The 138,769-nt window shown below is 36.5% G+C and overlaps 3 protein-coding genes across 3 annotated transcripts; 2 read left to right on the forward strand and 1 right to left on the reverse strand.

Moving 5' to 3' along the window:
- Positions 1-6,324: 6,324 nt before the first annotated feature.
- LOC121409532 (galanin receptor 2a-like) lies at positions 6,325-11,297 on the reverse strand. Its single transcript, XM_041601450.1, has 3 exons — positions 10,658-11,297; positions 8,151-8,289; positions 6,325-7,362 (listed from the first exon to the last, which is right to left on the reverse strand). Exons 1-3 carry the CDS (start codon positions 11,252-11,254, stop codon positions 6,848-6,850), a joined length of 1,251 nt encoding a protein of 416 aa, XP_041457384.1. The 5' UTR covers positions 11,255-11,297; the 3' UTR covers positions 6,325-6,847.
- Positions 11,298-29,633: 18,336 nt separating this feature from the next.
- Positions 29,634-88,846, forward strand: LOC121408461 (dynein heavy chain 10, axonemal-like). Its single transcript, XM_041599938.1, has 71 exons — positions 29,634-30,005; positions 31,570-31,701; positions 32,317-32,486; positions 33,099-33,323; positions 33,851-34,692; positions 34,883-35,081; positions 35,229-35,345; positions 36,270-36,518; positions 37,434-37,610; positions 38,217-38,421; positions 39,409-39,536; positions 40,338-40,424; positions 41,009-41,122; positions 41,555-41,698; positions 42,260-42,448; positions 43,792-43,952; positions 44,403-44,597; positions 45,523-45,649; positions 46,196-46,360; positions 46,825-47,100; positions 48,007-48,109; positions 48,754-48,932; positions 49,889-50,100; positions 50,578-50,734; positions 51,073-51,306; positions 52,155-52,277; positions 52,889-53,122; positions 53,569-53,792; positions 54,213-54,482; positions 55,041-55,224; positions 55,846-55,980; positions 56,505-56,657; positions 57,320-57,508; positions 58,214-58,360; positions 58,962-59,153; positions 59,739-59,857; positions 60,207-60,501; positions 61,348-61,605; positions 62,005-62,271; positions 62,646-62,861; positions 65,429-65,716; positions 66,517-66,708; positions 66,974-67,180; positions 67,613-67,777; positions 68,138-68,267; positions 68,799-68,990; positions 69,718-69,806; positions 70,127-70,369; positions 71,095-71,292; positions 72,094-72,327; positions 73,005-73,102; positions 73,612-73,777; positions 74,239-74,391; positions 75,119-75,336; positions 75,796-76,017; positions 76,802-76,949; positions 77,564-77,699; positions 78,508-78,662; positions 79,267-79,485; positions 79,922-80,195; positions 81,481-81,737; positions 82,327-82,665; positions 83,018-83,218; positions 83,498-83,803; positions 84,163-84,334; positions 85,003-85,134; positions 85,477-85,688; positions 86,261-86,428; positions 86,838-87,018; positions 87,760-87,905; positions 88,551-88,846. Exons 1-71 carry the CDS (start codon positions 29,789-29,791, stop codon positions 88,695-88,697), a joined length of 13,998 nt encoding a protein of 4,665 aa, XP_041455872.1. The 5' UTR covers positions 29,634-29,788; the 3' UTR covers positions 88,698-88,846.
- Positions 88,847-116,336: 27,490 nt separating this feature from the next.
- LOC121406883 (allatostatin-A receptor-like) lies at positions 116,337-121,045 on the forward strand. The gene is made up of 3 exons (XM_041597754.1): positions 116,337-117,057; positions 119,516-119,642; positions 120,618-121,045. Exons 1-3 carry the CDS (start codon positions 116,458-116,460, stop codon positions 121,043-121,045), a joined length of 1,155 nt encoding a protein of 384 aa, XP_041453688.1. The 5' UTR covers positions 116,337-116,457.
- Positions 121,046-138,769: the final 17,724 nt, after the last annotated feature.

Genomic DNA, 138,769 nt, shown 5'->3' on the forward strand with positions numbered 1-138,769 from the left:
CGTCAGTTCGTGGCTGCAAAAGGTTTTCCAATCGCAACTTTCGCTCAAAGAAAATTGCTATCAATGATGTGGCTTGTGTTAAGAAAATATTCGATCATTATGTGTCACCCATCAAAAGTGGAACGATATTCTGGCAAGCTTCCTTCGTTTCGACTGCAATTCAAATCTCAGAATTCACAAAAATCAATACCAAACGTCGTTTTGAATCGATAATGATATCCGAATAAATAACGGTATTTTCATGATCACAGACCGACAGGGCGTCTTGCAGACTGGTAAAAATAGCTGACTATCTAATGAATGAAATAAGATTTCACTGGTTTATTTTTGTACGTCTATTCATGTTCATAAAACATTTTTTTTTCATAGGCTTGATGCCACAAAATATGATATTAGTAGGCCTATATGGCTTTAAATTATTATGGAATTTTTGATAGCATGAGAAACTCTCATCAATTATATTTACGTGTATACCTCGAGCCCTTGGAAACAATGCGCATTAAGCGCTTTAATAATGTTTATTATTAATGTAATGAAATTTTGTATTTTTATGAATAATGTTTCAGAAAATAAAGACTAAATTGAAACTGAAATTGAATATGAAGAAATTATGTTGGCAAAATATAATTTAATGATTGCTTTTCCACATTACCACACTCTATATGTTTACTTCCGATGACTTCGTCCACACTCTCAAACGAATGAGCCTCTCAACAGTCACAATTAGATGTAGAGTCAATCAAGTTGTCCTTTTTGTTGCCTGCAATATCAACTATCGCCACAGGTAGACCAAAAAATCACATACATTAAGCAGCGATAATAGTTCGTTATAAAAAGTATAAGTTCAAATTCTAGTTGACATGCGAATCTCCAGTTGATGCTGAATCTCTGAAATCTGCAATGATTCGGCATTTCTCCGTGCTTATGACAGTTCCGTTTAGAATTTGAAATATTAAAGGTAAAAGTAAAATGTCGCGCATGCGCTTTCTGATTTCCGTTGCCTTTAGAGCAGTGCGAGGAATGGTTTTAAAGATGAAAAGAAAGGTCATATGTGGATGAAAACGTGACAGCTTGTTTTTTTTTTTACTCTTTTAAACTTTATTTATTCAGAAGATTATTCAACGACTGCTTAATATCGAAAGAATACCCTACACCATTTTCATTAAATCGGTTGCTTCCTTCACTGACGTTAGAAACAAAATAATCTTTTTATTCCATGGAGTAATTAATTCGTTATAAGGCCCTTTACACAAGATACGATAAAGACCGTGGGCGATAAGGAGGGAGCAATGGAAACAGAGAAAAAAATATCAAGAGACGAGTATATCATGCATGATATCCTTATACAAGTTTGAAAGATACCCTTGAAGAAAATAAATGTTTGAGGTTGCAGAGAATCCAAATTCGAAAAAAAAACTCCGCGAGGATTGAATTTCTTTCATCTTGATAATATCACTCATTAATAACCGTGCTGTGTATTCTCTTCATATTTTATGTCTCCATCTATCCGTTATTCGTTCGGATGTAAAACACACCAGCATGTTCGTGACCGTTTCGTAGCTTTCTTTTATTTCTCAATATATTTTGCATCCAAACCTTGTTTTCTCCAACTAATCCTATTTACGAAAATGTAATCGGATTTTGGAGAACCCTATCAATAATTATTCCAGACGAAAGTTATGCACGTGTAAGAGGAATATCAATAATATCATTAGTGTCTCCGGCGTATATTACCTTGGGGAAATTAGAGTCAATTGTAGTAGCAACTTTTAATAGGATTTAATAGGTTTCTCTAAGAACCGTTTCATGGTTCTTGACCTTCGATTACTTGTAAATCATCAATCTGACTGTCCGATATGTAAAGAGGTTTACAACCAACAAAAATATTTTGCAATTTGTTTTGTTTTCTACAACGTTTGCTTTTCTTTTCCATTTTATCAGCAGTCATTATAACATGTCAATGGAGCCATGCTCAAAATGATCTTTAGTCGCATGGAACTCTTTTGCTAATTATCTAGTGCATGGTATACAAGAGAAATAGAATAAAACACGAATGGAGAAATCAGATACCGACAGAGGCGTCGAACCTGGGGGTGGGGGCAGGGGGCGATCGCCCACCAATGAAAATATCGGGGGCAAGCATAACCTTTCGCCCCCAATAATTCCGGGAGTGCAACAAAAAATAAATTCATAATGTCACACAGAAATCGGTAAATTAACCAAACACAATATGAAATTTGGTTTTTACATTAAAATTACAGAACAAAATTATGATTTTTCCGCGCGGGAAATGATTCCATCTATCATTGGAACTTGTGTTGGGGTACATTTACACAGGAATGTCAATATAGGCAAACAATTCTTTTCTGCCAATGAATAAACAAGAAAATGAAATCCTTTAATATTTTAACTCCACTTCATCTTGAAACAGTGATATTACCTTATACAAGATTTTCATTTGTCAATAACGCGCGGGAGAAATGAATACGAAATGCTGTTTGGATAATCATGTTGTACAGGCAATCGAAGAATCCGCAAGATTGTGAAGTAAAATTGAACTCAACATTTGCAACATAATTACATTTTTTCTTTGTATAGACCAAAACAAACCAAGGGTCGTTGCCGGGGTTCCTTGGATTCGCGGAACCCCGCGCCGCTTGCCAACAGCAACAAAAAAGGGGGAGAAAAGGGAAAAGGGAAAGAGTGGAGGAAAGAAATACAAAATGTAAAAAAGGTGAATCTAACTAGGGGTTTGAAAACATATCCCGTTTTTAGTCAATTTTAACAGATTATGTGCTCGCGATTCGAATTTCGTTATCTTGTTTCAGCGAGATACACGATTACGCATCCTGTTCATGATTACAAAAAGTGCTGAATATAAGAAAAATGTTCAGCTTGCATCATTTGATTGGTGAGATATCCCATTCCTGAATTCTAACCAACAATGTTTAAAATTCACTCTAAAAAATATTGGGTAAAAATGTTCCATGAGGGTAATTATGTGTCCAACTAACATTGGGCATTTTTATTTATCCAGTGAAATGAAAAATTCGCCCATTCTAACGTCTAAAGTAGTTTCTGCTTATTATTTAACCTTACTGGACCTTATGCTTCCCGCATTGGGTAAAATACTGCCCAGAATTGGTTGGACACAATTACCGTCGTGCTGGTTAAAATATATATTTTTTTTACAGCGTATCCACTTTTCATGTCAGTATCCCTTTATGAAATATTTTCAACGCTTTGTACTCGCATTGATTGTTAATGTAGATGCTCATCATATTCATGATTATAAAAAGTGTCTAGGGTGTCCAGTTGTTAGATCTAAAAATCCCCCACCAAAATTTTGCTCGTACATCGCGCTTGCATCACTTATAGTAACAAAATAGTATGATCAATTTGATATATTCACGCTCGCATTCATTTGTTATAATTGAGATACAAAACTCGTTTACAGATTGGAATTAAAAAAAAATCAGCTCGCGCTTTGCGCTCGCATAATTTCTTTAGCAAGAACCCCATATTTTTCATGATCAAAGTGGTGAATAGAATGTCCCGTTCTTAGGTCTGAACATTAAAAAAGCTCGCGCTTTGGATAATTATGCAATAACCATTATTGTATATATACCGCGTTCTTTATTAAAACGTCCATAAACTGTCAATTATTTTCAGATCGAAACATCAAGAATTTCAGCTCGCGCTTTGCGCTCGCATCAATTGTTCTTTTAGATACCCATCTTGATCAATGGTACAAAAAACATAATACCAATTTTTCAGGTCAGAATATAAAAACGTTAAGTTCGCGCTCGCAATATTTTGTTGGTGATGTGTTTTTTTTTCTCAAGAGTCATACATATATATATATATGTGTGTGTGTGTGTGTGGGGGGGTTGTGTGATGGTGAGTTTGTTTGTTTGTTTTGTGTAATAATTCGCCTTTGGAATGTTGATTCCCCCCCCATCTGAAAAATGGATTGACGCCCCTCGATACCGAGGAAGACCTCAGGCCTTATAGGCTTCCGGAAAAAAATGTTAAAATCTTGAAGATTGGGGGCGGTTTGAATCAAACTTTTGCTCAGAGGTAGTAATTTCTGCCACACCATTGAAAAGGGGTTATTTTTACAAAATGCTTTTGTAACCTTTAAACGATGTATATATTGTATCTAGATTCTAAGGACAAGGATTGGCCGAAACACGAGCGCATTTGTCAATTTAGACAAATTTAGGTCAAAATCACCATTTTCTGGGTCTGAATAAGAAATGATATTTAAAACTATCACTACAATATGCGTGGGAAACAAAACTGACTAAATAAACGATGAGGCTTCGTTTTGCCCATTATGATAATTAAAGCAACTGTTGGGGCAATATACTACACTAAACAGTGTAATATTTATCATGCCATCCTTGTTTATGTTTACAATGAATATCTGATTAAATGGGTACTCCGTGAAGAATAGAGCAAAATTTACCGAGCAATTTGATATCAGGTAACAGAGTTATTTAATTCTGAAGTTGAGCAAGCAATATGCTGTGAAAAATGGTATATGCACGCCGTCATGAATATAACTTGGCTGATGTGCATGTCTCCCTTGTATTGAAAATAACATCAATGATCATGTTATACACATCAAATTAGTAGTCAACCCAATTGTTCCATTCTTGGGTGATGGCGTTTGAATGAATACAATTTAATATTTCATATAATAAAATACAAAATAATAAGTGGGAATGTGACATCATCATCTTGATCATAATCATGAAGACATGCATAGTAATGTTTCACCGAAATAATGCAGAAATTTAAAATGTCTTAACTTTGACATTCATTGTTCGATTTTGATAACATTTATACATCTCTTGGTTTACTTACTCAAAATAAGAAAAAGGAAGTCCAGCCAAAATACAACGATGAAAGATATTAATAACATATAACGTGATAGGTAATTATCATATAATTAATTAAACTTTCACTATTTTCACAATACCTTGGATATTCACCTTTAATTCTACAGAGAGAACTATTACGAAATATGTGATTTTGCATTTTTGTTTAATTGTTATTGCCCTGTTTTCTCAAGCCGTCATTACAACTTCCTGGCACAATTTCTCAAAATACACTTTTTTAAAGTCATTATTTAGATAACACTTGAAAAGTACATGGAATACTGAAGACATGATAGCTCGTAATAAGACAATTAAATTATATGTATGTTCTTTATATTTATATTCTTTCGTGCGTTCTCAAATTTCCTAAACAACGGGTAGGCTGATGTAGCCCACCAATCAACTATTTTGCCCCTAAATAATAGAGAATTTACTAACATTCAAATCAAATGTTACACCACAAATCATAAGTCACTGATGTATACATAACCAATTAACTTTATTATAAATTTATATCAGTTGCTTAATTTTTCTTTATATGAATAAAACAAGCCCTTAAGCTACTTATCCTTTGCTTTCATTTTTTCTATGCATATATCTTCGCTTTCTCATTTTTCTAATAAGCTGGCACATGTTTCGAATTATTATTTCTCTATTCCTGTCTTGTTTATGTCCAAAATAACATTACAAAAGGTAAAATTAGAATTGTTAAAGAAATCAATTTGTTTTTCTGTCGTTTTCTGTTTTTTTTAAAATAATGGTTTGACGTTTATTTCCTCTTTACGTTGCAAGAAAAAAAAATCGATCTACTTCCAAAATCGTCTCTTGTAGATTCCATACTGGTAAAAGACTATAATTCTAGGTTAAACCCTCGTAATCTATTTTCTCTAACTTGTAAAAGGATATAAATAGATTGATTGACAAATATACATCAATATTAAGGTTGTTTTCCCAATGTAAACAACATCTGTGGGCGAAAATATTATATACTTTGTATAGGGAACATTTCATATAAACACGATAAACCATTACAAGTGCACTTCAATGTCCCACTCGTTAGTTGCCGAACAATTAAGAAATCCATGAGGTCGGATATTGACGCTATATACTGCTAAAGCTTCAAATTCTCATCCGTATTTGATGGATTTGACTTCATTTCTTGTCGTTTGTAGTCAGACATAACAGTATGGTTGGGGTGATTGGTTATACATATATTATGCAATATAAAATATGAAGTGACGAATTGAATGTTAGAAGAGCATGGCGGTTCATACCTTGATTTTACATGTACATTACACGCATGCTCAGTTTCATCAAGTATATGACTAATTCGCAGCTGGGCTATACTTGACTATTACACCTAACTGAATTACAAAGAATCAGTAACGTCACCAAAACAAATAATACAAACAAAGTTAACCTATTAATTTTATATACTCTAAGTGCATTGTCTCACTGTCAATTTTTACAACATCTTAAATAAAATTCCATTCATCTGTATTTTACGTTCGTTATACCCCAGCACGTTTAATAAAAAAAAAAAACAAATTCGAAGTGGCATCAAGCTTGTTCAGACTTAAAATCATTCTGCCAATATGGATAAAAGGATAAAAACAACACACAAAATATTCTGTGCAATATGAACTAGGCCTTGGGATTACTGACTAAATTTGGCAAAGACAAATTTGATCCCCAAAACGGGGTTGCAGCTCGGGATAATTGTAGGCCTACGAGTAGCCTTGATTTAAATATATTCTGTGCACATGCTTCTTTGCTACCTTTGTGGATTTTATAGATTACAGCTAACCGATACCTAGATACGGTGATACGACATTTGCTCTTGACTTTATCTCGTCTAAGATATAGCGCACGAGTAAGGGTTGCAATAGGATTTTCTCTTAGGTTTATGGTTAGGTTTAGGATAGAGAACAGTGTTAAATCCAGGGTTAAAGTTGGTAATTTCATTTGTGTGCGGAATTCATAGCGGAGCAATTGTTCGCCGGAGCAATTGACATGGAACCTACAGACACTGTTGTATGTCGGGATTGATTTTGTTGGTGCAAGGTCGTAGAGTGCGGTTGAACGCTGTTTTCAAACTGTCTGAATGAGACACTGGCCGACCTATCATCGTGGTCACCACGACCGACGCAACGCACTGCCTGACGTATACCACGACGGAACAACTTGTTCTTGAAGACGTATATGAAGGGATTCGCGCAAGAGTTGCATACCGCAAAGATGACGGAGAAGTGGTAGTAGGTCTTGCTGAAGTCGACAGGCGCGCCGAGGGAGTAGCAGAGAAACAGCAACTGGTTTGGTGCCCAGCAGAGGATGAAGACCAGGATGACCACGAAGAACGTCTTCTGCATGTCATTCGCTACCTTCAGGTGCCATTTGTTGTTGGCATTGTCAACCACCGTGGGTCGACGATTCCCTTCTATCTCTCCTGAAATGTTGACATTCCTGCGAGGTTGTTCTAAAATAGAAAAAAAAATATATTGTGTGAAACTTTCTGTTATTATTATTCATCTACATTAAGAGAACACATGGATAAAGTATGTTCCAGTCAAGCATCCGCATGGCTATGTCCCTCTCACTGACAACAGAAAAAATGAACAAACTCATGTTTTATACTCGATTTATGAGGAAAGCCTATTCTTCGTTTGTAACAAGTTTTGTGAGGATTGCACATGTCTCACTTCTTTGATTTTGAATTGGCAAGTCTTTATACATTACAAATTTTATTAAAATAAATGCATACTGAAGAACAGATGCGCCAGAAAAATGCAGTCAGTTTGTCAGAACCATGTTAGAATGCGATATGTATCACACAATCATCAAAACTGCATTAGATGTTTTTACAGATTGCATCAGGAATAATTCATCAGGAATAATTCAGAGCCTTGCGGTACCCTTAAGTAAACACTGAATGACTGAGGTCAGCCAGAGAGGAAAGATTTGATCCAACAATTTATTCCAAGATACTTCAGCATGAAGAGATTTATGTGTTATTCCTTGTCAGAAGCTTTACTAAATTGAAGAAAGAATTCCTATCTTTGGCCTATATAGGTATACTTCTAAACATATCCCTTTTCTCTCCCATGCTCATTCAAACCCTTGTACATTCTCCTCAACGCACACATCATTACATGAAACGTAGAAGCTCCTCGTGGAAAATTAGAAGGCTTTTTCAATAAAGTAAAGAAGTTTAAAGTTTCTATCGCCATTGCTACTTGAACAGAATTCTGGCCCTTTGCCTCTTACCAGATTGTCCATGTTCTGCAATGTTGGCAGCGAGGGTCTTGGCTTGACGTCTCAGGGACTTGATGGTCTGACTGTGCAACAATAGCAGGATAACGATGGGAATACCGTAGATAACAGTAAAGCACAGCAAACCTACACCCTGAAATGATCAGGAAAGAACGGTGACTGCAGCTGGTTAGAGAGTATTGCCGGGAATTTCTTACTCGCTAGCCCATCTTCAACTAAAGGTAATGGGTATCATTTTGTTGTTATTGTTGTTGGAAACGAAAAGTGACAAGCTTCACACCTTATACTTATTAATGGTCCTAAACTCTGGTTTCATAGCTGAGGGTACATCATATCATGAGGGGGAATAGCTCCCTCAAGAATATATTTTCTTTAAGGGGAGAAGGAGGGTTGAGGCCCTACCCATGGCCCTGGGAAGCGGGGGGTGCTGGGGATGAAGCTGAAGCACCCCAAAGACTTTCCCTGGAGGTGCTGCGTGTATTATTCACCATGCGGAGGCAGGACCCTCTGAAGTTCTGGCAGGTGTAAAAAAAAACGTTAACATGGGCCTGGCCCCACCCTGTATTAACCATGCGCAATTTCGGGAATTTTCGTTCAAAAGAAGTAAAATATTTGTCGTTCGCCAAAGGGTAGAAGGGTCGTTTTGCACGCTTCTCGGCGTCTCCGAGTCGTTGGAGGTAATAAAAAGGACGAAATTGGAGATGGAATAGCGTGAAAGACTTTTGCTTGTGTCGTCCCAAGCAAAGACCTCATGGTGTGCATTATACGCTCAATAATAATAATTAAGAGACTGGAATGACAAGGTGCAAACTCATCAAGAATGTCTATTAATGGATTTTATCACGGGTCCGTGTAGTTTTTCTTAGAGGATCAATTTTCGTTTAAATGTCCCTCTGTTTTCTTTTGGTTGGGATACGTAAACTTATGTTATAACTTATGTTATGATTAGATTTTTTTATTCAATCAAACAAAAAAGAAAGACTGCCTCCATGGGTTTTTTACTGTAGGAACATCATAAACGGGGCATATTTTACAAAGTATGCTGATGGTGATTCATAAAACTGTTTCTGATACGGTACGCATAACTTGACGGACAACAGGTGAACTGCTCTTGTTAAACTCGGAGATGTAAAAAACGAGGTGGTAGTGAATAAAACCCTAAATTTGACTTATTATAAAGTTTGATTCACCGTGCAAGAAAATTAATCCTCAGTGCTTGTACTAGCCAAAGTGATTGGCACCGGCCAAGAACGAATGAACAGTCGTGCACAAAACCGTGTGTTAATTCATGAAAGCTTTATGGAATAGGCCCCAGGACAAAACCTAGCGGACGATTGACGATGTAAATATATATCGTCGCAAGCGAATACTCGCAATGAGGAGTTTTCGCCACCGCGACGCAGATCGCTTATAAGAACTGATTGCCAAATGCCCTTCATGACAATGAGCAACCAAGAGGCCGTCCTGGGAGTGTTTCATCAACATTTTTGATGTCAGATCCGACAACTTTTCTTCATGCTGATTGGCTAAGAAGCAGTGTTACTATGGTAACTGTCGGGTAAAACGTCCGACAACTCCTTTCATGAAACGCTCCCCTGCACTCTAAAAAAGCAACATATTTGCAATTCTATGACAGCTTCGGAACCTAGGACGAACTGCTGTTCCGGTTCATCGATTTTCAACAAAGACCTCTTAGGTGTTCATTGTCATTTTACGGGCAGATTCAATAAATTCAATGCGGTCTAGAATTCGTTCTGCTTGGCGGTGCGAAAACTCGCTGTCATGAAACCCAAGCGCGTGACGGAGGTTTGCAGCGCTTTCACTCTGTTCTCTTAACCACACCGACATGAAGATTCTAAATTGAATATCCCTTGTTAACTGAAAAGAATGGGTGTTAACGAAATGATTTAAGTATTTCAAAAAACGAGAAACCGCTGTTTACAATTTCAAACAAAGCTTTTAAGACCGTCACTCTAATAAATATTGTTTAAACTTTAAAGACAAAAACTCGTGCAAACAGTAGTTGTTGGAGTGACGGGCTTAAAAAGCGTTGCTTATACCTCGGTCACACATTTGCTCTGCGGCGGCCGTACGGCGAGTCGGAAACATCCGTTTTATTCATTTTTATTCAAACCACCTATTCAGCTGGTACAAAAAAATGTTATAACGGCTGTTTTCGACTCGCCATACGGCCGCCGTAGAGCAAATGTGACCGAGGTATTAAGGGCACGCTGCAAAAACGCCGATGTAAATTTAACACCAGCCTGGTATCTATATCGGTCCACACCAGAGAACAATTAAAACACCAGTTAAGAATCAAACCAATATTGGTTTAACACTAATTGGCGTTGCTTAAATGCCAAATTGATGTTCTCTTAATGCCAATGCGGTGTTGTTTCAACATCTCTATGGTGTGGAGCACCGATATAGATACCAGGCTGGTGTTAAATTGGCACCGGCGTTATTGCAGTGTAACAAGGAAGAACGGTTGATTTACATACCAATTTGTGTGCTGGGCTTGGGTAGGGCAAGTAGATACATACGCTGTCGACGACATCATATACGAAGAAGAAGAATGTTGGCGCCATGATACCAATAAGCAAGCAACAAGAGGAAATAAGTACGGTGAGCCTTGTGGTGAAAACACGCTTGTATTTCAACGGATGCACCACGGCAACATAGCGTTCCAAGGTCACCACCACTAGGAAATAGATGGACGTGATGATGAATAGCCAGAGGATATATTTCGAAATGTAAAAACGACACATAAATTCGCCTGCCAGTCCCTTTGGTATGGATGGAACTTGTGGAAACACATGAATGGGTATAAGCCAGAAGGAAGTGAGAAAATCAGCGATGGCGAGGTTGACGACGAACCGGCTAGTGCGCGTACGAAGTGGAGGTACGCGTATGAGAACGAAGCAGACGAGCGCATTCCCCGCCATTCCGCTGAAACCGATGACCCCGTAGACGGTACGGACCAAGGCACTGTGTTCGATCCCGCTCACGGACCAACCATGATCGTCGACGACAACGTCAGTGCTCGTTGATATGGTCGTGGTTGGCTTCGTGGCGCCTTCCAAAGATGTAAGTTCCATTGTGTCTTAAAGTCTATCCAATACTTCTACTACTACGTCGAGTGTTATAGAACGAACATATGCTAACTCAGAAGTTAGACTGTATGTCCACTTAAATCAGGTAAAGGTGTAATTAGGGTTACAGTTACAATCCGCTGTACCAGGTAGCTGACACCAACTGAATTTGATCCTATAAGCCCTATTTGAAATGAGTTTATGATAGTAATATAGCAGTGAAATAATTTCGTTAAATCTTTCGAATCATCTTAGATAATCGCCAAAATAACGCAAATCCATCATTGACGTAAACGAGGAAATATGCTTATGTGAAGTAAGTAGAACAGGGTTAGAAAAGAAAGGTTCTTAAATTTCTAAGAGTGTAGAGGCATTTCGACGGATGTTGCTTTATAGAAACGGACGTCAGGCCTACACTTTTGTGAATCCATCAGATATATCAATCTTCATGTAGTTTATTTCCTTCTCCAAAGATGGTTCAAAATTCAGTCGAGGAAGGAAGGATTTTTCATCCAGCTGTGTCAGATCCCAAGGGCTGGTGATTACCCATGCAAACTTGAACCTGTGTAAGGAAAATGAAAAGAATAGAAGACATGAGTAAAAAGTACTTTAATGAAAGAACAGCCATGCACTCTAGAAGATTGAGTTAAAATTTACCCAATATTGGGTAGAAAGGGAACATGCATGTTTGTTGATTAATTTTCCCCCATATTGGGCAAAATGCATGTTTTATGGGTAAATTTCAACGCAATATTGCATAAAATTTACAACGTATTTGGTATTATTTTACCCAGTAAACATGCATGTTCCCATTTTACCCAATATTGGGTAATTTGTTTTAGAGTGCGAGAGGGGAGCTGTAAGGAAAGGTTATCTCCCCATTTCATTCTGCATAAGGGTTCAAATTCAACCGCACACACACAAACACACCCACCAAACACACACTCATAATACTAATACACACTCGTTTAGCAAAGTCTCACATAGAGCCCAATAGATACAGGGTGAAAGGGATGAAGCCGAAAGAGAAAAATTCGAAGAAAAGAAAGAGAAAAGGAGAGATGGGTGTAGGGGAAGAGAGGATGAGAGGGGGCGTTTGAAAAATAGAAGAGAGGAAAAATCAACATATTGTAAGATGAAGGAATTAATATAAAAGCAGATTTGTTTATACATAGTGGAGGAATACAGGGTGAAATTGGGAAAAGACCGAGAAGGAATCAATTGTCAGGATTGTGAAGAATAAATAAGCCTACGGATGATAATGAGAGAATGGGAATGACTGATGAGACGAAATAACAGGATAATGAAAATGGATGACAACTACGGACACAGACTGTGTTTAAATTATGACAAGAGGGAAGAATTGGCGAATTAAACCGGGGAGAGATGCAGAAAATTGAATGAGTGTTATGTAAGATAGATTACACACCTTTCGCAACCTCGAGTACGGCAACATTAGATCTACGATTTTGTGCAAACTTCTTGTTAATTAAAAGTGAACGAAGGCCGGGGAGGAATAGAGATATAGATGGAGAGAGGGAGAGATCATTTATATTTTATACGATATCGTGGCAAAAGTAAATGCAGCTCGCGGTATGAAAGTCCCTTCTTTTTGAGGGTTACACTTCGTAATTCCGAAGGTTCGTAAAACCGTAAATTGCCTATACCTCGATGTTCGTTAATCCGAAAAAGAAACAAGTTCGTTAATCCTAACATTTGTGGCGTAATTCCGAAGATTCATTATTCCGAAGGTACGTTAAACCGAAAACGATATAGGGTTCGTTATTCCGAAGGTTCGTTAGTCCGAAAACGAAATGAGGTTCTTGGCTCACCGGATTCTATACAAGTACATCATGTACATGAAGTAATTGAAAATATGTTATTGTATAGAAGCGATCAACCCCCCCCCCCCCTGAAAAAAAGATCAGTCATGTGAAAGTACATGCATTGTTTGAAAGAAGGACTTGTTTCTTTTTTCATATATGATAAAAAGAAGCAAGCCCTACTTTCAAACAATGAAATGAATGTAGTTTCACATAACTGATCTTTTTCTGGGGGCTGTGCTTCTTTACAATAGCATATTTTCAATTACTTCATGTACATGATGTACTAGCTTGTATAGAATTCGTTGAGCCAAAGACATATCTCTGGCTCAACGAATTCTATACAAGTACATGAAGTAATTGAAAATGTATTATTGTATAGAAGTGTAGTACCCCCCCCCCATAAGTGATACTCCATTCACTTTATTGCTTGAAAGTTCTTCCTTTTCATGGGTTTGGCTCAACGAATTCTATACAAGTACATCAAGTACATGAAGTAAATTGAATTATGTTATTGTATAGATTCGTAGTCCCCCCCCCCCCTCCTCCAGAAAAAATCCATTAAGTGAAACTATACATTCAGTTCATTATTTGTAAGTACTTCCTTTTTCAAATCTTTGGCTCAACAAATTCTATACAAGCTCAAGGGCATAAAGTAATTGAAAATATGTTATTGTATAGAAGCGCAGCAAAAAAAAAACTTAATGAAGAAAATTGAATTGTTGCTTTCCAAGTCCAATAATGCTAATGAGGTTTGTATGCCATCGTGTATTTTAATATCCCTCAAGATCTTATTAGTTACTGATTTAATTTATATCAGCTTCCGGTTTTCGTGAATTCACGTATGTTGCTGGCGTGTGAAGGAAAATGTCTGGCCGGTTTTTCGTCGGATTTTATTTTCTTCAAGAATTTCACTGATTTCCTTGATTGTAAGGCTTCAGGCATCAGCTAATGGAACAATCTTGACAATAACAATACTACTTGGGTTGGTATAAGAAGGGTGTATATTCTCAAGGATGGTGATGCAAATCATGCCAATATTTTTTTTCAAGACGAGACTCATCTCATGCCAGTCTTTTCCCGTAAGCTCAATTCATGAAATTTTAATGAAAGTGTTCCCCCGAGTCTTTGATTTGAATTCGGTTTCGTACTGTACTTCCCGAGACATTGCATTCCATTTCCTGTATTTTTTCCATGCATGTTAGGCACCGAGTGAACATCAGAATCCCATTGACAGCTTATTCACGTTTTATTTTCTACAGTATAAGATGGGCACGTGTATGGCAAGCCGTTGACATGCAAGGGTAGTATCATGCACTTAATTCAAAGACGTAGTATATTCGTACTAATTTTCTTCGCGCCAAAGAATAATCTATACGGATACAAAATTATTATCTACAATGAATGATAACATTTTTCATGTATATCTAAACCTGAGGTATTGATTAAGCATTCTTTATTATTTCAAACAAATTGTACGTAGGTACAGATTGATGTACTTTGCTATCACGATTTTTTTTTTGAATGGTTACCACCAAATCCTCCAAAATAAATTGTAAAGAATCTTAGGAAACAAAATTGTAAAATATCGGACAAAGCGATAGCATCAAATCATTACTCACATTTTGAGTCATATTTTTTTACTTGATAGTATGCGAAACAATTTCTGTAGAGGAACCCTTTGTAGAGCTGATATCTACAAAAAAAAACTATATTGGCTTGAAATTTTTGAAATTTTCAGCCCACTGAATGTTAAAGAATTGGTTTTATATAAAAAAGAAAACCACGCAGATTTTCATTTGTCAATCACAAAAAGTATCGAGTTAAACACATTTCCATTCCACATCCTCCACATCCTAAATGTTTAAAAAGTTATACAAAATTATTCATATCATCGATTTATTGATTGGAAGGGATCCCACATGTTAGGGATTTACCAAAGCGTAAGACATGGTCTTTGTGAAATGTTTGCCTTTCTATCTGAGAACAAGCGTATCACTGCCGCAAATATTGTTTCATAATATTAATATTCTTCTTTTCATTTGATTTTGCAGTTGGCAGTGTCTGTTACATTCCAAATATCATCGACAAAAAATACATTACCTATGATGTTCTTGTTCCATTTCAGGTTATCATAATCTGTCAAATCTTTTATCGTAATTTGTTTCATTATCAAAGCTTCAGTCTACATGTTTTGTTCTTCTTATTCTTCTAACTCTGCCTTCTTTATTTTTTTCTTCTTCTCCGTTTAAATTCTCTTCTTCTTTCCCTTCATATCCTTTTCCTTCTTCTTTTCTTTTTCTTTTTCCTTCTTCTTCTTCTTCTCCTTCATCTACGTGATGTTTTTCATAATCGTCTCTTCTATGTTTTTTTCTTTTTAAAACCGCAATGTTTGTCATTCTTACAACTCATCTTCTAATTAACGATAGTACATTACCCCCCCCCCCAAAAAAAAAAAATGAAATGAAACAATATGCTAAAATGCTCATTTGTAATCACCAACTTTTAGTGCGCAATGTGCGGTGAAAATCTCATCGACCGCTTTTATAAAGCGGTCGATGAAATCAATTTTAAATCAACGAATCGATTTGGCATATGTATGGAGAGTAGCGTATGTAAAACATACGTTGCAACAATGGTATATATTATATCGTAAGATTTATTTTTTATTCATTTGGTATTTTGTCTCATGTAATCGTTTTTTTTTCTTATTCCAATATTATGTTCTTTTGAGTGATTCATAGATTCGTTGACCACAAAAGTAATGATTTCAGTACTTTTTTCACGTGCTTACAGATGCGATTGAAATAATTAAGCTTATTCACGGTCAGTGGCGTAACTACAGGGGGGGGGCACGTCCCCCCCCCATCGGCTGGCCAAAAAAAAACGAGGAAAAGGAGAAAGAGAAAGAGAGAAAGGAAGAGAAACTTAGTTGGAAAAAAGACATTATTAATTTTACATTATATTTATATTTTATATTATATTTATGTTATATTACTGTTTATTACATGAATTAACTTTTTTTTTCATAACTTTATGAAACATAATTTGCTAAGGGCCTATGTTTTCATTGTTCCTGGTGCTCGCATTCTCTGTTCTACTATAATAGATCAAATATTTTTCGGAATACTATAGTTTTCAAATATATTTGAAAGGCGTGACGTTGTCAAATCAAGTCAATATACACCAAATATGTTTCCTCGCACTTCGAGCTGTTATTGTTTTATGTAGTATGTTTATTTTTAATGACTACTTAAGGTGATTGCCCTGTTTCAAGGTCATAATATAAAACATTTCCTGTCCGTTTGCATTTTTTGTGATATTTTGACTGCTCTTCATGAATTCCTAAAATCAGTCCTTAAATGTCCCTCTTTTCTGATCGAATTTCAGCTCGCGCTTCGCGCTCGCATCATTTGGTTAGTGAAGTATGTATGGTCTTAGTGAATTCCTACAAACAAGCTTAGAATGATCCTCTTCAGGTCTGAATTTCCTATATTTTCAGCTCGCACTTCGCGCTCGCAATATTTCATTAGTGAGATGCGTATGATAATCATGATTACAATGACTACAAAAAGAGCTTCATGTGTTTAGATGTAATTCATACCAAATCAGCAAGCGCTTGGCACTCGCATTAGATGCGATATGTACTCTTAACGGATTCCTTATAAAAATAGTCCTCAAAATATCCCTTTTTGTGATCTGAATATCAAAATTTTTCAGCTCGCGCTTCGCGCTCGCATCATATTTTGGTCAGTGAAATATTTATGGAATTAGTGAATCCTACAAAAAGGCCTTAGAATGCCCCTCTTCAGGTCTGAATTTCCTAACTTTCAGCTCGCGCTCGCAATATTTGATTAGTGAGATGCATTTGTCAATCATGATTACAATGACTACAAGTGCTTCCTGTGTTTAGATATATAATTCTAACAAAATCAGCAAGTAATTGGCACTAGCATTAGATGAATATCGTGAGATATTTATACTAAACTATTTATACTTACATACATAATAAACATTTCAGCTTATGCTTCGCGCTCGTATTGTTTGTTTAGCGAGACAGGTATGTAACATTATAACAAGAATTCGCTTAGGTCTATAATGTCCCTTTCTAGATCTGAATATCAAAAATATTCAGCTCGCGCTTCGCGCTCGCATTATTTGGTCAGTGAGATACATATCCGTCTAATGGCACTGTCCTTAAAATGTCTCTTTTAGGTCAGTATACCTGGCAACTGACATGACTGAGCGCGCTTTGCGCGCTCAGAAGGTGACTCAAAATTTTTGATGGTGCCCCCCCCCCCCTCCATGCCGTGACCCACGGTTCGCCACTGTTCACTTTTGTAAACTACGCACGACCAGTGAAACGAAGGTGGTCTTCAAATTCGCATATAGACATGTATCGGCATTTGTGATTTGATGATTGTTTATGTATTCCTTTTGCAATATTCTTTTCATCACATCCAAATCGAAAATTAGGCCTATATAACAAAATCTTCATAATCGCTGGTATTTCATCGCCCAAACAATAGTCAAATGTGACAAAAGTAGTCAATATAACAAACAGATTTCCAAACTTTACCCCTGGGGCCTGTTCCATAAAACTTTTTACCTGAGAAAACTCTGGTTAAAACTGAAAACTGAACGTTTTATGGAATGGGCCCGTGGTATACTAATTTAGTTACCAGGTCTATACAATGCATTTCGTTCTTAGAATTGTAATGCTTTGACGGGAAAGAATTCGGAACATCTTCATTTGAAAATGTTAGTGCTTAAAGGCGTGGTCACACCGCCCGAGCGTTGTTGGAGCGGTCGTGGAGCGTAAGGGAAAGAGAGTCGAATTTCGCTCACAAAATTGGGGGAAAAATCGGAAAAAATCGAAAACAAAACAAAAACAATCGAAATCGAAAATGGTGAACGGTAGCGAGCGGTGATGATTTTTTTCTCCCTCCGCTCCAACAACGATCGGGCGGTGTGACTAGGCCTTATCCTAATGAAAAATCGCAAAGGTAGTATGAGAAAAGATAATGAGCTAAAGGCCTGGTCACACCGCCCGAGCGTTGTTGGAGCGGTCGTGGAGCGGTAGGGAGAGAGGATAGAATTTTGCTCACAAAATTGGGGAAAAAACGAAATAAAAATAAAAACAATCGAGATCGAAAATGGTGAACGGAAGCGAGCGGTGATGATTTTTTTCTCTCCGCTCCACGACCGCTCCAACAACGCTCGGGCGGTGTGACCAGGCCTTAAAGGCCTGGTCACACCGCTAGAACTTTGCTGGAGCGTTCTTGGAGCGGTGACAAAAAAAAAACATCACCGCTCGTGTTAAGGCAACGCCGTTGTCGCTCGGCCACCGTTGATCCGGTCGCCGTCCCTCCAAGTGGCGTACCGTGGGTCACGGCAATGGGGGGGGGGAGCAAAAAAAGTCACTTAGTTAATTGCCAGGAATACTGACATAAAAGAGATGTTTCAAAAGGATAATTATGTGTCACACTAATCAAATATTGCTAAATAAAAAATAAAAAAGGGACTGGAAGCAAATTTTTTTAGAAGCAAAATCATGATACGTACCAGTATATCACAAAACTAACATGCGAGTGCCGAGTGCGAACTGAAATTTTAAAGACTATTTTTCAAGAATTCATGAAAAGCATACATATCTCACCTTGGCCATCTATATTGGGAGTGCCTTGCGCCTTTTTTTCATTATTTTAGTGTTTTAACACCCTTATTACGTTGGTAACGTAGCTATCTTCAAAAGACATCTCAGTTCTTTACGTGTTTTCTTTGGTCGCGCATGGTTATCCACTCGTCAAGGTAAGTGCGCCCCCCCCCCCCCTGGAGGAGGACCAGGCCTAACCTTGAACTGGCTATTCCATAAAAGTACAGGGAACAAGTCAGTTACTCATGGGAACAAGTTTTAAATGGAAAACTATGTTGTGCAATTAGCTTACGAACGGTCAAGTCCACCTCAGACAAATGTTGATTTTTAATCAATAGAGAAAAAATCTAACAAGCATAACGCTGAAAATTCATCAAAATATGTTTTAAAATAGGAAAGTTATGACGTTTCAAAGTTTTGCTAATTTTTCGCAAAACAGTTATTATGTACAACTCGGTTATATGCAAATGAGTGAGTCGATGACGTCCCTCACTATTTTGGTTTTCGTCTCGCCTGCATAGCAAAGCAAGACTATATACACGCAGCTTTTCCGACGGCGGCGGCGTCGTCAACATTGAAATCTTAACCAAGGTTAAGTTTTTGAAATATCATCATAACTTATACCTAGTTCATGAAACTTAGACATTAGGGGTAATTAGGTATTACCAAACATCTTGTCCGAGTTAAAGGTCACATGACTAAGGTCAAAGGTCATTTAGGGTCAATAAACTTAGACCATGTTGGGGAAATCGATATCGAAATCTTAACCAAGGTTAAGTTCTTGAAATGTCATCATTACTTAGAGTATATAGACCTAGTTAATGAAACTTAGGCATTAGGGTAATAGTGTATTATGAAAAATCCTGCCTGAGTTTCAGGTCACATGATCAAGGTCAAAGGTCATTTAGGGTAAACAAACTTTGATAACGTTGGTGTATTCGAACTATCATCATAACTTTAAAAGTTTATGGTTTTAGTTGAACTTGGACATAAGAGTAACCATGTATCCATGAAAATGTTGTGCTTGTTTCTGGTCACATGACCAAGATCAAAGGTAATTTAAGGTCAATGGACTTTGGCCATGTTTGGGGTATTTGTTGAATTGGCCTCAACTTATAGAAAATTAATGGATCTACTCATGTAGTTCATGAAACATAGACATAAGGGTATTCAAGTATGAATGACTGTTTTACACACGTCTTGTGCTCATGGTCAGTTATTAATTATATTGCGAAATTTTGATGACATTTTCATAGATTTTGACTGTCAGTAAGAGCTTTAAACTCATTGTTGTGATCTCGTGATTTGAAAACGAGCACATGGAACATATGTTTTTGATATTTTAACGTCTTCAGAAGACGTTCCTATACAAATCTAGAGAGTATGATGAAAATTACATGGATTTTTAATGTTTGGGAGCAGAACGAACCATTCGTCTTTTAGGCATTTTGGACGGTATTAGACTTGCCCATTATGGGAGCATTTTAGACTGTTTCGAGCCAGTTTGCAACACGTACTTTGGACACTGATAGTTTAAAAATGAGCTCATGGACCCCATATTTTGAATGTTTAAACGTCTTTAGAATATATCTTTCTAAAAACTCTAGACAGTTTAATAGAAATTAAATGGATTTCAAATGTTTGGGAATAGAACTAGAACGAACCATTCACATTTTAGACATTTTAGACTTTTATCAGACTTTTGCACGTTTTCAGCGCACTTTGGGCCGTTTCAAGCCAACTCGCAACACATTAGACCCTGAAATTTTTCAATATTTTAACGTCTTCAGAATAAATTCCTCTACAAAGCTAGAGAGTATGATGAAAATGACATGGATTTTGAATGTTAGGGAGCAGAACAACGGAACCATTCCCATTTTAAACGGTATTATTAGATTTTAAAAACAAGCACATTGGCCCCCTTTTTTACTTTCCTATACCTTTGTAATGCATTCGCCTACAATTTTGCCGAATTTGATGAAAATGACATCGATTTTGAATAAAACGCAGCTCAACCTATACTTTTTTAAATTTTCGAGTCGATTCACGCCTTTTAAAGGTTTGTTTTTGGAAGTTTTTGTACCATTCTTATCAAATAAGGCAGCTGCTGAATCCACATAGATATAGTTTTGCCAATTAAAAGATATTTCCTACTTTGGTATGTACTTAGTTACATATTCTGAAAGTTTGATGAAGTCTGATGCGAGTATCGACAGAGAAAAGATAATTTAAACTCATTTGGTGAATTCGTGAGGTCTATAAGAGAGGCTTCATTTGAAGTCCCGTAGAAAAAAATAGCACATGAACCTATATTATTTTTTTGCATTTTCATAATGCATAGATACCAAAGTAACTCTGTAAAATTTTGTGAAAATGATATGGATTTCATTTCTAACTGTGGAACGTCATATGTCACTTTATTCGCTGATATCTCTTTCTACCTGCACACTAAAAAATATTGGGTAAAATGCTTCGTGAGGGTAATTACGTGTTCAACCAACATTGGGAATTTCCATTTGGCATTTTTATTTTGGGCAGTATTGTACCCACTGCGGGAAGCATATTGTCCAGTAAGGTTGAAAAATAAGCAGAAATTACTTTAGAATGGGCAAAATTTACATCGCAATGAATAAATAAAAATGCCCAATGATCGTTGGACAAATAATTACCCTCATGGAGCACTTCTTTTACCCAATATATTGTAGAATAATGTTTACTGCATGATACTTGAAATAAGGCCTATATACCCACGAATTTCTCCAATTGTTGTCATTTTTTCAAGCAATCTGCTTATGATGACAATCCTTCTCCTGCAAATTGTAAATGTTAACTAATTTGGTATGAGATCAGTTTTGTTTGTAATGATAATTTTAGTACATTTAGTTATGATTCATGCCAAAAAAAGTTCTCAATATACTATGTTTGTTATGTTATGGAAAATGCATTATATACGAATGATGTAATTGCAGAAGTAAACAATAAAATCAAATCAAAATCAAATCTGGCCAACAAGTAAGAAATGTAATTTTTTTGCTCGAGTTTGATCTCGTCAAATCCTTCGCTAGATTATAGGATCAATTATTGGCATCCCTAGTTCTAGCAGATAATTCTCTTGATTTGTGGGTGTGTGACAAGTGAGAGGTGTGTATGTGCAAAAATATACCTTTCCGTATTAACATTATTGGTATGTTCGGTTGAAACAAAATACAATAGTTATATCAAATTATATTCCTGAAATTCAATTCATTTTCTTTATAACTTAGCCTGGTTCTTGCTGTAGATGTAACCTCAACCCCAAACAAAAAGATGGGTGAGTACAAATCTCCCAATGTTGAGTTTAAAAAAAATGTATATGTCACGCAAACTTGTTGGGTAAGACAAACCATTGCGTAAAGCATGTATACGCATTATGATGTTTTGCCAACTAAAATAACGTTCTCTCTCAACCCAATAAATATCATTATTGTTAGAGTGTAGTAATAATAATAATAAGAAGAAGAATAGTCAGTTCTTGTGTATAGCGCATAAAACATGAATAACATCTTTGTGAGCTTCCAAATGAGTTGGATATTATTTGTGTTGTCAATTCCTGTATTTTTGTCAATTTGTATTTTGGTCAATTCCTGCCAAAGCTATATGGAATATTTCCAAATAAAAGCACTTCGGTCTATTTTCTCTACTTATATTCTTGCGTACTGCTTCGGGTCAGATCTAGACAGGTCAACGTATCGAATCGTCATTATTATGCAAAAAAAAGTAAAGGATGATTCCTATCACCTGTGTGACAAAAATAAATGAACTCACTCTTTGATGCATTGTACTTTATCACTCTTGACTAGAATAATATTCACTGAATTTACGAGAAAAAAATAGAAACACTTACCTCAGCCGGTAAGTCTTTCAAAGTGTGAGATCACATCGCGGAGACAAATCGAAAATGAAACCAGGGTTGTTATATGAAACAATGTCGAAATTCTTTGGAGACTTGCTTGAAGGAATATACCACGACACATCGCCGCATAATCTCCACGCAGTGATTTTAATAATTCATGATTCTATCCTAGTATTTAGCTTGAGCATGCATACTAAGTTCTGATTGACGGGCATACGTCACACCCACTGCTTTATTTTTGTCATACCCTTGAGGGTTGTTATTGTTGTTTTTGCTGTCTCTATATTCCCCTTTTTCTCTTTAACTTAAATCAATATGATATTAGCCATGTACCTTATGCAGGTTGGTGCGCTTTTTAAATTATTTCACATTCGATGAATTTATATTTTAATGATAACATGTTTCAAGTTCAAGTCCTGACTCTTCATCTCAGTCTAAAGCAAGTAAAGGATTCGAGGTCTTCCTTCTTTGCCCTCTAGTTTGGTTCCCAGTGCAGACGGGTCTTTCGTCGGCCTCGCGGGGGGGGGGGGGGTGTGACAAGTTATAACCCTCCTTCGATCTTACTTTTGTCAACAAATTCGCTAATGCCACAGAAAAAATGCAGTGAGTACACTACAGATGGCAATACTTTTTTTCCGTCTTAAGGCCCTTTAAGCATGCAGGCGCGTAGCCAGGGGGCAGTGGGGCGATCGCCCCCCCCCCCAAAAAAAAAGAAGAGAAAAAGAAAAAGCGAAAGGAGAAAGGGGAAGAAAGGTATATAATTTTGTTGTATTTTCCATCTTTTGTTTTGTCAAATGAATAAAAACCTAAACGAAACGTTGGTCTTCTCTCTTAATACAAAATATTGCTTTTCTCAACTGTTCATGACCATGATTCAAATGCGTCTACTTAAACATTCACGCTTGAATGAACATGTGGAATGTGATTAGCTCTTATTTACCTTATTGGAAAAAATGCAATTTATAACTATCAATATCTGTCACAATTCATGTTTAGCATAGCCTAGGTTTAGAACATCTTCATACTGTTATACATTTGGATTTTAGTGTTGTTGTTGTTGTTATTTTTTTGTACACTTTATTCGGTATTTTTCTTCTGTATTATCATATGTTTGTATACATTATTTTCTTTTGTATCATTATCATGTCATGTAAATGTGTTGTACTCTCATACCCCAGAAGGGGGTCGTAAGAGTCAATAAATTCTATATTCTATATATTCTATTCTCTAGTTCATTTGATTTGATTTTTTATGAAAATCTTGATGTGTAATGCATCAGTGAGCACACAATATTCGAAAATTATGCAAATGAGAAGAAAGTTCAAGGCCTTGGCCCCACTCTGTACTGTATCGAATGGTTATTTTGGTGTGCGCATCTTTTGGATAGTGTTACTCTGAAGCCATGTGCGAAGTTTCATGAAATAACTGTTGGCAGAAGTAACAAAAACCGTCAATGAAACAAACCCTCATTTCATATTTGTTGAAATTTTGACTTCCTCTCTCAAAGACTTGTGTACATTATGGGTGCATATGTTTAAGAATAAGTAACCCCTTGTTCAATATGGTGGAACTTTTTTTCAAGGTTGTCTTTAGTAATGGCATTTGGCAGTAATGTTTATCAACCTATGGGCAGAATTCTGTGTAAAAATGAAATCGATTTGTTTATTTATGGATGAGTGAGCACGCATCAAAGTGGGAAAATTGGTATTTTCAATGTCACAGACTCATTTTAAACCCCTCACACTAGAGGCGGAATGAGTCGGAATGCCGTCGAAATGAAAATTCTTGGTACATTCCTGGATATTCGAAGCGCATTCTAAAAATTCTGACTGCATTCTGAGTGCATTCCAGACATTCGGGTCCATTTTTGTGACCGGCCCGAATGTTTTGCTCATGTTCAAAACTTTCGAAGTGCATTCGAAGTGGAGAAATATCGAACGACATTCGAAGTGCATTCTGACCCCGGATTCTGACTGCTCTCTGACTGCATTTTAAATATTCTTACGACATTCTAAGAGCATTCGAGGCATTCTGATTGCATTCTAGAGAAAACCAAATCGCATAAAACGCGGCCAGCTGCTGTTGTAACGTCATTTGGCAGTAAAAGTCACCCGGTCATATCGCAAAAAAAAGGAAGACATTTTTGCAAAAGTAGTGAAAATTTCAAATTCCCTCCCGAATGCGGCTCGAATTTTGAAAGTTCTTCATTCCGGCTGGTTCTGCTCGATTCCTGCTGATTCCGAATAAGTGTGACGGGGGTATTAAAGGGTAATCAAGGGAATATTGGGGGCAAATTCGGTTTCAAATGTGACTTTAATTGCTGTTTTTTTTATCATCCTTCATTTCTGCATGGCGGCGGAAGCCAAAAAATTTAGGGGGTGTCCACCTGAAATTTGGGAATGGACACATGTAAAAAATTGGACAAGCGCTCCAAAAATTTTTGACAAGCAAAAAAAAAAGAAAAAAGAAGGTCATCAACCTGAATTTTAGGGGAAGACAACACACTTTTCGAACTTTGTCATGGTTGAGCGAGCACATTCTAAAACTTAGGAATACTCTTTATACTGCATAAATGTATTCTTTTCCAAACATTTTTTAATGATCAGTTTAATTTATGGACAAATCAGTGGTGGATCCAGATATTTAAAATGGGGGAGGGGCCTATAATCGGGGTAGCCACCAACATTTTCAAAGTTTAACATGCATGATCTAACAAGTTGTAGAGGATACTACCATAAGCCCCCATGATGATACATAACAATTTAGGAGCCGTGAAAAGGTTTTCAAAGTTTTTTTTTTTTTTGGGGGGGGGGGGCTGACCATGCAAAAAATCACAATCGTATGGTCATTTTTACATTTTTGTACATGCTTTTGGAACAAAGTGGGGGTAAAGCCCCAGCCCCCCCCCCCCCCCGCTTCCGCTGCGGCAGCCCTTGCAATACATTGTGCTCACTCAACCATGAACATACGATATCAAAACTTGGTCTGAAGTGGTTAAATGATGGATAGTAAAACAGCATAACACCATAAAATTCACCTAAAAACAACTTTTGCTCAACTTTGTATTCAGTGGCGTAGCAACGAGGGGGCATGGGGGCACGACCCCCCCCCCCTGAGATTTGGTGTGCCCCCCCCCCCCAGGTGCCCCCAGAAAAAAAATGGCAGAGCAAAAAAAAGGGAGAAAGAAGAAAAGAAAAAAAGGAAAAGAAGAAGAAAGACAGAAGAAAAAAAAGAGAAAAATAAGAGGAGGAAGACGAGTGAATGAAATAATGTGAGGGGAAGACTTGCAAAAAAATATTTCATGTTACTATATAAAATTTTCGTTGCGCTTCGCTCCGGAATTGCCTGTTCGATGAGATTTATATCTTGCTCAATAGGCTGATATGGAACAAGTTTTGAAGTCAACATACAAAACATAATTTAGCTCGGATATCGACCTTTCATTATTTTTTTTTTCATTTACAAATTTAAGTGCTCTGTAAAAAAATGTCCGTTTTATGGTCTACATATCAGCATTTTAAGCTCACGCTGCGTTGTCACATTGTTTGATTTGCCAAGTTCATACTGTCTACGAGTATTCCATAATGTTCCACTAAACAAATGTATTCAGAATGAACAGATTCTAGGTCTAAATCGAAAACATGCGCGATAGCCTGCATGTTGTTTATTCAAAATGTACTTAAATTATCAAGTTTCACATCAGAATATCAATAATTGTCTGCTCACGCTTCACGATCGCATTATTAATGATACCCAATTAACTATATCCTATTAATGATTTACAAAATATGAATAGAGTACCTTGCTTTTAGGTCTAAAATCTCAATTTTCTTCCTCTCGCGTTTCGCGCTCGCATCAATAATACATACCTATCCGATTTATTAATACAAAAGGTTTTTAAGTCGGAATGTCAAAAAAATTTGCTCGCGCTCGCATTATTGAAATATATACCGTCTTCGTGGGTAACTGTAAGCAGTCCTTAACAGGTCCCTTTTATAGATAATGCTAGAACAGTTAATACAAATTTCTGCTCGTTCTTGGCATTCGCAGTAACCCATCTAGTTACATACGAATCTTGTTCAAGATCACACATAACATTGTCCAGAATATTAAATTTTCGGGACAAAGTACATGAAAGTACAAAAAAAAAAAATCGCTCGCGCTTCGCGCTCGCACTTTTTTTTTTTATAAGGCTCATGGGATTACTTCATGTTGATGTTGTTTTATAAGAATAAAACTAAGAAGTGACTGCTCGGGGAAAATATAGGTGAAGATAATTTCGTGCCCCGTCCCCTATTGGCGAAAGTCGGATTCGCCCTTGTGACACATACACACACATCAGAAAAAATGGCCGGTGCCCCCCCCCTGAAAAAGCAAGGACCCCACAGTGCCCCCCCCCCACTGTTTGTATTTGTACAATCTGAAAAACGACTCTTGGTAACTTTCAAAAATGGTCATTTTTAATTCAATCTTTAATTACTCATGCATGATTCAACCGATCAATTTCATTTTCCCCAATAGTTGCTCAATGTATGTAAAAAAAATGCCTGCGAAATATCATATCTCAAAATAATTCCGTTCAAAAGTTACAGCAATTTGATTAGGGGGGACTTACATTTTTTGTTGTGTATATAACCAACTTGATGGTCATGTTGTGGTTCTCCTTGACTATAATGTACACTGTACATGCATCCATGCCACTTCTATCCAACAAATCAAAGGTATGAATATCATAAGAGCAATCTTTGATCACTACCATGGCATGAGAACAAATCGAAAAAAATGCAAACAAACGAGACAAGTCATGTGTATTCACTTCCGGGCATAAAACAAATCAAAACTACCAAGCCACCCTCCCACTCAGAAAATATGGCATGTTCCCAAATTTGGTGAGTACACTGTACCGCTGAAATGTATGCACACATGGCACCAAGAAATATTACTCAAAAATTAAACAAGCAAAGACTAGCATGCATAATACAAAATGTAACCAAACGGCGCTCAGACTGAGTGAACACCAAACACATTTGTGCATAAGTAAACACAAATACAAGACCTGCCTATACTTAAAAACATAAAACACTCCACTATAAGCAATCTGGGGATCGGTCCACATTAAACGCACAAACCTTTAAACGTCAAGGCTCCAACCAAGAATATAATATAAAATAATGCAAATTGGTGGTATACCTATCAGAAAACACCAAAAACACACATGATGGGTCATAGGCATGATAAATTTTGAAAATAGAAGCACTAATATAAGCATGAAAATGACACATCAAATGCAGTGGCGTACCTAGGATTTTCCACAGGGGGGGGGGGCAAAAACGGCCAAAAAATTGACAAAAAAAAATTGACTAGCAAAAAAGGGTCTTCAAGCTAGTCAGGGGGGCAATTGAGGTCTTCAAGCTCGTCGGGGGGGGGGGGCAAAAAAGTCTTTCAAGCTCGTCAGGGGGCAGGGATACATCCTTTGCACGGTTGTGGCTCATCTGTGTATCACATTTATATTTGTTTTCTGGTAAAACCCCGGCCAAAAAATGAAAACCAACTGCAACTTCGATAATTGTATATATAGATTTTTTTTAAAAGAAGAAAACAAGGAGTGCTAGGAAGTACAGAAATAGCCCAAACCATACCTGTATGACCTGACCCACATACCCGGTTCCCGAATTTCTTTGCATGTTCATGTACTGTAATTTGTTTTATTCTAATATAATGTGTATATAATTTTTATATTGGTCAAATAAATAATATTTTTTTCCATATGCTTTTTTTTAAGTTTGCATATCATGCTAATGAGGTAAATTTGTTTGAACTTTTGATAAAAAAATTGAATACATTTATTTATCATGAATTTTCGCTCAAATTAAATCGTTTTGGACAATTTTTAATTTGTAATCTTTGGGCCATTTTCCTTATTTGTTCTATTTTTATGGCTAATCTGCATTATATGCAAATCTCATAAATTTCCACTGCTTGGATTTTGGGGGACTTTTAATATGTTGTTTAGGGAAGTTCCTGGAAAGCACAGTGGATTAGTGGTGGGGTCAAACCCTATTGTCGCCGGAGCATGGGACCGGCGGTAGCGGTGATTCAAGACCGACATGCGTCGGTCATGTATCTCTTTATCTCTTAATTCCCGGTACATATTATAGTTCAAAGTAAAGAAAAGTATAAATAGTAGTAAATAAATAGGGGACCCTGTTGATATTAAAAGAAAGAAAGAATGAATAAAAAGAAATAAATGAAAGTGAATAAGTCACTCACTGAATTAAAAAGATGACAGCACATTGAAGGAAATACCTACATAAGTGAATCAACAAATGAATAAATTGTGAATAAACAAGAAAGTAACTAAATAAATAGAAATAGATGGATGGCGGATAGATAGATGGATGGCGGGATGGATGGATGGATGGATAGATAGCTAGATCATAGCCAGATTTGCATTCATAGTTCGTGAAAGGAAAGAACAAAAAATAATAATAAGAAGAAACAAGTTCTTCTGTGAAATTATGAATCCAAATATGCATTAGGATTTAGATAACGGCTCACTTCGGCAATCTCGCAGTCCCTCGCAGTATGCCTATGTTCTGAATACAGTGGATTTGTTGCTATTTTTATGCACTCATTTCCCGTTTTCTTCTAGTTGAGCGTTATGATATATTTTGTAAACATGAAGCTTTCAACATTTCTCTTGAATCTCAGTTAATCTTTGTCAAAATGTTCAAAATCGATCTAGATATCGCAATGTCAATCTGCCTAGCAACCATTTATCTGCCTGTGTAGTCATGAACGCTCGTACCAGTCTAGTTCCAGCCAGCTGCGCGCAATGATACAGAGTAATTTAATAAGTTATTATTTATCGAATTAATCTGCATTGTATCAAATTTTCAGAGAGCGTGGAATTTAATATCAATATGAAATAAAATTCAACCACGATGATTTGATTTTTATCATTAGTTTTAATGTTTTTTTCTAGGATTATTTGGACGTATTTTACCAATCAATTATTGCGCGAATGTGTAAACATGTTTAGGTGCGTACTGCGGTTTTGTTTTTCGAATATGTATCGCGATCTTGTTGGAACCAAAAGTTACTGGAAAATGTTGAAAATATCAACATAATATAATTATTTTAAGGAACGGAAAAGGAAAGACAAAGCCATGGATGATATTCGTTTTGAATGGCTGAGAGACAAGGTCTACCATGCCCTAAACATTACTGATCCTGAAGTGTTTGAGGAGTTGATGAACCGAGATGACGGCGAATACGAGAGAAGCCTTGCGAAATTTCTTAATGAAACTCCAGAAGAAGGAAGATCAGCTGCTATATTTTACAAAAGAGTCCAACAAGAAGAAAGAGAAGTTGAGATAGAAATAGGTTTGTATACAGGACCAATAGAAAATGTGTCAAAAGAGTTTAAAGAGATCTAGGCCTAACAGTTAAATGATTCTATTCCCGGGATTCTATTCCTCAGGCCTGGCGATGCCTCGCGCCCGCCGGGGACAGAGGAGCGATTGCCACGAGCCGGGCGGGCTGAGTATGAGCGGAGCTCCGCTGTTAAACATGTTTGATGCGGTTGCTCTTTCGTGTCCATCCGAACTGAATTAGCCAAGTAAAGACTGGGGTGGAAAGAATTTTAGCCCGGTCGTAGGCATGATACTCTTCCAATTTTATTTATGGGATTTATGTTTTTTTTTGTTACACCTGAGGCCCTGAGTTAGTGAAAGATCATGTTAAAAATAAAAATATATTTTTTGTGGCTGAAATGATGATTCATACATACTCTCAGCCTGAATAATTAGTGAATGTGCCAAAGTGGCAAAATCTGTGCAGACCCACAGTATACCCCCCTCCCCCTGTCTGCAAGTGCAAATATCTAGATCTTTGTGCGCAATAAAACTTAGAAATATGCCACGACCACAAAGTTTACACTTGCATACATCACATGTACATTGACAGATATTCATTGAAATATCAGACTCAAAATTGGGAGAATATTTAATTTCAGGCATTTCATGTAACAGCCTCAAAATAATACAGCCTTTCTCATCAATTCCCCAAATTGTGTGTAAAGTGAATGAACATGCAGACATGCACCATTTTTTTTTTCAATTTTAAAAATGACAAGTTTTCTTTCAAACCAAGAAATAATATTTCTTTAAAACTTTTATAAGATTTTGGGCATCGTATCCACCTTGTTAGGTGCTCAAGGCACTCCTATAATATTACCCTGGCTAAGCTAGTCTACCTATTTCAGTGCACATAGCTTTCTGAGGGATTAATTCCTGTTGGTACCCATTTACCTCACCTGCGTTGAAAGCATCACAATGTGGGTAAATTTCTTGCTGAAACACAATACTCGATGTCTGAGAAGCGAACTACGTTCCTCAGATTGAAAGAAGAGAGTCTTGATCGGTAGACCACGGTGCCCCCACATAAAATATAACGAAGCTCAAATGAAAATTTTTGTGCAATAAATTGAAATTCATGTTCAATCTTCGGTTAAGTTTTGTTGAAAGTTGACATTTTTCTTGGAATGGTTACCAGAGGTGACAAATTTGCCAGTATATTGTCAATATTTTTGTCAATACTGATCTCGTCCTAAAGAAGTTTTATTTACAAAGTTATAATATAATGGATTAGGTTGCCATACATGTATCGTGATGATTCGAACCCCAGACAATTACATGGAAGACTTGAAACTCACATTAATTCAGACTTGATTAAAAAAAAAAACAATTTCTGGTCAGATAGACACAAATATTAGAAATTAGAAAAAAGTTCTTGAAGACGTATTTAATTACACTCGGGGGGGGGGGGGGGTAAGTGAGCTTTCATAAATCGAGATAAGGCAAAAAATAAGAGATATCTAATTGATATAGCATTGCAAGAGAATGAAATGAAAATTATTTTTAATTACATTGTTCTCTTCACTTGCTAGAACCTTCTGAGACAGATGGCCTCCCTGAAAACATTGAAGGTGATGAAGGTTTGTTGGGTGCTACACCTGCTGAAGAGATTCCACCTACCCCTGCAGAGCTGGTTGAAACCCCAACAGAAGAAAAGGGGAAAAGTAAGTTCATGCGAAAGAAAGGATATGTCATGTCAATGACAATTTTAGTGGAGCGTCTACCAAGAGGATACCTCTCCTGGATTTCTTTGCGTAATAAGAGTTTCTGTCATTGGAACTTTGCTGTCAAATAGGAACTACCATGGCAAATTTCATGGAAGTAACCATTTGATGGTAAAAAAAAAATATTTAGTAACTTTATGCAATAGAACTTGGCAGGGCAATTTGCTGAATGTCATGGGTTGGAAGGGGTAACCTTCATGTACTAGTATGTCCTGGGAGGAGTTATCCTGCGGGAAAATGTTGTTTGCCAGGGAGAGATTTGTACTTCGAAGAATATCCCCTCTATGGAGAGTTTTTGAGTGAGAATAATTCCTGAGGGATTTGTTTTCATACAAAAGATTTTTCAATTTTTGTTGTTGTTGATAACATTTGCTTCTCATAATAAAATTTATTTGAGGGAAATTTCAAGGCTCTTAAAACATGAAGCAGGTAACGTCTCACAAGCCAAAACTGCTTAAGCTGAAAGGGAGTGTTAGAATAGATGGAATAAGCTGTTGCACTACTTTATTAACAAATATATAACAGTCTTATGATACTTAATTCTACCCTTGACAGAAAAAAAGAAAAAGAAAGGAAAGAGGAATCAATCGGCAAAGACAGAGGCCCAGCCAGAGCCAGAGACTCCTCGTGAAGAGCCTAAGCCCCCTGAACCTGAGCCTGTCCAGGCAGCTGAGGGTGGAGAAGGTGATCCTGATGCACCATCCCCAGAAAAACAACCTACAACAGTACGTACACTTTCTATGAAAATGTCAGTCATTGGTTAACTCATTCATTATGAGAGTTCAAGACGTTTGTGTGAGGGAGCTGTAGATTTGTGACAAACTTCTGTGATGCATCAAAATTGTTGAAATAGCATACTTGAGGCAGCTGTTCTGAATTTTTTCCGCATCCGCCCATTTCTCTTACCTTAATTTATTGTCCACTTGAAGACATGTTCATTCTCCTAAATGCATTTGCTGGATGATATAACACTGAGAAGCAAACAGCATGCACCTTGATAATCATAAGCACATATGCACCCATAATACAATGGTTTCACACTGGTTTCCTCTTGCATACTTTAATCTAGGGTTGCATTGTCTGTGATAGCATAATGAAATCTAAATCAAGTTTGCAAGTATGTGAGATAAAGAACAAAGTGCTAGTCTTGTTTTCAAGATTCTGTGTCAAAGCTGACCAATATGGCACATAATATAAAGGAAACCCAATATTTAAGAGTAATCTCATTTCCTATTTGGTACTCCAAGAATTGGATTGAACCCAGCAAATTGCTGACTGGGCATATATTCATTCTCACATGTAATTCAGAACAACCCAATACTTTACTTTTTCATCAGAAAATCATCAGGGAGACCTTCATGCGCACATTGCTGTACATGTGCCATGGGCATGTACCTGAGCAGGTAGCAGAGGAAGACTGCATTTACTTCATCCGAAACACGCCAGGAATGGTAGACCTTCCAAACACCATGGATGAAGCACAGAGCATGCTGCCAAAGTTCTTTGAGTATGGTATCCTCAACGGTCACTCCTTAGTCATGCTGGAACAGATTATTACCCAGGTGAGAATAAGGATGAAGCATGTGATGAAATGATGACTGTATTTTGTCCTTTGAGAAACAAGCATTTCAAGATATATCAAATTTTCATATTTATTCTTATATTTCAGTTTTTCAAATATTGGACATTTGTGATATTAGAGGTTTGAAATATCTTAATGGTACTAAAAGATAATTAATGAGGGGATAACTTTATTCAACATTAAGGTTATACAAGCGTAGATAGGGTGACATTGCTTGTGCACTGGACGAAAATATGAACAATGATATTCAGTGTGTAAATTTGCTTGAAATAGAGGTATAACGTGGAGAAAATATCAATCTACCTTGCGAACTTTGGCTTTTGATTACATTTATGAAAAGATTGTTCCTATGTTCAAAAAATAGAAATCTTATCTGATAGACTGAAGTGAGTTCTTTCCAGTACAATAAATCGTATAGTCCAGGGGTAGATCCCGTACCCACTATACTCCAACTATGCAGCTGAGAAGCAAAACAATGAAATCATTTGTCATTCAATACCCCTGCAGGTGTACATCCCCTTGCTATCCTTTAGTGCTCACAAGAATGGGGATGCTCCAACAGAAGCAGAACAGAAAGCTGCTGCCCTGTCGTCATCCTCGAAGGATAGCCTTGGTATTCAACCTGATGATTCAGATGAAGAACAAGAAGAGGTAAATGTGGCTGAACTTCAGAAACATGCCCTCTTGAGAGATGACTTCCTCATCAACATGGAGAAGTTTGCCAAGCACATTGAGCGTACCATCCAACAGATTGAAGGGGAGGTCCGACTGGACATTCCAGACCTCCTAACCGATGGAGACCCAACTGAGCTTGCCAAAGATGATGTACTCATACATGAGATTGAGAACACAACACTTGAATGGACAAAGCAGATTGCTAGTGCCGTTGAGGTTCAGCTGAAAAAGACTCCTCATGGTAATGGCCCACTTGCTGAGATTGATTTCTGGCGAGAGCGTAATGCAGCATTGAGTGCTCTCAGTGAGCAGATCAAGATGCCAAAGGTCAAGAAAATGCTAGACATCTTGGCCAAGAAGGATGCCATGGGCGACCATGCCATCCTGCAGAGTTTTGATCTCAACAGGGCAGAGCTGAACAAGTATTACGTAGAGGCAAAGGACAATGTCCGCTTCCTCAGCACCCTTGAGAGGCACTTCAAGAACTTAACGCATGGTGCAGGGTTTCAGATTGTCCTGGACACCATTCCATCCATGATGAATGCCTTGCGAATGGTTTGGATTATCTCAAGGCACTACAATACAGATGAGCGCATGATCCCCCTGATGGAAAGAATTGCCTGGGAACTGGCTGAACGAGTTGAGAAGGTCATTAACATCAGGACAATATTCAAGTAAGAATTCATTCCAAATTAAGAATCAATTACATCTTTAAAGTGATGAAACTTAACTGATCTGAGTTTCTATCCTGACTCTTATTTCAATATGCAACTTTGGATTTGTTTGATTTGTCTTGAGATCACTCTTTGGTCAATCAGATTACGTTGACTGGAATGTGGACTACTTCTGCTCGTGTCTTTTCAGGGATTCCCCCGTGCAAGTTAAAGCCAAGACTGCAGAAGCCAAGAAAACTTTGGAGATGTGGAAGGAATGTTACCTAGAGGTCAGAGCTAAGATTGAAGCTTCTGGACGTGACGCTCGCTGGGAGTTTGACCGCAAGAAGCTCTTCGAGCGGACAGACTACATGGCTACCATATGCCAGAACATCTATGATGTTGCACAGGTATATATTCATCTTTCTGCTTATTACTGTCCTGTAATTTAAATTGTACAATGACAAAAATATCAGAATCCTCTGTTTTTTTCTCCTCGATAATGATACTCATAAAATGACCAATGGATTGTACATTTATGAATTCTTTTATTTTAGGTCCTAGAGGAGTTCTACAACATCTTTGGACCTGAACTGAAGTCTGTTACAGGAGATCCGCAGCGCATTGAAGATGTGCTCAAGAGAGTTGATGGTCTGGTTGAACCTATACAAGATGTGAGTTACCATTTTTGACTTTATATTAAAAGATTTTAAGCAGTAATTAACATACCACACAGAGAAATTCATTACCATGATAATTACAGATGGTTATGTTTTGTGTAGTACATGTACAAAGGTCTTTTGCAAGAAAAGTCCCATCATGAAGAAAATAAATATAGCTTTCCTCCTAAAAAAGAAAATGCTTTTGTTATTTAACAGGAGAATATATCATGACATCACACATCCAATTCAAATGTTATGTGATTATTTCATCAACTATACCATTTTGATTATGTGTTTAAATTATAGATGTAATGAATGTAGATTACTAGTATTTCATAGTCCAGACATATGTCATAGTTGAAAAATTCAGTGCTGATAACAAGTATATGTAAACCCGATTCTTCAGTGAAATATTGGGTGATTTCAAGTCTGGTGTTGGCCTTGGTGTTGTTGTTGGTGTTGAAATTTGGATTGCTTTCTCTAGCTCCATAACTTACTCAGAGTTGGTAAAACTGATCCAGATCACATTATTGACATCTCAACAACTAGTGAGTGACTTTTCAGGACCATCTTTATTTTATGTTTGGTTTTAAAATCGTGTAAAAATTGACCTAACACCATTACCAAAATGTCAACACTGAACTTGAAATCACCCATTGTGTTGTGCCCCATCCTCTGTCTAAATTTTATTCCCGAAATTCATGAAGCACTACACATTTTCCAGCTAAAGCATGGGTTATAATATCCTATTAACAATTTTAGAGACATGTATGTAAGGTAATACAATGTAATATTGTTTGCGCTTCATAATGACAACATATATTGATATGCACTATACAAGAATAGCATGTCGTTGAATGAAAGAGAAATGTGAAGATGGCATAATGCATTTAATACACGATACACTTATGTCTTATATATGCTTTGTAAATTTAGGTCAACTTTGAACCATTCAGCTTGAAGCACCAGCTACAATGGCGCAAGGTCATGGAATGGTTCAACAAGGAGGTAGCTGCCATAGAAGATGAGGCTAAGCATTTTATTGACGAATCCTTCAAGACGCTGCGGTCAGCAGAGGGCGCTTTTGACATGCTGCTCAAGTTCAGGCACATCCGTTCCCGGGAGGCAATCAACTCACAGATGATGAAGAAGTTTAATGACATTCTCCTACAGTATGGCAAAGAGGTCAGATCATTTTTCCATTTTAAAAATAGAAATATATTTCTTTCAGTCTTTAGAAATTTAGATTTAAATCTGGCTTAGTTACCAACCATGGGGCTGGTCGGGATTCACCTCAGATTAACAGAGACTACCCCTGCCCCGTCTCTCTTCACTTTACTTAACTCAGTGCAACCTATTCCTCAACCGAACCCTCCTCTCCTCCACCACTTGCTTCTTCCATTTCTTCTTCGGTTGCCCCTTTCCCTTCTGAACAGCCTTCTCTGTGAACATTCTCTACATTATAAAGCAGAAGATTTTATTTATAACACCCACAAATGTAAATGAACAGTAAATAAATGTAAATGAGGATGAGTACCCTCTATTCATTCAATTATTCAACAGGTAGATTGCATTTCTATGTACAGCACAGTAATCTTTTCTTTCTTTTTTTCCCCCCAATTTTGTGGACCCTGCATCGGCCACGTCCCTCATCCAAACTCCTCCAAATATGGCAGGCATGGTTTTTAGCACATCAAGTTGTGTAAAATACATTCAGTTTTCCAAAATCACTCGTGCATGACCTTCCAGGCGCCATTTTGTAAATTTCAAGTCTATTTGCATACCATTCCTCTATCTCCCTTATCCCATCATATTTCCCTTATCCTGCATGCTACAGACTTCTAAAAAAATGCTGTAGATTCTCTAAGAGTTGCTCTTTCATATTTGACATATGACCTGCCCTTCAAAATACCATCTTCATGCCCTCATTTCAAATCCGAAATAGTCTACGTTGATACTCTTTGGAGTTGGACCATAGTCAGTTTGATGCACATAGTGAGTCTCTATACATGCAAACATATGCCAAATGATAAAAATGGATTTAGTCTCTATTGCTTGTTACCTCTTCTATATTTTGTTGAATCACTGTTCTATACACAGGTTGACACAGTACAAGCTCTGTTCAAGCAGTATCAGCACAACCCACCCGTCTCCAAGAACCAACCCCCTGTAGCCGGAGCCATTGCTTGGGAACGATCCCTCTTCCATCGCATCAAACACACCATCATCAGGTTCCAGAGTATGGAGGATATGCTCTCCAGTGAATATGGCAAAGCTGTAAGTCCCCTCCCCCTATTCAATGAACTATTACATATTCACGTTGCTGTAAAAAAAAGAATTGTGGGTTTTCTTACTGAATATTTAATGCATATTATGTACATGGATAGAAAGTTTTAGCTCTTCCGTACACTTTTATCATTTAGAGTGCCCTAATGGAAGAAAAGAAAGTTTCGATCATGTTGAATGGCCTTCATAATAACTTCATTTTTTTAACAGTTCCCAGAAGTAAGATATTATATACCTTTAAAGTAAAAGTTTAAAAAGTCAGAACAAAATCTTATATTGAGCATAATTTAGAAATGGTTGCAAGTCATCTACATGGATGCAAGTCAAACATTCATAGTATTTTTTCGTTCTAAGTCACTAATGCATCTATGCAAAGCTGCCAAGTAATACCGATGTTCAGTATTGAGTACTGAAAAATGAAAAGAATACTGATGGTTTAATACATTTATTTCTTAAGTTTCAGTTTTATGTGTTGTCTTATGGTATTTCTTGGATTTCCTCACCAAAATTCTGATTTCAGCTGTTAAAATGATATATTTTTTTCTAGTTTGTAGCTCTAATCTTCATCATTTTTCTGTGCATTCATGATTCCTGTAGGCAAGGACCAAGTACCTCGGTGTTGCCAGACAGATGAAAGAATATGAGGATAAGAAGTATAAGGTGTGGCGTGAACATGTCGAGGTGATCCTACCTGGCTTACTTAAGCGCAATCTCCTGACCAGACCTCAAGACCAGTTGCCTTCTGGAAAGACCCACGAACCCTCGGGTGGCGATGATGGTGATGACACACACAGGTCACTGGGTAAGGTCATTGTTCAAATGTCAAGAACTAACAGAAAAGGTTGTACCTTTTGTCAGGAATGGAAAATGCATAATTGTTTATTTACAAGGGGCTGCGCCGATATGTGTGTACAAGTGTGAATGCACAAATATTATTAAACACAAGGCTAATTGATGAATTACGCATACCCATACCACATGCAACTGGTAATATTAGCATTTTTTTTTTAAATCTTTGTGAAAAATCCCTCAATTCAAAAATTCAATTCAATTCAAAATTTATTTCAAGCAATCAATCATAAAAATACAGGTATATCCAAAGTAGGTAAAACATGGGATTGGGAGCCCCTAGAAGTTTTCATTAAAAAAAACTTGTGGGTGGGGCACCACCATGGTAAAATCAAATACAATTAATATAATACATACATAAAAAAGAGTGAACAACAAAGAATATGTAGTATTCTATAGATAAATGTTTTTTATACATGTATTATGCTACATTAAGTTCTATGTGTAGCAGTGATAAGTGCATTAAAATCACCTGATTGATTGTAGAGAAAGAATAGGATATCCGTCTCATTCGTTATTCATTAATTAGAAAATAGATCTAGGTAGATCCATGTGAGAAATCTAGACAGTAAATGGAGGCATCAATGGAGACCAGGGTGTGACAAAGGCTTGGCTACAAAGAAAAACCATATACATTATTTACCAAGTAAAATAAACAACCCTAAATGATACATAAAACAAGTTCGTACAGGCTAATTGCACATTATTCAGAGCAGAATTTTGATAACAATAAGTTTTATTTGAATAAGTAATACTGGTATTTTGACAATATGAAGAGTGTCATTGTATTATGGACAGTGAAATCAAGTTCTTTCTTATCCATGTTTGTTTTAGTCCTTGGAAAATTTTTGAAAGAGAATTTTCTTGAAATCAATTATTGACCTCGGTTACTCATATACACATCTGACAGTTTTGTTACTTCTGTATTGTATTATTTCAGGTCTTGGTACAGATACCAAGTATGTAGTAGACTTTGCTCCAGACCTATCAGAGATCATCACTGAGACGAAGTACATGGAGCAGTTGGGTTTCTCTATCCCTGAGCTGGCTCGTAATGTAGCCTTACAGGTAAGACCATGCAGTTTACCTCTAGAATCATGTTTTAAAGAATAAAACATTTGTAGAAGAGCCTTTCTGACAACTTAAAAGATGTATCTCTGTTGAGCCTTTCAGAAATCTTTCCAACCCCTTTAGATTTACTTCCAATGCATCATGTGCCTTGAGCACTCTTCAGAGTGGATTTCATCCTGGCCATGTTGGGGCCTTGTTGTTGAATTACAATCATGACTTTGAAAGTTTATGGATCTAGTTCATAAAACTTGGACATAAGAGTAATCAAGTATCACTCAACATCCCTTGCGAGTTTCAGGTCACATGACCAAGGTCAATGAACTTTGGCCATTTTAGGGGTAATTGTGGAATTGCCATCAGAACTTTGAATGTTTATGGATATAGTTCATGAAATGTGGACATACAAATGTAGGGGTAATATAGTATCACTGATCATCTTGCACAGGTCAAAGGTCACATGATGATCAAGGTTAAATGTCATTTAGGGTCAATGAACGTAGTATGATATTATTACATGAATGGTGTTCTTTGTGAATAATTATTTCATAGTCGTTTTCAAAGTCAGCACTGCTGCTATTTTGAATCACGTAATGCAGGCGAGACTGCCAGAGGCACTCCATTTGTTTACAAAGTGGAGCCTGTCAAAGGTCCACTGTCAAAGGACATCAGTCCTTTGACAGGCATTACTTTGTTTAATGAAGCCTTGTTAATTGTAGTTAGCCCATGTGGTACTAGACTATCTGAGAAGAAGTAGACCAACTGGATTTAAACCCAATTATAATGTTTTCTCTCTTGCAGGAAGACAAGTATCTAAGATGGAAGGATGGACTGAATCATATGTTACAGAGATACCATGGTGTGATTTCTTCCATTGATGCTGCTGAGGTAATCAACTTATTGTCATCCCTTCCCCGATTTGAATTGCAATATCTCCCTTTAGATATCAGTACCTTATTCAGCCGACTGTTGGAGAAAAATGGCTGCTTTTCATCCCTCATTTCACAAACTCGCAAAAGGGAGGTGCTTGAAAAAAAAATGTAATTTCAAGATAGTTACTCCTGGATGTTTTAACTTTATTTTATATTGTTTCACAGGGAGAGTAATTTTTAGTCAGTATAAGATCACAAAAACATGTCTACGGTCTGAGACTTAGTTTAGTTATGGATATCGGTCAAAGATGTCCAAAAAGATATGAATAAAATTGAAATTGATATAGATTCAGAATTTTTTTAGTTTCTGCCTTTGTGAGGAATGAGAGATAATTTATTAGCCTTCACAGTGTTACTGTCAGTCTTCAACTGATTTATGCAGGCAAGAAATATATTCTGACAACGACACATGTGTACTGAACACAATTAAATACAACATGGGAATATGATTATAATGTGCTTGTGTATGATAATGGAGATATTCCTGTAATAATTTAAGGTTGAATTGAAATAAAATTTTTTAAAAAATTATTATTGCAGACCCAACTCCTTGATGAACATCTGAAAGACCTTAGACGTACCCTCAAACCAGGACACAAGCGGCTCAACTGGAACTCACTCGGTATCGCCGATTATAACACAAGATGTGAACAGGTATGAACTATCTTTAACTTTTACATACACTCAAATCTTTATTGTGGGTTCCATTTCATTTGCTTTGATGAGAGTTGCTCTGCAATAAACTCCACTCATTAGTCAAATTTTATGACAAATTTCAACCCTGGATTTAACACTACACCCTACTCTAGACATAACCCTAACATGAAACCCTATTGCAACCCTTACCTTAAATCTTAGATGAGATAAATCCCGGAACAATTGTCACAGGGGCAAATGCTATGTCACCCTTCATCTCATTTAAGATGATTAGTTTTAAGTAGAAATACATGTGTGTTGAAAATTTTATGCTGCCTTTTCAGCAATTGGCTAAGTAGTTACCACTACTGAACCACTAAAAATGGCAAACATACTGATACCATGACCTTTTACTATCTATCCTACTTTTTATTCTTCCACTTAACTCAGGCAATATCGAAGTTTGAGTCCTTGGTAAACCAAATCCAGAAGAATGCTAAGGACATCGATGCTCGTCTCCGAGCTATGGAGCTAGCTGAATTGTTCAAGGGTCCTCCACCCCAGGTCAAAGAGGACATCCTACCAAGTTGTAAGGTAAGTCAGTGTCTTGCATTTAATGCTTGGCATCACGGACAAAGGCCACATAAAAATGCCCTTGTCTTTGAGAACTTGTGATGATTGAGTTATTGTATTCAAATGTGATGAAATTGATGATGACTTTTGAAATTATTGTGGTGAGGGCAATGATGATGATGATGAGGTGGAGGAGGAGGATGATGATGATGGTGATGGTGATGATGATGGTGGTGATGATGATGATGATGATGATATTGGTGAGGAGGAGGAGGATGATGATGCCACAAGTGCAGAGCTGCCAAGTAGTACTGATTTTCAGTATTTAGTGCTGAAAAGTGAGAAGAATACTGATAGGTTAATGTAAAATACTGATTTATAAAGTTTCAGCTTTATGTGTTGTCCTATGGTATTTTTTGAAAATACATATTTCCTCACCGAAATACTGAATTTCAACTGTAAAAATACTGAAATGTTCTTTTTCAGGTTGGCAGCTCTGCAAGTGTATTCTTGTCACTGGGGTCAGACTTCTTTTCCAACACTTATCATTAGTCATTTTGTTATGTTATCCCTTTCTTCAAGGAATTCTATGACCACATTGAGAGAGAGAGGCTTCACATGTACGAGACTTTGTCCAGGAAGTATCGAGCAATAGGTCCTTTGCTAACCAAGATGGAAGGTCTGGTCGTCCATACCAACACCGGGAAGTCTCCACGTCTTGCTGCATACTATGCTTTCTGGGAGAGGAGGGTCTATGAAACTCTGACGAGGGTAAGATAATTATAGATAGTTTTATATATTATGAAGTGAAGCCATCCTGGTCTCATTGAACAATGATTTTTAACCATGTCTTAGAGTTCAAACCCAGCAAAATTAATTCTTGTAATGCTTTAATAGCATCTATATGGTGGCTCAGCATGTAGATGATATGCATAGAGTTGCATTATATAAGTGATGCTATTATCTTTCCTCCGATCCCTTCAATGATTAAAGTGTGTGTATAAGGCCTTATATTTTATCTAATGTCATTCCAATTACTTTATTTAGTTTGCTATATGCTTATTTTTGTTCACTCTGTCTGCTCACTTATAATAAATGGAAGCCATTACATGATATTTTGTTAAATTTATCATGTAGTATGAGTTATATTGCCTTTTTTTAGTATTATGTAATGAATTTGCAATTCTACCGTTATTTTGGTATACATGTTTCAATAGGTAATTGACAACATTCTTCATTTTCCTTCTCGATGCACTAGAAAGAGTTGGCACTACTTAACCCTATCTAGGCCGGGGTATTTTGGGAGTTCCTATGGCCGGGGGGGGGCCTCCCAGGCCCCCCCCTAAGATCTCAGCCGTCGACCGCGCGATCGCGCCGAAAATTGGCACGCGGGTTGCCTGGGGCATAATCTACAAGATTGTATAGTAATTTATTTCATGCGAATCGCTATTAAGTGATTATGCTAATTTATGCGTAATTAGTATGCGAAATCATACTTTTCCCTCTAACTCCCTAAATAAAGCTCTAAATGTACTAATTTTTGGTATAGGCACTCTTTGTGGTGTCCTTAGCAAGTGTACATGAAAAAGTTGTGATATCAAATCATTTTCTTATGTATTATATTGTTTTTGCAATTTCTTATGTATTTCTTTGTTTTTTGACCTTTTGTTTTTCATTGTTTTTTCAATGAAATTTGTTGGGGACTCTTCTGTGATCATAAAAAGCATAAAATGAATATATTTAGACTAGAAAAACTAAAAATAATCATACATTTATGAATTTTGGTTGAAAACACAATTTGCATTGACTTTGTACACGAAATCATGTTTTTGAGCAATTTTCGGTCTGACATGCACTTACATAATGTTGCGTAATTTTGGAACCACATACCCGGATGACGCAAAATTGGTCTCAAAAGTTGCGCAAGACTTGAAAGTAAAAAGTCAGCAAGCAGCGCGGTCAAAAAAATTCGCACGGCGAAAATATTGCGCGATTCGTTGAGGGGGGGGCCTCCGAGGCCCCCCCCCCCCGGCCTAGATAGGGTTAAACTGAAAGCCTACTCACTGATCACATTTGTTTACACCAGGTTCTCTTTTCTTTGTGTTTGTGATTAGATGGTGATTAGGAATCTGTCTGAGTTTAACCACGACTTGGTAACCAACAAGCCTCTGTTCCAGATAGAAGCCATGCTTTCTGCTCCTGAGATCATCCTAGCACCAGCTGCAAATGAGATCTATAAACTCACCATGCAGTGTGTTAGAGACCTGGTTGAAGGGTAAGTCATGAAGAGGATAATAATGATGATGGTTATGATAAAGATTGGTCATATCTCACTCCCACTGTCACGATGCCACGATTGGCTTTTCATTGCTGGTTGTGAAAAAATTTGAACAGTCCAATGTTTTTTTTGATCGATACGATTGCCCTGACTGATCTGAAACGATCACTTCCATGACTCCACAAATAAGACCATGGATTCAATCTAAAAACAAATCTTGACAGAGAGAAGTAGGTATAAAAATTGTGATGGTAATGATAATGTTGATGATGATAATATTGATAATAATAGTTGTAATGATAGTCATAATCTCACTGTTATTATACTATCTCCTGAATAAAACAAACTTTGTTGGATAAAACATTCAAGTCCTCTCATGAAATGCCACTCTGAAGTATTATTATGAATTAATTGTTCTATTCTTTTTGGGTTTGAATTTGGTTGCAGCACCAAAAACTTTGTCCGTTGGATGCATGGTACGTGCATTGAGACCCCGCCCCAGAATGTAGATGGGGAGGATGAGCCATACATCTTCAGTTTCTTCTCAGACATCTCGGCAGATCCTGCAGTCATTGAGCTTGTCCAGACGTCCTCAACTTCCATGCAGAAATCACTTACCAATCTCACCAAATACCTCAACAGGTTGGTTTCTCGAATGATAGAGTCTTCTCAACTACTCTTTATTATCAGTCCTTTTGAGCCCAAAACTCAAAGTATTTTTAGCTGTAGTTTGAGCTCAGTCACTACATCCCTTTGTGATTCAGCAAACCTTGATTATTATGTCTTTACATTGCATGTCACATGCACTAATGTCTTTAATCACTTCCAGAATTCTTCAGTTGATATTCTGTTCTTACTTCCAGCAACCTTTGTGCTTTATGCATTCGATGAATATCCTACCCAGAATGATATAATAATTTTGTGTGTGTGCTTGCAACCCTGGACAAATTAGTTTGCCTCTAGAAGATATAAGTTGGGTTAACCTTGTACAACAAAGAATTTGATTGGTCTGCAGTCGTTCTATCTTTGCCTCAAAAGAATAGTTGCTTTCGTCTGCAAAATCTGTTGATGCCTCATAACCCATTGGCCCATATTCTAAAGTAAGATTTAGACCATGGTCTAACTCTGCACTAAGGCCAACATTGTCAGAATTTTCCTTACATTGTATATTTCTTATGATTACTGTGCACTTCTCTAACTCGTGAATGGTAAAGAAAGCTATCTTATAAATCCTTTTGAAACAGTTAAAAATGAGTTTAGAGAGAAATGAACTGAATTATACTGTAAGAGATTTATGCCACTATTGGCTATCCATAGTTAAACCACAGCTTTAAACCAAAGTTTGAATTAAACCCAACTTCAGAATACGGGCCATTGACTTTGTACACAAAAATGTTGTTTCATGAAACAAACAGTCCGTGATTTTCCTTTACAAATTCACTTTGAGCCAATCAGATGCAAGGATTTCGGTAGCTTACAACAAAGGTCGATGAATATAGTTTTGTTTGATGAAACGCTCCCTTGGTCTTCAGGTGTAAATCCATTGTTATGTTCATGTGTGACCTAGGTGGAAGCGATACAGGCCTCTGTGGAAGCTGGATAAGACCATAATGCTGGAGAAGTTTGCTGTTAAGAATCCAACCTGTGTTGCCTATGATGACAAGCTACAGTTCTACTCTAATCTGGCCACCGAGGTATGTCATAAACCTTGTTTTTCCGAAGTTACTTGATGTGAAGCTTTGAATATGCAACTTTTATTGTGTTTAATATTTAGTCAACTTCCAGGAACATACTGCTTAACATTTTCTTCAAATAGTAAGAATATTTCTGTTGAAAAAGACTTCTAGTTGATTATTTTGCACAAAAACTAGAACTTCAACTATGTATCAAGTATTCAAGTTCTGTTGGTTATATGAAATGTGACTTTTAATGTGGGCATGGACATTTCTATCTGATACAAATCTGTGTTAAAAACTTCTAACACAAAATATACAATATACAGTCAATTGAGTATAACTGCAAGTACGTGGCAGATCATTTGATAAAGTAACAATTGGTTGTATACCAGTATTAATTCAATTTTTCATGTTACAACAGGGGTTTTCTCTGTGCATATACTTTATTTGAGAACCAATTATTACAATTCTGCAATGCAATTATCACCATATTTTTCCATAAATATCCCAAGATATCAATCCTCAAATATTTCTCTTGCCTCAATCTTCTCTTGATATGTTCAGGTTGGGAACCAGCCCAAGATCAAGGATGAGGATTGCATCCGCCTCCACATGAAGCTCCTTGCTGATACTGTCAGAGACCACGCCCGTAAGTGGGTGGAGTCCCTTGGGCAGCTTCTGCAGGATGCAGTCAAGGAAGACCTGATGGGCCTCAAGACTGAACTCACAGTAAGTTTCACTGCCATATTTATCTTTTTGCATGCAATATGATATTTACCAATGTGTTGATTAATGTTGATTGTTTTTATCATGTATTTTATTTTTCTTTACCATAAATTTGTTATTTTCCTTTTGCTTATAAATGCACTGTAAATTTATTAGCTAGATACATATTTGTAAGCAAATAAAATATTTCCACCCTGACAGCTGCTGTCTGAAATCTGCTCAGATTATCTTTTGAACATTTATAGATACCTTAACCTTTATACACTGATTACATTAATGTAGATCTAAATTCTGTGTTTTAGATTGAGAATCCTTCTCTTCCATTTCATTTAATCACATTAAAATTCACTACACTGATTAATGCTCATAGTTGATGATTATACTGTTTTACCTGTAGTTGTGACATTCATCAGAAATGAAACAATGGATCTTTTGACTTATTTGTTTTTAAATGAATGTTCTCTCAGGGCTTGGCTTCTGACCTGAAGAGGGCTCCCGACACGCTTGAGGACCTCAAGTTTGTCCTGCGCGTCATCTCTGACATCCGTGACATGTCCCTGACCGTTGAGATGCGCATCGCCGATATCCTGGAGCGCTACCGCACCTTGTCCATGTACAACCTCCCGGTGTCGGAGGAAGAGACGGAGACCTGTCAGAACATCAAGCAGATGTGGGATGATCTCTTCTTAGAGTCCAAACACGTGGACGCTAGTCTGGTGGTTGTCAAGAAAAAATTCACCGAGGTATGTCCAACATGTGCACTGTACCGTCAAAATGACCTCAGGCGATGGTCCATGTAGGCTCCACTACACTTCACTACTGTTACCTCCTCTACACCGATGGTTTGGGTAGGTGTAGTGGAGGGTAGCGAAGTGTAGTGGAGACTACACGAACCATTGCCTGAGGTACCACCATTGCCTGAGGTACCTCAAAATCTACCCCATCATTCTTTATTGGCACCTTAATGTGACAATTGATATGCAGCTATATGACTTGAAGCAATGGATGTTTCATATGTCATCTTGCTGGCAGAAGGGCATTAGGATTTACACTTGTGACACTTCTCATTCTTCATGGTCATGCAGAAGGGTGCAGGTGCACTGTGCATATCGTGTGGGGCATGCTTGATCTTAATGCCTTATGCCAGCATCAGTAAAATGCTATTCACATGCAAACTACTGCCATTCTGCTTTCCAGGCGAAGATATCAGCATTCAATCTTCACATTCATTCATTATTCATTTTTGCCCCTTTTCAGACCTGAGATAATTAACACGTATTATTTTTATTCCTTTGTATGTTTTTTCTTCTCAAGACAAGCCTTTTTAAAAACTGTTAACATTTATTCCAAGGAGCAGAACAAACTAGTCTTTCATGAGCTTTGGCTCCATTTCATTTCTAGTTTATTTGGCTTTACTCTGTAATCGCGCTATCAAGTTATGAATCAAATTCAATAGTTTTAAATCATCATCTGAAACAACTTTGTGGCAGTTTATGATGTGCAGGGAGAAGACCTTTTTTTTTTTTGAATATTCATCGATTTGAAAGAAAATATTGCTGTGCTCTGTCACCCCATGTGTGAATGACTCTATGTTTCTCAGAGTTGTGAATTTAAAGTGATAATCCCTTTCATGACTTCCTACTTGACAGATCACTCAAGTGCAGATAGGTGGCTTCAGCACTGAGCTGAATAGCTTCCAAGAACGCTTCAAGATGAATGGCCCGGGAGCAGTAGGCAATGATCTAGATAAAGGTAGGAATGTATTTCTGTATCATGAGTTCAGGGACGGAAGGGGAACAAAACATCAAAATCAGATTAGAAAATAAGAAATCTATTACATTGTAAAGCTTTGCATGATTTCACAAAAAATTTATATGCACGTCGTGGTCAGGATGTAAATGAGGGAACCGATCGCACTAACCACTCACTATTTCTTTTGTATATCATGATATGTTTTTTTTTACATTATTATAGTGGGAAACATAATTTGATCCCTCCTTGGATGTGTGGAATTGCCATTGTTGTCACCAGTGCAGTGTTGACCAAATGGCAATTCAGCCAAGTTTATAGTAGTTTGTCTATTTGGTGTGAGATAGGGACTAATTACCTATGATGCTGGAGTATTAACCAAGTTGATATATATTGATTGAAGCCCTGGGTCCTGTCGAGCGGTATAGATCATACAAAATACCAATGAACTGTTCAAACATATTCCAAACCATACTACCCAAATTATTCATATCTAGTAAGTAAACCAGAATAGTAAGTTAGCAAACACTCTGCAATTGATGTGACACCATTTTGAACAGGGTAACCTAGAGGACCTGCCTTTGTGTTGCAATTCCTTAACGCCTGAGCATGCAATAATCGTCTATTTCATTCTTAATAAATAATAGGTGTGGAACTGCTGGAGCAATTTAAAAAAGAAATGGCTACCTATGAGAGAGACAGACAGGAGTTGGCCAATGCTGAGAAGCTGTTTGATCTGCCCATCACCATGTATCCTGAACTGCTTCAAGTCCAGAAGGAAATGTCTGGTCTTGATAAGATTTACGACATCTACAAATCTCAGAAGGTAGGCAGTAACATATTTCACACTTTTTGATTTTTCTTGAAACAGGGCTGCTACTTTTAAAGTTAAAGACTGAACTCTGGCTTTATCAACTAATTTTCAGGTCGTATAAATCTTATTTGTGGGTACAAAAAAGCTTCTTGATGATTGTCATGCTTTTGTTTTCAGTTCCAAGCAGCATTCTTGTTTGAATGATTGTTCTTGTTCTTCATATAATTCTGACTACCCTATACTTAGATATATCATCCCCATTTCATAAATCATATAGTCTGAGAATTTCATTGACAACAGCTACTGTACATCTGGGCCCCGTCTTGCAAAGAGTTACCATTGATCCGATCAACTTCAACTACATGGAAATCCATCAATGTCATAATTTTCTCTTTAGGAAATTTACACAATGTACTTTGTGAACAAAGATAAGCACACTGAATCGTCATGAAAACGATGAATGTGTGAATATACATCATATTTAGAAAAAAAGAAGAAAAATACGCATTTTTGATGTTGACATTTCTGGCTTTCCACAGTTGTTGCTGTTCAGATGAATCGCAATTCTTTGTACGATGGGGCCCCAATTGAGTGAAAGCAAGTTAGTTGGTGACAATTACAGATAAAACTCTATCATTGCATCTGATCAACGAGTAAGTCAGTGAAAATAAATGTCTATTAGCTTCAGGGAATTTTTCTTTGGACTTGATATGATCTGTGATATCTACAGAGCCCAAAAGGTAGGTTTATAAACAGACTTACAGTGAAAGGCTTTTGGTGAAGCTTATATTTGAGGCTGAACTTGCAGATTTTTCATCGGACCACATGTCACAAAATTATATTCCCCTTTATATATTAGAGTTCGCTACTGTGAATTGCCATACATTTTAAATCTAGCAAAAAATTATATGATACAACCCTACTATGTAATTAATTGTTGTATTATGTTCCCCTGTCATTCTACTCAGGCTGCTCGTGAAGAATGGGCCCAGACTCTTTGGGCCAACCTGAATGTGAACCACCTGGTTGATGGTATCGAGGGTTTCATCAAGTCACTCAAGAAGCTCCCCCGTGACATCAAGGGCTCCCGGACGGCTCAGATGGTTGAAGGACGTATGAAGGAGTTCAGGGATTCCATCCCACTCTTTGTGGACCTCAAGAATGAAGCTCTGCGTGATCGGTAAGCGGCTGCTGCATAGTGTGATTTGAAGATTTGACATGATTTGTGTCTTATTTTGTTTGTTAAGGGTTAGAGACGTGATAGGCTTGGAAGTTGTGCTAATGTTTTCTTCTTTTATTTAATAGTCTTTGAAGCATCCCGGTGTAGTGCCTTTGACTCTCATCTTTCAGTCAGAGGCTGTGAATTTAATTCCTTATCCAGTCACTAATTTTCTTCAGCAAAACATTCATCTTTATTGTATTGTTCTCAACCCATGTGAGGTGAATAGGACCGTAGCAGGAATTTATACCATGAAATGGAGAATATGAAGTGGCTACTCTGTGAATGCATGGTTTACTCCTGATGCCGTGGAGGGAGGGAGCAAGGATGATTGCCGCAAGTGTGAGGTTAATCCTGTCACCTCATTTCAATGAGAAAAAAAAATGGATTTAAAATTTTGAGCTACTGACTGACTGTCATGCTTGTTTTCCTTGACAGCCATTGGAAGGAGTTGATGATCAAGACAGGGCAGTCCTTTGACATGAATCCTGATACCTTCACGCTGGATAATCTCTTTGCCATGGAGCTTCACAACTTCAAGGAAGTGATTGCAGATATTGTCACCAGTGCTTCTAAAGAGTTGAGCATTGAAAAGGCAAGTTCTTTGTTCTGGTTCATTTCACATTTTAGGTTTGCAATTTTGATGATGATGATGGTGGTGGTGGCGATGACAATGATGATGATGATGATGATGATGATGGTGGTCATGATAGTGAAGCAGCAATGATTCTTAATGATTCATTATGATGATGGTGATGTGACAATGAGGATTAATGGTGATGATTATGGTGGTGGTGATGATGATGTTGATGATGATGGTGATGATGATGATGATGTGACAATATGGATTACTATTGATGATAATTATGATGGTGATGTTAACTTTTGATGGCAATAATGATGACAAACTATTACCATGTTCTGATCATACAGGGTATCAAGGAAGTGACTGAAGTCTGGGAAGGCATGAAGTTCAACGTCATCAAGTACATGAAGGGCACCCAGGAGCGCGGTCATATCGTGGGAGCCGTGGACGAGGTCATGCAGATCCTGGATGATAACTCCATGAACCTTCAGAGTATGTCTGCTTCACGCTTCATCGGTCCTTTCCTCAACCAAGTCCAGACCTGGGAGAAGAGCCTGTCCCTGATTGGAGAAGTCCTTGAGGTAATGCTTGTTGATCTGTGGTCCAGTGGTTAGAGCATTGGACTCATAATCGCAAGGTTGTGAGTTCGAATCCCTACTCTGCCATTGTCTCCACTTCGATAAAAAGGCCTGAGAGTAATATCTGTCGTCTATAAGGTCAGCCACTATGACTGGTTAACCTAGATGCAAAATGTTTCCTAGTTTATTGGTCATATACCAGCTTGGCGTTTACCAGCAAAACGCTGTCATGCCGAGTTCCTGCGGGAGTTACCATAAACAGGAACAGAAACAGATCTCTCAATATCTCGAGAGGGACTAAATTCCTGTGTGCCTGAAGTAATATCCCATTCCCCTCACTAGCCTGCAACATTGTGTGAAATATTTGGATAATGAAAATTTGTGTTGTGCAGAAATTCCCTGACCCTCCTGCACTTTGATATCCCTTTTTTTTAATATTGTGTTGAATATTTCTAAATATTGGGTATGGTTGCATCATTACAGTAAAAATATGTGATAATCTTTGTGGAATTAAACATATCCATTCCTTCATACCAAGAAGGTATGCTACCTGTCACAGTGTCACACTTTATTGTGGCAAAGGAACTGTCAGTTTTCGTCCGTACACAATTTCTGTCGTAAAATAAATTAAAGGAATTCAATAATGTGTTTTCATTATCAATTTCTATCACCTTACCTTACATATCTGCATTATTTGTATATTTGAGTCCCACAAGAAACCACTCATATTCTATTTTTTATGTATATGTGGAATAATGCAGGTTTCAAGCCTGCACGGCAATGTCATTTCAAGCTTAATTTGTTCAAGGAAGGTTGATACTGATCTAATGCTGATTGTTTGTCACCCCTAGGTTTGGCTGGTAGTACAGCGTAAATGGATGTACCTGGAGAGTATCTTCATCGGTGGTGACATCAGATCACAGCTTCCAGAGGAGGCCAAGAAGTTTGATGCCATCGACAAGACCTTCAAGAAGGTACATAAACCAGTCGTGTCATTCAGTCATTCATAGTGATCATGATTCTACTAATTATAGTTTGTGGTTTTATAGTGCATAATACATAGCAAGATAGTATGTAATTTTGTGCATGAAGGAAGAAAGAAAAATTAAAATATGGAAAAGTGAATAAGAAGGAAGGAAGTAAATGAAATTAGGCACTGAAATAGGGCATTATGCTCTCATCAGAAGGTAAACATTCAAAATAATTTTTTTAACTCAACTAAATGATATAATCATATATAATCTCTTGTTGGTTAAGGAAACTTCCATGTTCCTAGACAAAAGATTGTGTTTAAAAACACAATCTAAATCAGATTTTGTTTTAAAAGATTCTGAATCAGAGCTCTAATATGGATGGGAACATAACACACAAAGAATATGTGGATTATACTTTCTCTTCTGTACTTATTTTTTTTTCATATGAAGATAGAATTAGTCCAGACTATTCAGCTCTTTCACCACTCTACTGAACATATAGGAAATTTGCATTTCAACTTGTCAACAGGCATAATTATGTTACATAAAGGATTACAAGATGTATGTTCTGTCCATAGATTTAGAGATTATAATTTTCTCCCCATTTGTAGATCATGCATGATACCGTGGCGAATCCAAAGATCAAGGATGCCTGCCACGCCCCAAACCGTCTTCAGGATCTTGAGATGATTAGCACCGGTCTGGAGAAGTGTCAGAAGAGTCTCAACGACTACCTAGACTCCAAGAGAAATGCCTTCCCACGGTTCTTCTTCATCTCTGACGATGAGTTGCTGTCTATCCTCGGAAGCAGTGAGCCTACCTGTGTGCAAGAACATATGATAAAGGTGACATTCAGGATAAGGTTTCATGAATTGACTTCTTGGTGTTATTCGCTGTTCAGTTTCATAACTAAAATCCTTGCATATGATTGGTTATCAGGAAATTTGCTTGTAAAAAACTTTGACAAGACACCTTATATAACATTCCCCTGATATAGTTTGTATGGAAACCCTTGATTTTTGGGAGGAGCTTTTGAAAGCTTTTTTTAAGCATCAGTGAACATTTTTTATACCTGGTAATATTTCACCAAGATTTAAGTTGACTGCTTGTAAGTCTTAGCTGTATGCTGTATTTGATACATTACTGCATTGGTAAGCTTATGTTGTTATCCAGAGGGAGGGGGTGGGTATTGTGACATGCCCATTATGGTTCTGTATACCATGTTTAAGATAAATGAGGGACCCAATATCGAGAGAAAATTGAATCATTACAATCCCCTTCCTTTCATCAGATGTTTGACAACATTGCCTCGCTGAAATTCCAAGAGGGTAACAACAAGGAGACGGTCGCCTTGGCGATGGTATCAGCGGAAGGAGAGATGATGAACTACAGACAGGTTGTAACAGCCGAAGGCAGGGTGGAGGACTGGATGACGTGTGTCCTGGAAGAGATGAGGAGAACCAATCGACTCATCACCAAAGAAGCCATCTTTACTTACTGTGAAAGCAAATCCAGGTGAGTAATGGTATTTCATCTTTTTGGAGTGTAGTATGAGTTGCACCAAGCTTTGTTGCATAGCGCAGTACGTGTGTAGAAACATGTTTTCTCTACGAATTTGACTGTTCACAATTGCTTTATCAAAAAAAATTTTACAGGTCACTGAGTAACATGGAATTTGCATATTAGAAAACGGAGAAGTAAGGAGTTTACCGGTATGTAAGATTATTATTGATGTAAGACAGTCTTGTGCTGAAATGCTCGACCTTGGCCTTAGGGCCTACTACTTCAATGCCTTGGCCTTGGACATTCAGACCTTGTCCTTGTGCATGTCTAGGGGTTGTCCTTGAGCATGTCTTGTCCTTGAGTGTTTGGGCCTTAACTTCAAAACTGATGCAAGATAAAAGTATTGTTGAATTTTCATCTTGAATATTCCAGGGTGGAGTGGATGTTCCTGTACCAAGGTATGGTTGTCCTGGCCACTAATCAGGTCTGGTGGACGTGGGAGGTCGAAGATGTCTTCCAGAAGGTCAGACAGGGTGACAAGGTTGCCATGAAGACGTACGCCAAGAGGATGCATCAACAGATCGATGACCTTGTCGTCCAGGTCCGATCACCTCTCTCAAAGAATGAAAGGAAGAAGTTCAACACTGTTCTCATCATCGATGTGCATGCCAGAGACATCATCGATGGATTCGTGAGAGACAGGTAATGAATGGATACTCAAGGCAATGATGACATCATCAGCCTGTAAGCCACCACATGCTTTAGGATTGGTCTAAGACCAAAAGTTTTAATGATTATAGTTGACTAGAAGATTAAAACATAAAACAGACTGCTGTTCAAAGTCCTAAATGGCAATATATGTCTACATACTTAAAAATGTATTGTTATTTCAATCCCTTTCATAGGTATATATGCAATTTTTAGCAAATTAGGAGATTGCTGCAAACTAAAGGCTTTTATATCTTTTTTTTATATTCTTTCAATCCAATAGCTATCCTTAGCCTAAAAAAGATCAAAAGATTCTATTTCTTTATATTGTAACTTTGCAAAACACTTTCTTTGCAATTTGGGTTGTCTCACCTTAATTTCACTTATGAAGGAATAACTTAAACATGTTGATGCCAAATGATTGGTGGTAAAGAATGATAGATTTAATGTAATATCAAATTAGAAGATCAAAGCATTATACTTGAGGGTTAATTGTACAAACAGTAGAATATGTGTATATGTTATTAAGATTCATGATATATTTTCTTTCAGTATCCTTGATGCCAAGGAATTTGAATGGGAGAGTCAGCTACGATTCTACTGGGATCGTGAGCCTGATGAGCTCAACGTGCGTCAGTGCACTGGAACCTTTGGCTATGGTTATGAATATATGGGACTGAATGGTAGACTGGTGATCACCCCTCTCACAGACAGAATCTATCTTACACTCACACAGGTAGGTCATATGAACTTTGTCACCAATCTTTAAAATCATCAATGCATATCAAGTTCCTGAATTACTTTCTAGTGACGACAAATGATAGAGTAGGCTTATATATTTCAAGTTTATTACATAAGCTGAATACATCATAGTTTTATTTCCATGAATTTTTTGACAAATTCAAATGCTCCAATACAATCAGTTATCTTTCTGCTTTCAATATTTCATATTTACAACAATAAAAGTCATGATTTTGAAAAGTGAGGAGGAGTGGGGGCCACCAAAATCAAAGACAGAGCTTAAAGAATGTGGTCCTCCATTTTAAAATGAATTGCTATAAATTAAACAATTATTGAAAGGTAATTCAATATAATCAGCCAGGTATTGCATTAAAAGACCAAGTAAAATTATAGTATCAGGTGGGTGTTTCATAAAGCTGTTCCTAAAGTTACGAACGACTTTACGCACGACTGGAACATGTTCTTAGGTCATAAATCAATTACAGAGGGATATCACATACCACAAGAAAGGATCACCAGTTGTGCGTAAAGTCATTCGTATCTTACGAACAGCTTTATGAAACACCCACCAGTATTCATTGAAAGTACTCTCAATTTTTTTTTTGTGTGTGAATAGGCCCTGTCTATGCAACTTGGTGGTGCCCCAGCTGGTCCTGCCGGTACTGGTAAGACAGAGACTACCAAGGATCTGGCCAAGGCTCTAGGTCTTCTCTGCGTCGTCACCAACTGTGGTGAGGGCATGGATTACAAGGTCAGTCATCACTTTAATACTCTTTTTATACAATGAATATTCTTCAGGTGTCCTGGGGTGCTTTGCAGAAAGGATGGAGGTTTTTTCTTTGTGTGTGTGTGTTTTTTTTTCCATTTACACAGTATAACTTTGAACAGTATTCACTTCGTGAATCAAAAGTTTAAAGGCCATGATTAACATTGTTTTAACCTTAAACAATCTATGCTGTAGGATTCTATTAGTGTATGTGATGTTGTACAAATGAGCCCTGAATAGTTTCTTCTGAAATTATTGTTTAGTGCTCAAAATAGTGAAAGAAAATAATGTACATATAATTCCATATACTTCATATTTGGAATCGCCAGCTTTGAAATGAAATGATGCCTTTTCTGTCTGCACAAATACATATATTTTTTTCATCCTGAATGATTTTTTTATCCACATGAACAATATCAAACACAACACACATTGAAGTGAAGGAATTTTTTTAGACAAGATCTTTCTGTTGTTAATTATTAATGGAATGAAATTGTTTTTCTTTGCAGGCTGTCGGCAAGATCTTCTCTGGTCTAGCCCAGTGCGGTGCATGGGGTTGTTTTGATGAGTTCAACCGTATTGATGTCTCAGTACTCTCCGTCATCTCATCCCAGATTCAAACCATTAGGAATGCTCTCATCCATAACCTCAAGAGGTTCCAGGTAAAAAGAATGAAAAGGTTGCAATTTGATACATGTATTAGGCAAGTTTCCATACAGTCAATTTGCACTTCCAAGGATTTTTTCCACTTCTGGTCTACATTAAATGGAGTAATCTGTACACCATGCAGCAAAATGTTTGGGGATATATGAGAATTCTTTAATAAATGAGTTCCAAAACGGAGGCAACTCTCATGGCAACTGCTTGCACCCACAAGGAAAAAGAATATTCCTTTCAAGCACAAGTCACAGTATCATTGTTTGCAGAAAAAAAAGCTTGCTCAAAATTACATTTTAGTGGCCTATGTGAGGAATCTCACAGTAGACTTGAGTGCAACTTCTGTCAGTTACTGACCTGGTACTGGAAAAGCACTGCTGCGATATATCCATAATGTAAATGATTGATTGGTTCAAAGCACACTTGTTAAAAGCATAAATATTTTTCTTTGAGGCTCCATCACATTTGGCAATAGTCGCATTCATGTCACTAAATTTACCATATTTTTGCAACCTTCTACTGCAAATCTGTTTAGTGATTGATGAATTTTGACTGAGATAGACTGAGAGTAGTATGGATTGTTAGCAAAGGTCTTATTGAAACTCTATATTGATTTGAAATAGTGTTACTAAGACTAACTTTATTACCTCATTATTTCTTTGTACAGTTTGAAGGAATGGAGATTGCAATGGACAATCGTATGGGTATCTTCATCACCATGAACCCTGGTTATGCTGGTCGCACTGAGCTTCCTGAGAGCGTGAAGGCCCTCTTCAGACCGGTGGTGGTTATTGTTCCTGATCTTCAACAGATCTGTGAGATCATGTTGTTCTCTGAAGGTTTCCTCATGGCCAAGGTACGTATTATTCACTTCTATCAGAGAAAGAAATAATACTAGAAATACTAGTATGTCTGGAACTAAGAAACAGGGGAATGTTCATGAAAGTTGTCAGCACTGACAAACAGGGGAATGTTAGCTCTGACAAGTCAGTGAAATCCTTGCTTTTGATTGGGTAAGAAGTACTGGGGGCTGTTTCATACTGTTCGTAAATTATGAGCAACTTTAAGAACGACTGGTGATCCTTTCTTGTGGTAAATGATATTCACCATTAAATGTCTGTTGGTGTTTATTTAGCAGGAGAGAAAGGATCACCAGTCATTCTTAAAGTTGCTCTTAACTTACAAACTGCTTTATGAAGCACCCACCATCTCTGTGACTGTTGCTATGGTAACTGTCAGAGAACTTGTTAGTGCTGACACTAAATGGTGCCGTGAGCCATGCACTACTGGCAGAGAGGTGCGATAGATTCACTTCAAACTCAAACTGCAATTGATCTCAGTTCAATATAGTTAAGAAATAGGATTTTTATGTTTTAACTACATATACAGCTGTATATTGATAGGAAAGAATCTTATGCATCTCTCAGTATGACTGTAAGTTACTAGATTCTTGTATCGAGATGCCCTTTGAGTCAGAAGATGTCGAATATGTAAATTGTCAAGCATGCTTAGAATTTGGGGAAAACAACTTTAACTAACCTTCCGATCTTTGATTTTACAGGTGCTAGCTAAGAAGATGACTGTGCTGTACAAACTTGCAAAGGAGCAGCTTTCCAAGCAGTACCATTATGACTTTGGTTTGAGAGCTCTCAAGTCGGTCCTTGTCATGGCTGGTGAACTCAAGAGAGGCTCTGCAGAATTGCCAGAGGTAAACCTGACCTGTCTGATTGTTTGATTATTGAACCTCAGTTTTCTGGATGTTTGCTACCAGCCCAGTCACTGGTACAAAGATTGTTAGTGTTTAAACATATTTCTTTCCTTATTTTGATGGTAAATCTTTTTTTTTATCCTATCAGACACGACTTTTAGACTTAGTATAAAAATATGGAATTTGACTAAAATGCATTGAATGCGGAGATAATAGTCCACATGTACAGCTGTTTAAACATGTTTGCTTCATATTTCTGTCAAATGAATGAATTATTTTCATGTTTTGGATAAAGTCTTCCTATGAAAGAAATTCAAAAAATGTCTTAATGATTCTTTGTATAAGGTAGCGGTAGTACATCCAGAAATGTGTGAGTACTGGGGTAATGGATAAAGAATTGATGGAAAGTAACTTTGCATGCAACCCATTGCTGTATTTCAGTGCATGTTTCAATAATCGTTAGATGTCTAAAAAAAAAAAGATGAAAAAAAATGCCAAATGGCAAGTGAAGGACGTACCTTGGAATGAAAGTGTCCAAGAAATTTGAACACCCGAGGATGTCTAGTTCTCTAACCATACCTTCTCTCATTCCTCCCATCAGGATGTTGTGTTGATGAGAGCCCTCCGTGACATGAACCTTCCCAAGTTTGTCTTTGAGGATGTTCCTCTGTTCTTGGGTCTCATCTCTGATCTCTTCCCCGGTCTAGACTGTCCTCGGGTCAGGTATCCTAACTTCAATGATGCAGTGGAACAGGTCCTTGAGGAGAACAACTACATCCTGCTTGATCACCAGGTATGCAATACAGATAACTTGCGTATATTTATTTGTATCATTCTATGAATTGAAGGTAGTAAAGCATTTACACGATGTGTGCCTTACTGAAATATTGGGAATAGCCTGGATATAAGTAATACCCCATGTTATCATTTGCTTGACATTTAGAGTTGATTATTATCTAATGAGATTAATCAACTTACAAAATCAATAGAAAGTGTGGCCATGATTTTGAACAATTCAATTCTTAAATGTTTTTTAGTGCTTAATCAATTAATGCTTGCACTCAAATTGGGACCTCTTATTCAAATGGCCATCATTTTGCAAGTTTTTATATTGTTGATAGATTTTACTGAAAGTCTTGTTCTAGGTTGATGCGGCAGTCCATGGCTCTGCTACACAAAGGCTAGTAATCCGTTGCAAATATCAAACACAGATTCTGATTGAATGATAATATGTATGATAAAAAAATACATGCATGTATTTATGTGTTTGATTTGCTATTTCAACTTGATAGCAATTTTGGGGTTAGAGCCCAGTTATAGAAAGCAAAATTGATCGGTCATGACCAAGTAATAATTTACTGTGATCTTTGTGTTGCAGGTTGACAAGGTAGTCCAGATGTACGAGACCATGCTGACCCGTCATACCACTATGGTGGTTGGGCCTACAGGAGGAGGCAAGACTGTGGTCATCAACACCCTCTGTCAGTCTCAGACCAAGTAAGTGATTTGTACTTTATTGGTGTTTCTCTGGCAAATAGATGAGGGTTGGTGGTGCGATGTTTCAAGCAGTGAATTCCATTTGTGATTTGCGCCATTTTCAGCATCATAATGATTTGTCTGTGTGTCATCGTGTAATTATGCCTTTCTTAAGTCAGAATGGTATAATGAGGCAGGGAAAAAAGAACACTTTGGAAAATATTAAGAATTGTATGACCTGATTAAATTATCTGTAATCTATGAACATTTTGAGACAACCTTGTGTTTCATGTGGCATTGAAAAAGTAAATGTGTGAATTTGTTTTGTGTCTGTTTTATTAAAATTTATTTTGTTGTATTTTTATATCAGGCTAGGAATCCACACCAAACTGTACGTGATGAACCCCAAGGCCATGAGTGTGATAGAACTCTATGGTATCCTGGACCCGGTCACCCGTGACTGGACCGACGGTCTCCTCTCCAACATCTTCCGTGAGATCAACAGACCCACGGACAAGAACGAGCGCAAGTATATCCTCTTTGATGGTGACGTAGATGCTCTTTGGGTGGAGAACATGAACTCTGTGATGGACGACAACAGGCTCCTGACACTTGCCAACGGAGAGAGAATCCGCCTTCAGAAGCATTGTGCTTTGCTCTTTGAGGTCAGTTTAGGCTTTCCAAGTATCCTCTTCCAGTTAACTGTATATCTTTGGCCATTCTTGTGTACTTTGGGAGGTTCTTTCTGTTCACTCTATTTCTTGGCATCTTTTCCTAGTTGAATGTGTGTTCCTCCTTCCGTCCTGCTACTCTTGACTTTAGGACATAAGTATTGTGGTATATTCAAGGCTATGTGAACAACCTCATTTTGTTTTCCTCTTCATTAAATTGTATCGATTGGTATTGTCACATGTTTTGTGTTGACTGAAAGAACTACAGTTATTTCAAAACAATTTTTGCCAAGGACAATTTATCTACAAAAGGAATATCAAATTTGTAATGTTGATAGAGAGCGGAAATAATGTATCGGATGATTTAAAACTGAATTCAAATTCAGTGGAAGAGCCGTGGTGTAGTGGTTCAGACTCTCGCCTTGTAAACAGGGTCGTGTGTTCGAATCCCACTGCGGTCTAGCGTCCTTTGGCAAGGCGTTAATCCACACTTTGCCACTCTCGACCCACATGCTAAATGGGTACCCAGTAGGATGCGAAAGATATTGTATGTTTGATTTTGCCAGCGCCATAATGAGGCTGCGATGAATGCAAGGAATGCTCCCCAGGGAGTGGAAATTGTGCACTTTTCGTGCGGGATTGAAATGAATCCAATGACTGGGGTAATAATATGCTGTAACGCGCTTTGAGCCATTCTGGGAAAAGCGCTCTATAAAAATTGGCTATTATTATTATTATTAAATTGAACCAGTTATCAGATTCATCAAGAAATTGTAATATTGAAGCTGCTTCAGACGGGATGAATAACCAACCATTCACCATCTGATATCCTTGCTGCAGGTTTCTGACCTCCAGTACGCCTCCCCCGCTACCGTCTCCCGCTGTGGTATGGTGTTTGTGGATCCCAAGAACCTTGGCTATCTTCCCTTCTGGCAGCGCTGGGTCAATGCCCGTACTAACAAGGCAGAGCAGCAGGACCTGACCAGGCTGTTTGAGAAGTATGTCCCTGGGTGTCTGGACATGATCCTGGAAGGTATCACCGATGGCAAACAAGGGGAGAAGCTCAAGATGATAGTCCCCCTCACTGCCCTCAACTTGGTGAGTATTTAAGATTGGGTTGTTTCATAGTTGAACTTTTTATAAATGAGCTATAACAAGCCATAGGAACTCATAGTGACATTTCCAATGTTGATTGAGATTGTTCCTAACAAATCTTTGTTCTGTGGAGCCTACAATTTTATCACTAGTTAATCAGCCGGTTAAAAGCTATATAGCTTTCTTACTTTCTTGTTTGATTTTATTTTGGGGTCTCTGAACATAGATTTCATGTGTAGATTTACTGGACTGAACCACAAATTTTGGAGCAAATATCTTTAAAAAAGTTAGCTTTTGTATGCCCTACAATGTACCTTCTATTGGTAACGATTTTCAAAACTTTTTTTTTGAAAGCATCTGAATTTTGCATGCATGTCTCCTCTCATCGTTTGATCAACTTAGGTGAACCAACTGAGCCGAATGCTTGATGCCCTCCTGGTCAAGGAACTTGGTGAATCCGATGTCCTGGAGTGTTACTTCCTGGAGGCGTTGTACTGGTCCCTTGGTGCAGCACTCCTTGAGGATGGACGTATCAAGTTTGATAGCTACATCAAGAATGTTGCTTCTATGCCAACTGTCTCTGATGAGAGCGTGGATGCTGGACCTGGGGAGTTACCCGGTGTGCTGGATACGGTCTATCAATACTTCTTTGATAAGCAAAAGAATAAGGTCAGTAAATAACCTAGTGGTTCACAGTGTCCATCTTGTCTTTCCCATTTCAAAGGATCTGATGGGTGTTTCATAAAGCTGTTTGTAAGTTAAGAGCGACTTTAAGAACGACTGGTGATCCTTTCTTGTGGTAAATGATATATTGAATTGGCGATGGTAAAGCTTGTGAGAAAGGTTCACCAGTCGTTCTTAAAGTCTCTCTTAACTTACAAGCAGCCCTGGTGGTCTAGACTAATTCTTAAGTACGTTCATGAAAAGAAGAAGCATTTTAACAAGATCCTTGCACCTATGTCATGTGACGTCACCTTTTAACCTATCATGTTCTTTACTTTTATTGTATTTGAGAAGATTTTCCTTCATCGTCCTTCTTTCAGTGGATTGCCTGGTCCAAGGTTGTACCCAAGTACGTCCACGACCCAGAGAAGCGTTTCAACGAGATTCTTGTACCGACTGTGGACACTGTACGTAACACCTGGGTGTTGGAGCAGATGCTGTCTGTCAAGCAACCGGTCCTGTTTGTTGGAGACACTGGTACTTCCAAAACAGCCACCATCCAAGACTTCCTCAGGAATCTTGATCAAGACAGCCATGTAAGTCCCAATGACTTTTCACTCTTCATGGTTTTTGTAAGTGACATATATTAAAACCTTGGCAGAGGTCTTTTTCCGTAGCTATAATATTTTATTCATCCTATTAAAATAAAGATTGAATCCCATGTGTTCTCTTCACAAGTATTTGGTGTAGATTATTTTGTTCCCCTTTGTAGCCCCACCAATCAAAGTAATATTCGGGAACCAACATGTGGTTGGGTTAGTTTGAGTTACTTTGATGCAAATCATGCAACTCAAACTACTTTGCATTTGTTACTTAGCGATGCTGACAAACTTTGCCGTAGGCATTTTGTCAGGGATATTCATCATGTCTGTGACCTATGTCATGTATTTCCTTTGGGAGAGAGCTGGCGTATTAATACTAAAAGTATATTTGGGCTGTGTAAATATTGAAATTATAGCATTATCTTATTTTACAATTCTAACTTTTATTTGGTATGCACTGTACCCACCCTACTCATTTCACTTTCTATGATGTTTATATTTCTACTAATCATTCTTGGCTTTTTTTCCCTGTTTATTTTGAATAATGTTGGTTTCTTGTAGAAAGAGCCAGAAAATGAGAGTTATGGTCGTCTTAAATTGAAGACAGTGAGTAAAACAATGCTAGCAACAGTATCTGCACTGCTCAATTGAATGGCATTGTATCCATGACCATATTCAATATATTATCAGTCATATTGTATATCAACATATTATTCTATGTATGCACAGTGTAGATAATAGAATATATGTATTTGTATTTACTGTGGTATTGTGTTATATACTGAACATATATCACAATAGACAATAATAATAATATAGGATATTTGTATAGCTCAGGTATCCACCTTGGATATGAAAATTGATTGCACATAGATTTTTTTTAATTATTACTGTGGCCTGTGTCATATTTGCAGTTTGTAAGCTATGCATGACTTGAGTGTCTTTATTGACTGGAACATGTACCTGTGTTAATTGTGATACACCCAGACTTTTCCGCTGTGTTTTAACAAAGTTGGGCTGAATTTCTTATAATAGTGATCAATTTTGTTGACTTTTTATTGAAAGGCTTAAGAACAAGTTAGATCTTCAGCTCATATTTCAAGTTTAGCTGATGGGAATTAAAATGTTTGAGAGTCTGATATAGCATGCCAGGAGATGTTCCAGTCGTTTATTAAGTCATAGATACACATAATTGTAAGAAAAACTTTGTAAAAAAAAGAAAAAGAGAGAACCCCCCCCCCCCGGACTTGAGATGATATGCTCACACTTTTGTTTTAGTTGTTGATGAACTTTAAATCTTTTTGTTTCTGGTAGGACAAAATAATATGGGGTAGTAATAATTCTTATATTGTACTTACCTTGATAAATATACTTGCTGAGATAAGAGAGTACCACTATTCACCCTGAAATAAATTTGTAGGATCAATGTCATTATAGATCATTCAAATTAAAAGTTACTTGTCAAAATACATACTTCTCAAAAGTGTACTTATCAACATTCTGGTATCCACTTTGTGAGTATCACATAACCAAATTATTTTTAGTTATTCTTGTTTCTAAACCATTGATAATGTACCAGATAATGTTCTTTGCAATTAATTTCACACTTCTAGCAGGATACTTAAATATGTTTTTAGCTGATTAGTGCATTTTCAGTATCTTATTTTGTCAGGTTATTCATTTATTTATAGATCCTGTAGCTAGAGTGTCTTGCCTTTGTACTTGTTACTTATAGAAGTAGTTTAGATTTAGTCCTTGTATCTTGAAGCCTGTGTACTAGTACACCTTAAGTGAATTCGTCTTATATTCAAACGCATATTGCTGTTAGGGTCATATTATGTATCTCAACCTTTTGACAGCTGCTAAGATACTAGCAAAATCAAATCAGTGATAACAACTATTTCCATTTTCATCAATACCTTCCCATTCTATCAACATAAAAAACTGAATCTCCCATTCAATTTCTAATCATACAAATCCCCCATTTAATGCATTTTAAATTGATATGAAAAGACTAACAACAAAATATTACAATCATGACAGATTCATATTCTAAGAAAGAATATTCAAATATGATATGGGTGATAAAAAGGGTTGATGTAATAATGTGTAATAGGTAAACACATCCACAACCAGATTTTCTTCCAAATCATTTGTTCTGATTAGCATTTTAGCCCATTCACCATTTTGTAGGATTTCCAGTTAGGTTATATATGCATTTTGTCTAATATCCACTTGGACTAACATCATTTAGTCTATATGGTTTGAAGAACTGTTTAGAAATCAAGTTTTATGTTTAAAAGTGCTTACTATTTAGTAGATAAAATGGAAATTAGAACTTGAAGATGATGTGAATATAAACCCAAAGTCACACTTGTTGCCAGAGAAACTGTCTGAACATTAAGCAACTTTAACATCATATTTTGTTTTCTTGTTAATTCATACATTCAAATTTGCCTTCCTCCATCAGACTGTAATACTGAGTAATAAATGTATGACTCTTCAGTTGAATATCCATGAATCATGATTGTTAATGCTCTGCACACGCCTCTGTTATACAGTTGATCCTGTCCATCAACTTCTCGTCTCGGACCACCTCCATGGACGTCCAACGCAACCTGGAAGCCAACGTTGAGAAGCGTACCAAGGACACGTACGGACCGCCACCGGGCCGCCGTCTCCTGGTTTTCATGGATGACATGAACATGCCACAGGTGGACGAGTACGGTACCCAACAGCCCATCGCGCTCCTCAAACTGCTCCTGGAGAAAGGGGGTATGTACGACAGAGGAAAGGATCTCATTCTGAAGTACATCAGGGATATCGGTTTCTTGGCTTCTATGGGAAAGGTAAGAATGATTTGAATAATCGTTGTCTGCATCCTTTTGTCTTGAGAGATGATGATGTGGTGCTAGTAGGTGATGGAGTTGCACTTTATCGAGTGGCTGTAGAGTCCTTCCCTGGACTGGCAGTCTCTGGAGCACTTTGTACAGATGAAGGAAGTTGGCGCTGAATGAAATTGAAATGATCCTGTTAGAAATGATAGAAAAAGTTTGATTTGCTCTATACAGTGTTTATGCTGCTTCTTTCTCAATCAACTGGATGAAAAGTATTGAGGGAAGAGATACAACAACTTATCAAAATGTATTTTTATTAATACCATGTTTTATGCAGTCAGATCCTCATTGTTAGCTAGATTATCCATTCTTTAAATATTTTTTAAATTCGTAGTTACCATTTACAATGATTAATTTCTATCGGTAAGTTGCTTGTATCTAGGTTTCTAGTCTGTATACCTGTAGTACATTTTGAATAGTTAGTCCTATGGTCTAAAATAGACATCTTTTCCTACCTGTTTTGAATTGTATTCATTTTTGTGTAATGAAATGGTGGGGGGAAAGTTTGTTATATCTTTTATTGTCTAGGTTTTCTGTTAATGATATATCTGTAAAGTGCATTGAGACATAGTTTTGATGTGATAAGCAGTATATAATATAGAACATAATATTAATCGGACCTGAACTACCCTATGTTCCTTGTAAGACTTGTTGCCATTGTTTATGACTGTTTTATTTTCTGTTATCTAGCTGCAATCTGACTCCATTATTAATATTATTAATCATAATCGTAACTCTTTCCTACCCACCAGGCTGGTGGAGGAAGGAACGAGGTCGATCCTCGTTTCATCTCTCTCTTCTGCTCTTTCAACATTACCTTCCCTTCGGAGGAAACCCTGAATCACATCTATTCATCCATCTTAGCCGGCCATCTCCAACCTTTTGATGAAAGCATCCAGAAACTTGCCCCCAAGATCACTCAGGCGACCCTTGACCTCTACAAGGTATGTAATCAACATTGTCTTGTGTTAGCTCTTAACATCAGAGGGGATAGTTGAAATAATTCTAAAGTCATGAAACATTAAATTTGTTAATTATTTGTATTGGTATTGTACATTTTTGAGGAATATTTGTTGAAAGTGAAAGTGCAAAATGTTAAATTCTTCAGAATCATGTATCCAAGCATCACAAAGTTAGTCTCATAAGATGGCTTGGATGAATAAATTAAATTAATTGTGTATCTTTTTTTAAATCTTCTTTTCACATTAGGTGATTGTTGTGGATCTGCCTCCTACCCCATCCAAGTTCCATTACATCTTTAACCTTCGTGATCTGTCTCGCGTCAGTCAGGGAATGCTACTGACCACCCCTGATCGTTTCTCAGATGCAAAGAGTTTCATCCGTGTGTGGCGTAATGAATGCCTCCGGGTGTTCTACGATCGTCTGATCAACCAGCATGACAAAGACCTAGTGCAGGTACTCAACATTTTATTTGTCAGAGCTTCACCCAATCTCTGGAATAGTTTCCCTTCCTCAATAAGAAACACATCATCTGTTCACCTACCGTATCTAAAGTGAATAATGATGATTGTTTAAAAAATACAAATTATTAATTTTTTTTTTCACTTTTATCTACATCGGTCAAAAGACAACAGTGAAAGGAAAATAATATTTCTATCGTTGCTTTTAATATTCATATGAAAGCAGGGTTGTTATCTTGGGAGCTTCAATGGATATTGTATATCATGTCGTAGTCAAGGTTTTGACAGCCAGAGTTGTAGAAATCACAAAGATGATGTTTTTATGAGCATTGTGATGTATTACTAGTTCCTATCGAACAGTTCTTATTTGTAAGTGGTAAATTCTTTTCCTTCTGATTTATCTGTGTTTTATTGTGTTTTCTGATAGGGTATGATCAAGAATATTCTTGACGAGCATTTCCGTGAACATACTGAGAACGCCATGCGTGAGCCACTCCTGTATGGCGACTATCGCACTGCGCTCGACGGTGGTGAAGCCAGACTCTACGAGGACATACAAGATTACGATGCAGCTAAGGCACTCTTTCAAGAGGTAGACTTCTAGGAAATTTTACTCTCTTTTATTTAACTGCCAATTTCTTTACCTATTTTCATCACTTTGTGTATGATTTATTGTGGAATGCTTGAGCACTTCGTTGTCTCTGATAGTAAGTGCCACAATAATAAATCTCCTCTATATGAATAAATTTTTTGTCTGCTTTCAGCAACATTTGATAACAATGTACTGTTTGGTTTGTCATAGTTACATATGATTAGGATTTTGTTACATAGTTTCTAAATTTGTATATCGACCTGTGTCGATTGGAATTGTAATGAAGAGAAATCAAGCTTAAGGAGCTCTACGGTATGGTATCTTATTGAATGAATTTTTGTTTTTTATATTTTGCTGTAGATTCTTGAAGAGTACAATGACAGTAATACCCCAATGAATCTGGTTCTCTTTGACGATGCCCTTGACCATTTGACCCGGGTTCATAGGGTCATCAGGATGGATCAAGGTCATGCTCTTCTTGTTGGTGTCGGTAAGCAATACTCTGCATTTTGCTTCTTGTCTTAGACTCATTCTTAGCCACCTTCTCTCCTCCCTCCCCTGGCCCCCCTTTATATTTCTCTCCTTGTTCTTTTTTTTTTAATTCCCATGTCTCTTTCAAATATTGAGACCAAATAGAATGCATCTGATTGCTCATATATGAGATACACTGAATCACAAATGAAAAAAAAAGAACTTGCAGCTCATTTATATTTACTGGGTGTTAAAATTTTGTATCTTGAATTGTTAAACTCAGAATTAACTGTGTCAAAATATGACAATGGTGGCAACTTCTTATTGTCTGAAAACCAATCCCCTAATTCCTACATGTATGTGGAACTTTTTCTAGGCAAATGAAGGTTGCTACTTACATGTATGTCATAACTCTATAATCAAGCTTTTTCTGATTTCTCATCAAACTCATTTAATTTTGAGATGTGAGATGTTTGATACCCCAGTGATTTTTGCTATTTGGTTGAGTCATATACATACTTATTGATGGTATTTGTGGTTTCACCTATAGGTGGGAGTGGTAAACAGAGTTTGACCAGACTGGCATCCTTCACCGCCGGCTGTGAAGTCTTTGAGATCACACTGAGCAGGGGCTACGATGAGAGCAACTTCAGGGAAGATCTCAAGATACTCTACAACAAACTTGGCATTGAGAATAAGAAGGTCTCATTCCTCTTCACCGATGCCCATGTCGCACAAGAAGGTAGGTTTATGATGACCCCCCCCTTCACAAATACCTATTCTCCTTACACCATTAGTTTATAAAATGTTGAAGGATTGATTGATGAATCAGAGATACTGACTGTTAGCATAAGAGATTATGCATGCATTTTTTAATCATTATTTTTCTTCGTACATGGAAACAAAATTATCTCTTGCTTTCTTGCTTTGTAATCAAGAGGTCAAGTGTGAAAGTCCCTCTGGACGGAGCCAAACATTCTTTTTTCAAGGATTCAAATTCACATTTTGGTATTGTTCTTACAGTTGTTAAACAACAGTTGATGTAGAATGACTAGTGACAGATTTCCAAGGTCTTGCTAAAGAATGCTCCCTAGGGAGTGCAGAACGTGCATTCATGCGTGTGCAGGCAAGCAAAAATCTGATGACTTGGGAAATGATATTTCTGAAAAGTTTTAAATACCTCATTCTATATAAAATCGGAATACCTTTCTCACATCAAATTTTTAACTCCACATATTGGAAATCTTGTGTCATCTACTTGGAAAAGTATGATTTTCATTTTTATATTCTTATTCTATTGTTTTTAATTGCTTTAAGAATGAATTAATTGTTATTTCATATTTTGACATTTAGGTTTCCTTGAGCTTATGTATGATTTTGATGTATGATTTTCATTTTTATATTCTTATTCTATTGTTTTTAATTGCTTTAAGAATGAATTAATTGTTATTTCATATTTTGACATTTAGGTTTCCTGGAGCTTATTAACAACATGTTGACATCCGGCATGGTACCAGCTCTGTTTGCTGATGATGAAAAAGAGGCCATAGTTGGACAGGTATGTCAGTCATCTTTACATAAATCAGCAATCTAACCTTTCTGTTGTACCTGTGATGTATACTGTACAAGTTGCTTTTTTTTACATTAAAGCAATAAAAGTATCAGTTATAGAGGTGTCAGAATAATGTAAATAAGAATAAATATACTTACCATGAAAGATGTTATTTGGATTATGCATGATGAACATAAAAATTCACTCAAACATCATTTTGAAATTTTTAGAGTTCACATTTTTCCATTCAATTTATGGTCATTGTCCTGTGAAAATCTGTTATGGCACTTCCTCAAGATTACTGTTTTTTTTTATAATTTCCTTAGATGCGAGATGAAGCGACTAAGCAGGGTGTACCGCCCATCAGGGAAGCCATCTGGCAGTACTTCATCACCAAGAGCATCAACAACCTTCATGTGGTCCTAGCCATGTCTCCTGTAGGGGACACCCTGCGCACCCGCTGTAGGAACTTCCCTGGTCTGGTCAATAACTGCAGCATTGATTGGTTCATGGCATGGCCCAAGCAGGCCTTGGAAGCGGTAGCCACTGTTTTCCTTGGACATGAAGATGTGAGTGATTAGGAAGAATAGAAGATAGAACCTTATGAGGATATTACATTATTATTTAGCTATGAAGCATTTTAAATTCATTTATGTTAATTTGAGGTTAGTGGAGTCCATTTTATCATGTCAGAAAGCAAATGCTTCTTGGTTTCAAATAAACTGGAGGTGATTGGGGTGAAAACAAAGAGAGATTTGTTTTTCCTTATACAAAGACTTCACAACACTGTAATATAGGACAGTGACATTTAAATTGAATTAAACTTTAATGTAACCTAATTGAATGAAAAAATGCAAAACAACAAAAGTGGATATCAGAATAAAAAGAAAAAGAAAACAACCTTCCAAATTTCACGAATGTCATATCTGTAATCCAATAGTGATGCTTTTAACAGTTTGTCTCAGGGAGGACATTTTTTTCAGATTTTTGGGGATGGTACTTTTGGACCATAGTTGATACTTCAGTATGTTGTTAATAAAAATTATTCCTTTTTAGGTTAATGGGGTGTTGCAAGAAACTTATATTTAATCGTGGATTAAGCATATAACACATAAGTCTCAAATTCAAGTATAGTTTGGCATTGCCAGAAGGTTGATTAGCAAATGAAGAAAAATCAAAGAACTTGTGCTTAATTTTACAACCTATGCTTGATTTGGATCGAAACATGAATTTATTGCAACACAAACTTATTTGTGGATGATCACTTACCAATCTTCTTATATCTCTTGTACAGGTTAAGAGCATTCCAGATGACAAGCGTACCAGTGTAGTAGACCACGTTGTGTTTGTACACCAGTCTGTCAGCGACTACAGCACACAGTTTGCACTAAAGCTGCGTAGGAACAACTACGTGACACCCAAGAACTACCTTGACTTCATCAATACATACCTCAAGCTGCTTGATGAGAAAGATGAATATATCCTTTCTCAGGTAATATATTGATTTGTTTGAGTATTAGTGGATGAGTGCTAGAATGATGTTAAAACTTCCATTACAAGATTCTTTCGTATTTTTTTGATATGTCTTAAGTTGGTCAAGTTATTAATTTCTTTAACTTTTTAATGACAGTGTAAGATATTATGTCTCTTGCTGTCGTGTAATAACAATAAACAAAGACAAAAGTGTTGTTGGATAGTTTGGAAATTACCTTAAATGAGCAGGCAATTAATACCCTCCCAATATGTAGGGCCTTATGACAAAGATGGATGTTTTCATTGAGGAGAATGAACTTGATACAAAGCTCACAATTGTTCATTCATGGAATAATGTAATTCAATTTGTTGTATCAAATCAATATCAGTTGGTGCGGAGAGCAACAATTAAGCTTTTGACCCCTGCATTTACATCAACTATAGGTGTTGATAAACTATACCAATTACATCATTGTTAACTGAGTATGATCATCCCTATGCCAGCTCCATTTTAAATCGGGTGTTGTGGAGGATTTGAAAAGTTGTCCCAACACCTTGCATTCAATACCAAATTTGTAATGTGCTTCATCACGTTATTTATAATAAAACATCAGTTGGTGTTAAGAGCTATGGTTATTTTTTTGCAACCAGCATTAACATTGCTTTGACACCAGCCTCATTTCAGGTTGGGTGTTGTGGCTGGTGTCAATACTCAAAACAGCAACACCGGTGTCCAACGCCAAACATCTAATCACCCTATTTAGTATAGGTTATTTCCATGAACTTTTAACACCCTAACCTTGAATCTTTTCTCCTGCAGTGTAAGCGTCTTGAGGGTGGTATGGCCAAGCTTGTAGAAGCCAGCGTCCAGCTGAACGAACTCAATGAGAAGCTGGCTGTTCAGAAAGTAGTCTTGAAGGAAAAGAATGATGCTTGTGAGATTCTCCTGGAGGAAATCACAACCCGTACTGCTCAAGCCACTGAAAAGAAGACATTCGCTGTGGCAAAGGGAAAGGATATTGAGGAGCAGAGTGTTGTTATCAAAGTGGAAAAGGTAAATACACACTTTTTTTTTTTTTGGTTGGCATACAGAATAACTTACTACATGTAATTATCATCCAGGAGAAGGTTTCATTAAACAAATTTTCAGTGAAACTGTTATAAGCTACTAAAATCCTTGCATCTGATTGGGTCAGAAGAAATTATTCAGTGAAAAAATTGTTGATTATATCATCTACGAAACTCTCCCCAGTTGAAATTGGAAAATGCCACCTACATCTGTGTGTTATGTGCCAAAGTCCAATTTATGAATATTTTTATTATTTCAAATTTCTTAATTAACAAAAACAAAATAAGATATCACTCATTTCAATGCCATAATTACTATACTTATCCTGTTCAAATGATTTAATTCAGAGCTGTAGTGTCCTCATGTTTAGATGAATAAAATCCAAAAGAGATCACTTTGAAATGTTAACCTGCCCTATATTAACAATCTAAAATAAATGCTTTCAATCACAAATGCTTGATGCAGAAGAATTTTTTCATGAATCTAGAATTGAAAGATATTGATTCGTAAAGGGCAGTTCCATAACATAATCAAACCTTTTCTATTTCTGACCAATTTTGTTGAACTAGAAAGCAAAGACAAATTATTTATGGAAGGTCTTGATATACATGCTTTAAGGAATTTCCCATGAATCAATCATGTTGTTTTAATCTCATCTACAGGCTGAAGCTGAAGAGGCTTTGGCTGAAGCCATGCCAGCGCTGGAGGCTGCAAGAGAAGCACTGTCGGATCTCGATAAATCATCCGTTACTGAGATCAGGTTAGTCATCTCATTTCCGTAGCAAAGTTTATAGCAATGAAAATGTAATAAATAGTGTAATGGAGAAAAAGAGAATTTTTAAAATATTTTTTGCAGTATTTGGGGTAAAATTGGAACCCAATCAACCTAAAACAATCCTCTGGTACGCAAATATCAGCAAGTAATCACAAATTCAAGAAGACAGTCTGATGATATTGGTTATTTTGAACAAGATGTGCATGCATGCTTTTTAATTATGATTAAGAAATGTTATGTTTTTGATAGTTTCTATTGTGTTGCAGAGCCCTCAATCCATTATGCAAGGGTTAGCAATCAAATTCAAATATTGAACAATAATTCTGATTGGTTAAAGGAACAGTGTGCTTATGCAACAATGATTTTGATTTGCCATTGTAATTTTGCAATTAATCGCAAACTTTTATGCTACAGGGTCCTGAATTTATCCAGGAGCACCAATATTTTTATTGTATTGTTTGTATTGATATTTTTTCCTCTTGCTTATCCAACAGGGCCTTTGCTAAACCTCCAAAAGCTGTACAGATGGTGTGTGAGTGTATCGTGGTGCTCCGTGGAATCCGTGAAGTCTCATGGAAGTCAGCCAAGGGGATGATGGCTGAGGGGAACTTCCTCAAGTCACTTCAGGAGTTAGATGTTGATGGTATCTCACAGACACAGGTAGGGTCATTTCTCTTCTTTTACATGTGATTAAGGGTTGACAATCATGATGCTGGTTGTGGCAGCGATGGTATTGGCAGTGACAATGGCAGTGATAGTATTTTTTTTGTTGTATATTGCAGTTAAATATTAAGTTACTGCCACATGTAAATGCTAACATTAATGATGATAAAAATATTGCATTGATGATGATGATGATTGCTTGAAATGCTCAAATTTGTATTAAGTGCTATATAAATGCTGCATATTATAATTATCTTTATTATCATAATCAAGATGATAAAGATGGTTTTATGATGATGGCAGTAGTTATAGTTGTAATGATTATAATGATGATGATCAGAATTAGATGACGATTATTATGATATGATTAAGTATTTGTACTCTTATCATCGTGTTCGACAATATTTCTTGTGTGGATCATATATTCATCATCATGTTCATGTTATTTTTCCTCACAGGTGAAGACTGTTAGGAATTTCTTAAAGGATCTTGACACCACATATGAAGACATGAAGACTATCTCCTTTGCCGGTGCAGGTCTCTTCAAGTTCGTCACTGCTGTTCTTGGTTATTGCTCTGTAGCAAGAGAAATCAAACCCAAAAGAGAAAAGGTAAGAAGCTTGTTTTTAGACTTGTGGGGCTTTGCAAGAGACTTAGGGTTAATTGCAGGAAAGCGCCCTCTTTAATCCCAGCAAGCTTTAATTTAAGAGTCAGTTTACTTTAGTTTAGTTTACTCCAACGATGCTGTAGGACTAAGCCTGTTCATCGATCAAAGTAGATTGTCTATAGCTGCTTTCCTTCAGACAAATTAGATGTGCTACTTATGTTGGCAGGGGTTTCGTAGACAGCAAAAAATTCCATGAGAACACACGAGAATTGAAAATCACTCAAAATCATAGGCAATCAGCGTGTTGAACCAAAGATAGTGGGTCCAAGTCCATCCCAGGCATATGACAGAAGCCTATTTCAGAGACAACACTGTGTTACAGAGGAAAAAATCCTTCATCCCTCAGATAGGATGTTAAATGGAGGTCCAGCTTAGAGGATAGTCACAATCTTTGCATATAAAAAAAATTGAACATGTGGTTTTGGTTTTTAATCCGGGGGAGTATTTCATCATCATATTTGTCTGACAAGTTATTAGGTCTGACTACTTTCCTTGATCCTGATTGGCAAAGAAGCACGGATCCCATGGTAACTGTCTGATACAAACACAGTTTGTTAGCTAAATCATCCGAAAAGTCCTTTCATGAACTCTCCCTCAAACTACGTTACTCAGTACATTTAACTTTCAAAGGAAACATTGATTTTACCATTTCTCTGTATTTCTCTTTCTAGGTGGCCAAACTGGAGAAGACATTCTTCCAGGCTAAGAGAGACCTGGATCGAATCAATGCCGAGGTGAACTCCCTGGAGCAGGAACTTAAGGATCTCGGTCAGAAGTACGAGAATGCCATGTCGGAGAAGAAGACCCTCCAGGAAGAAGCAGAGATCATGGAGAGACGTCTCATTGCTGCTGATAAACTCATCTCTGGTCTGGGCTCGGAAAATGTCAGGTGGGCTTTTTTAGAATTCTCGCCTCCATTTCTGGAATAGGATTATCATCTTTCCTGTGTTACCTCTGAGAAATGAATAAATATAGTAATACTTGGCGGTAGACTTCAGAATCTGAAATCATAAATATCATGAATATTGGTGCTTTGAAACATTTACTTGATGTATAATGATTTGGGGATAGGTTGAACCCTCTTGAGAATAAGAAATGGGTTCATATGTCATACAACAGTATGTTAATCAAAATTAAATAAAAAGGGGGAAAATATTACATAAAAGGTTGTATTAGGAAGGATTTATGATGGGGTGAGGGTATTACTCTTATGGGCTATTTATTTCACTTGGTTACATCTGAACTGGGTAAGTTGTAATGGGATCTTTAAAGAGTGAAGTGATGTTGGAAGCTTCTTGAAGATAGTTTTTCATTTATGACAGTGTGGTTTCATCCCTGTTTATTGCAGATGGACAAAGGATCTGGAGGAGTTGCGCCAGCGTCGCATCCGTCTCCTGGGTGACTGCTTGGTGTCCTCGGCCTTCCTGAGCTACGTTGGCGCGTTCACGTGGGACTTCCGTGATAAGATGGTATACAATGATTGGCAGGAGGATATCAAGGAGAGGGAGATCCCCATCAGTGACCCGTTCAAGGTGGAGAACCTCCTGACCGATGATGTCGAGATCAGCAAGTAAGGCTTGGTTTGCCTTGATACGAGTCCAGTCCAGTATGAGTCCATACCATTGGACTTAATTCTTGAAGTTGATGATGGTGATGGTGACGACGAAGATGATGATGACGATGATGATGATGATGGTGATGATGATGATGATGATGATAGTGGTGATAAAGAGCGTTCTAGTGTTTGTGGTGTTTATATATTACAATAATGTTATTCATAGTGATGTTTAAAGTGATGAATGATTTTGATGGTGAAGCAGATAAATACCCCATAAAATTTATCCTTTCATAATCTATTAAGCATTAATGTTATCATTAAATTGCTTTGTTATTGTGAATTGATAGTAATTTATTATGGTCAAGAGTGATTCATGTCAGTTGTAAATCAAAAGAAATAAGATTGTTGCGCTGAAGGTTTTTATTGCTCTGATGCCCTTATGTAATGTACTCAATAAATCAAGATTTCTGTTTTCTGTTTCTGCTTCTGTTTATGATAACTCCCGTAGGAACTCGGCAGGACAGAATTTTTGCGTGTAAACGCCAAGCTGGTATATAACCAGTTACCTAGGAAACATTTTACGTCTTGGTTAATCAGTCACAGTGGCTGACTTTATAGAAGACAGATATTTCTCTTGGGCCTTTTCATTAAAGTTGAGACAATGGCAGAGTTGGGATTCAAATTTACAACCTTGCTATTATGAGTCCAATGCTCTAACCACTGGACCACACGACCCACCAAGATACCTTAAAGAAATTCTCCATTATACCTGTCATTTTGTTGTTTCTCTCTTTAGATGGGGATCAGAAGGTTTACCTCCTGATGAGTTGTCTATTCAGAATGGTATCCTGACTACAAGAGCCAGTCGTTTCCCTCTGTGTATTGATCCTCAACAGCAAGCTCTTAACTGGATCAAGAAGAAAGAGGAACCCAATAATCTCAAGGTATCTTAACCAGACATATCTTATATATTCATTCAATAGTCTTCTAATGACCCCATTGTCCTAAACATTTTAAAAATATTGTCTTTGGGTTGGAGGGGCAGATGATACACCCCCTCCCCACCAAAAGGTAATTAAAAATAAATGAAAAATTAGGGGAATAAATAGGGAGAGGGTCACACTTCCAGCATTTAAGACTTTCCTCATATTTCCTTTAATATAATATCTAGTGTGTGTTTCACAAAGCTTTTCGTAAAGTTACGCACAACTTTACGCATGACTGGAACATGTTCTTAGGTCATCAATCAATTATATAGGGATATCACATAGCACAAGAAAGGGTCACCAGTCATGCGTAAAGTCATTTGTATCTTACGAACAGCTTTATGAAACACCCACCTGGTCATTTGTTCTTTCGCATGTCAAATCTTTGATTCTTTTTTTTAATTGTTATTATTTGGGTGCTAGAATGTCTATAATGACTCCAATTTTGGGTAACCTTGAATAGTTATCTCATTTAAAAGAATAGGTATGTTTACATGAAGACCTCTTTCCTTGTCCCAATCGTGTTGTCTTTAGAGACAGATTTCATATTTGTCTTATTCATTGTTTTGTAGGTGTGTACTTTTAATGATCCAGACTTCTTGAAACAACTTGAGCTGGCCATCAAATATGGCTTCCCATTCCTCTTCCAAGATGTAGACGAGTACATTGATCCTGTCATTGACAATGTCCTTGAGAAGAACATTAAAGGTGAGAACAAATCACTCTCAGCATTAGTCATATTCATAGCAACCCTTAACAGAGAAAAGATCTATAAAACTTTCTGTCAGTTTGATTTTCATGCGCAACATGTCATGGGGGAGCCAATCAGATTCTCAATCAAATTTCTTCCCATCTGCTCGAGTTACAATACAATCTTTGTAGAATGAAATTCTGGTTTTAAACAAGCATCTGAACGCAGAGTTTATGAATTGATCAATTTGATTATGGTTAAGGAAATTCTGTCCAATTTTGTTTAATTACCTGGGCAAATTTGGATATTTATTAGCAATAGGGTATCCAAAATCTGCCAATCACATTGGGAATTTTCAAGATCTTTTGGAGTTAGAGTTAGGCTCACTTTTACATCACCACATCTCCGATCTCATAATAAAGCTGGTCATTGGGCATATCATATGAGGTGTTAAGACTTCCATAGTATGATATGGATCATTTTGTAAATTAATAAGAACAATAATAGGCATTTATATAATTCCATCTTTATAGAAATAATTCGTTCCGAGGCACATTGTTATTATTATCATTATCCTGGCTTTATCTCAAGCTGCCTTTCAACACTCCTTGCATTCAAGGAATTAATCCTGCCGGGTAACCATTCACCTCTCCTAGGTTGAGTGCAACCCAATATCGGTAAATTTCTTGCCGAAGGAAGACATACCATAAGAGGTTATGAAGCAAGGGAAGGCAATCTGAATTGTGCTTCTAACACCACCACCGATATTGAAATTACCCAATCTCTGAATTGCAATCTGATTTCTACCCTGAATTTTATGTGTAGGTGCTGCTGGTAGGGAGTTCATCATGCTTGGAGACAAAGAGGTTGACTATGATCCAAACTTCCGTCTTTACCTGGACACCAAGCTATCAAACCCTAAGTACACACCAGCAGTCTTTGGCAAGGCTATGGTTATCAACTATACTGTGACACTCAAAGTAAGGAACAATCCATGATATCTATTCTTTTTTTCAGTTTCATAGACAAATGCATGTTAAAGTATGATTGGAAAGACCATGACAGTTGCTTGACTTTGGTATCTTTATTTTTACACGAAAAAAAGAATCAGACTAAGTATGGCAGAAGAGCTTTATACTTGTAATTTCAGTTTTGAGCGGTTAAAATTTTCCCTACAGAAGTGGCATAGGGGATACAAACAACCCTGACTGCCATTTCAATGCGCACGATCAAGCAAAAGGTTTTATCACTCTTCCATGTGCAAAGTCAATGCAGTGCAGATACATGTACGACAGTTTTGGCTGACCACACATTTGTATATTCAGTGTGCCACAGCTGAGGTTTGTTTTGCTCTAAAGGACACATTTCCAGTGGGATATGTGCATTTCATCAAAAATTTGTGTGGCATCGCCTTGAAGGCCCCCACATATCTCAGAAACTATAGTAATTGCTGTATTGAATTTTGATTGTGTAAAGTGTATGATATGACTTGTACTTTCATTACCTTGAATCATTGATTTTGATGTTGAATCTTAGCAAAAGTTACTCACTTTACATTAACTGTCTTGATATTGTCTTTGACAGGGTCTAGAAGATCAGTTACTCAGTGTGATTGTTGGTTTTGAGCGTAAGGAGCTTGAGGAGCAGAGAGAACGTCTGATCCAGGAGACTAGCGATAACAAACGTCTCCTGAAAGATCTTGAAGACTCCCTGCTCAGAGAGTTGGCAACATCCACTGGTAACATGTTGGACAATGTGGAGCTGGTATCTACTCTCGAGGAGACCAAGTCTAAGGCTTCGGAAGTAGGTGTCTCTGGTGATAGCTTTACTGTTTAAAGTAATATTCAAGGAAGGTTTTTCATAAAGATTTATGTGTGACCGAACAGTAAAAGGGTGAATTTATCTCATCATTGGGTTCCTTTTTTGTTCAACTTTTGGCAAAACACTGAGACAAATGCCCACCTCATCCCGATCAGTGCCTGTTCTTACTCTCCTCTACTTGTTTCCTCTGTCTTCGGCTGTTTCCACCGTGATGTTTTAATGCATTTCGGGTTTAAGAAAAATATTGAAAATTGATGTAAATCAAATAATTCGTTATTATTAAAATAACCAAACTTGCCTTTACCTTGTCTATTTTGATTGTTCCCTCCCAGATGTTTAAATGCTTATTGGTTAAAAAGATTAATGGAGATTAATGAAAATCATTCAACAAGTAAATATCCTTATAACCACCACACAGGTTACAGAGAAGCTGAAGCTGGCTGCCACCACAGCTGTCGACATCGACAAGCTTCGTGACGGCTACCGCCCTGCAGCCAAGCGAGGAGCCATTCTGTTCTTTGTCCTGTCTGAGATGGCCCTGATCAACAGCATGTACCAGTACTCACTGGCTGCTTTCCTGGAAGTCTTCCAGCTCTCGCTCAAGAAGAGTCTCCCAGACTCCATCCTCGTGAAACGACTCCGCAACATCATGGATACCCTCACGCATAACATCTACAACTACGCATGCACAGGTAAGGATAAGGTGGCGATGATATCAGTTGTGAGAAAAATCATCGCTACGGTCGATAGTAGTGATGTCTGTTGAAAGTGACTCATCATAGGGTTAGGGTGGTGTGAATACTATTGACAAGAAAGCAATTATAGAATGAGTGATTGTCTATACAGTACAGATTGAAAGAATATGTAGAAATTTATTATAAATGATGATCAAAGTAATCCTTCTCAATTAGGCCCGTTTTGAAGGTCCATTTTTGATGTACGTGTACATGGCATGTTTTTCGGTCGTGTACACGTTGTAAACACTGTGAGAGCGAGTTATGTTTTCATGTCGACAATGACCCGCATCAACATGTCATAAAAAGGGGTCTATAATATATATAGCCTAAGTCACGGTTTTAAAGCTTACCTGAGAAGTTTGAAGTATCAATCCACAAAAATTGGTGCAAATTAAAAGTTTACTCAGCTTAGCAGCGCATTAAATTAATAAAGAATGCAAAAGAAAATCAGTGCAGGGCCCTAGCTAGCGCCGACGTTCGTTGGATGCGCATTTTGTATGCTGTACCGTACATGCATGCACAGATCGCTGCAGAATTAAGTGTAACTGAAGTTATCGATTGATTTTTCATTATTTTGTTGCCAATTTGAGGAGTGTTTGTTTGTAGGCTTGTAGCACATGTGTACGAGCGTATAACACGTAAGTTGTAGCAATGATCACTGTCGCAATTGGTGATTCTCAAATTGGCTCTGAGTGTGATTGAGCAACGCTTTTGAGACCGGAGCAGACCCATTTCGTGGTACAAAAACTTGAGTCTCCAGAATGAATGTGGATTAAATCGGCGATTTTGGAAGTGAACTCACTCTAGCTTAGTTGAAATATATTGGCATATTAGTGATTAAAACATGTACAGTGTCTGAGAACTAAGATTTAATGTGAGGCTGTGAGCTTGTTCACTGACTTTGTAGTCCCATGCAAGCTTCATGCAGATGCTACCGTGTACACGGTGATGGAATTTAGTACACGTGCACTGACTTGACCGTGCTTGTACACGTGTACCCGAAACGGGCCTATTCTCAATTAGATGTTAGAATAAGTCTGTGCAGGGTTTTGGAGACGCCTGTGTGTCCCAAGGCAGGAAAATTTCAAAGACTTCCGGTTGTAATATGATCACCTTTTATTGGATGCATCAGTAGACATGACTCAATGACTTGTTCTAAGAGTGAGAGAGATTAGAATAAAGTTTAAGTTTTTATTGAGGGAGAGATAATAACATATTATTACATCACTCTCTTCTGCAGGATTGTTCGAGAAACACAAGCTTCTCTTCTCCTTCCAAATGACCATCAAGCTGGAACAATCGGAGGACAACTTGCCCCAGGAGGAGCTGGATTTCTTCATCAAGGGCAACCTGTCTCTGGAGAAGAACCGTCGTAGTCGACCTCATAAGTGGATTCCGGAGCAGGGCTGGGAAGATGTAATGAAACTGACAGAGCTTGCTGATGTCTTCCACACTCTACCGGATGATCTGGAGAAGAATGAGAAAATCTGGAAAGAGGTAAGAGCTGAATTGTCTGTCATCCTTGGAAGTGATTGTATTATGGCATGGGACTTTTATTTCTATTTTCAAGATTCATATTTCAAAAAAAAAAAAAAGAAAAGAGAGAAATTAGCCATTGCATGACAAGAAAGTCAGGTAGCTTGCCTTCTGTCTGTCATTCATGTACCTGAATATGCACCAATTTAAACCAAACCAAAGGATCTGATAAGTTTCATGTAAATGTTTGCTTGGCACAATTTATATGTTATTTTTTTTATTGATAAAAATGATGAAATAATGAAAATAAGAATGATAATGTATTGCTTTTAATAGCACTTAATACATCAGAACAGCATCTCTAAGCACTTTGCAGATATGCTATAAGGATTATAACATCTCTATGCGCTTCAAAAGGACTTGGATATTATAACCCGGCTTAGGCTTGGCTGTGAATATTTATATTGCACATGCATTTCAAGGAATAATATTACCCTGGTCATCGAATCCTAGCTTTTTTCTTTCTTTGACAGCTACACAAGAATTGTTATTTTATTTTTTCACAGGTGTAGTGACAAAAATTGTTTATTTGTATTCTTATCACCTACAGTGGTATGACCAAGATGCCCCAGAGCAAGTGGCCTTCCCTATGAAATACAAGGATGGTCTTAACGAGTTCCAACGCCTCCTTCTGCTGCGTTGCTTCCGTGTGGACCGTGTCTACCGTGCCATCACTGATTTTGTCACGTCTCGTATGGGTGAGAAGTATGTCACTCCTCCTGTGATCAGCTTTGAGGCCATCTTTGAGCAGAGTTCTCCGCTGTCTCCCATCGTCTTCATCCTGAGTCCTGGTTCAGATCCTGCTAGTGATCTTACCAAGCTGGCTGAGAGGTCTGGCTTTGGGGGTAACAAGCTGAAGTTCCTTTCTATGGGTCAAGGTCAGGAGAAGGTAAGATGTTGATCTTTTTTATATGTTAGGGAGTGAAGAAAAGAGAACTTGAATCTTGGCATACAGTGGAATCTTTTGTTGGTTGGGGTTTTTTCTTGAAACTAAAAACATACAGTTTGAGACTGTACATATATGACTGAGTTTTACCAAGCTGTTTCCACTATGGAAGTAATTCAGAAAAGGAGTAGGTTTATCCTTCCCGTGGAAGGTTTTAAAAGAAAAAAAATTATCATGTTGCAGAACTCTTGCTTCTTGGCCAAGTGGTCTCTGTGATCTAATAAAGGTCTTTATATGAGCCACTCTTACTACATGCATAAACTAACGATGCTGTCAACTTTTGTATCTCTGTCAGGTTGCCCTTCAACTACTTGAGACAGCCATAGCCAGAGGACAGTGGCTGATGTTGCAGAACTGTCACTTGTTGGCCAAGTGGCTCCGTGATCTGGAGAAGGCTCTCGAGAGGATTGTCAAACCTCATCCTGACTTCAGACTCTGGCTTACTACTGACCCTACCCCAGCTTTCCCCATCGGAATCCTACAGAGGTCATTTAAGGTAAGTCGCAATTGAAAATATTCCTTCAATTCCTAGGTATTGATAATATCCAGCAATTTGTTTTATGTAGTGCTTGGTACATTGGAACAATTTTTGGTAGTGCTGTACATATTATAAGCCCAGTCATTGGATTCTAGGTTTAAATGGTCTTGTAAAATGCATTTTGAGGTGCTGTGGTCCTGATTCTTACCTTCTAGTCAGAGAGGGTTGCAGATGAAATCTGATTTGGTGCTGATTCTCGGATTTAGTTGGATTTTCATGATTTCTCTCCTTGAACAGGTTGTAACTGAACCTCCCAACGGTCTCAAGCTGAACCTACGTAGCACCTACCACAAGATCTCAGCCCAGGTCCTTGAGGACTGTCCTCACGAAGCCTTCAAACCGTTGGTCTTTGTCCTAGCCTTCTTCCATGCCGTGGTCCAGGAGAGGCGCAAGTATGGCAAGATTGGCTGGAACGTCCCCTATGACTTCAACGAATCTGATTTCCGGGTGTGTCAGGAGATCCTTGGAACGTACCTGACCAAAGCCTTTGAGCAAGGAGACACCAAGATCCCATGGAACAGCTTGAAGTACCTGATTGGAGAGGTTAGCTTTATATTGCTAGATATATAACATGTATATGTCCTGCCAACTTAAAGCCCACAAAAAGTTTGCCAAAAATATGTTCAGTTACAATCTTCCTTTAATGTCCTTGGAAATAAAATGTTCTAATCTGTTGAATATTGTTTGATAAAACTTGTTACCAATTGCAATCACAAGCTCTGATTTCACCTGTGAACATTTTTTTTCATGGATAATTAGAATCTGTCATTGATATTAGATTTTTTGGGTAAGAGGGCCTTTTATGGCAGCTTTGGTCATTGTCCCTTTACATGTACCTTACATTGATGCTTCGCATTTTATACAATGATTTGATAAGAACCGATATCGATCTCTACCTGTAGGTTATGTATGGTGGTCGAGCCATTGATAACTTTGACCGACGTATCCTGAACACCTATATGGATGAATACATGGGAGACTTCATCTTTGATACATTCCAACCGTTCCATTTCTATTGTAATGAGTCGGTAGATTACTGCATTCCAGAGTATGGACCAAAGGATAATTATACACGTAAGTCCACTGCCAGAAGTGTGTCCTACGACATTATTCTAACACAAATTGTTTTATAGAAGGTGTTATGTTACTATGTTGTAAACCTTGTCTTGATAATGATAGATGGAATAATGGAATGCGTGGTTATAATTTTGTGATATCATAACTTCTTGTTTTTCCACTATCTATTTGAGTAACATGTATTTTTGCATTAAATATGAAATACTGATAGTTAGAAATTGAAAACTAGTGAGCAACTTGACAAGCAATATGAAGAATGATAAATGACAAGTATTTTTATCATGATGAAACAGTAAGGTTGTCTCAGTGAATGATAATTATCAGAATACAACCAAAACAGTGGAAAAGGTTCCTTATTGGAATTCTTATGATATTCTAAATCTAATTTGACAATTCCTAAATTTACAGAAGGAAAACATGCTAATAGTAGAAGCAGGTTCAATAAATGATTTTGCAGATGTGAGTTTTGTCTGTTTCTTCGGAATCACATGATTTTATATGATTATTATAGAAATGGGAGAAAAAGTCATCCACACTCACATTTTTGCTATACGTCCTTGTTTACCCAATTACCCAATTTAGTCTCTTTTTAACTGTGCATGTAGTGAAAGTCCAATGTTAGTAATTCTCAAGGCATTGATATATATGTTGATTGTATTGCACAGAGCTGATTGAAGGCCTGCCCCTAGCAAACACTCCAGAAGTATTTGGTCTACATCCCAATGCTGAGATTAACTACTACACACAGGCTGCTAGAGATATGTGGGCACAGCTAGTTGAACTACAACCTCAAACAGGTCAGTAGGATTTTCTCTTGAGATTTCCATGTATGAGTCAAACTTGTATACAAAAAACAAAAGGACAGTTTGAGAAGCTGGTTTACCTGAGAAAAATCTTTTTTAAAATCTGACTTCATTTAAAGTTGATAACGCTACTGATAATATCTTTAATGGTTGTGATAATGATGGGGTTAGTGATGATGATGATGATGATGATGATGCTAGTGCTTAATACATAGGGAAAACAATTTCAATGATGGTCATAATTTATGTGGGTGCCAATAAAGTTGAAGATATATCTGTATTCCCTATCATTATTTCACGGTTTATGTCATCATCTATTTTGTATTCTGGGAATAGGTGACTCTGGTCAAGGCATCAGTCGTGATGACTTCATTGCTGGTATTGCATCTGACATCCAAAACAAGCTACCCCAGCAATTTGACCTTGATAAGATCCGTAAGAAGTATGGTCTTGACATCACACCTACAACTGTTGTACTCCTGCAAGAGCTGGAGAGGTTTAACCGATTGATAGCCAGGATGGCTCGCTCATTGGCAGAACTCCAGAGAGTAAGTATCCTAGCAATTTGATAAATAACTAATTGTATACTGCCTCAACATTGCAACAGTTTTTGTCAGAGACAATAACGTGCAAATATTCAAATACAGTGACGTCTCCATGAGTTAACCTCCTCGAAGGTAAAATAATTGCCTAAGTTGAAGCCATGTTTAAAACAAGATAAAATAGCTTGTGATGTTTACTTCTTCCAAGTCAAATTTCTCCAATGTCCAGCAGATGTCTATTCCCAAGGGATTCAACTTCAGCATACTCTCCCGTATCTTGACATTCGCTCCAGCAATAATTGCTCTGATGGAATTTCTGCATGTTAAACCAAACATGAAAACCTAACCTCAACCTCCGAAACTAAATAATACCTAATCCTAAACCTGCCATTATTCTGAACCAAAATCTATATTACAGTCCTAACTCTAACCCTATGCCCTGTGAGATATTAAGACCTTAGCAAATGTCGCAGGAGCATAATTGTGTCACCCTCCCATATTACTCATGGGTTAATAAAGTAGCATATTTGATAAAACAATTGGTGTTTATTATATGATTCATTTTTCCCCCATCGTAGGCTTTGAAGGGAGAGGTCGGTATGAGCAACGAGCTTGATAACGTAGCTAGAGCACTCTTCAATGGTCAGATCCCTCATATCTGGAGACGCTTAGCACCAGACACCCTCAAGGCACTAGGGAACTGGATGCTACACTTCCAGCGGCGCTTCAACCAGTACACCACATGGGTAAGTCACGCACCATTAAGCTCTCATGCTTTTCATTCTTTTAGTTATTTAGTGCACAAATCTTACTAAGCTAACATTAACTTGTGAAACGAAAAGTATATTTTGTTAATGTTGATTTTGTTATCACAGCAAAGCCTGAACATTTGCATTTATCGCATAGAATAATTCATAAACATTCAAGCTTGCCTGATCGCAATTTACAACGAGGAGCAAAACATAGGCTACACTTTCATATAATACATAGTTCATTATATTTTATGATTGCTAAGTTCTGAATTCTTGGATTTTGCATTATTAATTGAATGTGCAAATAATTCATTGGGACACAATATGTGTCGTTCTTGGCCATACTTGGGCATCGAATTATGTCCATTTGAGTTTATTTCTCATGTTTATATTTTCCCCACAGGTGAATGAAGCTGAGCCCCCAGTCATGTGGCTCAGTGGTCTACACATCCCAGAGTCCTATCTGACTGCATTGGTTCAAGCCACGTGTCGCAAGAACGGGTGGCCACTCGACAAGTCAACTCTGTATACGTCTGTGACTCACTATGTCACCCCGGATGAGGTCACAGAAAGAGCACATTCAGGTTTGTAAAATAAAATGATATTCCTTTTCTTATTAGGCTGTAGGTATTGAAAAATAGTACTGATGATGGTAGTGGTGGTGATGGTGATGATGATAGTGATAGTGATGGTGGTCAACATGATGATGAGGATCATCATCTCAAGAAGGTAGAATGAGGAAAGTAAGATGGGTAGCAAAAGGACAAGATGGTTTGTTGTGTTAATAATTACAGTGATAAGGATTGTTGTGATGATGATTATGATATGATGATATGATAATGATGATGATGATGATGGTGATGATGATATGATGATATGATGATGATGATGATGATGGTGATGGTGATGATGATGATGGTGGTGATGGTGATGGTGATGATGATGATGATGATGATGGTGATGGTGATGTGGGTAATAGTGATGATATCCATGATGTTGGAGTGGAGGATATTGCTAATAGTGATAACGCCATGAGGAGGAATTAGGGTGTCATTCTTTGTTTTATTTTCCACCATGCATAACAAAAATAAATTGACGGAATATAGTGTTGCATTGATACTGATACATTGTAGGAACTAAGCATAAACAAAATATGTTTGAAGCGCAGAGTTCCCTTGTAACATACCCTCTTTTAAAAGAAACAAATCCATCATCAATCAGTGGGTATGAAGCTACTGATAAGTCCTTACCTTGAGATGTTGTAATGGTAAAAACCCTGTTAAGCAGGTAACATTCAATCCGATCTCCTTATTTGTGTATGACAGGTTGCTTTGTGACTGGACTATACCTGGAGGGTGCTGCCTGGGACGTCGATAATGCATGTCTGATGAGACCACGCCCTAAGGTTCTCATTCAAGAACTTCCCATCCTCAAAGTGATTCCCATTGAAGCACACAGACTCAAACTGCAGGTCGGTATATCTCCTATTGAGATCAAATTTGGGATAACTAAAGAACCGTTCAAGGGGCCAACTTAACACCTTGCTCATAAATGCAAATGTGCGTAAGGGTCTGAATAGATCAGGGGTTGCATGTTCAATGTTCAATAGTCAAAGGTTGCAGAAGTCTTTATGTAGATGGAAGACTTTGACAGAAATGTTCAAAGTTTGTCTTTATTCATTCAAATCAGACATTTTTTATGAAAACAAGTGGACATTTCAACTAAATGCTCCATTAGATATGGCCCAAGATATGCCAGCAACATTTTGTGTACAAAGTCAGGCATAAAATAAAATGTTGCAGAGACAAGCAACATTTGTTACAAGGTGGCAAGAAGTGTGGATCAATCAAACTCCAGAGAGGAAGTGTAGATTAACACAATAACTGTCCTCTTCATAACTACATTCTTTATCATGTTGGAGAAAACATTTCAACACTCATCAACCCTTCTCTAAATGATGATATTGGTTTTAAATTCATTCATATACTTTTTTTCATTTCTATTAATGCATACTATTATATGCTATCATTGGCTCAGAACAAAGTTTGATATTTATTTATTTGTATTCATTTCATATTGGTTTTGACTAAATGCAAACTTTTATTCATTTCCACAGAACACATTCCGAACACCAGTGTACACCACATCTCAGCGTCGTAATGCCATGGGCGTAGGGTTGGTGTTTGAGGCTGATCTGGCTACTACCGAGCACATTTCACATTGGGTGTTACAAGGTGTTTGTCTGGTGCTTAACACTGATTAGGCTTAACTCTACTTTCTAAACACCCATGAATGGTCCATGCAGGGAGATGCCGAAGACTCGCAACTGAACTTTGATGAAGATGAATAACATTGTCTGAATACCATTTATTGATTTCCGATATATAAAGACGTGTGCCTTCTACTTAGGAGGATTAGGATTAGTGCCAATGTCTAAACAATTATGACTGATCACACAGTACATTTATGGTAATGCCTTATGTCCAGGGGCCCATTGCAGAAAGAGTTGCAATCAAATGCAACTCAAAAAATCTTGCGCAACTTGATTTTCAGCCAATGAAACACCCATATTTGGGACTTGCGCTTGATATTTTGACTTGCGTTTAAACGCACCTCTTTCTGCAACAGGCCCCAGGTAAGATAAACTTTTGTGATCCTAGGATTTTTGTGAAATAATTTCCGCAGTTCACCATTTAGATGTTTGCCAAGCGATACTGTGACGTTTGCAATTTCATTCTTGTTTATAGCTTATATGGTGTCGTGATTTAAACTTCTCAGAAGTACATTCACCTGCATAACATTTCATTATATTCATTATATTACATGAATCTATTTTGAAAATGAATTTTATTTGTACATTATGAAAAATTTATTGAAAATATATGGATATTTATATCTCTGCCTCTGAATTTCCTAACATGTGTACCAAACATGCATATTTCATGTGTATATATTCCGTCCAAATAAGATAATCAAGTCCATCCAACAACAACCTTGATTGTTTACAATTGCTTGTTTGAGAGTGACTCTGTTTTGATTGTGATACTGATGTATATATCACATGGTTTATCTTATTATCCATCCATCCAAATGAATATTACATTCTTTCACCTTGAAATGCTTGATACAAATTGGATTGATATTTCACATTTGCTATGCAGTTTTTATTGTTTTATGAAGCTATTTCTATATACATGTGTATATATATATATATATTTTCCCTTTGAATTTCTTCATTGAATCAATATATTGAGTATTTGGAAAAGTGCATTTTTGTTGCAGTTACAAAGTGCTTCACAGTTGGCTTCACTAGCCTCTGATAATTGCAATGATATCTGTATTATTTGTTTTCAAATGAACAATTTGAGAATGGTGACTTTGTATATATTATTGATGCATTCCCATTTCTTGTTCGATTTATCTTTATATTCATGTATATTGGTTATGATATATTGAATTCTATCTTTTCATGATTTTGTGCCGACTACCTTGAAGATTTGTATGATATATTTCAATATATATTGTTTGGTATTTTTTGCAGTTACATATACTATTGCATCCACAATTATTCAACACCCTCACGTGTTGGTCTTAAATTTGCAACCTGAAAGATGCAAGAGTTGTGGGACAATGAATTATAAATCTTGTTTTGTGTTCTGGTATGAAAAATGATAAATCTGTAACCACTTGATTTTTTTATTAATGCAAATATCACTCATTTCACAAGATTACTTTGTCCAAAAAAATGCAAGGGGGTTGAGTACTTCTGCATGAAAGTGTATATTTATAAGTTATTTCTGAATTCCTTCCATTTAAAATGAGAATTTCTAGCAGACTGCCTTGAACATTTGTGTGATATCTTTCAATTCCTTATGTAATGTATAAAATGACTTTATAGAACACCTTTGATTTATTATTACATTGATGATAATCTCTCACATTATTTTGGTCTTAAAAGAGCCACTTTCCAAATATATTTAAGCCTTCTTTGACCGCTATGCAAAGTTTAATAGCATCTACAATTATTCATACTTTCGTTTGTATGTCTTCTACAACTTAAAAGGGATACTCCGGGCTAAATAAATTGAGTAAAATTCACAGGGCAAAATACTGAAAATCATGATTTCATCAAAATCGGATAACAAATAACGAAGTTATTGACATTAAAAGTTTAGCATTATTTTGTGAAAACAGTTATATGCACATCATGATGAATATTTATTTGGTTGGCAGATGTCACACCCCAACTTTCCTTTTTCTTATGCTATTACATGAAATCATAATTGTTTCATTTTTTCATACATGTGTAAATGATGTTTCTCCATTATGATGAGATAAGTTGCAGCAATAAATAACTAATGCACTTAATCAGTTGTCACTCCAATTGTTTTAGTTTTGGTAAAAAAAAATAATCCTTATTTTATACAATAAAAAGAAATGGGGATATGTCATCAGTTTGCTCATTGAATATTCATGAAGACATGCCGAGAACTGTTTCAACAAAATCATGCAAATCTTTCAAATTTAATAACTTTGTTATTTGTTATCCGATTTTGATTATATTTTCAGCATTTTGCTTTGTGAATTTTACTCTATTTATTGAGATATGAATATTTTCAGCCTCGAGTATCCCTTTAAAAGTTATGATCTTATTCACAAAGTTGCCCTGGGCCCCGTCTCATAAAAAGTCATGATCGATCCAATCAACCTCAAGTATATAGAAATCCACCAGCATCATTTTTTTTCAGGACATTTTTACAAGGTTCTTTGTAAACAGAGACAAACAGACTGAATTTTTAAGAAAATTATGAATGTATGAAAATACAACATACTTACAAAATATTTTGAATAAATATGTATTTTTTACAAGGTTCTTTGTAAACAGATAGAAACAGACTGAATTTAAAAGAAAACTATGAATGTATGAATATACAACATGGCTCGAAAATATTTTGAATGAACATGTACTTAAAATGTTGACGTTGCTGGCTCTCTGTAGGTGTAGTTGATTGGGTCTATTGTAAATCTTTATAAGACGGGGGCCCAGACTTATGAATTGTATGATTGCTGTCAATTCTTTACAATAAATTATTTTCCAGATATGAAATATGAGGCCTGTGCTGTCTGTGTATAAAACAAACTTTCTTCTCTTTCATTAGTCTTGGTTTTCAATTGATATCATTTATTTTCTAGACCTTTCTCTCTCCCTCTATTTCATTTTCTCTCTTTTTTTAACTCCCCCACCCTCCGCGTGATAAAACAACTGATCTATATTTGGTTTTACAATGTATGCCCATTAAAAGGACATCATGACATGCCTGTCTATATCACAGATAATTAGTGTTGAATACACTCATTAGACGCAAGACTATATCTGCCTCCGTAATAATGCTCTAATACCGAGGATGAAATATTTTCTCTTTTTTTTCTACAATTATGTTGTCCTTTCACAGGGACGTCACGATTACAAAATTGCGTTATCAAAAGTTCATTTTCCCTTGGTGACACAATTTGAGAATCCTACTTGTCATTGGAGTGGATGAAGCTGGCTTTCTTAAAAAAACAGTAGAAAAGGTCACTGAGGATAATGTGTCACATACGCTCGTAACAACCTTGTTATGAGGGGCAAATTACCAGTTTTGATTCTTGCATTTGTCTGTGTTTTTCTTTATTAAGCTGAGACATTGATTAGCTGGTCATTAAACCTAATAAGTGTAAGCTCATTAGTTCAAAGATCTTTATTATTGGAAGAACTTTTTGACACACCTTGCGGTTTTGTGTTCCTCTTGTTATAATCAGGAGTTTGTTTTGTATTAACTTATGAAATTATCAGGCATTGACGTACTTTTTGTGCGACTATGGCTTGTCACACAAAGACATGAAAACAATATAGTGACAAGACTAGTTCATTAGCCGCATAATTTCGACATCTGTTATTCATGATGTTTCTTGAAATGACTGATGACGAAAATGGGGGTAGCATTAGTCCGACTCCCTAACAATCCCATTCATGACATCTTAGGGAGTCGAATACAAAAGCAGTGATTATTCAAGGCCCTAATTTATTTAATGAAGATTTTATCAGAAAAAATGGATATTGAAAAAATAATCATCAGCAAGTCATGTATGCATCATTTTTTTTCAAATAATATCAAATTATCAATGTGCACCATTATATTCCAATTTATGACCTCAAGTATACAGTTGGAAACTGGTGTGGGTGTTGGGGCAATTGCAGACACTAGCCACAACACACAGAGGTGTTATCTGGGTGTTGAGTTTTTAAAAGTATAACTATTTTTATAGTCTCTTTTAGATCTCTTTTTCAGTCCAACCAGCTCCTAACAATAGCACCTACTCCATCGGCCTACTTGAAATCACTAAGTGTTTGGCCTGATTGAGAGCTGATTATTTTCTTGTCCTACAGGGACCTGTTTCACAAACCTTGACACTAGTAACTTTGCCATTGTAATGAATACCATAAAATCGTTTATTTGGATTAGCTGTCAGCCCCTGTTACCATAGCAGTTGAAAGAAATGGCAAAGATAAAGTTATCATAATCGTAAGTTCTTTTGAAACGGTTCTGATATCTTCAGTATTCAAAGTTAAAATATGATATTCTGCAAATATGAAATTGATGTTATTATTCACCGAAGTGCTCAATGTTGAAATCGATTTTCAATTGATTGTATTCCTTTTGATTTTGGTTAAATTTAGATCTAGGAAATTTGTTCTAAATTTGAAGTGATCGCATTAAAATATGCACACATGAAAACTACATTATTTGCATATGAGATATTTTTGTTCAATTGCGTGTGTGGGTGTGTGTTTTAAGAGAGCTTTACTTTTATTACTTTATTCAGATACAACAAAAATAACACACTCCTACAGGAATAAAACTATACATCATGATACCATATCAGTAGTATATAAGCCATTTCAAGTAATGTCCATTTATAGATGTTCAAAAACGTTCTTTCCATCTCTTGTGAACTACTAATAAGCCTATAAAAAGTACAATGCTGTGAAGTGGTCATTATTGTGAATGTAAGTGTGTCCGGGCAGACGCCATCCTACAATGCTTAATGGATGCTACACCTGTAATTAAATATAATAATGATCACGGTGTGACGTCAGATATGTGCCGCATCTCTAGAATTTTTGAATTATATATTATAGTACTGCCTTTATTCAGAGCACAGCCCAAACCTGAATTATGTTTGGTTACATATTTTTTTCTAATTGTATATTCTCTCTTGAAATACAACACTTTACAAAACCGTTCTTTGTGTGTTTTTTTTTGGGGGGGGTATCAAAGAAAGGCTAACGAACGCTGAACGTTCAGGACGGATGTTTTTTAAACATAGCAAATGTGATGAATAAATCTAGAAATACTTAATTTCAACCGATATTAATTCTCAGAAGGATAATCGATTTTCTAGGTTTTCTTTACCGGTATTTTGTTCCTGAAATTGTTTCATTTCATTTATATGGAAGGTAAAGGATAACAGTTGAAATTATGTTGCTCCATGGTTTCGTGCTAGCAGTGTAAAAGCATGACCGATAGTGGTGTCTTAATATCTTCCTTTTTAAGTTTCAATTTATTTATTTCCATTTTCAAATGATAAACACAAAAACGTATAACATATACATGAATATATGATTAAAATTCATAAGAAATACTTCAGTTGTTAATAATATATTGTGAAATTGGTAAGTAAGTATATAAATCGCTGTTCCAATACACATTTTGATATCAAAATAGTTTACAGATTATGATTAACATACGTGATCTTCTTCGCCCTCCTCATCTTCTTATCATTGCTCTTTTTTACTTTCAATTGCCTGTTCCCCTTTCATTCTTCAGTTATGAATAATATATCGGGAAATTGGTAAGCAAGCAAATAAATCGTTTTTTCAATACACATTTTGATATTGAAACAAATCATATATATTATGTTTAACATACATTATCTTCTTCATCCTCCTCCATTTTTCTCCTCTTCTTCTCATCATTGCTCTTTTTTTACTTTCAATTTGCATTTTCCCCTTTAATTCTTCCTCCTCACTTATTCTTTATTTTTCGATTCTAAAGAGAAATTATTAGTATTCCAATCTCCACCGTCTTCGTTCTCCTCCACCCTGTCTTGTTCTCTCTCTTCCCTCCATTTCCCGTCCTTCCTCTTCCTCATTATCTACTCATTTAGATATACTCCTATCCCCCTCCCCTTTATTCAAGAAGGAAAAAAAAAGATCTATTACAATTCCATAATTCATGTCGCCTTACAAAATAGATGCGTTTTGTAAATGTGAAACTTACGAGCACGGCACCAATTCTATATACAAAGTCTGAATAGGCGGAGAGAGAGAGCAAAAAAAAAAGAAAAGAAAAGAAAGGCATAGATATATAGGGCGCATGTCCGTTTCGCAGACACGAGTAGCGACGTGCGAATCGGGTGTATAAAGGCCAATCCCAAATTATTCTTTCGATTTACACATTTTCTTCGCGCCAAGTGCGATTTTCTTGTTTGGTGCTTATGTAGTTTGGAATGTGAAATTAGTAAGTATATTTATTTTTCTTTTAACGTAATTTGATTTCTTGTTTCACCATTCCCCTTTTAGTGTAGCGAAGTGTTTCTGTCCAATTTTGTTTGTAATTCATGTTCTCTTTACTGGTGGCAACAGTTGTGTTAATCGTTTGAATGCTATAGTCACACCAATGAAACCAAGTCCCGGCCAATCAGAGTATATATTTTGAAACAAGTGCACACCTATGCTGATAACATTTCCTTTTATTTGAGAATGCAGTCGATTAAATGCCTTGCTCACGGGGATCAGGGACGTGTCTCCCCCTCTCACGTCCCTTCAGGGATAGGTGCCATGGCGGGGGATCGAACCCCGGACATTCAAATGTCTAGTTAGACGGCTTAAACCACTCGGTCATGCACGGTTTCCTGCATTTTTTCATATTTCCAGTTGTTGTTTATTGAATTCATTCAACACATCAATACAATACCGTATATATTTTAGAGTAAAATAATGCAGAAATAAAATCTACATTGTTGTTTCATCTTTCATTTGACTTGATCAAAACTAATTATCTGCAAGAATATAGACATAAGTAAACATCGCTAATAATAATTATCAATAATTTTACATCAAATTGATTTGTACCATGAAACTCGTCTACCTTGTACATAATGAATTAGAGTAAGTAAAAAAAATATATAAACCTGAAGGACAGGAAACCCCACACCCGCATAAAACCCAGACCGCAACAGTGAAAAAACACCAAAAACAAATGATTCGAAAAGCAATGCGCATAAAGAAAAAAAAACATCAACAAGCAACGCACAAAAAGGAAAAAAAAGTTATTTCGATTGGTATTTTATTGGTCGATTTGAAGTCGGTTTCTAGGGTGGACTTTATCATAACCGTCTTTATTTCAGTCATGTTGTTAAACTCGATCTTTAAAAAAAACACGAAGAAAACTATTCAAAAACTTAATGTTGGTTTTTACAGAATCCTTACTACTCCGTCAAGGTGATCTTGAGATCAAACTGTTGTTTTTTTTCCTTATACAGTTTTCTTCTTTCTTTTAACTGATGTTTTTCACATGGCTATGTATTTCATCAAAGTTCAATTATTTTCCCTTTGTCTCGAAAGATCATGTTATTTTGAATATACTTCTAGCGCGACCTATTTCAATTTCGTGCTGAATACAGACATTCTAGTCATATAACTTTGCGATTAAATTGGTCTCTTTTTTATTGAAGTAGAGCATAAGTGAATGAGGTATGTCATCTACTTTTAATGAATCCCAACGATCTCCATAGAGCACAATTCTATGAACCTGCACAGATTAAGATATAAACCTGCATACGATTCTTCATTAAACCGCAGTGGAATTTTGTGAGGCTCCATGTCATTAACCCTAACGCCAATACATTTCAGGATAGAGATATGATTACATAGACTGTTTTTTGTGTGTGTTTTTTTTTAGACAAGATACTATCGCAATATTCAAGTAGAAAGGCACTCGCCATTATAACAAATAAAATTTCAATCTTACAATGGCTTTAGGCATATGGATTTTTTGTTGTTATTGTTTTTTTTTCTTTTGGGGAAAGACAGAGTAATTAATTTGAGGACGATGAACTATAATATTCCCAAGTCGCAATCTTTCTTTGGTTTCTTTATTAACCTCCTATATACTATTGGGCTAATTTGGATAATGGCTCATCCGCTGTTGAATTGATGTGTGCTGTTCATAATATTGATTATGAAAGTATAAGATAAGATTCTGTAAGTTTTCTTCCCATCTCCCTAAAAAGAAAAGTACATACCCTGTTAATAATTAGTGTATGATACCTTAATCTTCATTTATTATTCAATCTAAAGTAGTGAAGTCGTGAAAATCGTTCATATATTTAGATACCATCTTACTCGTTATAATTTGGATTGCAATGCAGATATTAATAGGGAAGGGAGTGGGTAATTTGATAATGCATGATATTGAAACAAACACCTGAACAAGTCAGCTTAATTTGTTGATATTGTGCCAAATAAATTATTTATTTATGTACAGTATAAATTGGACATATATTCATGTATAATGATGACTGATGCGACAGACCATCACTCCCAATGAAAATCCGTATACTTTTATTTCTTAGATTAATTAATAAATTTATTTACTCATTCATATATTGTCTTTATTCTATATTGTAAGTTAGACCTGTTCAGTTATGCAAAACTGCTTTACAAAGGCGCTCTGCAGGGGATTATATTTAAAATATCGTGTTTCGTAAGTTACATTACCGTGGTTTGCAGATAAGTTGTCGCAAACAGGCTGGGGGTAAATCATTGTGTATTTTGAAAGCAAGAACACAATATTTGCTACGTTCCTTCACCGTTTGCCATTTTAGTGTATAGACAATTCATGTTGGGCAGTATGGAAGCCCTTATTGAAAATTATTCCGGCATACTAATTCTTCAGTTTTGTATCTTATTTATGTTGGTTTTTGCACAGCTTCCCCAAGATGTACAACAATAATCAATGTAAGGTAAAATCGCGGCAAAATATAAATTCTTAAGAATCCTAGGCGGAAGGACTTGTTTGATTCTCTTTATGCAACCTATCGTACAAGATATTTTAACAATGATATAAGATAAATGTTCTCCCCACGTCATACCAGAGTCAAAGTGTTACACCCAAGTATTTGATCATATTTACATTTTTATGGGTTCATTTCTATATTTTATCATTCAAGCATCATTTTTCAATCTTTTCCTATGACCAAAAGCCATGACTTTTATCCCTTTTGGATGTAAATGCATACCGTTAAGGTTGAGCCAGTCACAGATAACAACATTAAAATCACCGTGACTTTGCAGATTTTATAAACCTCCTTAGATAATACATCATGACAGAACAGAGCAGTATCATCTGCATAAAGACACATTTCGGAATTAACATTCAAATTCAATTTACATATATCATTGACAAAAATACAAAATATTATTGGAGTCAATATGGATCCCTGTGGGACGCCTGATCCAATTTTTACGTACACTTAATTCCATTGATAAAATTATTTACTACGACAAACTGACTCCTGTCAGTTAAATACGCTTTCATCCCATCATATTCGTTACCCTTAATTCCATAATAATTCAGTTTTCCAAGAATGAATTATTGTGTGGTTTAACATCAAACGCTTTAAGCAAATCGACAAAAATACCTCAGACCATTCGCCCCTGATCCATTATCAAACAAACTGTCTTTATTTTTCAGTTAGACACGTAGTAATAAAATGCAAAGGTCTAAAACCTGACTGGGAATTCGTTCAAGCAGTTTGTGTTCATTCAAGTATTCATAAAGTTGATTGTGAATTGCTCTTAATTTCTAATATTTTAGACAAGGCAGGTAGAACAGATATCGGTCTAAAATTATCAACATCGTATGATTCTTCTTTATGTATTGGAGTAATTCTTGCCGTCTTTAAATCTCTTGGAATAGTACACGTTCACAATGTCATTTGTATAAATATATATCAATGGTTCTACTGAAAAAAAGAGCAGCCAGATTAGGACGCTTGGGATGTATGCCATCTACTCCAACAGCCTTTGAATAATCAGTGTTTGACAATGCCTTGAAAACGTGATCTTTTTATTTCACTGAATTTGAATTCACATTCGGGTAAAGATAATGTTTTTAAACTACTTAATGCATCAAAATAAGTTAATGATGTATTATCCGAAGGAGTCTGCAACCTCAGTCCTACGCCATTAATGGCTTTGTTTAAAACATTGGCTATTTTGTTTAGTAGGTGTATCTGTTCATTTCCCATTGCAAGTTTGATATCATTATATATTCTTCCTTATTTTTCGTTGGTATAAGTTTTAAAAGAACTCTCCAATTCCTCTAAATATTACCACAGTTCTCAAATCCATTCTGATAGTAATTCTTTTTCAAAGGCTTATTCAATCTGTTTGCTCTATTTCGAAAATGCTGAAATTTTTGCCACCAAGATATTATTTTTTTTTCGACAGTAATCCCTTTCTCGTGCTAGATTCAGGTAGTCATCATTAATCCATGGTACACCTCTTTGCCTAAGACACACTGATATAAATGGGGCATGTCCATCACAAATTTCCAACAGGGTACTTATGAAACATCTTCATGATATTGCATCTTGACCAGATTAATAAATTCTTTCCACTCAATGTTGCTCATTTAATGTTGTTCTTTAAATGTGTCGAGCGAAATTTGCTTATCTTTGGAGATAGAGATTGATATTTACCTTTGATGACAGTGAATATAACATAGTGATCACTCAAACCTGTTATTTGTTCTCCTGATTTAATGACACTTTCACTAAGTGAGTCAGAAATACAAATTAAATCAATAAGTGATTGACTGTTAGGCGTAACTCTTCGTGGGTTGAGTTATACATGTAATCTGCGTCATCTGCTCGGGCATAAATAGATTTTTAAAATACTTTTTGGACAGATTATTATCAGTTTACACGTTACAGTATAAGTTTTCAATACTTTATCGAGATTTTGTTCTTTACTCCCACAGAATTCTAAGTGAGTATCAGGTTTCCTATATACCAACGAACAGTGAGATGCTATATTAGCCGCGCCAATTCGAGCCGCAATATTTCTAATGTTACAAGTTCAAGATCTTTTCTTCTAGGAAGTATTTCCAGATAATATAACACCTACTCCTCTTCCATGGGTACCCCTATCCCTTCTCTCAAACTTATATTCTTTAAAGTAGACACCCGAAAAAAATCCTGTTAAGTGATGATTATAGACAAGTAATATATGCATAGAAAGGTCTTGTCTTGTTTTTCACAAATATGTCACTAAAAAGTCTTATTGATGTCACGGAAAATCGAGAATTGCAATTATTAGAGATCCTTCTCAGCCGCCTGAATACACCCTATCAGAATATTCTTCTGTCAACCATGTTTCAGACGAACTGAATATCTTCGGCAACCTTATTTACAAGACTCCTTACGTTGAGATGAGCACGTGTGATGCCTATAATTGTGTTTAATTTGAAATTGCTATTCAACTCACCTTTAATACATGCATTTACCAACATCTCACTGCATTTTATTTTGATGTCAACATTTCGTTTTACTTCACCTATATTATTCCAAACGGGTAGCTGTTGCACCAAGCACGTAGGACAGAGCCAGTTTTCAAAGAGTAGATCTGAATCACAAGTCTTTTTCAGGACATTTTCACAAGATATATGCACCCATTGGGATTATCCAGTACATAATCATGCATTTGTTCTTTTCTACCGTCTTACTGCAAATAGAACATGGGTATTTAACCATTATTGATAACTATGTTAAGACTTGTGTGGAAGACTTGCCCTGTATTGTTGCCACTCTAAGCATGCTATAAGTAGATACATGTAGCTACAAATAACTCTCAATGTGGTGCACAGGGAAAGAGAGTGCACCATAATAAATGAACGTCATTTCAAATTGGTAATGATTGAAACACAGAACTATGTAATCCTTGTAAGTAGATACATGTTGTTGTGAATAACTCTCAATGTGGTGCACAGGGAAAGAGAGTGCAACATAATAAATGAACGTCATTTCAAATTGGTAATGATTGAAACACAGAACTATGTAATCCTTGTAAGTAGATACATGTTGTTGTGAATAACTCTCAATGTGGTGCACAGGGAAAGAGAGTGCAACATAATAAATGAACGTCATTTCAAATTGGTAATGATTGAAACACAGAACTATGTAATCCTTGTAAGTAGATACATGTTGTTGTGAATAACTCTCAATGTGGTGCACAGGGAAAGAGAGTGCAACATAATAAATGAACGTCATTTCAAATTGGTAATGATTGGAACACAGAACTAATCCTTGAGCAATGATCAAACAAGATGTCCGACAATTCAAAGTTGGAACAATTACAATATACAGTAATTAATGAAAATAGAGTAAAAGCAACCCTGTTAAATGCAAATAACCTACTAGATCTAAATCACGATGTAACACAGTACATACAGTTTTATAGATCTAGTCTTAGTAAATGCAGATTTGTACAAAATAGATTTCATTAGTAGTAGAGACTTGCTCTACTCTCTAGATCTATTTCAAGAAGACAACTAATCAACACAAAATTTAGCTCCTAATTAAATAATAATAATAGTAACGGTTATTTATATGCGCTATACACAAAAAGTGTCACAGCGCTTACAATAATTGTCAGAAATAAAATATAGATATAAATGTTCCGTAACAAAAAGTATATAATTATTCACATTAAATTGAATCAACTATTGGTGTTCTCAACTGCGCCGAATGAGGCCTGATGGCCTCTTGCTTGCTGCTTCGTTCACCAACAGTTTGAGGGACAAGCCTGGTCAGCACATCATTCACAGAAGCTCTAGTATAGCACTTGAGGCCACCAGGCCCCAGATGGGTTAGCCAAGTCAAACCAAACAGTGATATAAAAAATCATCAAGACAAATACATATTAAATAATTGGAAATAGAAATCTAGATATTTGGAAAAAGATATGACTTGAGTTGTCGTTTGAAAGATAAGATTATCGGTGTCGTTCGGATGGAAGAGGGGAGTGTATTCCAAAGTCTAGATCCAGCTATACTAAAAAGTTTTTCTGCTATGGAAAGGTTTGTTCTCGGAATAAAAAGTTTGGTGGTATCATTAAGGGAACGTAGATTACGAGCAGGGGCCTGTTGCATGACGAGATGAGCGATACGTAGGAACGTCCTAGGACCATTCTTCCGAGATAGGAAGATTGGCGACAAATCAGCGCTTTCCGTTTCACGAAGGCAATTTTGTCTTCCAAGTCCGCGACATCTTTTGATATCGATAGTATCGGAAAAATATTTAGTCTTCATCGTCACCTGAACCTTTTATTTCGGAATGACGACTTTTCATAAAATCATTTATTTCAATAAAAGGAGATCAAATGATGTTTTATTTATTACTGATTGTAGAATTGATGTATGGAGCTTACTTTATGAGGTAAAAAGAGAAGAAACTTTAGAGATTCACAAACAAAAATGAATAAAATTGAAATTTTCATTGTTTACCTTATTTACATTACGGTGTCCTTTTAGAGACACCTTTCATTGATATTTCAATGAAAGAGACCCTTGTCCGATATAAAAATTGATTTAACTAAGTAATTTCGACATTTTGTTAGTTCAATATTCTGTATTTTTATAGAATGCTTATATATAATGATAATTTTGTAAATTATGCGTTAATATGTTATTTGTTGAGGTAAAAATATGGTTTGAAAGGGGTAAACAAATTCAACAGTGTCTGATTGTATGAGACTAAAAAGGAAAATATGAGAGGCTGCGTGTGAAACTTCTAATTTATTTATTTTATTTGCCAGATATAACGCAAGAAATACTAATTTGAGTGTTTAGAGTATAAACATACCCCAGTTGCATGATGAGTAAACGATGACAAGAAAAATATGAACATTGCTGCAAACATGGCCAAGTGAATAAAGTAGTGCTTTGCAATAATAATTAAAACACAGAAAAAGTTGTGCAATCCGCAATGGAAAAATACTATCAGAAATCATGCTAAAAATTACAACGATCATATAAAACGTTGGTCATATTTAAAGTTGATCACTTAATTTATGGAAGTTTATATAAGAATATAAGGTTTAAGAATATAGAAAATAATATATATGTTCAACATTTCAACGGTAAGGAGTAGAGACTACCATGATTTCTTTAACATGACATAGGAGCCGAAAGGGGCCTACCCTACCATTTAAAATGCGCCTCTTCGTACTTTCCATAATCTTTTCTTTGATGAACTTATCTTCATTTGTAATGATTGTGATGGATTCGTATATAAGCTAGGCCTAGTCTGTATCTTAAATTCAATTAGCTATTTTGTTACTGCAGGAGTTTGTTTTGTTTCACTGCTTCACATCTCAAGTTATCCCAAATCTAAGAATTGGTTTTCATTGATTAAAATTAATCTCATAAAAAAATAATGAAAATGAAATAAAAATATAAAATGATTTAGCATGTTTAACCTCTTAGTTTTGTATCGAGTGTTTTTTTGCTGAGCGTTATATAAACACGTTTTTCCTTACATAATTTCTTTTTCAGAAACTTCGTTTTCATGTTGTTTAATTATCTATAATGAGAAAGCATGATGGGTCAGAGAGATAGTGCCGCCCATTTCGATAAATCAAGTTTATTTTGTTTTAAATAGAAAAGTGGTGGGGATAGGGCGGAGGGAGAATAAAAGAAAACATATTTTTAAAAAATATTTGGGCCTTCATCAACCCCGGAAAAGTTAAAATGACATCCGTTTTTGGTCGTCTTGTCGACCTGAAATTGATGACAACTAGCCCCCATATAAAAAAATAACTTGGCGCCATCCTAGATAAAATGCATCATCAACCCCCTAAAAAATGTTTAAAGGTGATATGTCAGTGTGGCTTGCCGTAAACGCATTTTCTCTCAATGCCGACGGTGGCGGGCGGTGTGCAAAGAAGATCATGCCTACGTAGGACATGTCTGGAGGTGTCTTTCCAAGGACCATTCTTCGTATCGCCCAAATCGGCTTTGTGAAACAGTTGAGCGATATCTCGTTCTTACGTAGAATGGTTCTACGAAAGACCATTTCATGCAACAGGCCCCAGGTGTCTAATGAGCAATTGTGTGTACAAGATATAATATGAATGACCAGTACTGTTAACCAATTTATAAATGTACAGACAAAGTTTGAACATGACACGTTGAGAAAAAGGGAGTTCCCTAATCAACATGATCATTGCGACCAACTGAAAACAGTAAACGTGCGGCAGAACGTGATGGAATAAACAATTAACATCTACTCATTATACACATTCGCTTTGGATAGATAACAGGGAAAATGGAGAAATGTTGATTTTATTATCTGAGAGCAGAAGGAGGAACGTGTGTTATTTTGTGTGAATTTATCATGGCTATGTTTCCGCACCTTGTCGTTCACTCGTTGCTTCCACCATGGTGTCGTAGAGGCGTACATGTAGATGGTAGATCATTGAATTAGAGTTTAGATAATGAGCTAATTGAGCATGCTGAGCGCAAACGAACAACGCTTACTCTTTTTTCCCCCTGAATAGAGACCAGGAGCCCGTTTCACGAAACTTGTTATAATATCAAATTTGTAATCAACGAGTAAATCTACTGAAATGTTTCAATTTTATTGGCTGAGAGTTAAATTGTTATAGAAACTGTTCATTTATTTCAATAACAAGGCTATATGAAACGGGTCTCAGATTGTCACTGACATATATTTCTTTTAATCTAACTTTAATCTAATTGTTAAACCACATCGTGACAGACACTATTCTGACTGGAATAAGGGTGTCACTTGTGAGGTGGGGCTATACATGAATTTGGTTGCCATATGCACGGCTTCCAATTCATATGCAAATCAAAGAAATATTCACCGGCATGGAAGGGCGAGAAGCAAAATAAAAATGACGCTTGACTATCTTTCTAGTTTTCTTTTGCAATTATTATCCAAATAAATTGAAATTGTATGGTTCAGTGGTTAGAGCATTGAACTTTTAATCGCAAGGTTGTGAGTACGAATCCCCACTCTGCTATTGCCTCTACCTCCACTTTGATAATAAAAACAAAGGCTCGAGAGTAATATCTGTCGTCTATAAGATCAGCCGTTATGACTGATTAACCTGGCGGAAAATTTTTCCTAGGTAATTGGTTATATACCAGCTTTGCGTTTACCAGCGAAAGTGCTGTCCTGCCGAGTTCCTACGGGAGTCACCATAAACAGAAACAGAAATTGTCAAATTGATGATTAGATTTTAGTTACATGGATTAGACTAATAAATCATCTCAATGCAATTCTAAACAATACCCTATACGACCTAAATAAGTTTCCCTCCAAATCATTTTCGAATCACATACCAACATTTAAGGTATAAAGTTAATTAAGATAAAATATAGATATCTATATGATACCAGGATTGCCACAGACAGACAAAATGCATTCTTAGCTGAACAAAAAGCTCGGTATATTGTCTATAATGTAACACTTATCAAGAAAGAAATCAATAAATAATGTCAGATATAAGGGGAGAAATCTTCATCATCATAATGACAGTCAGCACCACCATTATTATCATCATCATCACCGCCACCACCATCATCTTCATCATCATCATCATTATAATCATCAACATCATCACCACCATCATCAATACCATCATCATCATAATTATTAGCTTCATAACCATTTCTATCGTTATCATCATTGTCATCATTATTTTCATCACCATCACCACCTTCACCTCCATCCAACCGGCTGCTTTCTCTTATTCTAGTCACCTTCTGCAAAGTTTTCTACATATTCACGACAGATTATATCAGGTATATAAAATTTGTTTGGTGTGAGAGCTAGAGACACGGGGGTGTAAAATAAGCTAATTTTCAGTCAAACTCGAATACCTTTAAGGTTTTAAGGTCATGTGAAATGATTTTAAAAAGCACTTTCGCTTCACTATGCAAGAAACAAGTGGAAGTGGAAAATATCATTTTAATTAGTGATTGCTTTTTAACAAGAGTGGCCTGACATTCTATCGCTCAAAATTTTTTTAATGAAATTACATATTGAAAGTATGAAGTCGAACAATATAAAGTTATGTTGCAGCACCAGTGGCTCTGTATCCTTATAATAGAATTAATAGGACATCTGTAAGCCTATTCTTTTCTACCCCGACAATTATTTCTTAGTAATATAGATTAAAACCGTAGAAAAAAAAAAGAAAATGATGAATTTGGCATCAACTATTTTAGGACCGAGGACAATTGAAAAAAAAAAATCTTCTAATCAGCACAATCCCGAATCTGTGAGAATCATAGCTCTATGCTTACAGCATGCCAGGGGAGGTGATACTGACTGTATGGGGACAGCTAGGGTGCTACCACTCCCCATGAGAGAGAAACGGAAAAGGAAAAAAAAGGAAGGAGATTGAAATGTAAAATGTGAGCCACGTTATACCATTTTGGTTATACGACATTTGCTCTGGCGACAATTGCTCCGGGTTTGATATGTGTTAGGCGTTCATAGCTGTGTGCGCTATGAACGCCTAGCTTAGCCGGGTAATATAGGAGCGCCTTGAGCACCTAACAAGGTGGATATGTGCGCAATATAAATATCCTATATTATTATTATTATTATTATCGTCTAAGATATCAGGTTAGGGTTGGGTTTATGGTTAGGTTTGGGTTTAGGGTTAGGTTTACTAGGTATAGTGTTAAACCCAGGATTGAAGTAGGTCATTCAATCAGTGTGTGGAATTTAGAGCGGAGCAAATGTCATGGAATCTCTATTTCATCACTGCCATTCTATAGAAAAAGTCGTCACATTTAGGCCATCTTATACCCCTCCCCCTCCACAAGGGTCGTGTGGTCCAGTGGTTAGAGCATTGGACTCATAATCGCAAGGTTGTGAGTTCGAATCCCAACTCTGCCATTGTCTCCACTTTGACAAAAAGGCCCAAGAGTGATATCTGTCCTCTATTACGTCAGCCACTATGACTAATTAACCGAGACGTAAAATGTTTCCTAGGTAATTGGTTATACCAGCTCGGCGTTCACCAGCAAAATGATGTCTTGCCGAGTTCCTACGGGAGTTACCACAATCAGAAACAAGCAAACAGAAATGTACTTGGCGCCTACAGTCTACATCGATCCTTTATGATCGATATTCATAACCTAAATTGGTCACATCCTTAAATGGACGAGAAAATGTAATTATTATAATATATAAAATAACTTCCAAGGAAACAACTTTCCCTCACAAACAAAAAACAAAATTTGAAGGTCGATCGAGCTGATTGATGAAATTACAAAAAAATAGACCAATCAAAAGGACAAGTTCACCCTAAAAAAAATATTTGAATAAAAGGAAGAAAATCAAACAAGCATTACACTGAAAATTTCATGAAAATCGGATGTAAGATAAGAAAGTTGTGACATTCTAAATTTTCGCGTCATTTCATTAAACATTTTTTATGCACATCTTGGTCGGTATGCAAATGAGCAGACTAATGACGTCACCTACTCACTATTTCTTTCGCATTTTATCATATGAAATATAAAAGATCTAATTTTCTTCTCATAGTCATGTTAAACAAAATTTCATTCCTCCCTGAACATGTAGAATTACCATTATTTTAACAGTTTATGATGAGGTCAAGTTGGTTCTTACTGTCAAATCTATAAAAAATTAACAATTATATAATTCAAAAAATAAAATAAATGATACAGTGTGTGATGGGCATCATCGACTCTCTCATTTCCATATCACTAAGTTGTGCATATAACTGTTTTATGAAAATAAGTGAAACTTAGAAATGTCATAACTTTCTTATTTTACACTCGATTTTGATGAAATTTGCAGCGTTAAAGCCCCCTCATATGCACACCTGACGGAATGTAGGCGGACGAAGTATGACGAATGGTAAAAATACACGAAATGCACGCGAATTCAAATAAAAATTTAGTCAAATCATGCATGCGATCAGTAATTATTGTCAAATTTTATCGACGAACTGTAAGCGAAGGATGAATATTATGACATGCAAAGGTATCGATTTTTGGTTCACCTCTTTGACTAAATTGCATCCGATGGCGACCGAAGGGTTGATATAACCCAATAAGACGAACGAACAGTGAGCAATGGTTTGATATGGCGTGCGATTAGAAACGGAGATCAGGGAATAGATCGGGCGTTCTTGTACGTTTGTGTCATCGTGTTGCTTCGTCAAGGGTTCTTTGAGATCGGTCGACTTTGGCAAAAGCGCGATGAAAGACAATGCGCGTACTAAATAAGAGATACGAATTCAAACAGATAACCAACGATTTTTCTATTCGTCAGGAAAGTTTTAAACAAATTTTCGCGCGAATTTGACTAATCGCAGCTGTTAGTTCAGAAGTTGTACGAACCTTAACACAAAGAGTAAATATTATGGTTCACTATCAGTTGCCATTGAAGACGATTAAAAATATGCCTTTCGCCAGCCATCACAATACATATTTCAGGCAATTCGGTTAGGTGTGAGGGGGCCTTTATGCTTCTTTGATTTTACTCTATCGATTCAAATGAACAATTTTGGAGGTGTCGTGGCCGAGTGGTCTAAGGCGCCTGAGTATACATGGAAAGTTCAGAGTTCGATCCCCAGCCGCGGCACCTATGCCCTTGAGCAATGTATTTAAACTACAATGCTCTTTTTTCATGCTTTCAAATAAATGGAAATGCTATGTGCATTATTGGTAACTCGGTGTGCACTTGTTTAAAAACAAACTTGTCTAAAGGGTTGACACGACCTTTATTATACGATCCCTCGTAATACGGCAACCTCTTCTTAATTCCTTCGATGCAGCTCATTTTTCAAAGATTAGATGTTATTTAAAAGAAGAAATGAATTGACATTTAAATGTAAATTATAATTTTGCAAAAGATAATTCTTTATACCATAGGAAACTAAAGCTATCTACAAAGTTAATCTCCTCATTATTGTTTTTAAATAACATCGCATGTTCGCAAGTGTGACTAATTTTACCTCTTCGCAAAATATATAAGAAATGACAAATGAAGTCGATATCCTCTTCCCCGAGCTTTTATTTCATCGAGGCGTTGAAAAGGAATTCAGGTAATACTGATACATATTTTATATCTCATTTCAATGTTTGATAACAAATCACGGCTTTAATATTAAATAGAAAACGGATTTGGGTTGATCTTTTCCGTAAGCCCTTATAGCACTGTCTTGATATTCTGACTACTTTTGATCGAGTTGTTGGTGTGTTGTGTTTTCTTTTCACCTTGAGATGTTTTATACTGATTTTATTCTCGGTTGGATATTTAGCGGGAAAACCCTCTACAGTGTGTACCAAAAAAAGCTATACACACTGCCCTGGGAATTTAAAGAAAAAATCGCAAAATATGGGTATTTTTTTCACATATAATCTTGGGTTATGGTCTCATCTATCACATGAAAGTAAAAGTTTTGACAGAATGTTACACTTGAGTGAGCACTGTCCATTTTTGTAAAGCTCGCAGAAATCTGTTTGCGCAGAAATGCTCGTTTTCACGCTGTGTCAAGGGGAAAGGGCGAAATCAAACTTACCTTGCGAAACATTTCTCATACATTTCCCTTGCACTTTTAGTCAATTGAAATAAAACGGATACATTCAACCATTTTGTAACAATTGTCCACCTAAATTGAAATTTCAACATTTATTAAGCACAACCTTTACCATTTTAGTGCCAGCTGGATCTGAGGACATAACTGAATCTGAAGAAAAGTTAAAATCAGACATCTCTAGCATTTTTTCACTAAGTTTTTATCATTTAAAGTGGGTTTACATTTCATTTTTCATTTAATACTTGTTTCTCCACACTTTTCCCAAGCTTGAAAATGATTAACACAATGAAAATCAAGCTTAAGTTATTTCATGTAATTCACAGCTCAGTGTAAAGCAAATATCGTTACGATGGCCTCGGTGTGTGGGGGAGTTGGGTGGGGCGCAATGCACTCTTCGGAGAGTTTTGGGAAAGGAAACAAGTTTTTAAAAAAAGGTTAAAGAGATCTTCAAATCAATTTTACTAGCTAAATTCCACGTGTTCTTCATGATTAAGGTCTACTTTTATTTGCATAACTATTTCAAAGTTCTGCGCAAATCATTTTTCACCAGCTTTTCAAAAGTAAGTGGTGCTCACTCAAGCGGAAATATTTTTCGACAGTTATATCGTCATTTGATTAAATGGATCTGTACCAATGTTAAAATGTGGAAAAATCTTCAGGATATTCCAAATGTATAATTTTACAGGATTTTTTCTAAGTGTAAACTTTTTTTGATACGCAATGTATAGTTTCAATCAATAGTCCCGTGTTTTTTATGATCAGTCTAATAATTCTTTACCAATATCGCGAAAAGCTGGAGGAAAATATCAATCAATCTACAGCAAAACGGCTCAAATGTGACATTAGATAACTATTATCTTTTACACAGTTGATATCTATTGGTGCACTGGTATATTATTTTGACCTTTTTTATTTTTTATTAGAAATCATTGATTTTCATTTAATTATTTTTTACATGATATTTTTTTATTTCATCTTTTGGGTCTGATGATACAACGCATCGTAAAAAGTAGCAGAGAGTTCTTACATCAAACTAATTTCAGTTCAGTTTCAGTTCACTTTGGTTTATTTTCATTTCAACTCATTTTGAATATGAAGGTTCCATTTCGATTTATCGTCAATCATGACCCCTAAGAATTTGGTTGAAGAGACCCTATTTAGAGGAGTGTCGTCCAAAGGGATGTCTCCAGGTAGATTTTGCAAAGTATACTAGATAACATCAAGTTTGTCTTCAGGATATTAAGGGATAATTTTTTGTTAGCTTTAATCCATTCAATTTAATATTTTATTGACATAATTCTTAAATCTGCCCATGTCGGGAGGTAAGGGGAATAATTATGATGACGAGTATATGAAATGACCTGCAGTATGATCATTATTAAAAGTGAATCTGACTAAATAATCACAAATTTTAAACAGCAAATAAATTGATATACATGTATATATATCAATTTTAACAATGACGAAGATGATAATCACTTCCATTGTACTGCCCGAGGCAGAATTTTTATTTATCTTCCAACGAAATAAAAATAAACTTATCTTAAATGTGTTGATAAATAATATTGTCCGGCGCAAATCCCTTCCAAAATATAAATAAATATAGATATTAGCAGCAATCGTTTTTGGTACTGATGGCAATTTACATTGGTCACACTATCCGGAAATCAGCAATTTTTTTACGAGTAAAGTATATATCATTGTGTTGATTTTGTTAGAATTTGAGTGCTCCACTATATATATTACTTTCCTATAGGTCATTATTACAGAATACATACCTTTTTAAAAAATTTGATTTCAAAATCTAATTAAAAAAGAAATGTTCATTGTATATGATGCGTGTTCAGAGAAAGAAGATTCATATTAAAAACCGCAATCTTCGCCTCGGGTGCAGAATTTTATGTCAGTTGATAATGAGTTTCAGGCTTTTATTTCTGAGCCGACTCCCATTACAAATAAAATATATCCTGAGCATATACCCGAACACGTGCGAAGTGAGGTTAAACAGAAGAAGTAAAATGTTCCATTATCATGATGATATACGGTATTGATACCCCCCCCCCCTTCTACACAGTATAGGGCGGCCAAGGGTACTTTGATATGGGGGGTGCTCACGATGGCTTAAAAACGACCTAATTTCTCTCTTTCTTTTCACTTTCCTTCCTATTCATCTTGTCGACCCCTGTCTTCTCATCCTACAACATCGCCTCTGGGCAGGCACAATCAGATAGCAACGATCACATCATCCAACTTCCAACTGAAATCGTATACCCACGCATTTTCCAATGAATAGATTCATGAATAGAATGCATTAGGGGCGAATTCCGAATAATATTTTTCATATTTGCTTCAACATTTCAGATCAATATCAGATGTGATATATCGCTGTGAAATCATAAAACGCATCGAAGGTCTTATACTCATTCTGCTAATGCGATGTGTTATGGAAATAAGTGAAGATTTATTTTCGAACATAATCACAGCGCCCACCCCCCAAAAAAGTAGACCTAATTTGCAATGCAAATCTTCACCAAAATGCGCCGATGCCTACCTTTTCAATCTTCAAATAAAGGAGAAAATACACCTGCCTTTGTGATAAGCTCGGTAGCTTCGCTCTCTTTCTGCTTTTCGCACATTTGCGTATTCTCCCCCCCCCCCCCCGGGACTCAGCGTGTAAACAGCCTTGAGTGTAGAGCCATATAGAGCTAAAGCTCTTACTTTTCTCTGCTTTTGTTTGTTGAGCAAACCATCTCTATATTCTGTTGCATATCAGGCCTAAAAATACAAATTTGCCGTTACTCGACCGACTGTCGTAAAACTTGCCAACTTTTGTTTTCAAATTTTCCACACTAGTAATATATTTAGACCGACCCTATATAATTTTCTTGTTTAACAGGCCTAAATCAGTGAATAAATTATACAATTAGTAGTTTTAAAATTAGTTACTGTTCCCTTTTAATAATTTAAAATATTTTAGTTTGATTCATATTATCATTTAAGTAACAATATTTGTTTATTTATGTTACTAAGTATTGTTATCTTTGATTTAGATTTTGACTTTATTTTCATGCATGATTTGATGATTTATGTTGTTCTTTATGTTTTCATCAGGTCATTGATGAAAAACAGTTCTATACTGATCTTTTGTACCTGATTAAATATCTTCTAATGAATAAATAAATTTGAAGTTTAGAATGGCAGATCGTACTGTATAGGATATCGTTGACAGCAAATAACACTAATTTTGTGCCTAAATAACCCTCTGTCTCAAAATGAAAATAGATTCAGAAGTTCTTTCATATCGAATCTCTAAAACAAATGTCTTCGTCTGTTACGGCAAACAAACGTGTTTTTTAGGCTTCCCTATAGTCAGAGAGCTACAGATTAAATCTATCGGTTATTGACAGACTAATGTAATCATTTTTACAGTAAGATGCGGGTAATTCAGGGTGTGGAGCATAACAGTTTGGGGAAGCAAAATCAATGATCATGATGATAGACGTTAACAATCGATGACATTTAGAGTTATACAACATGAATTCAGTTTTATGCACGTTATCGGGAGTAAATGTGATTTTGAATACATATTCTCTATTCCCGTGTGAACTGTAGGGTGTTTTTCAATCAAAAGTTCAATTCCTTTCTATTAAGAATTGTTGACATTAAGGAATGTCATTGCAGTAAAATTGCAGTAAACGTATAGGGCTGTGAAGTAGTCGAGTGTAAAATCTGAAAGTTCCTCCACCATTCTTATGCCAGACCATGCGCAAATGAGGTTATATAGCTGGTTAAAAAAATATTTCCCCATGTTTACACAAATTGCAGATAATGAAAATATTTTTTATTAAGATGAGTGCTATACTCTGTGAAAAGGTGCATCATTATTTCTTATGGATGTAATTTATCTAATAAACGTGGTTTACTTTTTGTAGGGTGCAATTTGTTATTACCATGGCAACAGTAAATGTAACATAAGTCTATAGGGATTCTGAAGGTATACGTTCTTTCATTTTTTTTTCTTTCGGTGATGTCAGTTTTGGCATATAGGCATAATTATGTTTTATAGTGTTTGGTAAAATCAATAAATCGTAAAACAATACGCATGCTCTTTTATTTTTATTTTTTGCTGTTATGGAATTGTTTAAAGGATGCCCTGAGTTTTGAATGGTTTGAATCGGATTGGTTCAGGGGGTAAAAAATCGAGCTTTACCTTTTAGTAAGAGGTAGGACTTGTGCGTAAACTTATCTCTCTTTTGTGATGAGAGCTTATGCCATCCTTCTTCTAGTTCTTGTTTTGTGTATTAATTTCCTTATTATTATTATCATTATTATTATTAATATTATTATAATTATCATCATCATCATCATCATCATTGTCATCATCATCATTATTACTTTATTATTGTTGTTGTTATTACTATTATCATTATTATTGTTACTATGTCTTTGCTTTGGCATGGGGTGCTAAAAACTCGTCAAGCTTTACAAATCATGATTTCATAATTTTGTTTAACCTGCTAAGAAAGCATGTTCACATGCTTGCAAGCAGAGGACCGAAAGCGTAAAATACTCTCCGAGGAACGTGTTGAGGCTTGTAAAAAACCCTCGCTCTACCGAATGAGTTAAACAAATAATTGCGAGAGATTGAATTTTCAGTAAAGATTCGAGATGACAGTGGTGTCACATGATATCTCATATTCATGATATTTAATGTTCCCTCAAAGTTGTGATGATTAAAAATAAATCGATCGATTGTAATGGAAAAACAATTTGTATGTAGGCCTACTTCAGAAATGACATAAAAAGCGACAGAAGTATCAAAAATACCTGCACCTGCCGAACATATAGACACGATAATATACATATTGATCATTATCTTATCAAAGGGATCATTTCTGTAACGATGGTTGGTCCGTGCATTTTGATGGGAGCATGCTTTCCTGCGTGAAGTTAGGTATGAGATAATTAGGCGCTGCATATGTATTTCGGCATTGTGAACAAAAATGAATTGCGAACAAAAAAAAAAAACGAAATGAAAGGGGGAATTGGGTGTATCATTTTTGTGAAGGAAATATTTTCATTATAGGCATAGTAACTTGTTACCCCCTCCCCATCCATTATAATTTCTGGAACATGTTTTCAACAATTCCTAAGTAGAAAGGAATGTGGCAATGGCAGTGTTCGGGTAGAAATTTCTCATAAGTTGGTTTCACTGAGTAAAATCTCGTCCTACTCATTCAAATTAAACAACTGCTGTTATAGATCGACCTTGATTTATATGTATTACTCCTCACTTCCCTCTATGAATTACATTAGGGACATAGTGTTAAGTTTTTAATGAATTAAGTAATCAATTTTTGTTCCAATTCAAAATAATTATCTTAAGTTATAGCGCCAAAATTTTCTACCCAACTTTGGCAATAGCAAGCAACTGACACACCCTTTTGAATGTTGCACGTTTAGGCAACATTTCGGGAAGAAATGATCGTTCTATAGAAAGATATTGAAGAAAAAAATGCTATTAAATTGCATTGACGCCTATGTAAATAACGAACACACATTGCTCATTTATTTTACAACAAATCATACTTTTGTAACTTGCTTCCTTTTGCCAAAGTACGGCAGTTTTATCTACTACTTTTCTGTTGATTCTGTGTTCTTCAGTTCTGCATATAAGATGGTAATAGCACGTATCATTAATGGTAGAATTTGGCATCAATTTATAAAGCCTTTTGCTATTTCTCTTCAGATATGCCATGTCTGAAGTAAGTTGAGCATTCCTTCTTCTAATTATCATTAATTCCGGGATGTGTTCTTAAAAAAGTCGTTTCGTTTCTAAACGTTCAAAAATGACGATCTAACTTAGATGTTGAACAATTTCTGATAAAGCACGGAGAACACCCGGCACGAATACTCTTCAATTTTCGGTGGATTTTGGCCTTTGTCACCCCCCCCCCCCAAAAAAAAAAAAAGTCTAATGTGTCTTAATGTTTGATGTGTCTTTTCAACAGAATACTAAATGTTTGATGTGCGTTTATATTTCTACGATTCCGTGTGTGCATTGTTCGCATAGAATGATCCGAAGGTCATTCTGGCTCGGAAAATTTTACACTGTAGAAACGCTGTTTGAAATATTAATACGTGGCTGTTTACTGTATGAACCTCACAGTAGCGGTTTAAACACGTGTTTAAGATAATAAACAACAAAGTTTAATTTTTTATATTTATTCTCAATAGATCAAGCATGGTCGTTTTAACTGTTAAACAACTACTGTAATGTAATCAGCATTGTAAGCATCTTGATTGTGTTCAGCAAGCAGCAAATAAGCTATAATACCATTTATAAACAATTGTGTTTTGGATTTATATCGTCTGAATGTATAAACACGCTCCTAATATTTTCTTTTCCTGTCTTTTTTGTATCTTATTTCTGCATGCAGGTCAGTTCCGGATAGCGCTAATAACCACGAAGTGAATGCAACTTAGATCCATATCTCAATTACCTAAGGTAATGTCTTCGGAATCAAAGACATCGTTTTGACTGTATATAGCTTGGATTCAGTCGCAAAGAGATATACACAGTGTCAAGGCCAGACGTTGTCATGAAAATAATACGGACTGCTTATAATATCCAAGTCTACAAAGCCTTTTCAAAACGAAATTTGCGTGATTTTTCTTGTTCGGCCATTCGCATGTACTCATTTGATTGCTTACACGAAAGCCTATAGGGGAAGAAAATTTCCTTACATAAGCATTGCATCATTGTTCAAGTACATTATCTGCTCCTTTTATCATCAACAAGTAGAAAATAGAATTGATAGACGTTGATTCGGTGGTTAAATGCTAAAGATGACGATTGAGTCTTCAGTTTGGATGTAACTCACCCTGGTAATAATGTCTCACTCTAATAGTATTATGTTCTACGTCTATCATCGCACCTACGTGTCTCGAAATCGCATATAAACTGACAATATAAATGTTTAAGGATTTTTGTAGGGTTATCAATGGTTTATATTTTTAACTTTCTCTCTCCTTTCTTCTACCTAACTCCTTATCTTCCGCCTATAATTGAAGTTGATGGGCACAAACATTTTGTCTTTAAATACTGAAGCGATGATTCTGTTTCTAACTTGTTGACATGCCACATGAAACTAATCATATTTCACGTCAAGTGCACACGATAATTGCAAAACTTCTAACGGAAGTACAGAGACCAAATTACATCTGCGAAACGTATAATGTTAGGACATTATAGCGAAACTCATCTGCTTAATTGAATGTGAAAAACGCAAATGTTGAGAGAATGGAGTCCGATCTTGAGAACGAGATTAATGCCATGACTTCGACATCGTCACCGGACGGAGAAAGTTCTTTCAATGACGTCGAAGGTTGGTCTGTGAGTCGCATTGAAAACAGCTCTTTAGTACGTTCCATATACGGTCTTATCGCCATCATTGGGATGAGCGGCAACGCGCTCGTCTGCTTCGTCCTCTTGCGCGTCCCGTCGTTGCGTACGCGCACGAGCCAATTCATCGTCCATCTCGCCGTGACCGATTTTATGACGTCATTTTGGGTGATACCATTCCATCTTTTCCCGTTCACGCCACCCATCCCCGAGGGTTTTGCCGGGGAGCTCATGTGCCGATTCTATGTCTCTAAATACCTTATGTGGGTCACTGTGTTTGCCTCCGTGTACAGTCTTGTCTCAATCACTCTCGAGCGCTACTTCGCCATCGTTCACCCCATCAAGTACAAGACAACTTTCTCCTTCAAGTATTCCATCGTCATCATGATCGGATGCTGGTTGGTGGGGGCGATATCTAACTCGTTTTTCTTCTACGTCTACGATTTCCAGGATGGGGCATGCCATTTCGTGCCCTACCCAACTGATTATCTTAAAAAGGTTAGAGATTGCATTAAATTTGTGACATATATATTTTGTCTGCCCCATTCTCCTATATTCTGGTTTTGATAATAATAACTCAAGCAGAAAAAATGACCAAGGGACACAAAGTTCGGTTCTGTTTTAATAATTAATCAATGGTTTTCCTTATGTTAAAAGGAAATACTAGGTTGGCTGACGGACTTCACCAACTCCGTTTGTTGATTATCAGCTATAATTAAGAAGTCTCTGGTTTAGGCAATCAGTGAAAACACGTTCCTATAATCAAAATATGTATTTTTATAAATGCAAGTTTAAAAACAACCCGGTGTGTGTTTCGTAAAGCTGTTCTTAAGTCCTAAGTGCGACTTTGAGAACGACTGGTGATCCTTTCTTGTGGTAAACGGTATATTGATTTAGCGATGGTTTAGTGTGTAAGAAAGGTTACCAGTCATGCATAAAGTCGCTCTTAACTTACAAACAACTTTATGAAACGGCCCCAGAGTGTTGTTAGTCCTTGGTTATTTCCTTTGGGTATTATTTTACAGAGGCACCACAGGGAGTTAGTAGAGGGATCGAAACCTTTCCTAAAAATTATTTTTTTTAAGGGACAAGAAATGGGAAGAAAGACGGAAAACATGAGAGTTCTGGGTTGTTCAACTCAACAATGACCTATTATATCAATGGGTAGAAAAAATGACATCACACGTCACGTATGCATATTCGGTCTTCAGTCCTGGATCCCGTAACACAAACTTTAGCGATTAATTGCTTGATATTGACGATTGATTGTAAATTGTAGTCAATGCAAATCAACCTTTAATACATTCTTCTATGATGAACACTAAGCTTTGTATTACGGGCCCCAGATTGTCTTGTCCCATATCGAAATAGCTTGGACGCGACGCTGATGTATATCATAGAGCAGATAATGAACTTTCATCACAATCATTATCTTCTTGAAATTCAGATTTAACCACCCAACAACTGTTTGGTAGCTTTTCTTCGAATTATTTTTAGTCATTCATTAGAAACACCAGCAGAACGGGGATACTCTACACACTAAGAAATAAAGGTTCAAATTGAACCCCGAAAGGTTGATGCAAAATAAGCACCCTATGGGTTCAAAAATTGAACCCCTGATTTGGGGTTCAAAAATTGAACCTTGCGATTTTGGTTCATTTTTGCACCCTGCGGGTTCAAAACTGCACCCCTAAATTTTAGATTGAACCCCTCGGGGTGCAGTTTTGAACCCACAAGGTGCAAAAATGAACCCTAACTGCAGGGATCAATTTTTGAACCCCAAATCAAGGGTTCCATTTTTGAACCCATAGGGTGCTGATTTTGCATCAACCTTTCGGGGTTCAATTTTGAACCTTTATTTCTTAGTGTGTTAGCTTTAAAATGGTGTGTCAAATCATATTTTTCATTGATTTATGATAACACTTCTATAATTCTCGGTTTCTGTTTTTTTTCTGGGAAACTCTGTGATGCTGATGATGGTGATGATTATCATGTTATTCAAAGTTCTGATAATAATCTCATTCATCATCCTTATTTCATTCATTTTTAAAAAGCAAACTATTGAAATTGACGGCGTTCAGTTTCAATATATTGCCTCGATAGATCAGTATTCGAGTTTCTGTTAATTTTTTTTCGTTTATTCATTAGATATGATTAAAGGATGTAAATCCAATTTACATTTTGATTTCCAATCAACAGTATTCATACTAAGAATACAAATACGAAAATCACTCCCGTTTCCATCGTGGATTAACAAATGCACCTTAAAGGCAAATATCCACAACTTTGTGAGATTTAAAAAAATCATGTCGATCTTTAAAAACGGTATGAATGTAAAGATCCAGTAATCTTAGGCTGAAATTTAAGATAAAAATAAGGACACAAACGAATTTCAGAAAATGTTAACTAATTCAGAGAATTCAACAATGATCGATTTTTTTATTTGAGGAGAGTAGTCACTGTTGCTATTATCAATGTCTATGCTGTGGATTTTATTACACAAAATTCCAATTCATAACCCATCTAAAACATTTCACATAAGCTATTGTTTCATGATTTTTTTTTGGGTTGGTAAAAGACTATCCACTTACATAATCCTGAATCTATGTTTGGTTGTAAAATGATACATCTGTAAAATGTTTAAAGACGTCTTTCCGATGTATTAAAAGTTCTACAATAAGCGGCTTATTATTGTCATTATTATCATCATTATCATTATTTTATTATTATAGCAGTAGTCGTAGTTGTAGTAGAAGTAGTAATAGAAGCAGTAATAGTAGTAGTAGTAGTAGTAGTAGTAGTAGTAGTAGTAGTAGTAGAAGTAGTAATAGTAGTAGTAGTAGTAGTAGTAGTAGTAGTATAGTGTTATTATTATTGTCATTACTATCCATCAAATTCTCCACTCTCTTTCTCTCTCCCCATTCCCCCCCCTCCCCCTCTCTCTCTCTCATCACAGGTGATAGGGGTATATATTTTCTTATTGATCTACTTCATTCCCATCACACTGAATCTACTTTGCCACGCAAAGATGATACGATCGCTGAGACAGCAAGCTAAAACCCTGGACGGAAATATGTTTCAAGGTAAAAATAATCATATGACTGTTTATAGATATTCATCGTCACCATTGGCGGCGGAAGCCAAAAAAATTGGAGGGGGTCCATCAGAAATTTTTGGATGGTCACATGTAAAAAAATTGACCAAAAGAAAAGTAATCAATCTAAATTTTATGGGGGGCCACAAGCATTTTAGGGGGGGGTCCACGTGAATTTACGGGGGGACGCAGGAAACAAAATTGAAAAGCAAAAAAAAAAAAGTTATCAAAAAATTTAGGGGGAGATAGGTCCCCCTGTCCCCAAACCCCCCGCCTCCGCCGCCTATGATCGTCACCATCATTATGATGAGCTTCATCACCATTTTTATAACGATTTTTTAAATATACAATTATCATCATTATCATGAGCATCATCATCATTATCATCACCATCATTAGTAGCAGCAAGATGTATGCAAAATAAACAAAAATACAGTAGGACCTATATAGTCGACATTAACGTCATAACATAACAATAAACATCATCGCTATAGATAGTAATAATCTTTGATTTCAAAAGAATAGGAGGCTCACACAGCAGTAAATCTGGTCATTCATCATTACCGTTACAATCATCATCACCACTGACATAGTCATTATCTTCGTCATATTCATCACCATCACAAGTATTACCAACACTACCACCATCATCATTATCATCGTGATCTCCGCGATGATGATCATCAGCATCATGAACATCATCGTCGTCATCATCATCAACAGCATCATCAAAGTGATCATCATTTTCCTCATCAAAGTCACTGTCATCAACATTAATATAATCATCATCATCATCAACAATAACAACATTATCATCATCGTCGTCGTCATCATCAAAGTCATCATCGCAATCAAAGTCATCATAATCATCACCATGTGATCACCATGATCATCATCATTGCTCCATCGTCTTCATCTAACAAACCTAATAAAAATAATACCACACTGCAATTGTTTTATGTAGGTAACGATGGTAACGGTCTCAAACGAAACGAAGCTTGGCAACTCAAGATCGCACAAGACGTTCAGCGAATGCTTCTCGTTGTCGTAGTCACCTTCATGATCTGCTGGGCGCCAAACCAGTTCATCTTCTTAGCTTTCAACCTCGGTGCCAACGTCGACTTCGCCTCCTGGTATTACCACTTCTCCGTCATCCTTGCCATTTGCAACTCGTGCATGAATCCTTTTATCTACGTGTTCAAACATAAGGAGTTCAGACACGGCATCGCCAAGGCGGCTGGATGCGAGAAAGCGGTTCGACGGTTTGCTAACCGAGTCCAGCCGGCTGAGGTAGGAGTTGAAACCGGGACTGCAGGAAGCACCGATAAGACTGCAGTCACAACTCGAAATACGGCGAGCTCTCGAATAGCATTCAACTCGAGCAACTCGTGAATGCGCAATCCGAAAAAAAAATAATTAAAGGCATAAGTTAATACTGATCTGAGCTACAAGGTCCCACTAGTCACCTGTGTCTGTTATTTTATAAAAAAATAATAAAGCCAAGAAAAATTCGTGCTCGAAAATCATTATTATTTCGGTGCTTTTACAAAGTGAATTATAAAGTCGTGGGGAACATCATTAAGTAATTTTTTCTACTAACAGATAACCTTTTCTTTTCTTGGTTGTGTTTTTATCAGTGACATTAAAAGAAACATTTTTTACTAAGACCTTTAAACATTTAATGTTAAGTTATCCCTTTATTCATCATGGTCATTGAAAAGTGTTTTTTCAGTGACCTAATATTAGCGAGTTTCAACAACCATTACGCAGACACTCGTTGACATTATCTTGATGATGCTCGTCAAATCACGATGGCTGAGAGGTCTTTACAGAAAATCGGTGAAGTGGGGCAGCAGATCGTCATAAGTTTCGGAGCTGACAAAAAATGCAATACTATGCCGTATTGCCCCGAGTCCAGAGCGACACTGCTTTTTTTATTTACGGGTTTTAGACAAAGGCTGCTTTGTCATGAAGGGCTTTTGACAATACTCTACATTCTCTGCGTTCCAGAATACGTCTCAATGAAAGTTTGAGAAAAATCGGACAAATACTGAGAAAGTTATGAGCATTTGAATATTGCGATCACTATAAGCTATGGAGATCCTCTAATTGGCAATGCGACAAAGATGTGTGATGTCACTTGTGATCTACTCTCCCCATTACTTTAGTATATATTTCACTTAAACTGCCTCTTTTATCACATCTATCAGTAGATCAGATGTTCTTTCTATATAGGAGGGCACGTAATAGAGATTTTTAAAGAATACATCATGGATAAAGAGTTTGTATCACCATAAGAAATAGCAAAAAGAGACATTTTGGGGGTATTTTATAGTCCATCAAAGGGAAAGTTGTTCAAATGTAACATCACACATCCTTGTCGCATTGCTAATGGGAGGATCTCCATGGCATTGGTGATTGCAATATTGAAATGCGCATGACTTTCTCATTATTTGTCCGATTTTTCTCAAACTTTCTTTGTTCTTGTTCTTTGATTTTTCTGTTTTGTCACAAACCTACTTTTTTCAAAGGTTTCATTCCCCTTTAAAGACCCGGCTTTGATTGAGTCAAGGCAAACGTCACCCGGCCACGGGTACTACTAGGTAGGTAACATTCCTTGTACACGAAAGCATGTGAAACGGTTATTTTTCGCGGCTGAGCGATGTACCCACGTACAGTGAAAAGGGTCTCTAATTTGTCAAAATCATGGAGGTGCAATTTCCAACACTTGATACGCTGGAAAAGCCTGGAATATTTTGATTCATTAGTGGGTAAAAAAAAATTCATGGTTCTCCGAGCGAGACTCTGAATTATTAATTTAAGATCCATGTTGAAAGTCCGTGTACGAGACGATGGCCATCCTCTTATGCCAGTGCCCCCCCCCATCGACACTATCACCAATAATAACAACAAATCATTTTGGGTGTCCTGTCGTTTTTGACGCCCAGTCTCTTTAGGCTTAAAAGATCCATTATCTGGTCACGAAATATGAGTTCAAATCTGAACCGAATCATCGGGGATTTTTTTAAAGCTACATTTTGATTTATTGCTCGGAAAAATGTCCCCCCCCCTCTGTTCAAAATCCTGGATCCGCTCCTGGGAAGGGGGGCAAGACAACAAAATTAGTGAAAATGAGTATACGGAACGATTGATGAGTGGAGGAAAGTTACGTCATTACTTTCTAACTTAGATATGAAACAAGTTTAGGGTTGTAGGGTTAAGCACGGCGAATAACTTTCGATTTTCGGTTAATGTTGGCCTTTGTTGCTTGTCGCCAAATAGAATAAGATAATGTATGATGTGAGTTTATATTGTCAGTTGACTCAGTTCCTTTGTCTTATAGCGATTCACATTTTTATGATTATATGCAATTCGTATGTCTTTAGTAAAGAATTATCCCAAATTGCATGCATTTATTTCTTACTTCATTTTTTCAATCATTATTCGAATGCATATAGTGGAGGTGCCGTGGCCGAGTGGTCTAAGGCGCCTGGCTATCCATGGAAAGTCCGTGGTTCCCGTGAGCAAGGCTTTTAATCTACAATACTCTTTTATCCTGCTTTCAAATAAATGAAAATGCTTTATGATTGTTGGTAACTACGTGCGTACATTGTTAAAGAAATAAATAAAAAACGTTATTATGTATAGTATAGTCTTACACCCATATTAGGAACTATAAAATCAAATAATAGAAAGATCTTGTGTACATAGTCGAACATTGGTTATGTATGTCTATATCATTTATTCCTATTGACAAAGGGATGCACAAAAATAAGGGCTATCACGATGTTCATTGTACATAATTATTTTTGTAAAAATGTATTTTCATGACTAGAGAAGTCACCCGACTTTTTACATTCTTACCTTGTACATATATTGTAGTACACCAGTGCATATCACGATCCTAAAAATGCGTGCAAGCCTTATAAATGATGAAAAATCGTACAGTGTTGTTCACGCAGTGTTTATTGAAATAATGTCAGTCAGTGTATTGAATACAAACGAGCCCCCCCCCCCCCATAAAAAAGTTTCACCCGGGCCCAATGCAAACTGATTTGTAATCAAACGCAATTTACTTTCAACCAATCAGAATCGTTTATGTTTGACTTGCAAATGTTTTCTGAGCTGCGCTGTTTAAGCAACAGTCCGTCTCGGGTTTCAAAATATCACCCCCCCCCCCGGACTAGTAAAATATATTTACTGTTTTTGTTTATGTTTATAAGAAAGAACGTGATACATGTATATTCATCTCTTTAATTTGAATATGTTTATAACGTTGTGTGCTCCTGGTTCAAGCCTTCTGTAATGGAGCCTCGTTATAATATAGTTACGCGTCAAATCGACTGTTGCTCAATCATGATTGATGATTACATTTAAAAAATAATATCACAACGACCATCAATTTGTATTCCCAATTTTCGATCAATTATTTATTGCAAGTTTGTCCATACTTGAAGCACACAATTTCGAAGTTAATCACGCATGGCACTATTTTTTTTGTATTCAATTAAAATTAATTTGCGGGTTATTTTGACTGGCTAGCTAGGAATATTCCGGAAAGGAAATTATGCACTGAGCTGCAACAACACGTAGTTTGCTATTGAGAGTTAGAAGAGATAGAGAGGGGGGGGGGGGATGAGAAAAATGGGTAGAAAATGAAAACTGAATTAGTGCACAGCAAAAACTGTGGTGTTAACCGGTGTACATATAGGACCACACCAGTTATTTTACACCGGTGTTAAATTTGTGGTGTTAGTTTGCACCTATAGGTGTTATTACAACACCTTTTGTTGTTACACTTACACTCTTTGGTGTTATGTTTAATCTCGAGCGAGTAATTTGAACAGTTTTAACACCGCAGTTTTACAGTGTGGGGGTAGTGACATAGAAAGGTGTTCCGGAGAAAAAAAAATCATCGATCATAAGGGGCAGTGCCAGACACGGTTGTCAGATGAACAAAGGTGAATTTGATTTTGCACAAATAAAGGAAATTTACACAGGAAATCCGTCTCTTTTTTAATATTTTCTCCTTACTTCTTTTCTTTCTTCCCACTTTTCTTCTTTTACGATCCCTTTTCAATCACTGAAAAATCACGAGGGGTATTTTCCGCCTGCATTCCTGTAGCGCCGTCCCTTTCAGCGGTTAGAAAAACACGAACGAACAAGGTAAAAACAAGGAGAATGGGTGGGCAGCAGGAGAAGAAAGGAGGAAAGATGACAGGGGAGGGGCACGGGGAGGGGCACAGCCGGCCCTTGCCCCCTTGAGAGGCACAATTAGAAAACAGAAGTATGCCAACCCCCTTTCGAAAGTGAAGATTTTTTTTTTGCTTGTCAAATACTTCCTGGGGGAAAATGTCCCCCCCCCCCTGTTGAAAATCCTGGATCCGCTCCTGGGAAGGGGGGGGGGGCAAGACAACAAGATTAGTGAAAATGAGTATACGAAACGGTTGATGAGTGGATGAAAGTTACGTCATTACTTTCTAACTTAGATATGAAACAAGTTTTGATAAAGCACGGCGAATAACTTTCAATTTTCGGTTGATGTTGGCCTTTGTTGCTCGTCGCCAAAGTAGAATACCATAATGTTTGATAGTGATCGACATTTTTATGATGTTTTGTAATTCATATGTCTTTTTCGTAAAGAATAATCCCAAAGGTTTTACAGAAGACATGTTGATTCTTTCTCCATGAAGTAATCTATTTTACGCTTCTGCCTGTGGACTGTCTATTTGGATGAATTAAATGTACAACATGAATGAAAACACAATTTACATCTTCTTAAAAATATTTTGTAGGTAAACTTTATTTTAGGCTTATTATTTATTTATTCATTTTTCTATTTTGTTATATCACTGGTTCAATCACCTGAATCGTGTGACGCGAACTTGTGTATTTAGTTTTGCTTTTTGTTAACGTATCATTTTCTATTTGTACGAAGTATGAAAGACATTCAAATTCATTTTTTAAAGCATTTATTTTATATATTGTTTCTATCTTTATAAAAAATACCTTCAGCGGAGAGATTGTGATTACTGTTTATAAATATCTTCATTTATGCATTGTATGTAAAACAATGAATTGTGTTATTGTTGTGTAAATAATTATTGTACACGTGGAAAACGAACAATTTGATATTTAAAGGAAAATGGAACCTTTGGAACAAGTAGGCTTGTGTCGAAACAGAAAAATTAAATAATAAGAAAAAAAAGTTTGAGAAAAATCGGACAAACAACGAGAAAGTTATGAACATTTGAATATTGCAATCACTAATGCTATCCTCCCATTGGCAATGAGACAAGTATGTGTGATGTGAACGAATTTCCATTTGATGGACTATAATTTATAATACCCTCAAAATGTTTATTTTTGCTTTTTCTTATACGGTGATACAAACTCTTTATCCATGATGTATTCTTTAAAATCTGTATCACATGCCCTCTTATAAAAAGAACACATGATCCATTTATAGATGTGATGAAAGAGGCAATCTAAGTGAATATACTAAAGTAATGGGGAGAGTTGTTCACAAGTGACATCACACATCTTTGTCGCATTGCCAATTAGAAGAGCTACATAGCATTAGTAATCGCAATATTCAAATGCTCGTAATTTTCTCATTTTTTGTCTGATTTTTCTCAAACTTTCGTTGATCTGTTTCTTTGATTTTTCTGTTTTCACTCAAGCTATCTTGTTCCAAAGGTTTCATTCTCCTTTAAAGACCGATTGTGATTGCGATCCTTTCCCGTCTACCCCTTCCCCTAAAGTGGCTAAAGAAGCAACCTCGGATTACACCACAAGCATATACAAATGTAAAACGAACCTTTCACCGTTTTACACTTCACGGTTACGATGACAAGGCTGAACGAGCTAAATCTGCTCTTGGCAACAAAAATTATCAAACTACCAAACAATTCTGATAAGAATGTTCGTCTGTGTGTCTTGTGACCTTCATGGCATGAAACTGCTATAGTGGAAATTTTAAGAGATATACTGAAAGTTCAGAAGTGATCGCATTACATACCTACACATTTTGGCCTTTAAACTACCTTCTACCAGTGGAAAAAAAAAACGAACAAAAGCATTCTAGGAGAGCATGTGACTCAAATGATCACGCATTAATAAAAAACAGTATCTTGGTGAGGTATTTTATTGATTTTATTTTTACCCTATTCCTTGGAATATTGTACGTGCTCACCTTGCTCATCGTAGCAAGTAAAAGTATCGCAATTTGTTACAAACATGTTGTTCAAACAAGCCTGCATATTACATTGTTTGTTCCAATTAACGTCTGATGTTGAATCTTCTCCCCTTTCTCTATCTCTCTCCCCTTCTCGTTTTTTTTCTGTCTGTCTTTCTTCTTTCTTTCTTCTTTCTTTTTTCTTCTTTCTTTCTTTCTTTCTTTCTTTTTTCTTTCTTTCTTTCTCTCTTTCTTTCTTTCTTTTTTGAAAAATCCATCACAATTTTGTTTCAAATTATGAAATGTATATTTTGATGTTGTATAGATGCTGTAAAGTCTGATCTTTTAAAAGCAATTAAAAAACAAGTTTCATTTATGCTTGAGCGCACCCCGAACGTTTTTGTTACGGGTAAAAATTAGAAAATAATCTTGCTAATCAGCAGACTTACATTTAAGCTTTTGATTAGCTTTGCTATAATTTTATAATTATGCTTTCAAAATCCATTTGCAACTGAGCATTAATATACTAATTGTTTTGTATCTTCATTTGACTATGACCAATGGCGGACCGTGACCCGGAGGAGACAAAGAATTGGGGGGGGGGGACAGCATTGTTCTCAGACAATGCAGTGCCCCCCCATGCTTTGTCTCGTCCGGGTCACTGTCCGCTACTGACTATGACATCTTTTAGTATTCCTTCACAAGTAAGAAAACAACCCAAGCAAGGAGATTTGAATTATCGATGGGCGAGCTTGTAATTTAATCAAATATGTGAAACAAAGGTTATGATGCTTTTGAAAGACATAAATCCTATTGTCGAGGGGACATCGTCCCTTGAACGATTATTGTGTCCTTAACAAGGTGCTGAAAACAATAATTTTCCACAGAGGGTGCTGGTTTAAATTTAACACGCAAAAAATCACTTAGAAATTAAACTTTAAAATTGAAAAGCAAGTAAAAATAAATGCTAGGAAATTAAGGTTAATTTTTGGTTCAGTAGTTACTTTTTAAAAAATTTTCCAGGGGGTGCTGCCTATGATTAATAATTCACGCATCGCCCCCAAGCACCCCCGCTTGCAAGGCCATAGTCCTTGACAGGACAATATTAATTCTTACACGAAAAGGTTAATGTCTTTCAAATGCACCATAACATTTGTAGCACACAATGAAAGGATTTGCTCTAAATTAATAACGCAAATCCCCTTCCTTGGCTTGACAAACAAGTTTTTCTTACGTATTATAAGGAATGTTAAAAGATAACATAGTTACATGAAAATACAAAACAATTGTTAGTACATTTATGCTCAGTTGTAAATGGATTTTGAAGACATCATTCGAAAATAATTTAGCAAAGATAATGAAAAGGTTAAGAGGAAGTCTGTTGATTAGCAAGATGTTTGAAAGTCATTATTTTCTCATTTTCTTTCATTTGGCTCGAGCAGTGGCGTACCCAGGATTTTCCAAAGGGGGGCAAATTCGTCCGGCAAAAAATTTGACAAGCCCAAAAAAAAGGTCTTCAACCACAAATAAAGGATACCTCCCCTTGGTACGCTATTGGGCTCAAGCTTTTTTGAACCTCCGACAAAAATGATCCGTGTGCGCTCCAGCAGGAATGAAACTTATATTGCATTCGACAGATAAGGGTTTAGAGCATCTATTGACATAAAAATATACATTTCATAAATTGAAACAAAATATTGATAGACTTTTCAAAACTGTCTCTTTTTTATACACACTGTATATAAAATCTAAAAACAAAGTACGCATATACACACCACACACATCCGCACACACCATCTCTCTCTCTCTCTCTCTCTCTCTCTCTCTCTCTCAAACACACCCTCACACACACACACAACTACACATGGCATCCATCTCCATCTTTCTACTTTAACCCCCCCCCCCTTTCGTGTCTCTCTCACCCTTGCTCTTCATCCCCTCTCTCATTCATTTCCCTCCCTCTCGTTCTTATCCTTTCTCTCTCACCGTTATAATGTCGATGCGAGGTTTCGAGCACGCAATCGGTGGAATGAATACGATGATAATGGATGAACACTCGATGCTCGACACCCTTCATCGGTGTATCGATTGGATCTGCTCTTGGGAGACTTCCTCTTCCATCCACCATCTGATAATAAAAAGGAATGAGACATTTTATGGTTAGTATCATCAATGTCAACATCTAGTGTAGGCCTACCATTATCACCTCCAGGGTAGCGCTTGATAAAACTGTTGAAAGTTACTGACTTCTCGAACTGTCAGCGATCAATAATAGGCTAGACTTATCATTTTTGTCATGCGGGGTTTAATGAAAGGTTTTGCTCGTGTATCAAAAAAAAAATAAATGAAAATCCCATGCAATCAGTGCACTGTAAAAGAATATTGGGTAAAATTTTAACCAGCACGATGGTAATGATGTGTCCAACCAATTGGGGCAGTATTTTACTCAATGCTGGAAGCATATTATTGTCCAGTGAGTTTAAAAATAAGCAACAGTTACTTAAGAATGGGCAAGTTTTTCATTACACTATTTAAACAAAAATGCCCAAAATGTGTGTGTGTGAGGGTGTGTGTGTGTGTGTGTATTTGAGTTTTGTCAGACGTGTATCAATCAGATATGATTATTTACGTATGGGACCGACCTTTAACGTCACCATCCGAAAGACGTGACCAGGGCCCGAACCTGGAACCTCTGCATCAATTTGTAACTTCCCCACAGCTTGGATTACAGGCGCACGCCACAACGCCCAATGAAGAAATGTCTAATGCTTGTTGAACACATAATTACCCTCATGGAGCACTTTTACCCAATCTTTTTTTGGGTGTGGTTGATGACGTTCATCACCATTTATCACCTCCTGTGTCAAATCTTGAAGACATACCCCCAGCACCACCACCACCCCCCCCCCCTTGCACAAAAAGAACAAGACAGTGCTTTGTTACCAAATATTCATTGGAACTTATAACTAAACCTGAAAGAAAAGTGTGAAATGTAGATAAATGTCTGGGGCTCAACGTCGGAGACTTATCCATGGAGCCATATCCGTATCATCATGGCCTTCATCATCATCATATCACCGTCACCCTCAAATTTATCATCTCCATCTTCATACTATAATATTGCATGAAATCATGTTTCGTATTTGAAAATATATGCCCATTCTGCTTTATAAATGTATTAATTAATTCAATTAGTATTAGTATAAGTTTGGGATTGTCATTTTTTTCAAGCAATCTGCTTATGCTGACAATCCTTCTTCTGCAAATTGTGAATATCATACAGTTAATCATTTTTGTCTGGAATTATTTTTTTAGTACTCTTTATTTGTGATTCATGCCAAAAATGCTAACATATTATGTTTATTATGTTACGAAAAATGTATTATATAAATGTTATGGATGCAGAAGAAAACAATAAATCAAATCAAATCAAACCATGCCAAGGTATAGCATTTGTTTTATTAGTTTTGTGGTGAAAAAAATGGATGGTATTTCCTCCCCCTACTCTTCCTCCTCTGCTTCCTCGTTGTGCTTAGAAGCGCAGGTGAGATGAGGGCAATTTATGTGTAATAATAATATCTTGAATAAACCATGAATCGTGATGAAGAAAATGATAATCAAAATAAACTACATGCACAACTTCGTGTAACTATGTACAAATGCTACTTATTCCGATCGCATTGTGTACGTTTAATTTTCTCTGTTATGTATTTTTTTTGGGGGGTCAACAGCGTTTGGTACAAATTTGCTTACAAATTGGAAATAATTTTTGTTTTGTTTTGTGTGGGGGGTATTGTAGCATTTACCATGAAGGTTTAGCATAAAAAGAGAGTTGTTACGCCCCCTCCCCTAGAATACAAAATCTGCGCATGCCCCGACAAGCTTCCGTTGGGAAGAATTTCTACATTAAAATCAAGGCATGCCTTTCATCACCACCCCCCCCCCCCAAAAAAAAAAAACACAATGGGATACATGTTTTTCCATCTGAATGGCAGTAATATGGACGTAAATAAAAAAAAATGTCAACCTGTCACTCTAAATATAAATTCAATACAAACACTCTTGAGTATTATTACGAATCTCTTCCCGGTCAACGCTATTTTCTCAATTTACATTAAGTGCAAACTTCGGACTTGAACCCATTTCTGAAAATCAAACGATGAAAATACATTGCAAGATTGCTAATGTAAATTGAGATTGCGGCCATATAGTAAATTCATATTCATGATTTCCTGTAAGTGCTCTTGTGCTTTGATGCATGTCCTGTGTGTAGGGTACAAGTAAGGGAGAGGGGGCGAAAGACAGAAAGAAATATTAATGTGTGTGCATTGATTCATGTTGTGAGGGACGTGTAAGAGTAAGAGAGAGAGAGAGAGAGGGAAAAAACGAGTCAGGGGAATGTGTGCGTGTGTGTGAGGGTGGGTGTGTGTGATTTTTTTAGACAGATGGGAGAGTGAGTGGGGCCGAGAGGGAGCAGTTGCACAATGAAGTAAAAATTCGAGTGTTAATTTACGAGACAACAAAGCAAGTTGACAGGAAGATGATTATTGACAGTCTTTGGCATACAGTTCGCCTATGTAAAAAATCAAATTGTCCAGGTACTCAAAGAAATTCAATAAATTTTTGATGCTGAAAGAAGAGTCTGTTTTGAAAATGAAATTTTCTGAAAGGTAACAAAATTGGAGTCTCCCTAAGAAATACGAAAATGAATTAAGGAAAGTGGAGAGATGGAAAGAGATAGTGTTTGAGAGAAGAGGAGAGACAGATAAAAGAAGATGGAATGAGAGGGAACAAAGCAAGAGAACGAAAAAAGGGGAGGAAAGGTGAAGGTATACCACCAATAAAGTGTATATTGATGAATCAAGGACGTTTTATTTCATTAAATTAGATAGTTTTTGTAAGTCACATTTTGACAAAGTAAAATTCCAAAACATTTGAATATTGACATTCAATTGTAATTGAAAATTAATTGAACATTACTACATGCACAGTCGAGAAATATCTGAGTTGGAAGGTTGATACTAAATGAAACAATGAAAAGTGACATGCATGATCAAAATTTTATTTACTTTGTACAGATGATGTAAATCAAATAATTTACGCTTGTACAGCCGTGTAACGTTTTATGCAACTTTCTCTAAAAATAAATTTAACGCAACTATGATAAGATTATGTCGTCTGTACAAACATAATGAGACGGGAACTTTTTAGAAGTGCACGAATGTACTATTGGTGAATTCATAACGAGGGTGGGGTGACGTGAAGAAGGCTAGGGGAAATCAATCTTTTGTTTTGTGTTTTTTCCTCTTTTTTTAAGGACAACTCCACCCGAACAAAAAGTTAAATTGAGTAAAAGAGAAAAATCCAACTAGCATGATGCTGAAAATTTCATCAAATCGCTTGATTTAACAAAACAGTTATAATGCACATCCTGCGTATTTTATTATAACAAAATAATGAAATTTTCTCCTCATTGTCATGTGAAATACAGTTTTATTTCTCCTTGAACACATGGAACTCATATTTTGGTTCAGTAAAGTTAGTCGTTATATCAAATCTGTAAAAAAATGAAATATTGTACAATTCAAACAATTAAAAACAAAAGAAATGGTGAGTGAGGGACATCATCGACTCTCTCATTTGCATATCACTGAGTAACTGTTTTGTGAAATATACACTCTAAAAATTCGAATGTTAAATCAACATTTGAAAGGTTGGAGGAGTGACAACCTTTTCCAAATCATACATCTAACTTTTTATAAAGCTAAATCCAACATTTTAAGTGTTGGGTAGAACCATTTAAAGTGGTAAATGCAACATTTAGAAAATGTTGTCACTCCTCCAACCTTTCAAATGTTAAGTTAATTTTTAGAGTGTAAGCAACATTTAGAATATCATAACTTTCTTATTCTATATCCGATTTCAATGAAATTTTCAGCATTATGCTTGTTTGATTTTTCTTTATTAATTCATGTCAACATTTTTCTGGGTGAACGTACCCTTTAAATTAAATCTTGCAGTTGTTACTTATGGATGAATACTAATTCAACATGTTCAAGCAAAGGTTTCATGACCGTGTATAGCTTCAGGGAGGTGTGCTATCGAGGCGGAGGGGCTACTGCATTGCCCGGTGATTTTCAAGGAGTGAATACAATAAAAGGGGATGAGGAAGAAAAAAGGAGAAAACAATGCCTGATTATTTTAATATCTCTTCCTCTTTTTCTCCTTCTTCTTCACTTCTTCTTCTTCTCTTCCTCCTCCCACTTCTCCTTCTTCTTCTCCTCCTCCTTTTTCTTCTTCTACTTCTTCTCCTGCTTCAGTTCTTCTCCTTCTTCTTCCTCCTCTCTTTTTCTCCTACTTCTACTTGTCTTCTTCTTCTTTTCTTATTGGCTCGAAAGTGTGCTCCTTCATGATGGTATTGCTTTACTTACGTCTATTGCAACCTTACACATTACAATTAACTTCTACTATCATGAAGTGTTTTGAGAGGTTGCTATTGCCGTATTTGCTGAAACAAACTAAGGAATTCACAGACCCATTTCAATTTGTATAGAATAGGAAAGTGGAAGATGCTGCACTTGTATATTTGCATCAAATCTATGAGCACTTAGATAGACCAAGGACATTATGCTCATTCTCTATTTGAAGATTTTAGTAGTGTTTTTCTCACCCCATCGTCTGACTCACAAGATGAGTGGAATGAATGTAGACCTTAAACTAATTAGATGCATACATAACTTCTTGACAAATAGAACACGGTATGTAAAGGCCAGTCGTCATCAATTAAGCACTGTTACCACTTACATTGGTGCCCCCAGGGGTGTGTCCTCTCCCTGGTATTGTTTTCTCTTTACACAAGCGGTTGCGTGAGTTCAACCTCTTGCTGCAGCATTCTTGAGTACGCTGATGACACAGTCATTATTGCGCCATTGTCAAATCAGGTTAAGGACTATTTTTCACAAGTATAGATTCATTCGTTCCTGCATGCGACTGTATGTGATGACAAAACATTATCTCACATTTTCAATAATATACCAATACATGACTTTTTTGTAATCAATGCTTCTACAGGAGGTATAACTGGAAACCATTTGTTTACCAACTCCAACATTCTTAAGAAAGTATTGTTAAAAGCTCCTTGGTATTGCCAAATCTTCTTCCAGCTAAACTTCCGACGCACACACATTTAATGTTTTTTTTTTATCTACTACATTCCTTCTTCTTATTGAAAATGCTAAAAGGTCGTAAAGTTATGACGAACAGGTTGTTTTGGTCAAGCGTACAAGGTTGATCAAGACCTTTTTGGCTGTAGAGAGTCTTGACCAGACCAGTATAAAAGAAGTTCATTTCTGAACCCATCACGTTAGAGATTAGATAATGGATTAAGAGAATTGATATATATTATATAGATAGAGCTACAGAAGAGTTTACTTTTTATACTACATCAGTTTGCCATGTTTGCATAGTTTCTTCATCAGCAGAGTAGAGTCACCATTAGACTTACTCATGTATTTGTCATCATCATCAAGTTATCATCTTTGATTATATCCTGCATTGCTTCGTCTTCACTAAAGACTTCTTGAAAGTGAGAGTGCAATGTCGATTCGTCGCCAACATAACACAACGACCATTATTTAAACACTAAATACAACCGAAACCAAAAAAATTGTCACCGACTTCCGTCGAAATGGTGAAGAACACTAGAATTTGATCATCCATGATCAGGTTATCGAAAAGACCAGCAGCTACAAGTACTAGGGGATAGTAATAGATGACAAATATCATGGAGGGAGGTATATGGCAAGGCTAGCAAGAGGTCGTCCTTTCTCGGCAAGTTGAAATCCTTCCATGTAGACAATACGATATTGACCCTGTTCTATAATTCAGTGATTAAAAGTGTCCTTCTTTTCGGTGTGTTATGTGTATTTGGCAATCTCTCAAAAGAAGACAGGACAATAACTTGCAAGGCCCGGTAAAATAGCGCAAAGAATAATAGGAATAGATTTGGCCTCTATAGAATCCCACTGCACCGATCAAAATCATAGGAAAAGTCAGCTCAATCAATCTTTCTGGCATAAGACTTCGTCCCACTCCAATCCGCCTTTCCCGTTTTAGAAATTCATTTTATCCCGACTCTAACAACCATTTCAATGTATAAAAGCTCAACGTTAATTAGACTTCTGTTCCCCGCGAAATGATGACACTGATGTACTGATATATCCCGGAAAGTTTCCTGATAGTGATAATTTTCATACGATGATGATGATAATAATATTGATAATAATAATAACAATAACAGTAATAATAATATTTCAATAAAAATAATCATGATATGTATTCTGGACGACTCAAACTTTTGTAAATGTTTTATTGTATCTGCTTATAGCTGAGTAACTTCAAACCTCTTTTTAACCGTGCTGGGGCACTATTATAGATTTGAATAAAAAAATCTTGAATAAGTGATCTCTCTCTTCGATCTAAGAACGCTTAACAAGTACTTTTGCCACGTTTACCCTATCTAAAGGCGCAGTCACATTTTTCCTACGGCGGCCGCATAGCGAGTCGAAAACAGCCGTTTCAACAATCTTCTTTTTCTGTAATTGCTACATTGGTGGTTTGAATGAAAATTCACCGGAAGGTCGCCTTAGGGGAAATGTGACTGTAGCATATCATGTTCCGTACTGACTTGTTCTAAACTAATAGGATGAACATGATGAAATACATATCCCTTTCCACGCACCCATGCACACGAGGCTTTTCAAGTATATATAGGCGTTTTTGACACCTTTTATCTTAAACCTGAAAAAAGTGTGTGTGTGTGTGCGGGGGGGGGGACTCAGTGTGTTTATGAAGCTATCTTAATAAGTCGATTGAGAAGTACAATGCTATTTTAGCAAAAGCTGATGCAGATTGAAGCGCATGCACTTATAGGGGTAAAGGATCTTAGTTTCTCCTCAAGATTACAGACAAAAAAGCAGATTATTCAAGCAGGTCTGCAGGTTTAACGAAGAAGTTGACCCAAGTGAGAGTGAGGTTCGGTGAGGTTAATAAGATCGTAAAGGTCAAGTCCACCTCAGAAAAATGTTGATTTGAATCAATAGAGAAAAATCAGACAAGCACAATGCTGAAAATTTCATCAAAATCGGATGTAAAATAATAAAGTTATGACATTTCCAATTTTCGCTTATTTTCAATAAGTTACATCCAAATGAGAGATTCGATGATGTCACTCACTCACTATTTCTTTTGTTTTTTATTGTTTGAATTATACAATATTTTTATTTTTACGACTTTGACAATTTATTAGGACCTCCTTGCCTGAACCATAATGTTAAAATAATGGAATTCCACATGTTCAGGGAGGAATGAAGCTTCATTTCACAATGACGAGAAAATAAAAATATTTCATATTTCATATAATAAAATGAAAAAGAAATAGTGAGTGAGTGATGTCATCAGTTCCCTCATTTGCATACCGACCGAGATGTGCATATAACTATTTTGTGAAATGAAGCCAAACTTTAAAAAGTCATAGCTTTCTTATTTTACATCCGATTTTGAAGAACTTTTCAATGTTATGCTTGTTGAATTTTTCTCTTTTTATTCAAATCAAGTTTTTGTTGGGGTGGACTTGTCCTTTAAGAATGCGATGATGATTATTGATGCATATATGATCATAACCATTATCCAGGGGCCGCGCCAGGGTATTTTGATTGGGTGAGGCAAGTCGATCTATGTTATTTTTTGTTTCAATGAAATGGCTGGTATGGCAAGCTTGAACTACATACGGGTGACGTAATAATTAAACTAAACGCGCATTGAGCTATGTGCATTTTGCTTAGCACGCGCAATTTTACCATTGTTTCGTCACAATGTAAATGCCTAGCGACAAACTTTTTTACCAATGTAAACAAAAGACCCATTGATATTTAGATCATTGTTAATCTCACTGAGAATTAGCCGTGCTCTTCGATAGCTCTCATTTATGATTGCTTTCTTCATTGAAATAATCATATTTCAATATATTCTGATCTTTCGTGTAATTGTTATAAATACACGATGCTTGGTGAAACATCAAAACCTAAAATGCGGTAAGTTTTGGTATAATATTAATCTGTTACAGAAAGGCAAATGCTATCTATGCTTGAAGACAGCATTTGATCTTGACCCACATGTTACTTTTTCTTCTCCATTTTTTTTTAAGAATGAAACAAAGACATTTTATTTAGATATTTCATTAAAATCCAGTGCATTTTGCAAGAAAGTTATGATTTTCTTTTTTAATCTGCTTAATTGAAAAAAAAATAGTTATCATGTAAAACACATACAATTTGCAAATGAGGCATGACATTACAGAAATTTCCAAATAATATATATAGCCCTATATCATACAGGTTTATCTCGATGAAAATATGGTCATGTTAACCACCAACGTCTCTCTCTTTTTTTTTGTTTTTGAGATTTCATTGTGTAAACAAGGAATTGGGTAATTAATTCGATGACTGTGCAATTAACTCTTATTCATTTCGTTAACAGGCAAAAACTATATAAATCAATCAAACTAATCAAGACAAGGTTAAAATGAATTTGAAGGTTTATTAAAGTGCTACTCTACTGACTGAATTATAACTAATTATTATGTGATGCTGATAGGGCTATTCTTTAAAGGAATTTTGTATACTAACAATGCTACTCTGTAGTGGCAAACAAAATAAATATATAAATAATGGAAACGATGTCACTTCATGTTTACAACTAATTAACTATCACATCTATTTAGTGTGAAAGTTACATTTCACTGGCCATGGGCTCGAATTGGAGCGGTAATCAAATCCCGGACCAACAAGGGCAACAGGGACAAGAAACATTATCCCAAAGGCAAAGGAAATGTACGAGATGAGGGGGAAAGGAGGACAAGGGCGTGGGACAAAGATGGAATGAAAACAAAGCAAGATGCATTGAAAGGTATTTTTATCCGATTATTTTTATGAATCATTTAAAAAATAATAGGCCTATTAGAAATAAAATCTACGTAGGCCTATTCGCATGAGCATTAGTTACACTTATATGATTCTCCTAAACCGACTACATTATGAATATCTTTAACTCACATCAAAGAAACTCAAAATTGTATAGGAATTCGATTAGTGTTTTGAATTTAAAATACCTTAATAACTATCATAAACATGCATGAGCACTTGGCCAACCAACTCTGGTATATGTATTGTCAAAACATATACCATTATTTTAATTTTTGACCTGGGACCCCTTTTCATTTATTCCTTTGACATTATTCCTATTGACGTAATAGGAAAGGACCAGATTGGCTCCTCCAGATTCAAGAAACTGTTCCGTCGATCTACAAAGCGTACCCCAGTTCAGTATCTTGAAGAGAAGACTGGTAAAGAATCTTGGTACAAGAGACGACGAATCTCCATTACTCAACACATGGAGAAGATGAGAGAATCCATGAGAAAACAGTCAAATAAGGTATCAAGTGTTTAAAAATGGATTTCTATTAATAAAATAATTTATTATTGTCCTTTTTTGCATAAAAGAGATTTAGTTGCTGTATCTACTCAGAATTTTCATTAAAATGAATTATATTTACGTAGGAGGGACAGATCGAGGTGTATGGGAGTGGAGACTAAACCCGTCACCATGGTTGTTGGCCTATTATGCAGGGACAGCGCTTGTCTATTTTGTAGGGACAAGACTATGACCCATTTTTTTTCTTCAAAAAATAAAAGGGGTTGTGCATAGCTACACGACCTCTTCTTTCCAATATTTTCTTCATCAAAGTCTTTCCCCTGTCTTCATTTTTATTTTGCACTGCTTAAAAAAATCATAGGAATAATAGGGGCAGACCGTGATCATCGATCGACCCAAGCCTTCGAAACCACCTTCCCCCTTTAAAGGCGTCCCTGGTTTGAGTAAGA

The sequence above is a fragment of the Lytechinus variegatus genome, chromosome 2, assembly GCF_018143015.1.
Source record: "Lytechinus variegatus isolate NC3 chromosome 2, Lvar_3.0, whole genome shotgun sequence".
NCBI classification, from domain to species: domain Eukaryota; kingdom Metazoa; phylum Echinodermata; class Echinoidea; order Temnopleuroida; family Toxopneustidae; genus Lytechinus; species Lytechinus variegatus.

Bases quoted from the DNA above. Each gene is read 5' to 3' on its own strand.
- LOC121406883 (XM_041597754.1), top strand. From the start codon at position 116,458: ATGGAGTCCGATCTTGAGAACGAGATTAATGCCATGACTTCGACATCG. The intron at 117,058-119,515 runs GTTAGAGATTGC...CTCTCATCACAG, and splicing joins CAACTGATTATCTTAAAAAG to GTGATAGGGGTATATATTTT. The intron at 119,643-120,617 runs GTAAAAATAATC...TGTTTTATGTAG, and splicing joins GGACGGAAATATGTTTCAAG to GTAACGATGGTAACGGTCTC.
- LOC121409532 (XM_041601450.1), bottom strand. From the start codon at position 11,254: ATGGAACTTACATCTTTGGAAGGCGCCACGAAGCCAACCACGACCATA. The intron at 8,290-10,657 runs GTATGTAAATCA...TGATCATTTCAG, and splicing joins CAAGCCCAGCACACAAATTG to GGTGTAGGTTTGCTGTGCTT. The intron at 7,363-8,150 runs GTAAGAGGCAAA...TTTCTATTTTAG, and splicing joins TGCAGAACATGGACAATCTG to AACAACCTCGCAGGAATGTC.
- LOC121408461 (XM_041599938.1), top strand. From the start codon at position 29,789: ATGGATGATATTCGTTTTGAATGGCTGAGAGACAAGGTCTACCATGCC. The intron at 60,502-61,347 runs GTCAGTTTAGGC...TCCTTGCTGCAG, and splicing joins ATTGTGCTTTGCTCTTTGAG to GTTTCTGACCTCCAGTACGC. The intron at 67,181-67,612 runs GTACTCAACATT...GTTTTCTGATAG, and splicing joins ATGACAAAGACCTAGTGCAG to GGTATGATCAAGAATATTCT.